Source organism: Mus caroli, unplaced genomic scaffold, assembly GCF_978045245.1.
Source record: "Mus caroli unplaced genomic scaffold, Mus_caroli_1 scaffold_7, whole genome shotgun sequence".
Classification (NCBI taxonomy): Eukaryota; Metazoa; Chordata; class Mammalia; order Rodentia; family Muridae; genus Mus; species Mus caroli.
This window is the reverse complement of record NW_028227262.1, coordinates 132,698,687-132,842,865: the sequence shown is the minus strand read 5'-3', so window position 1 is coordinate 132,842,865 and position 144,179 is coordinate 132,698,687. Positions and strand designations below refer to the sequence as shown.

The 144,179-nt window shown below is 37.1% G+C and overlaps 1 protein-coding gene and 1 pseudogene across 2 annotated transcripts; one reads left to right on the top strand and one right to left on the bottom strand.

Annotated features, from left to right (window-relative positions):
• Positions 1 to 45,621: 45,621 nt before the first annotated feature.
• On the bottom strand, positions 45,622 to 114,732 carry Tfec (transcription factor EC). 2 transcript variants are annotated; one of them, XM_021165608.2, is made up of 7 exons: positions 114,579 to 114,732; positions 84,662 to 84,913; positions 63,750 to 63,864; positions 61,196 to 61,252; positions 57,509 to 57,584; positions 51,717 to 51,864; positions 45,622 to 50,830 (listed from the first exon to the last, which is right to left on the bottom strand). In XM_021165608.2, exons 2-7 carry the CDS (start codon positions 84,839 to 84,841, stop codon positions 50,453 to 50,455), a joined length of 954 nt encoding a protein of 317 aa, XP_021021267.1. In that variant the 5' UTR covers positions 84,842 to 84,913; positions 114,579 to 114,732; the 3' UTR covers positions 45,622 to 50,452. The 2 variants fall into 2 exon arrangements, with proteins under 2 accessions (XP_021021267.1, XP_021021268.1); XM_021165609.2 differs by lacking the exons at positions 84,662 to 84,913; positions 114,579 to 114,732 and adding an exon at positions 74,504 to 74,612.
• A 21,062-nt stretch (positions 114,733 to 135,794) lies between these two features.
• Positions 135,795 to 140,342, top strand: LOC110296503 (bifunctional purine biosynthesis protein ATIC pseudogene; annotated as a pseudogene).
• The last annotated feature ends 3,837 nt before the right edge of the window (positions 140,343 to 144,179 follow it).

The following is a 144,179-nucleotide window of genomic DNA, read 5'->3' as shown; positions in this document are numbered from 1 at the left end:
GCCTCGAACACAAAAATCTACCTGCTTCCTTCTCCCAAATGCTGGGATTAAAGGTATCTAGCGTCATCCCAGAATGAGCTTTATTATGTAAATAAAAACAAAAAGGTTATTTTAGATAAACCCAAATGAGAAAATTTAAGAAAACCAAGGAAAACAGAAGAATTAAAGAGAATAAAGGAAACAAAAATTCTTCCATAAATGAAGTTCATAAACGAAAAAAAAAATGATGTCTACAGTTGGCTTTAGAAATAGTACACACTTTCAAAATCTGTTTATTTTGTCAAAACAGATAACACAATGAAAGTTAGGGAAGTCTAAATGCAAACCTGTAGGGTAGAAAGAAACTAACCCCAAAATAGTATAACACATAATCCCTAACTTAAAAGGTAGAAATACTTAATTACATTCTTTCCAAGAAAATAAAAATGTGAAAATCAGTGAGAAATTGAGGTATATAAACATCTGAAAACATTTCAACAAATAATAACTCTAAATATATTGATAAAGAGTTTTATGCCTGGTCTTTTAATGGTTTTCAGAAGTTGTAACAAATTTTAAAGCTTTATTAATTGATCCAAAACAACAGTCAGACTTTAGCATATCACATTATTAAAAGCATATGTTAATAATCTTTATGAATAGGAAAACAAGTTCTAATACTATAAACAACATATCAGAACATATTCTTTGTAATTTTACTACATAGTTTTCAAATTATGTTTATTAATACATATTTTTATTTTATATTCATAAATGTTTATTTTGTGACGAAAGACCTATCATGAAAATGAAAATCATAGTAAATATATTTATTTTAAAACTATATTCAGTATTGATAAAGTCAATAAAAATATAACAAACATCTTTTGAGATTTAATAAATTTTGTTTTAAAAGATTTGAACAAAGGAAATAAAATGTATTTCTGGATAGAAAGGAACACATTTGGAAAATTGAAATAGTATCTTGTACATGACACTAACATTTTTGCTAAATAAAAACTCAAATTCAAATCCAGCACCCAAATGATGTAAAATGTACTTGAGAAGTCACATTTTCTACACGTGTATAATTTGCATATTGGAAATTTTAAAATGGAAACATTCTTTATTGAGTAACACTAAGGAGTTACCATTCTATAGTATGTAAATAAAGAGGTTGATACATAGAATTAAATGTCTGCATATTGAAGATTCTTGTGATTGTGTTAATCTTACCTAATGTACACCTTAAACATTACTTCTAAGGAGAGCAGAGTTTTAAGTATAATTTGGCAGAATTAATAAAAATCTTAACATCTATGAATGAGCTTTATATAATACATTTATATCAAGGAATGAGAACCCAAGCATGTTTAGGAGATATAATTGTGACTAAATGTTTATTTCAAATTTGCTACCATATGTACAATTAAAACAATTCAAAAGTACAATTATAGAAGAACAGAACGGGTTGTGTTATTTTATATTTATTATATATAAGTATTTATTTGTATAATATTATATACTATTATATATCTACTACACATTAAGTATAAAATAATGTAAATTTGAGAGAAGATATATAAGAATTATGTCACTTATTACCAAAGGGAAAACTGTCTTGATTTATGTTTAACAGGTTTATTGACATATAATTTCCATACTGAAAAGCTCAACTACTTTGAGTATACAACTCAATGCTTTTTATTACAGTCACTGAGTTGTACAACTGTCAGCATTCAGCTTAAATTGGGCGGTAACCTTTAGGACTTGAGATATTTTAACTTTAATGTAGGCATATTCTGTTTTAAATTTCTTTTCATATGTGGCGTTAGCTACATCTTATATTTGGCTTTAGGGGTCTCCTCCACATTTACTTCCAAGTGTTTCTTAAGGTACTTTGTTTCCTTCTTTGGCCCACTGATTACTTGTTTCTTAATCTCACATTTGTGATTTTTGTTGTTGTTGTTGTTGTTACAAATCTCTAACTTCATAGCTCTACATTCCCAAAACATACTGTTTTATGAATTCTGTTATTTTTCATAAATTGGTGCTTGTGGACTTGCACAGTATCTATTGTTGATAGTTAAGTATATTGAGTATCTTTTGCTGTTGGCTTCCACCGCTGTGTTTTTATAAGTTTTGATCTTTTACCTAATTTATATATTTGTTGAAGCAGAGTGGAAACTGAAGTACTGGAGGCTTGAATTCTTACATAACTGAATAGTAGCCTTCTGTTCATTCACTCTTGATTCTCTATCTTTGGGCTATGTTGTTTGGTTCATATATCAATAATTATTGGTATCTTCTTGATAGCTTGATACTTTAATGATTAAACACAATTTACTTAATTTTGGTAACCGTGTTTTATTCTTTTAAAGTTATGTGATATTGATACAGCCATATAACACTCTTACAGTTGTTCAAAAGATATATATTCTCACCTTTGACTTATATTCGACAAGATGGTTGTATGTATGTGTATTTGTTTTAAGAGTGTCACTGTAAATAGTACAAGGTTGGATATTGATTTCCTTCTGCATTATTCACTTTGACATTGTATTTCTTTTGATTTCATAGTTTAATCCATTCGCAATTATTGTATTAGTGTTATCTATATGGCTGAATTTCCTGACCTATTTTGCTATCTGTTTACTTTATATCTTGTATCTGTTTCTATTCCTTTCTTTCTGTTTCATTACCTTTTGAAATAAGGGAATAATGCTTTCTTCAATCATTTAGTCCATTTAGGAAATGTTAACTCCATACATTTATTTTTCATGTTTGTTTAACTTTCAATATATATATTTAAGTTAGGCTTTTTTGTCTTAATTATAAAATTTAATATCAATGTAATGTTGAAACTTTATCACCATAACAACTTTTTCTGTATCTTTATTATAAACTGTAAATTTATGTCTATTATAAATAGACACTTTCCAAAAATATTTATTGTCTTCAATAAATATTGAAGATATGTTTTCTAAAAGATAATATCCCCCAGAAGATTTGAAAAAATAAAGAGAGACCAAAACTCTCATGTAAGCAGAACATTGAAATGATTTACCTTCTCATTTTGGGATTTTTAGTCATGAAAAGAAGCTTATTAATTTAAAACAAAAAACAATGTATATTAAATGTGGACAGTTGATGCGGTGCTTGCTGGGTGGATACCTATTATCCTAGGGAAATGTATCAAATCCACTACAAAGTATAACCTAAGATGCCCCTTATTTCTCCTTAGGATAAGTAATTTAAAAAGCAGCCAGACATCTTATCTTACCAAGTTGTAGAGGCATTTGACCAACACCATGCCGTATCCATTTTTCTAAATAGCACTGTAGACCTTGACTTGTCATTCAAATTCTTTTGTAGGCATTTTCAGTACATTTATATCTGTACTGTTTGCCTATAGTCTGTTTTTAAACAAATTTGATTTATGGATGGAACCTACTTTAATTCATTCCTTACCTATGATGGCTGCCTTTCAACAACGTCAGGCTAAGAACCATTAACTAGCAAAAGTGCATTTCTTCTCCTTTGGCTGCTTATAGAATGAAAAGGTAAGTTAAATAATAAGCTAACCTTTATACCTAGACCATGTAATGAGAACAAAATTAATTACAAGCTACACATGGTACAGGAAGAGTTTTAATGATAAAAATGTGTAGTTAGTAAAAAGAAGTTAGTTTCAAGAAAAAGGAAATCTTGTAGAAAACTAAAGCCTCCCTTCAAACTTCCTGAAAAACTAAGTAACTTCTAAGAGATGGGGTGAGAGTTAAGCGTTTTCTTTCTCAAAATATTACTGTCTTCATGAGCACTAACTTCACCACACTCTGACTATTAGAGAAGGCAACGCATGCAGATTCTTCCTCAGAACAGTGTATTAATAGAAGGAAAGGGTTACACTGTGTGGGTTCTGGGATACTGGGAAAACCCAGCTGAGAGTCCCTGTGGAGGTGACTGAAGGGAAGAAGTGAAGCCATCTCAGGCTCTTGGGCACCAGAAGCACTTTTCAGAAGTCACATATGAAATGAAGTCTCACGTTTTAGTAACATAATAGCATTCTTTGAAAGATATGGCTTGGTTTCTAGCATCTCCATGATAAATAGATATGAAAAACAAACAATTGTGTCCCCATGGAAACCAAGACCCTACCTGCACATACTTTGTAGAAGAGAAACTCTGAGCTCTCTAGAGACAAACTGAAGAAATACAACCACTTCTAGGGAATGGGCGTGTTTTGTGTTCTAAAGTTTCAGTAATCCTCAGATTCTTAGCATTTTTTTTAATTTAATGAAAAACATTTTGAGACACTCTCCAAGTCTCCTTTGAAATTTCGAGTGATTTTAAACAGTTTTATTGCATTATAAAATTCATTTTATGTGCATGCACGTGGGCAGAGGACAGCTTATGGGAGTTGCTTCAGTCTTTCCACCTTGAAAGGTCCCAAGGATCTAACGTCAGGTTCTTTAGTAAAAGCCTCTCCCAGCTCAGTCACCTCCTTGACCCTCAGAGGTTTTCATGAGTATTTCTAAATACAGACTGATGCAACTCCCCATGTGTGGCTCCATTGTTAACTCTGAGTTGTCAACTTTCAAGGAATCCAATGAGTCTAAAGCAATCAAGGAAGTCTCATTTCAGTGCAACATAGCCTCTAATATAGAAATTTAGGCAGACATGATTTTCATTGCTTTTACATTTTTTTAGTGCCTGCATGTGAATTTGTACACTATATGTGTGTGGTGCCTGCAAGAGGGTATTGAGGCTGGAAGAGGGTATTGGCTGTCATGAAACTGGAGTTACAGTTGGTTTTTAGCTGTCATGTAGGTGCTGGGTATCAAACAAGCAGGTTCCTTAGAAGTTCTCTTAATTGTTGAGTGATCTGTCTAGTACCCTGTTGTTTTGTTCTATTTTTGATTTCTCCATTTTGTTTTCTGGTTTTTGGTTTTGTTTGTTTCTTGTTTGTTTGTTTTTTCTCCTATGAGTGAATTCTGGAATTGTGAGGCTGTGTCTGAAATCATGCTGTCATTCCTGAGAGAAATTTTGCAAGCCCTTTTTGGAACTTGTATTAGAGTTGTATCCCTTGCATCCCTTGGTTGGGACCACTTCATGCAAGGAGTTAATTGTTTCTTGTTCTTTGTCTTTTTACAAGCTACACAGATGATGCAATCCTTCAGAAGACCCAAGTTCACTTCCCAGCATCCACATTGGGTAGTTCCCAATCACCTGTAATTCTTACTCTGGGGATCCATTACTCTTCTTCTAGCCTGTGTGGGCTTCTGCTAACACCTTTGCATATATTCATACAGACACACACACATCAATCAAACTTTTTAAAGTGCAGTTAAGTTATTTTAATGCCAATTTAAAATATATGTATATTTAAATTGAGGGCTTACTGGACAGTACAAATACATACCTCCACACATATAAGGCCATGGTGGTTAGAGAATAGAGCACAAGTTCAAATCATCTAAATCTGTAATTCTTGTTCTGTTTTTATTAAAGTGGTATTTGGCTTTGGAAAGGCCATTCATCTTTCTGAGAGCCGATTTTCAAGTTTATGAAATGAGCATCCTTCGTGAAAGTCCTTGGAATGATGCCTGATGTCGCTCTTTGTGCCAAGGTCAATGATTTTTTTTGTAAATTGTCTAGCTTTTCACTTGAGAGTGTAGACCTTCTCCTATTATATATGAGCACTTTCAATAAGGAAGTACTATCCACAGTGTACCACCACGGACTTACAGTTCCATCCTGAATGGCCAATAAAAAATAGCACAAAATACAGTGATCCTACTTTTAGCAGTTTATATCCTATTTGGCTTGTGACTGGCTTCACATGCATGAAATAGTTTAAAATTTTGTTTGAATATAAATATTTTGCATTTAAATGGGATTATAATTAAAATGCTTGAGGGCTGAGAAAATGGCTTAGAAAGTGAGCACCTTCCACACAAGCATGCAGATATGAATTCAGATTCCCAGGTAACTATCAGTCACTGTTGTAACTGCAGCACCGTGGTGGTGAGTCAAAACAGGAAGATCCCCAAGAGAATTCCAGGCCAGTCCTCCAGATCAGCTCCTCTCAACCTGTGGGCTGCAAGTGCTTTGGAAAGTTCAAATGTCCCTTTCACTGGGGTAGAAGATCAGATATCCTGCACATCAGATATTTACATCACAATTCATAATAGTAGAAAATTACAGCTATGAAGCAGCAGTGAAATAATTTTCTAGTTGGGGGTCACCCAAATATGAGGAATTGTATTAAAGGCTTGCAGCTTTAGGAAGGTTGAGAACCACTGTTCTAGATGCAATGTTGAACTCCAGGTTCAATGAGAAACGTAAGGTGACGCATGATAGAGCAACATCTCCCTCAATGTGTTAATTTTATATGAGGAAGGGGAGATCTAATCTACCTCAATGTGTTAATTTTATATGAGTAAGGACAGATCTAATTTTGCTTTATTTATCTACAAGTTCATTTTAAAATGTTTTTTTAAAAATAAGCACAAATAAATATTTGATTCACATGGAAGCATTAACATTTCTATCAAGTTTGATCAATGTCATAATTTCATATTAAGATATGATGTTTTCTTAGAGTACACTTTGAAAAAATTAACTTGTTTACAAAGCCACATTCTACTTCATGATCAGTATGCATGAAAGGGCTTTAAGATGAAGGTAAGTTTCAATTTCATATTTATCTATTTTGGAAGATGATGATAAAGGTTAGAACTTACTAGCAAGAACTCTTTACAAAGCACTGGCCCAAGAATGCAGCTGATTACATATGGTAAAGGAAAATCAGTCTCATTGACACAAAAAGCCCTTATCCCATCCTTTCAGTCTGGCTGTATCCTCTGTCCCTCACTGTCCCTCACTGTCTCTCAAAAATGGTGAAAGAAAGGGGTGATATTGAATTAGTGAAAATCTACCATAACTGAGAAGAATCTAGAAGTTTGCTTTAGTGCTTTTGTACTACAGTGTATCAGCTGTCTTTGGACATTTATAGAAAATAGTGATGACTCAAATCCTAATAAAAATGATTACCTACTAATCGGCTATTAAGATTTCTTTCAAAGATACATTTTAAAATGCCATACTTGTGGTATATGCATAATTATTGATTACTTTTTAAACAGAGCATTAAGCTCATAGCATTGAAACCTAGATTTCTTACCTGCCTTCATTGAAAGCATCCCCGTGCAAATGCCTGCCCAAGGCTGTTAAGAGAAATCAGGATCTCGTCAGGGGTGGCTGGCTCATAGAGTCACTTTGGAGCACAGGATAAGCAAAGTTTTCTGAACTTTGAATGATGTATCTTTGTTCTATTTTAAGTAAGATTTGACCGACACTGAGATTGTGCAAACACAAGTCAGAAAAGGAAAGTGCCATTGTGCCAGTCTGCAATTAACCAAACACAGCATTCTGCAATCAGAAGGAGAGAGGATTTCCATGAGAAATCCAAGGTCACGGGAAATAGACCACGTGTTTTCCAGGCTTGTTCTAGGCATGGCTGTTGTGCATCTTGTCCTACAAGAATGCATCCATGACCTGTTGGCAGCACAATGGCATTTCACACATGTCTATTTACTTTGGCATGCTTGGTTTGTCACACATACGTGAAACAGACACCATCACAGGCATCCTTCCATGTGCAGTTCTGTGAGCAAGTTGCTCATCTTTCATGCTTGTGCATATTTGATCTGAGTTTTGGAAAACAGAAGATGAAACAAAGGGGCTTTTCTGACTCCAGATCTCCAAGAAACTAACAGAACAAGGTCAGCAGAAACAATAATACAACAAGCAATTTTAATGAAAATGATTATAATAAAAACACAACTGTCAAAATTTCCTATGCTTGATAGTGTTTATCAAATACATTGTACATGTTTTTCTTCTGCTTTGACTTTGCGTAGTGTGTAAAACCAGTATATTTATTTTTGGTAGACATAATACTCTTCATTTATGAAACTTTCCAGGACACGAAATGTGGCTTGTAAATAATTTGGGCTTGGCAGGACCTCGTGCACACTAACAGATTACACATTGTTCTGATTAGGTACAGCAAACATGTCTGTAGACATGTTTCAGCTCACGATGACAGCAGATGCATGACTTACAGCACAGACTACTCAAGGCATTTGTACCGATTTAGTATTCATATTTATCTATACCAGAATTTAGTTATATAAATGATATATCAGGTGACTCCTGACAGAGTTTTTATGGCTGTTCATATATACTTTAAAGGGAAAAAAAATCACATAAATATGTCAAAGCCCCAAGAAAATGAATTAGCTCTTTTTGAAAGCAGAATCAAGCAATGACACCCTTCTATATGTTTTCTGTGGCATTTTAGTTCCCTCCAAACTGTCAACAAGATGGTTCAAACATTTGCTTCAGAAGAGTAATCTTTGTCCATTAAGAAAAAATTCCTTTAAAGAACAAAGAGCCACGTTTTTCTTTTAAGTTCACTCAAGTCAGAGTCAGTACCCGGGCGGGCGCCTGTTGCTCTCTTTCACCAACTTCACTCTGATCTAAGCAGTGAGCATTCGCAGCCCAGGCAAGATAACAAGCACCTTTTCCCTCTCCCGACCAGCTGTAAATTACTCCATCAAGAGAAACACTTGTTAGAAGCTTGATGTTCGGAGAAAAACATTGAAATTTTCCAAAAGGAAAACAAGAAGCCATTTCTGAGTCAGCACAGGCACCTGAATGGCCACCCAGGATGAGATGCAGCGTGTCCCTGGGCAGTCAAGTCGCGCTTTCCATTGGAAGGAAACACATCAGTTATCCATATTCTTGACATTTTCATCTCTGATCAGCGATTTCTATGATCTATAATTTAATACTGGGAGAAAAGGAATCCCTGAAGAGTTCTATTTTCTACAATGAACCGAAAAAGTTAAAGATATGAATTTAAAACCACATACTTTAAAAATCACTAAAACGTATTTACATTGTCTTGTAAGAGGTTCCGCTGACCTCAGGAAACTCATTGAGTATTTAAAATGGAAGATGTGCACAAAAAAGTTAAGCAAATAACTCTCTAAAATGTCACAGGATAATGAAGGAAAGGAGAATTAAAAGAAGGATTAAATGATAGAGGAGGAAATAATCAGGTATGAGGAAATGAGAAAAACCTTATTTACTTTCCAAATTGTCCAACCTTACTCTGAAACACACAAAAAAGAAAAAGACTGAAGATCAAGGCTACCAAGAAGTCTGAATCCCTCTACCTCTAAACAACTGGATTCCTTTACCATTCCTTGGTCACTAATAAATACAAATTGTATCCAAACGATTACTGAGGCAGAAGGTGGAATGCATCCTTTTAAAGGTCAAATAGTGCTGCACTTCTTTTTTTCTCCTAAGAGCTGTGTATGACATGAGAATGTCAGATTTGGTCTAAATAGAATTAACTACATAAACACATGAGAAGTTAGCATGAGCTACCCTGCATGTGGATATAAGCAGAAAGAGATTGCAGGAAGCCACTGCACTGGTTACTTTCAAAGAAAAAGGCCAGCTTAGCTCTATTACCCTTCGTCTCCTTTGGAAGCTTTCAGCTTGCTTGTTTTAATGACAGTATCATTTTGCTGTCCTTCAATTAAAGTTCAGCTTTGAAATGTACAGGTTTGGCTGTACATTAACCTCGGCAACAAGCTGCCTTGGCAGGGAAGGGAAGAGCTTGCTACAATTTGATGGATTTTGTTGTCAGTCCACATAAGATGATCCACCAGGTTAACCTCTCCCTTTCTCAACTAGACTACTCTTCACTAAACAAAAATAACTACAGTGCATACCATCTCATAAGTTTTCCAAGAAATCATTAAATAAATGTCCTCTTTTAAGGCAGTATGTTCACAGAGAGATTAAAACCCTCCTGAATATAATACCTTTCCCGAAAGCCTGTCATTCCAGAAGATTTCATATGTTTTACATTTCACTAAAATGAGCTAATTTTCTGTATGAATAAATAAATAAATAAAATGTTCATTCATAAAATGCTACTAGCATGCCCTTAAGATTCAGCCTTCTGTACTGTGTATTTCTGTAGTGTCTGTGTGCTATGATCTACCAAACTAATGTCTTTTGCATGCTTGTTTGGTTCAAAATTAAGTAGCTGGGTCTTTTCTCCCAACATGCAGAATGCAGACAATATTTATTTTACTGTATTGACTCCTGACTTTAAAATGAAAATAACAAACCAATATTTTCCTGAACTAAACTTCCATGAGTGTGACTGTCTCGGGACTCTTCTATCCACTGAAATACCATAAAGACCAGTCACCTCAGCCAGCCTGGGAGACCACTGGGAGTCTATCAAGAACAGAGGAGAAAACAAAATTTTGGAAAACAAAATATGAATACCTTTTAATCTCGTAGATTCATAAATATCCAACCAATCCCACTCTGATATCAGAAGGATTTTTAGTCAGCAACCAACCTCCAAAGAGTTGAAGTGATTGTCTTTGCAGATTTAGTATGATGACTAAGTGGTAGGCTAAAGAGGTATTGGTAGAAATGTGTACTTAATTGCTTAATAATTTACCGCCTTTAGAAGAGATATTGTGTGAACTCTTGGGTTAGCCAAATAGAACTTAAGGAATGTAAATAGTGCATAGTATTTTCTGCTCCCACTATAACACCATTTCCGGTTTTCAAAATGGTTGTCTGACAGGTTCGTGCTCTCCTGGCCAGGTTGTGGTACATTTTGCAGCTTGTCAAATGTCCTCTCTGCTGACTCTCGGCCTTTTTCATCACACAGCATCACTCTCTGCTCAGCGCAGGCAGACTCTACCTCCAGTCGAACACTAAAGCTATTTGCGAGACACTCCTTTGCTCTCTTGTATTTCACATCTTCCCACTGATTTTCTTCTCTTGAATACACGGTTCCATCTTTCTACCTCTGGCCTCGGAAATCTGAACAGTCTGGGTTATCTGAATACTTAAGTAGCTTTGTGACAGATGTCAGAGAGTGTCATTCTGTACTAACACGCTCCGTGCCATTTTTCAGTGCTTGCTTTCGTTTTAAATTCCTTCTGTTGTAAATTAATGGGAACAGATTGGTCTCTGAGAATGAGTTAATGTTACAGGTTTTTTTTTTTTTTTTCTGATTAAAAGTGAAGTTTCTAATTAGTACTTCCATCAAATGGCATATACAAAAACCAAAAGAGTTCCATCATAGTATATGGAGTATCTTGAAGTTAATCGTGTATTGTCTATGCAAGGAATAGATCAGAAACAGAAACGAAGAAATCTGAATATTCTCATACAAATGGGAGAATGCTCTCTTCCTCACCCCTAAAAGTAAAAGAAAAGAACATTAAGTAGCTCAGCCTTGCAATTACGTGATCTAAGGTGACACCATATCTTGGGTATTATTAGAAGATTGCAAAGCCCTGGCATTTAGAGCTACTTCAGGAGGAACACTTATTTTGGCGAACTGTTATAACCGGTCAGATTATGAAACTTTTGGAAACACAGGTGAAAGTTCAAACTTCATTCCTTAAGTGTAGTCATTGTGTAATAAAACACCCAAAATGATTCATTCAGTCACCTTAATATGTACTCGTCAAGGAGGAGGTGAGGCGAAGGCGGCGGTCTCCCTTTCTCTAGCATAACACGTTAAGTGCAGCATTCTAGTCTAAAAGGTGGAATTGTTCCTTTGAGTAAAATAATTAATGAGTCCAACAAAAGGAAAGCTGTTACGAGAGAGACCTCTAGTGGGAAACCATGCAAGTGTCTTGGCCACTCGTTTTATTGTTTATGCTTTATCTGAGAAACAGAACTTGCACATGGCATTTAAGGTAGTGTCCAAAAGGCAGCCAGCCAAATGCCTCCCGCCATGTGTTCAAGCCGTTGATGCTTTTCTGAGTAAGGCTGGAAAAGTCCTTTAGAGATGCTCAACTTACTTCTTAGACATCCAATTGTGGAAAACAAATACTAGGTGTCATCTAAGACATCTTACAAAGGGGTAGCCAAACACTGGAAGAATTGTTCAGAAACCAGAGGGATTCTCTTTCTCTCTCTCTCTCTCTCTTTGTCTCTCTCTCTGTCTCTCTGTCTCTGTCTCTCTGTCTCTCTGTCTCTGTCTCTCTCTCTCTCTCTGTGGGTGTGTGTGTGTATGTTAGGTTTGAATTGTAGGTAATCATTTTACATAGAACAACATCAAAGTATTTCGCTGATGCTGAGAAGGGATTGGGGGGGTTTCAGATTTTCAAAATAATAAATTCAATAATAGAATACGCTAGCCATCCAGCCAGAGTCACTTTTAGGAAAAAATAAAATCTCGAAAAGTCCTGGGTGCTAGACTACAAAGGTATCTGAGCACAGGTTAAAGAAAGGCTTGTCTCTGGATTGCAGAGTAGTCCATTTGACTAATGCATTTCCGAGATTAGCTCCCTTTGTTTGTCATGTGGCTGCTTTTAGTTCATCTTCCCATACATATACTTTAATTGTAGACATATTTTAAGATTCCTTTAAACAACATTGATGATAAATAGGAAAATTATGATATGACGTCAGGCTAGAAATACAGCACTAAACTGCAGAGAATTCTGCAGTGTTTACCGAGGAGTATTCTAACTCCTAACTTAAAGGAGCATTAGCTTAGCAGGACAACGTGATCCAAAACCATGTGGGTTAAGAAAGCTTTGCAGACTAGGAGAACAGGAGAAGGGAGCCAGGGAGCCAGAATTGCAGTGTTAAGGCAGCGCTGGATTTGGTCGCTGCTCTGAGAGAAAATGGCTGTAGTTACTTACCATAACAACTCTGGCCTTTTTACCATGATGATGGAGGATGTAATCAGCACAGTATACCTTGGGGAAGCTTTACAAATGTTCTGGTCTGTTGTACACACTTAGAGCAAAATTATCTTCATTGTCCATACCCTAACTTCTTACGTATTTTTTTTTTAATTCTGCCTCTTGTTTTTAATAATGAACTCTATCTAAAACTGACTTTCATGATGATGAGATTTTAGAGGCTGTTTGCCAGGCGGCTCATTCCCAGGCCCTTTGTTACCCATGCTACTATACTGCTACAAGCTTCAGGGAGGTGTGCCTTTCGACTCTTAGCAAAGTTGAAGCATCTCTTGAAACAGGACATCATTATTCAGAAGAAGTACACTCCAAGAATCTCTGGATGTGAGCTGGTGACTGGGAGCCACTTAAGTGAGAGGAAAGAAAAAGAGGAGGACTAATGAGTGTCACATATTTTATTGCTCTGAATTTGGTCTCAGTTTAGAATGGATAAAGACTTTAAAAAGAACAACAACAAAAAGAAAATTAGAATTCAGAAACTATGGATGGACTGTGTTTGTTTGTTTGTTTGTTTGTTTGTTTCTATCTAAAAATCAACATGTTGGCTGAAAATATTCTCAAGGTACAAGAGCATACTACAGCATATTTGTCTCTTCTCCTGCCCACTTTCAGCTTTAAACATGAAATCCAATTCACATTGTGGCTGGGTTGTCCTTAAATAAGTCTGGACACGTAAGTTCACAGCTGATCCCTTCCCTCACACAGCCTACAATGCATGTGCTCCACTGGCCCAGGTGTCTCCTCAGTTCTTTCCTGTCACCCTGCCTGTCTGACTAGCTCTCACTCTTCTTTTTCCATGAAAAAAAAAGAAAAAAAAAAAAAAGAAAAAAGCCCATGAATCTCAAAGCTCCTTAGAATCCGAGAAACAATGAAAGCAGACACAAACCTCCAGCGTTTGCTGGAAAGAGCAGTCAATTCTGCTTCTCCAGAGACTGATTCTCTAGCTATCCAGTTCCAATACTGGGATGCTTGAGACTTGTGGGCCTCAACCCACAAACAGGAAAAAAGATGGGAGAGGACTCGGCAAACGCCTGACTCTCATTCTTATCACCTATACCTACTGATGACATTTGTACCTTCCCAAGCAAATGACAGTGAGAAAAGTAAGAAGAAAACTCACGAGAGAATCTGAACACATATATAACTTTCCATCAGCACAGCACAGCAACAGTGTGAATATATATCAATAAGAATGTACATTATCTCTATGTTTTCTTTGTGCTTTGAAGATTTCATGTTTGCGCTTGACTCTTATGGCTTGCAACAAGTCAGTTTAAAATTTGTAATTCCACACTGCTCCATGGATTTCTGAGTCTCATTGCTATTTTAACAACCAGGAATCAGCAAAGGAGCAAAAGATTGAGAATACACTCACAGACATGCGAAATCGAACCAAGTTCTGTGGCTGTGACTCACGTGTTGGAGTCTCATTGCTTGAGCGGGAAGACCTAGGTTCCGATCCCACGTCAAAATGAGCGGAGGAGATCTGTAATGCAGCCCTAGTGAAAGGAGACTTGAGGATCCCAGTTCTCTGGCCACCCATCCCACTGAAATTGGTAACCCTAGGTTCAGTGAAGTATAGGGAGAGATTGAAAAATAATCCAAAATTGATGTCTGATCTGCACACATACACACATGTATATATACGCAAGCAAACACACACACACACACACACACATTGCAATTTTACTAAAAACAAGGGGGTGAGTAATTGTTTCCACCTGGGTCATAAGTTCTAAGTAATTCGCTTATTGTTATAAACATTTTCCCCTATCTGAATACTGATGAAAAAATAAAATATTTGAGAAAACACAAACTACTATGGTGCCTTAAAATGAAGACAGCAGATGTGAAGCTCCTGCCTGGAGAAGTAATAGTGCAGCTCTAAGTCTCTAACTGGGAATTTGTCCCCATTGTTTTGGCACTCGAACCTTACTATACTCACTTAACTGAACAGAATCATGACTGAGACTAGACAGAATATTCAGCTGACATGGCCATATTTTCTCTCTTCCAGAGAATCTGTGGAACACCAATACTCAACATCAATACATAAGTGGAAGGTGTTTTTTGTTTGTTTGTTTGTTTGCTTGTTTTTCTCCAGGTGTGTTTGCCTCTAGGCAGGGAATGGAAGTTCTGACTCTCAGTAGTTCAAAGTGTTTCGCTCTCTAAGAATTTCGAACGTAGAAAGTCATATAGTCCATTCATGCAGAAGAAATCACTAAAGCACCTACTAAGCAACCAATACTATCTCTGCTTTTTAAACAAGAATATATCTTGGGGAGCCATGGGAGGGTGAGGGGATAGGGGATTTTCAGAGAGAAAACTAAGAAAGAGGCTAGCATTTGGAATGTAAATGAAGAAAACATCTAATAGAGAAGAATGTATCTGGGGGAAAAAAGAGTTTCTTAAGATACAATTATTCTAAAAAAAAAAACTTAACCAAGGTAAGTTTTTTTTGTCCCACTATAATTTAGCATTAGGTCTATCTCATGAGATATTTCAGAAGATCATAAGTCTGTCACTATTTCTGCATCTGATTCATGGCAACGGGAAATAGAAGTGGGTTTTTACCCTCCTTACCAGAGCACATGTACAGTACAGACTTAATTTCAGGTCCTGGCTTGCCTTGCTATTGCTTTGATGAACACCATGGCAGAGAAGAACATTCCAGAGAAAACTTACTAGTTCATGTACACGTTCTGATCACAGTCTGTCACTGAGGCGAGAGGAGTAAGTACTCAAGGGAGAGACCTGGATGCAGGAACTAAAACCCAGACCCCTGCTCATTGGCTTGCTTCACCACATTCCCCATCCATACTAGAAGCACCTGAGGGAAGGCGTGGCCTCCTGCCAGGGAAGGCGTGGCCTCCAGGCTGTGTCATTTGCCAATTAGCAATCACGATGATTCTTCAGTTGAGGCTTTCTACTTAGCTGACTCTAGTTGTGTCAAGTTGGCAAAAGCTAACCAGCACAGTTCCCCTTTCCACACTACAGACAACATCTAAGTTTTCGAAGACTTTACATCTATTCTTTGAAAGAAAGACTAAAGAACCTCCAACTTTAATCTTTATGCGGCAAAATTCATGTTTTATTTTGTCTGTTAATTTTTATTGAGAATACTTTTCATACAATATATTTTGATCATGATTTCCCCTCCACATCCCTTATGCCTCCTTTCTTTCTGACTTTAGAAAATAAACAGGAAAATAAAAATAAGTAAAAAATAAAAATAAAAAGACACAAAAATGAATGAATGAATGAATAAATAAATAAATAAATAAATACAGCATGACAACACATAGCACACATGCTTGAACACACATAACATAAAAAGCAAAAAAATCACAAATGATAATATACAAACAAAAGGCCAGTAAGATAAATGACTAAACAATGCAAAATGAGACAAAATAAATCTACAACAACAAATCCAACACATTGGATTCATTTTATGTTGGCCATCTACTGCTGAGACTATGGCCTGTTCTTTTTTTCAGTTTTTAATTTTGTTAACATATTCACTTTACATCCTGCTCTCTGTCCCACTCCTGGTAACCCCCTCCCACAATCCTTCAACCTCGACTCCCCTTCTCCTCTGATATGGCTTCCTAGGTATCGCCTCCCCCCCCCCCCCAACCCTCAGTAGGAGAGGAGGCTAGGCCAGACAAGGCAGCTCAGGTAGTAGAACATATTCCACATCCAGGCAACAAGTTTTGAGATAACTCCTGTTCCTCAGGACTCATGTAAAGGTCAAGCTGCAAATATGCTACATATGACCTGGGAGGCCTAAGTCTAGCCCATGTATGTTCTTTGGTTGGTGGTTAAGACATTGGCCCCAAGGATCCAGGTTAGTTGACTCTGTTGGTCTTCCTATGCAGTTCTTATCACGCAGACCTTCCTCCTATTCTTCCATCAGAGTCACCAAACTCCATCTATTGTTTGGCTGTGGGTGTCTGTATCTGTCTAAGTCACCAGTCAGCTGCTGGGTGGAGCGTCTCAGAGAACAACATGCCCCTGTCTGCAAGTATAACAGAGTACCATTAGTAGTATCAGGGATTGGTCCTTGCCCAGGGCATGGCCCTCAAGTTGGGCTGATTAATCTTGGCCATTCCCTCAGTCTCTGCTCCCTTCTCCTACCTGCATTACTTTTTAAACAGGATAAATTTTGGTTGAAAGTTTTGTGAGTGGGTTGGTGTCTCTGTTGCTACACTGGGATTCCTGTCTGGCTGTAGGAGGTGGCTTCTTCAGGTTCCATATTCCCAATGTAGTGAGCTAAGTTGATTCTTAAGGCATCCCTTACCTAGATCTCTGTTTCATCCTGGAGATGCCCCATACTTCCTCACCCCTGTCACCCAAAGATGCTCCAACATCTCACAAAGACTATGTTCAAATATGTTCATTGCAGCTTTATTTATAATAGCCAGAATCTGGAAACTACCTAGATGTCCCTCAACTAAAGAATGGATAAAAAATGTGGTAATCTACACAATGGAATACTATTCAGCTATTAAAAGCCAAGATATCATGAATTTTGAAGGTGAATGGATGGAATGTGAGAATATCATCCTGAGTGAAGTAACCAAGACCCAAAAAGATATGCATGATATGTACTCACTTATAAGTGGGCATTAGCCATAAACTACAGGTACCATGCTATACTCCGCAGATCCAAAGAAGCTAAACAAAATGGAAGACCCAAGTGAGGAGTTTGACTCTCACTTAGAAAGGGGAATGAAGACCCTTTTAGCTCCTTGGGTACTTTCTCTAGCTCCTTCATTAGGGGCCCTGTGTTCCATCCAATAGATGACTGTGAGAATCCACTTCTGTATTTGCCAGGCACTGGCATAGCCTCACAAGGGAGAGCTATGTCAGGGTCCTGTCAGCAAAATCTTTCTGGCATATGCAATAGTGTCTGGGTTTGGTGGTTGTATATGGGATGAATCCCCTAAAGTACCCAAGAGTTAAAGGGGTCTGCAACCCTATAGGAGGAACAACAATATGAACTAACCAGTACCCTCCAGAGCTGTGTCTCTAGCTGCATATGTAGCAGAGGATGGCCTAGTCGGCCATCAATTGGAGGAGAGGCCCTTGGTCTTGTGAAGATCATACACTCAGTACAGGGGAATGCCAGGGCCAGGAAGTGGGAGTGGGTGGGTTGGGGAACAGGAAGGGGGAGGGTATAGGCGACTTTGGGGATAGCATTTGAAATGTAAATGAAGAAAATATCTAATAAAAATTAATTGAGAATTTTTAAAAAAGAAAGGGGGAATGAAATAGTCATAAAAGGCAGATGGAAGGAGGATACTGGGAGGGAGGGGAATGGGGATTCGGGATCAAGTGTGGGAAAGAACAAGAGAGGTGTGTCCTGCACTTAAGTGTGTCTTATATGCCCAGTGAAACTCCATTCAGGAAAACTGATTATTCTTTTTTTTTTTTTTTTTTTTTTTTTTGTTTTCTTTTTTTTTTTTTTTTTTTAAATATTTTTATTACATAATTTCCTCAATTACATTTCCAATACTATCCCAAAAGTCCCCCATAGCGCCCCCCACTTCCCTACCCACCCATTCCCATTCTTTTGGCCCTGGCATTCCCCTATATTGGGGCATATAAAGTTTGCAAGTCCAATGGGCCTCTCTTTCCATTGATGGCCGACTAGGCCATCTTTCGATACATATGCAGCTAGAGACAAGAGCTCCAGGGTTCCGGTTAGTACATCATGTTGTTCCAACAATAGGGTTGCAGATCCCTTTAGCTCCTTGGGTACTTTCTCTAGCTTCTCCATTGGGAGCCCTGTGATACATCCAATAGCTGACTGTGAACATCCACTCCTGTGTTTGCTAGGCCCCGGCATGGTCTCACAAGAGACCGCTATATTTGGGTCCTTTCAGCAAGATCTTGCTAGTGTATGCAATGGTGTCAGCGTTTAGAAGCTGATTATGGGACGGATCCCTGGATACAGCAGTCTCTAAATGGTCCATCCTTTCATCACAGCTACGAACTTTGTCTCTGTAGCTCCTTCCCTGGGTGTTTTGTTCCCAATTCTAAGAAGGGGCACAGTGTCCACACTTTGGTCTTCATTCTTCTTGAGTTTCATGCGTTTAGCAAATTGTATCTTATATCTTGGGTATCCTAAGTTTTGGGCTAATATCCACTTATCAATGAATACATATTGTGTGAGTTCTTTTGTGATTGTGTTACTTCACTCAAGATGATGCCCTCCAGGTCCATCCATTTGGCTAGGAATTTCATAAATTCATTCTTTTTAATAGCTGAGTAGTACTCCATGGTGTAAATGTACCATAATTTCTGTATCCATTCCTCTGTTGAGGGACATCTGGGTTCTTTCCAGCTTCTGGCTATTATAAATAGGGCTGCTATGAACATAGTGGAGCATGTGTCCTTTTTACCGGTTGGGACATCTTCTGGATATATGCCCAGGAGAGGTATTGCTGGATCCTCCGGTAGTACTATGTCCAATTTTCTAAGGAACCGCCAGACTGATTTCCAGAGTGGTTGTACAAGCTTGCAATCCCACCAACAATGGAGGAGTGTTCCTCTTTCTCCACATCCTCGCCAGCATCTGCTGTCACCTGAATTTTTGATCTTAGCCATTCTGACTGGTGTGAGGTGGAATCTCAGGGTTGTTTTGATTTGCATTTCCCTGATGATTAAGGATGTTGAACATTTTTTCAGGTGCTTCTCTGCCATTCGGTATTCCTCAGGTGAGAATTCTTTGTTCAGTTCTGAGCCCCATTTTTTAATGGGGTTATTTGACTTTCTGGAGTCCACCTTCTTGAGTTCTTTATATATATTGGATATTAGTCCCTTATCTGATTTAGGATAGGTGAAGATCCTTTCCCAATCTGTTGGTGGTTTTTTTGTCTTATTGATGGTGTCTTTAGCCTTGCAGAAGCTTTGTAGTTTCATGAGGTCCCACTTGTCAATTCTCGATCTTACAGCACAAGCCATTACTGTTCTATTCAGGAATTTTTCCCCTGTGCCCATATCTTCAAGGCTTTCCCCCACTTTCTCCTCTATAAGTTTCAGTGTCTCTGGTTTTATGTGAAGTTCCTTGATCCACTTAGACTTGACCTTAGTACAAGGAGATAGGAATGGATCGATTCGCATTCTTCTACATGTTAACAACCAGTTGTGCCAGCACCATTTGTTGAACTGATTATTCTTTTGCAAGTGTTTAAAATTCTCAGGAGCTTCTAATTTGTCTGTTAATATGAACTTGAATGTAGATCTGCATGTACATTCACACACATACACACACACACACACACACCTTTGAATATAAAAAGAAAGAATAAAAGAGATACCAGATAGGAGTATAGTTATAATTTCAAATTATGCTACAGTACATTGCACTTGTATCCATCACCTCTCCTGATTATGGGTTTGGTAAGAGCAGGAACTGCATTCATCTGTACAGTTCCAGAACCCCCAATTTATCCATCTATACATTCACTCAACATTTATTGAGCACACACCATGTGCTAGCAGAGTGTTGCACAATTTTGTAGGAAGATGAATCAATATGACTGATCCTGGCACTAATAGATCTCCTGGTCTGGTAGACATAAAATAATTAGAGATAATTTGAACAAATAGACAGATGGAAAACACCTTTCCTCTCACGGCATCCTGTGAACTTTAACACCAAAATAAAGGTACTACAACTATCACCATCTTTACAGATGAGGGAAATGAGTTTCATAGCTGTTAGTTATATAGATGCAGTTAACTCAGTGGTGGATCCTAGGTTCCAGCCTCCTCTTTAAATTATGTAGGTAGGTGATAAAGATTTCTGCTAATACAACTTTTCATTATGGAGTTATTAGCACTGTTGAATTATTTGTCTTATGTCTTTTTCTTTTTAACAAAAGTTCTGAAAAATATTCATAAGACATCTTCCTACACGACCATTTTAAATCTATTCCAGAAGTGAATATCTTGCTATCAAAGCTAGAACTCCTGATAGGACCAGATGAATTGTGAACATGGAAGCCTTCAACATAATCCAAGTATCCACCTAATTTCAAACATTTAGTACCACAAATTCGAGTCGGTCCATTTCAACAGTCAGGAAAAAAAAAACCCTCTGCTTCTTTTGCATGTGATAGAAAGGAGACATTACTACTTGCCCTTGTGGTTCCAGTTCAAAGAATTATGATGCCAGAAGTTGTCTCCTCTGTTACGGGGCCAGGAAAGTCTGATTCTTGTTACTGTCACTTCCTATGCACACAGAAGGAAGGAGAATGCTGCTTTGATTCAATCCAGGCTACATATCACACTGGGCCTGCCAAGCTGGATTGTATTAAAAGAAAGAAAAAATAGTAATATGTTACTCAAAGAGGCCTGTGCTACAACCAGAAGGTGAGACAGAAAGTGGAACTGGACAATAGTGGCATGTAGCGTGAGCTGAAAAAGTGTCATAAGGAATCATTTAAGAGCATCCGACTATCTGATAGGCATGTTGATTAGCATCAACAAGAGATCAAACTCTATTAAGGCTGCCAGAGGAACTATCCAGTGAAGAACTGTTTAAGCAAAGCCTGTAGTTTTTAAAAGGCAAAATAGCAGGTCTAGTTTGGTAGCACATGTAGAATGTTCTGGGAGTCGCATCCTGATATTGAATATGTTTTATTCCCAGATGACATAGCTACATTGAGAGCAAAGACATCTGTCAGCCGCATTTGAATCATATGCTTCCTTTGCTTCCAAAATTTTCCATACCAAGGTTTGGAAAGGGAATTGTATTCACAATTATATGAAATCCCGTGTCATGGGTTGTCTGAACGTGTTGGGTTGAAAGCCAGCTATCAGGAGATCACACTCGAATATAATTCTACAGTTAAGTGTCCTGCTTATTAGATTACTCATTCATCTACTAATTTTTAATTCAACAATTTTTCATCAGCATTTATCTTGGAAGTATAAGATTGCTGAAGAATATTTCTTTCTCTATTGGAATTTCCAGCTCGGAAGCTCAAAGTCTAATGCAATAGTTTCTCTCAGTGGGAGCATGAGCCAATAACACAGATGACAGTCTCAGATGAAAGGGGTTACACCATCAAATGAGGGCGTAATTCTCAGTACTGAGATTACAGATGTCTTTGCTCTCAATGTAGCTATGTCATCTGGGAATAACACATATTCAAAGTCAGGATGAGGCTCCCAGAACATTCTACATGTGCTACCAAACAAGATCTGCTATGTTGTGATTTAAATATTAAATGCTTTCCTTAAACAGTTCTCCAGCTGATAGTTCCTCCAGCAGCCTTAGTAGTGTGTGATTCTCAGAAGCAGTTGCCCTGAATTATTTATCTTGGTAATTTACACTGTATCTAGAAGAAATGCTGGTACATACATACATACATACATACATACATACATACAGAATGAATGAATGAATGAATGAATGAATGAATGAATAGATGAAAGAATTAACATTGCAGATCAAATTTTCAAAAGATCTGAAGATGACTATTTTTGGGGGGTGGGGGAAACTCATTCAATAGGTCAAAGTAAGTGACTCGTGAAATAAAATCAACTGGTTGGTTAAATAAAATCAAAGTCTGACGTTTACTATGTAGAAAAAGGCCAGTTTACATGTGGCAGGAGCTTGGATACCACAAGCTCACAAAACAGTTTTCTTCACCCATGAACCTCGTCATTTTAGAGGGTAGTCTAAATGGACCAGGTGACAGAGAAAACATGCCATGGCTTCCAGAGTTTCCCTGTCCGATTTGATCCAGTTTCTCAAAATGGCATTTGGGTCTCATGTGGCTCATGTGCTCTGAGATGTTTTATATCCACAACTGAAAATATCATCTTTACTAGTGTTGTGCATATGACAAATGTCTGAATTACTGTAAACATGATCACACATTTTACACCACTAAAGAAATAAGCAAGAAAAGGAAAAAAAAATCTTTCTTCTGTATTGTAGTTGAATCTATTTCATAATCAACTAACTTTAGAAAGAGAATGACTTTCAGAAGTGTGTATAAAGGTCCTTCCTCCTTTCATCTAGTAAATGCGACTCTTCACCAAAAACCACAGTCATTCCTTGAACATATATCATGTCCTACTTCAACAGTATATTCTCCTCTCTGAAAGGAAGATTTTACTCTAACCCTAGTCCTGAGTCACTGGTACCAACAAGTTTATGACTCACTTGCAGGTTCCAAATTTTAAAGAGAGTACATAAATCTGAAGATTTTCACTGATTTGAAGGCTTGTTGGTTTTTGATCTGTCCAAACCCGGTAATTACAGATATAGGCTCACTCTCATCCTATTTTGTTTTGTTTTTACAGATAACCACTCATTTATTAATTTGACTAGTTTGAGGTGTGTGTTACTTATGTTCGAATAATATTTGTAGCAATTACAAAAACCCATTGACATATTCATGCTCTAGTTAGAACATGATATATTAAAGAATGAATTCTAAAATGATTGACAAGACAAATCAGGTAGCATGCACTTAAGCAAATTGCAAGGAGTATTCTTCAACCCTATGCCACACTCCACATAATCTCAACAGCGAACACTCTGAGGAGAAGTCAAAACAGATGACCCATGTTCTTCTGCCAAGCCATGGGTATGGAGAGCTCTCCTCTGGGGAACTAAGAATGAATTTTAATCACACTATCTCTGTCATTTGACTCCTCTTTTATAGTAACACAGGTGATACTTAAATATGTGTGAATTAACATGGATAACTGTGTAGATGCAAACTTTATATGCATATGTCTCTACACATCACATTCATTTTTTTAATTAATTATTTTATTTATTTACACATTGGTCCCCTCCTGCACCCCCTTCTTCCCTTCACCTCTGAGAGTGTGCTCCCCACTCCCAGAACCCCCTCCTCTTTGTGGCATCAAGTCCCCACAGGATCAGGAACACCCTCTCTCACTGTCACTCTCATCTTTTCAAACAGATGTTAGGAATGGAAAATATGAGAGAAAATAGATGAAATTAAATTCAGTGAAGTGCACAGACTGACGCAAACATAAGATATACTGCAAGGTGAAAATCTTTGGCTAGGACTTCTGCGAGCTTCCTCTCCAGCAGGGTCTGTGGGACTGTCACAGTCCTAGGATGCAAGTGGATTACAATACAGGGCAGATGCCTGATGCTTTAAAGTCACTCGAGCATATACATATACATTTACATATGCATGTGCATATACATATATATATTATATAATGTGTATGTAGCTTCTGATAATTTCTAAAGTATTCAAAGGGTCAATCTAACTCACGTTTTAATTTTAATTTTTAAATTTTTTCATTGAAAATGGATTCTTTCATACAATACAAATCAGTTTCCCCTTCCTCCGTTCATCTCCCCCATCACCTCTTCTCCCACAGATCCACTCCCCCTGCGTTTCCTCTTAAGAAAAGAGCAGGTCTCAAAGAGACAAGAGCCAAATAGGACAAAACAAGATACAAAAGACAAGGTCAGAGCCCTTTTTACCAAGGCTGGAAAAGGCAACCCAATAGGAGGAAACCGGTCTCAAAAGCAGGCAAACAGTTAGAGATACACCTGCCCCCATTGTTAAGAGTCCCACAAAAAAAAAAAAAAAAAAAAAAAAAAAAAAAAAACTCACCAAGCTAACAGCTCTAACATACAGAAAGAGGACCTGGGGCAGACCTAAGCAGGCCCTGTGCTTGTCACTATAGTCTTTGTGAGCCCTAGGAGGCCTGCTTAATTGATTTGGTGGGTCCTCAATCTCCTCGTGTCCTCCATCCCCTCTGGTTTCTACAATCTTTCCCTGTTCTCTTTTGATCAAAAGAGAACTTGCTCATATCCAAATTACCTAAAACCAGTTAGCCTATATTGCTTAAACTCATGGCCCCAGCATACCCTGCAGCTGTATAAATCATCCCTGTAATAAATACTGGCAAGGAGTTTTAATAGTTTTAATGCCCATTTCCTCCTAAATATTTCACTAAAAGAAGGTGCATCATTGATTATTTTTTAGAAATTTAAGAGCACCAAATATATGATCAAGTTCAATGAGCCTGGTATTCCTCAAAGTTGTGAAAAACTGAAATCTATTTGTATATGTATAAAAAAAAATAGCATGATGAAAGCATTCATTGCCTGGAGAAAGCATAGCAGACTGCTCCACCAGCTGCCTGACACAGAGAAATTATTTACCCTCACTTTCATAAAGTAAATGTCTACTAATGATATTGATGGCTACATTTCCTTATTTGTTTTTGTTCTAGTATTTGCCTTGGCTATCTAATGAAATCTTGAGTTACTTTACTAGCTACTTATCGATGCATTTTATGCCTTTTGTTAGCTATAATCTCACTCATTTTAGTACATGGCATCCTATCTTCAAGTCTGTCAGTCCCATTTTGCATTACAAATCATTTATAGTTTTATAACTGTCATTTCCAAGGACATCGGGAAAAGATGAATTTATGAAAGGTTACCATGCATTCTAAGGAGGCTAGGAATTAGCATGACTTTCTAAAGGATCTTATAAATGGAGTCCCAGCCACCACTGGCAATGGGGTGTTTTTTGCTCTTGTCAAGTATCTTTATTTAAATATTAAGGGAGAGATATGACCTTTGGCCTTGGAGATCAGTGTGACACAGCAATGCTCCAATCTATTAACTGACAAAGGAGTGCAATAGACTTATTCTCTCAAGACCCCTATTTGTGGACAGTGTTATAATAACCCTTCCATTAGGCATCCCCAAGGCAAATAGCCTCAGCTTTTAACAGAGTCAGCTTAAACTCCTCAGAGTAACATTAGGAGACGATCTGCTTTGTGTCAGTTTAAGATCAACTCTCTGTGCACTAGTTCAATTCTGTAAATTTTAAGTAGCCCAGTCATTTAAGAATTATTTCATATATGCCTGCAGGTAAATATTAGACATACAGAATATAGAAATAACCTTATCCATTTCTTTGGTTTCTTAAGTAGGCTTTTTAATTATCATTTGAATCCAAATAGAACTATAAAACTAACTTTAAAACTATGTTATATATCTAACTGTCTCTATTTATAGATATAGACACAGACCGAAAAAGATACATAATACTGTGTTAGAAATATCACAGCTAGCCAGAGAGATAGAAATAATATTTTGTTAGAAATATCACAGATGCCACAGTAATTTGGTGTGATCAGGGACTGGAGACATCAAATGTCCTCACAGTCCACAAAACAGCACAAATGGAAAATTCAATATAATCTATACTGGGAAAGAGGAATACTCTTCTAGTTCAGTTTTAAGAGTCACTTACGTTAAGAACTCAGATGTTTGATTTTCCTGTGCATGTTTATCATTGTCTGCCTTGCACAGTTTTAGCCCATGTGGTGACACTCGGACACAATGCCTGCATTTGAATCTTAGTTGGTTCTTCTGTTCTCTAACTAGTTAGGATTTCTGAGGTCAAAACATATCCTTATTCTGTAAACATGAAAGTCAGCCCACCATTCCTCCTTGAAATGGTTTCAAATATTATAGTTGTTACCATGACTCTTCACTATTTAGGTGACACTAACCCTTGAATATTGGGGCAAACAAGGAACTTTGTGTCTTTTCTAAAGCTAGTTGTTTTGTTTGACAGGCTATGACTTATTTTTATCAAATCAGGGAATCCAAAGTATTATTTTTGTTTGTTGGTGACTTAAGCATAATTTCTTGAGTAGAATTTTATTTTCTACATTAAATACTAATAGGTAAAACATTTAATTCTGAATCACTATTATTAAAACTAATGTAAAAGTCAGGATGTTCTAGAGGACTCACAATGTACTCTACATATTCACACAAACAGCACTAGTCTTTTTGTGTAAAAATTTGATCAATATTTAAAACAAATTTGTTAGAAAATAAAGTATATCCATAACATCCAGCTTTGTTTATTATTATTTGTATTAAAATTGAAGATATTACTGTAAGTGGTTTTACATTCCCATATCAGGTAAGTGTCTATTGTGCATTAAATCCCTGGAGCTCATAAACAACACCTAGGCTTTGATTTACAGTGAAATTACAGCTCTCCACTTCTTGCTCCCTCTCTCTCAAACATTGCGTGTGAAACATAGGGCAATACTTGCCCTACAACATAATGTAGGATGTAATTTAAAGGGTTCTATTGATTCAATAAATCACAAGTAGATCTGCTGGAGCAGTTTATGAATGGCAGTAAAACGCAAAGAATACGTTATATCATTAGAATTATGAACTGCATGCAGGTGCTGCTATTTGTAATTAAGGATAAAGTGTAGGAATACGAAAATGGAGATATATTTTTTGTAGAGTCTGCAAGCTTCTTTTATACAAAAAGATGTGTTTTCACAGAAATTCAGAGTTGTAGACGCTATCCTAAAGGAAAGATTTGTGCATGCAGAGAGAAGACCATGGTAATCAGATCATATTCTCACAGGTCCCATGTAACCTAAGAGTTAGAAGCACAAAGGCTCATTGGCTGCGCACTACCAGCAAACTTGAAGTTTGTGGGTACTCAATTAAATATGAATCTTGGTCCACATTTGGAAATGTTTTCTCAAGATATATTCTGAGAAATGAGTGTCAAATGAGTTAAAGATTTAAATGTTTCTGCTGTATAATGGGCTGTCGAAATAAACAAAAATTATACTCTCCTCCAAGTGATAGACCTCAGTATACTGCCTTCATTCATTAGTCTTTACATTTTCAGTTTGAGCGAGGATATTTGTTAAACTTATGAATGGTGCTCCCGATTTGGTTCCCTCCTTCCCCTTCTAGCTCTGTGAGGCTGGCAATTCATCCACCTGGGAGAGTGTCAGCAGTCACCACTGGAACAAGAGGTGTTTATTTACTTTTGAATCAAAATAGTATTTTTTGATGAACTAAAAATACTTAGAGAGTTATGCTTTATTTTTATTTATATTTTACAATAAGCTGATGTTGGTTAAAAAAATGGAGCTTCTCATGGTTAGGTTTTGACCTCAGAGCCCACACTGTGACCTCAGAGACACACTGCACATAACAAACTTCCCTTCAAGGCTTTCCTGCTTAGCGCTCACCTCGCTTCTGGGAGTGATTGTACTATACACACATTAGGAAAGTCTTGCCCTTTATTCATTCAGACATCACTTTGTATCTATGTTCCCCACATTCTCTCTGTCTGCAACTCTATTTATACTTTAAGAAAGCATTCCCAAGTGTGGACAAAGATGTATATATAAGTAGATTGTCACTACATTGTTACAAAAGTAACTAGAACCCATTCCCACATGTCTAAAGCAGGTATGTTTTGTTTGTTTGTTTTGGGGTTTGTTTTGTTTTTGCCTTACTTTGCTTTACATTGTGGGATTTTCAAAGTTTATTTCTTGCTAGTTGCAATTCAATATTCCTACATTGACATAGCTTTTGGTTTTTCAAAACTTTTACTTTGCTTTGTGTTCAGCAAGGTGTTTGGCCTTCTTAACATGTTCTTAAAATGCAACATCAGACCTTGTAGTTCCATTGGGTATTTATAAGAAAATTGTCATCTCTATTAAAGTAGCATAGTTTTCTTTAAAATAGGAAGCTGCAGTTGTCTTAAGATCCATTTTTGTTAGATACAACATCTGGATTTTTAAATCTCCACATTTTTCACATTGTTTTGTTTTGTTTTAGTTCCTGTAACAAAAACCTGAACAAAACAGCTTAAAGGATCGGGGTTACTTGGCTCATTGTTTCAGAGGTTTCAATTTAGTATGGCAGGTAGAGAAGAAATGTGTACATTATGCCAGCCAGTCAGCTGATGGGAGTCATACAAACCTATGTTCTCCGGCTTTCTCCTTCCCACGCTTTCACTATGAACAAGTCTTCAGCCTACGTGCTGGTCACATCCACCTTCAGAAACAGTTTTCCACCTTAGGCAGGTGTCTCTAGTGAAAGTCCTCACAGATGGGCCAGGTCCATTTTACATCACATTACACCCAAGCATATCTTCCACAGTTTTACTATGAAGCCTAGGCTGACCTGGTGCTCGAAAGCCTCTACTTCTTCAGGGCTGGGATTGCAAGTTGGGCTATTTTATATGATGAATTTCTACTTCACCTTCTTCCTTCCTCTCCTCCTCCTTCTTCCTCTACTTCTTCACATATATCATGATATTATATTCTATTGCAAACCTCATGAAATACATACTAGCATAATTGTGGACTGTTATTTTAGTGGCATACTGTTGTGGCAATTAGCTAATCTACTCTTATATCCCTAGCAGTGGTGTGAGGTTCTTGCTACCATCCAAATACTCTGGATTCTCAAATAAAAGTCACAAACATGCATGCAGCCTTATATTTAACATGCCTTAGTCAATTCAACGGTTGGGCCACTCCCAAACTTCCAGTTTGCTAACGTATCCCCTCTAATAATCCTGATGTTATTACTTAATAAGATCTATATTCCATTTTTGCTACCCTACACCCAATTGAGGAAGCCCCTGGGGCCACTCTTGCATGATTATATGATCTTTTCCTTCTGCCTGGATCTTCTTCCTCTACTGACAATGATGATTCTTAATCCTTCTTCTTCCCATGATTCCCTTGATGTGGAAATCTAAAGTTCCATTCTTTTCTCTCTGCCCAGCCATTGACCACTGGTAACTTTATTTACCAACCAGAACCAACTGGGGACAGGGACCCTCAGTGTCTCACATGTAGGATTTTCCTGCCATTCCCAAATAATATACAGCAAGCAATAAACAAAATTCACAACAGTATTTATTTACTTTAGTCTATATGCTGACTTTTGTAAAATTATCAAATTACTGGAGGATGATTTGTATCTGCCAGGACTTGGTTTTAGGTTTAAAGTGAGACAAGGTAAGCGATCTGTTTCTCTTGAAAAAATCCATCCCAATTCTCAGGGTCTGCTCATCAACCCTAGGACATAAACTTCCTGGATTAAAAACCAGATAATGATTAAGGATTCACTCACTTTATCTGGGCCTTATTTTAATTTCTCTGTAGCTTTTCATTCATAATGTAATTTATACCCAACCCTCTAATTCTTCTGCAGGTATTTTTTGCTATACTTCTCAGAGTTCTGTTCTGTATAGTCATGTTCAGTACAGGCATTGGCTAAACTTGGAGAAGAGGCAGGCTTTATCTACATGTTAGACAATAACTCCTCTTAGGTACTTGCCTTTAAGATCTTCAATTCTCATACCCTAGCCCTAGATTCCAGTTGCTTCTTCTCTCAAAGAGATTTCCATCAATTTCTATTTCTATAATTCAAAAATATAAAAATCAACATTTGAACTTTCTTATTTTCAAAGATTATAACAACTTTTCTCACATGCTATCCAATACTGCAAAGAGTTCCTTTGCTTGTTTTATCTAAGATTTGTTGGTGTTTGTAAAGGGGAAATAATTTTATTCAAGGCCACCTATCATGATCTAAAAATTGAACAGGCAGAATCTGTACACTAAGAGAAGGAAATAAAAAGTTTGAAGTTTGATGGCTAAGTTCTTGCAGATCTGATTGGCTTACTACCTAATGGATAGGTGGAAGTTTGAGTAATGGGAGAATTGTTTGCGCATCATAAACAAGTATTTTAACTAAAGAAAACATAAATTACTTTTTATCATACCCCTCTAGTTTTGTAATTATTTGATACTTTCCTTGTACCCTCTATTGTTTTATTTTTGCATTCTATTACCTAATTCACCTTTTATCATACATCTTCCTTATATGCAATTTTCTAAAGCAGCTCACAACTAAAGATAAGATTAAAGCACATATGCTTCTACTTGAAATAATGGCTTTCTCTAAAGATCTGCATGTTAAACAAAAGAAAAGAAAAGAAAAAAAGAAGAAAGAAAAAACCAGAAAGATACTGGATATAAGGAGGCGAGACAAATATTCATGAATTCAAATGAAACAGCTTGTGACTGACCCAACTCAATGCTCTGAGAAAGATTGGAGGCCATGCTACAAACTAACTAACTAACTAATATAATATAACATAATATAATCCAGGTGGAAAGCAGGAAAGAAATTTTCTTACCCTGATAGACACATTTATGCAACAACTACAGCAAACATAATACAAAGAAGTTCAAAGAACTTGGTGGTACTTTATACTCATCTAGAAAAGCCTGTTCAATAACTGATATCTCTCACAAATTCAGCCTACATACGGCCATCTTCAGGAAAGCCTACCTGGACTTAAAGTAACCAAAGAATAAACAATTAGATACTTCTCAAGGCTGTATGCTTTCATCCCATTTGCTGTGTATGTGTATATGCATGTGTGTGTGTGTGTGTGTGTGTGTGTGTGTGTGTGTGTGTGTGTATTGATGGTCTTACTGTCCATCCTAGGCTAGCCTGGAACTGCCTCAGCCTCCTTAGTCCTAGGATTGCAAGTGCAGGTGAAAATGAGCAGCACAAAGAGTTGTTATTTTTAAAGATAAACACAACATGTTACAAGCCATGGATTGGGGTCAGTTGTATGACTAGGAGAAAAAAATCATTTTACATCATATCTTTGTTTTTGTATAAAAAGAGTTGTATATTATTATCAATTGCTTGCAAGTTTGTATTTACTCTTTCCAAACTGTAAAAGAATTGGGTAATAAAAAACTAGTCAAAGTGATATGCTCTCTATATGGTAGGAATGTAAATGTTTTATCTGATTCACATTAATTAGATATCTACTCTAACAGCCAAATTTGCGAATTATTTTATCAGTTTGGACAATTCTATAGTCTCTTAATTTGTTTTCTTATTCACAAAATTTATTCTATAAACTTCAATTAGCTACTAATTGCTTTTGAAATATAATAAGACTTTGCTTTTAAAACATATGATACATTCCTATTTAGCTTTTTTTTAAGGATTTTCCCCCCCCCACACACACTTAATTTCCAGGACAGCTGGCTCAGTTTGCAACCTTCTTAACAGGGAAAGCCAGGTGTTTTTTCTCCAAATCGTCTTTAGCATTTGATATTGGTTGTGTTGTTGATCCTTGCCATTCTGATTAGAGAAGGAGAAATTTCAAAGTTGTTTTGATTTGTATTTTCCTAATTTCTAGGTCAAGAAACATTTCAAAACAAATTCTTTAGCCCAGTAAAGATTCTCATGCTGAGGTCCTGTAATGCAGTTCCTCATGTGTAGCAACGCTCAATAAAATAATTTCATTGCTACTTCATAACAACTATAATTTTGCTACAGATATGAACTGTAATGTAAATATCTGATTTGCAAGATATCTGATATGCAACCCCATGAAATGTTTGTTTGAACCCCCCAAAGGGTTTGTAACTCAAAATTTTAGAACCTCTGCTTTAGCTAGATATTATTTTTTCTTTAGAGAACTATTTGACCCTAGATTCTAGGATCATTTGTATGATTTTGTTTGTTTGTTTGTTTGTTTGTTTGATTTATTTGTTTGTTGTTGTTTGATTATTTTGACTCTTTGCTTTCTTAGTTCTTTGTATGTTCTTAATATCAATTATTTGTTTAATATATAGCTGTCAAAGACTCTTTTCCATTCTAAGGGTTTCACTTGATTGGCTAATGATTGTTGGGTTTTTTTTAATCTATGGAGAAGCTTTTTAGTTTTATTAATTCCAACTTGTTAATTTTTTACCTTAACTCTCAAGAAAATCAAGTCCTATCAGAAAGTCCTGTCCTACACCAATGTGTATAAGAGACAATGTACGGTTTCTTCTAGTCTAGCAGTTTCAGTGTTTCAGGGTTCACACTTAGGTCTTTGATCCATTTGGAATTAGTGTTGGTGCAAATTGATAAATATTGTTCTAATTTTTGTTCTTCCACATTTGGACTCCCAGTTTTCTCATCACCCATTATTAAAGATGCTTTGTTTTTTTCAGCATATGTTTTTGGCATCTTCCTTAAGTTTTCAATAGCTAAGTTAAGTATGCTCATGTTTGCATCTTCAATTGTTTGAGTGTTCTACCACATCTGTCTTAGTACCATTACCATATTAACTTTTTACTATGGCTCTGCATTGTATCATGAAATCTGGACTCTCACAGTACCAGAAGGCCACATGCCACCTTCCAAAAGAAGTAAACAACTAATAGCTATAACATCTATGAACCACAACAATGATCACCACAGCATGATAATCCTAGGGATGCAATAGTGGCATGCATACCTTTATAGAAACCAACATCTCTCTACATTTAAGGCCTGCTCAGCAAAGGGGAAATTTTGCCTTGTACTAAAAACTTTGTTCCAAAGCTAGCGATGTCATGGATCATGAACAGGAACCTAAAACAGCCATTTTATTCAAACAGCAAAATCCCTAACTACATTCAGAATATTTATCCTTGTATCTCCAGTTGAGTGTATTTCTCACTCCTTTTGAAAGAAATTTTACTATGTAACAAATAGAGACCATTATAGAAAAGCAGGGCAAAGCAAAATGAAGGTATACAGAGCCTAGTTCCAACTGTGATATATAATACACAGGTTTTAACCCTAAGACTCGGGGATCATTGTGGGAGAGAGGGTGGCAAGATTGCAAGACACAGAAGAACAGGAAATTTGTTGTAGGATTCTGTCTCCTAGGGATGTCAGAAGCTATGTCCATTAGATCTCACCAACATGGCTGTCTAAACACAATCCCAGCAAGAACAGTAGCAATAGACATACTATAGTGGACAGGGGAAAGCCCCAGAGGTCTTAAACATAGACAAAGATCTATAGGCATCAGAAGATGTCTGTGATCTAGAAGCATAGTCTTCACCAGCAAAAAGTACAACAGTTGGTTATCTAATACTGAAGGATCAGCCCAGAAAATGTATACATTTATACACAAGTAACACTAACCAGTGTAAGTTGGAACAATATGTATATTTAATTGAACAATTAACACAAACATACACACACATACATACATAGACACACACACAAATTACCTAAAACTAAGCTATAAATTTGAAAGGGAACAAAGAAGTTTATAAGGGAGTATTTAGAGAGAGGAAATGAAAGGGGAAATGGTGAGATTATATGATAGTATCAAGAAAATTATTAGAAATAAATGTAGTATTTCTGTTTAAAACTTTAACAACATGCTTTAAACATTGCTTAAACAACTCAGCACAGAAAACACTCAACAATTCCTCCTTACACTTCATAAGTGCTTGTTACTTAGGCTTCCTGCATGGTTTACTGAGCAGTCATTCATTCAATAGTAGGCAAGTTTATCTACTTCCCCAACAATAAAATTCTTAAAGATGAAAATGAAGGAAATCTCATTTTTGTGTGTCCACTGCTGGACACACCTTTATTATAAGTGGATTAAAGGGTGACTGGAAGAAGCCATGGTTTCACACTGACTTCTCCACTCTCTTTTGCATGCAATTCTGATTATCAATATGTAGCTTTTTAGATTGGGTAAAGAAGATTATTTTCACTATAAGAGAAAATATCCAGTTATGCTAAGAACTGTTTGAAAAGTAATTATGACCAGGCTCTGCTGTGTTTGAAAAGAAGAGAGACAGAGAGTAGTCTGACATCTAAATTTCCTAAGGCAACAGATCTCAAGTCAAATGAACCTGATGTATCAGATGCATAGTCATAAGACTAGGAGTTTCAACAAATGAATGATTGCTATTGTTTGGGAATGGCTCAGATGGAGACACTCTGGAACTCCTGCTCTTCTCTTAAACATGACCGTGTGAGAGTCATGCTTGGTTGCTCTGCAGGGTACTGTGTCTCACACATACTGCAAGTCTATCAGAAGAATAGGAGAGTCTCCTTGGTTTGAGGGCATCTATTAGCATATTTTCATTTCACAGTAGAAATTCCCACTCAAACTATTTGAAACACTTTAAAAGACATTCTCCCCACGCACAGAACTTTAAAAGATACATGCTAGAACAGGATGTTGATAGGATTCAATTAGAGTTCCAACCCAATTCCTTTGAAATTCTCTAATCTCCTTTCTCCTCAAATCTGCCAGCTTTGCCCTGAGGTGTACTTTTTTCCAGATGGGAAGATGGCTGACAGTGTGAATGGGTTCTTCATCTGCCTCATTCACAAATATGGGAGGAGATCACGCAAATAACAACAATATCATTAAAATTTTCTGAAGTTTCTGAGAAATTAACCACCCTACAGCCAAATACTCTGCTAAGAAAAGATCATTAACTATTGCATGTCTGAGATACTTAAACCTAAGATACCCAAACATATGATTAGGTACCATATTGAAACTTGTAAGAAACCATCAGCACCAGTGTTGCCTATTAAGGAAGGCCTGATTTGACTGAAGGCTGGTGTTATATTTTCACTACTGAATATGGTCTGAATAACTTCTGCTTACAAGAAAATATTTTGGGGGATATGCTTCTATAACTTAAAATAATATCACCAGCTGTGAGTCCTAAGAACTATAATACCATCCCAACTGAAAGATGAGACCATCTATGCAACAGTAACATGTTATGACAGAAACCAATGGTTTCCTGAATTGGATTCAAGGTCTGCTCCACAAGAAACTATGCCTGGTACTTTATAGAGATCAAGCTGAAGAAGTCATAGAACCTGGAGCAAACTTATAATGGTTGCATAGCTAAATAGGTATAGCATCAAATTACCTTCTAAATACATAGACAAATGCTACTCTCAGGCTTAATCAGAAAACCTCTGGTGGTAGTCAAAGTAGAGACTCACAGCTACTAGAAGTGATGGAAATAGGTAGCAGATGAAACCCTAGCCTGAAGCAAGACATTATTTTACTATTTTCTCTAAAGCTCAGGGTTGTAAAAAAGAACGTAAGAGACAGTGTTGAGCACATCTGGGAAATGCCATCTTTCAGGTATGCCACAGTCTTTGTCACCATGAACTCATAGCAGCTCTGGTTTCCTGCATTAGGTGTGCATAAGACTGGTCTTGCCAACATTCAAGTGACAGATGAGGAAGGGGCCCAGGAGGCTCTACCACTCCCTAAAGAACTACTGACTGCTGTGAGAAAATGGGAAGGCTGTTATCACCACGTATGCACTCACTGGTGAGCCCTGCAGCCTCCAGTGGATAGGTAGAATCCCAGAGTCACACAAAAAATCCTGGTTAAACATAATGACTCATAAAAACAAAACAAAAGACCTGAATGTAAGATATGTATAAGAAGGAGAAGAATGTCAGGCATGGAAAGGAGATCACTGACAAAGAAGAGTGAGAGCAATCAGGATACTTTATTAAATATGTAGGACTGTCAGAGAACAACTTAATTAGTACAAAAGAAAAAGAACATAATTGGTTCACAGATATAGAGGTTTCTCCTGTCCTCATTTGGTTCCATGGATTTAGACTCCAGAGAGATGACAACAAAGCATGGTGGTGCATGACTACAGCCCTAGCTGATGGATGGTATTCAAAAGAAAACAGTCCTTACCTCTTAAAGGCTTTAACACCTTCCAACAGAGCTCATCTGGTGATTAAGCTTTTAGCACATGAATCTTTAGAAGGCCTTCTACATACAAGCCTAGCTTTGATAATGGCAAAGTTGGAGGGTAAATAACTCAGTATTATAAACAGGCATATATTCTTAGAACAAGAGGAAATACAAACAGACCCTTTCTGTTATGTGACAAGTTTTGGAGAGGAATCTGTAGCAGAAACACATCCAAGGAATACCCACATACGTAGATGTCTCTACTGTTTCAAATCTACATCCAATATATTGGTTTTATTGTTTTGTTTTGTTTTGTTTTGTTTTGTACAGAATCCTGGAATCATTTTTATTAAAAAAGAATTTAAAATCTCCCTCCTCCCTCTCCCTGTTCCTCTCCCCCTCCCTCTCCCTCTCCGTCTCCCTCTCCCTCTCTCTCTCTCTTTGTGTGTATGTATTTTGTGTGTGTGTGTGTGTGTGTGTGTGTGTGTGTGTGTGTGTGTGTGAGAGAGAGATGCATGCACGGAGCTCAGAAGACAACCTTAAGGATCTTTCCTTGCCCCCTCACCTCACATCAGAAAGGGCCCTCTTCTTTTTTTTGTTGCTGTGTACTCTAGGCTAGTTGGCCAACACTTTGAGACCTTTGCAACATCCTGTTTCTGCCTCCCATTTCACTGTAGGAGAACTGAGATTACACTACAGCATCTGGCTCTACATGATTCCTGGAGATCTGAACCTTTGCCCTCACATTGTGCAACAAGTGGTGAACCCACAAAACCCTCTCCTTTGGCCCACACTGGCTTCTGATTATTCTTCAGAGTTGCTCATTTGTATCCAGTTTGAGTCACGATTAAAATTTACCTTTTCTTCTACTCTGACCTCTCACACAGGTTTCATAGTCACTACTTGGTGGTCTCAACTTTAGTGTCACCTAACACTGGAAGCTCTCACCAATCATGGTCAAAACAGTTATCTTCATTGTCAGCCATATCTTATAGATTGTTTTCCTTTGTGTTCTGCACAGTATTTATGTAATTCTATAAAATGATAGTGAGTTTTCCTTTTTAATTTATCAATTAAATTGAAATGTAAACTAAATGGAAACAAATTATTTTTATTAAAATATAAATATATAAGTAAAACAAAAATAATATAAATAATTATTATTACTTATTATTGTACCCTGTATATATAGTGATTCCTATCAGGCTACAGATAACTCATTTTAAGCTAAAATGTACACATAAGTTAAGCTAGAAGCTGTGATCTGAATTACAGGATATAAAATGAGTGTGATATCCATCATGTTTCTGCTGAGATTTTGGATACCTGTGATATATAAGTGGTAAAAAAAATGAATCAATACCTTGAAATTATCAGATGCTATGGACTTTTAATATCTTTCTACTAAAAGGATCTTGTTCAGTGGATACTTGGAAGGGTGGATGGATTCCTAGACAGATGGGAAGAGAGCTGGGATGTGAAATAGAAGCTATGAAAACAGGACATCACAGAAGATTTTCTTTTTAAAAAAATGAATTTCAAATCTGTTCAGAAACAGGAATGGAAAGATGCCCTCATCTTTAGAAACAGCTTCCAGTTTTGTTTACTTGATGCTACACTACCTATACAGGGGCAGGCTACATCTTTTATGTGCCTACTTTAATTAAATCAAACCAGAACCTGAAATGGGATTGCTAAACCTTTCTTATGCATGATGCACAAAGCAATGCAACACAACCTCAGGGGCACAAAACACTAACAAGAGACAAAGAACTTGAATCATGCTTCTCACACTGAGAGACTAGGTTTTCTTACATATTACATGCTTCCTTGCCATCACTGTAAAAGTCCCTGGGAACTCATCATAGGATCCTGGAATGGCTGTTCTTATTAAATGAATGCAATCTGAGTTGGGAAACACCCTAGATTTTTAGTGACTTATTCAAAACTGTTGTTTTAAATAATCTTCAGTAGAGTAGTATGTTGTGAAGAGCAAGGAGCTATTTAGAACCTCCATCTTCCTCCTCAGGAATCACCGAGGAAGCTCTGCAGGCTGTTTATCATTGCTTCTTCCTGTTATGTATTCCAAGTCCCTCCAGTCCTCCTTGCTCCTTCCTTTGCCTTGCCCCTTTCCTTGTTACCACTACTCTACCTCCTCTGAACTCTTTTTAACAGTTGGTTTATTTTAAACAGAGAAGCTGGTTTTCCTAGGACATGGAACCTAGGTTATGCACAAGAGCAGGGCTTTCCTAAGTGGAGTGTACATATATATACACATACACCACACACACACACACACACACACACACACACATATACATACACATATGAGACCACATAAAACTTGTTTGGCCATCATGCTATGTGAGAACCCAGTAAAAAGAAACAGAGCTGCATGCCAGGAAGCAGGGTCATGAAAGACACTCAGTCTTTCAGTGCTTTCTGTGTTAAACTCTTTATCCTTGAGATATATAAAATGTGAATTTCTTCTGTTGATAAACTACATGGATGGTACTTTTTGTTACAGCAGCTTAAATGGACTAAGGTACAATCTTCCTAAGATTCTTCAGTGATCTGAAAGAATGGCAACTATCACACTCAACATTCAAACAAGACATTACTTCATACCTGAGTGTATATAGTCATTGTGACCTTTTCCTCCTTAAGACTTGAAATCTTGGGGGTTACATTTTTTGGTTTTGGGTTGTTTGTTTGTTTGTGGGGTTTTTTTGGGGGGTGGGGTTGAGGCAGGGTTTTTCTGTTTAGCCCTGGCTCTCCTGAAACTCACTCTGTAAACCAAGCTGGCCTCGAACTCAGAAATCTGCCTGGCTCTGTCTCCCAAGTGCTAGGATTAAAGGTGTGTGCCACCATGCCCAGCTTGGGGGGGGTATACATTTAAAATCAAAATTCTAAGTTTAATTTATTGAGTGAGTTTTTATTGAGAAATCTAAATTTAAAAAACAGCTGCATTCCAAACACCATGTCAGCTAATTGGTGCTGGACAGAAACACTGGCATCTGAAAAATGGCACAATAGACTTGCAGCATGGTGGCCTGGGATTCTAGCCCTAGATCTAACTCTGTAGGATACCAAGTCACACAGCTGTGCCACCTCAATGAGTGAAGAGTGTCTTGGTCCTTCTGAGCATAGGTGCCCCTAAGGTCCCATGTGATTAGACTGAACCCACGACAATATGCCAGGACATTTTCTCATTTTAGAAGTCTGATTTTAACACAACTGAGAGGCTTTTGTTAACATATGTTAACCTATTCAACTCAGTTCAGAATAAGCATGAAACCCTCTTTGGGTTTTAACAATTAGTCTTAGCACTTCTTAACAGTTTAAGAAAGGTTAGTTATGCATGTCATGGTAGAGATCTACTTCCTTCTAAGAACAGTCCCATAAGATAAGTAGAGGTGCATCACCTGCATTTTGTTTCCTCTGCTTAATTTTTATGCAAGCACATTAGTTAGAAGGAACACTGGCCAGGCGAACTCAAAGCCTACCATCACAGAATGGATTAGGACACTAAGAAATAAACCATTAATGTAAATTTAATAATTCATGGGTTTTACCTTGTATTTTGTGTTTATAACAAATACATATAGTAAAGGACTTAAAGGACTAGGATTATATAAAAAATTAAAATACATATTTCTCCTCCATTAACATCATTAGCCTCCTGTATATTCATCTACACTTTATTTCTATATATACAGAAGATATGGATACTTAGTCTTCTATTTTCCTGTCATTAAGTAGAAGAAAATACTCTGCATGTAGTTCTGTATTATATATACTAATAGTTAAAAGTAATCTATCCTTACAATATTTTTCCATATCAGACCACAATTCTCTCATATTCTTTTTTCACACCAGACACAATATCCCACACAATGGACAGTCTATGTTTCATACTATTGGATATCTGGTATCTATCTGAAACCATTCCAAAACTGTCTGGGAGATCCAGCATGGCTGCATATCGGGAGGTACAACACCATTCCTGCCCCTGGAGCATCGGCAGGCTGTTGATCCCTGTGTTTAGTGATGGTTGCTGCTGCTCTGAAACCCATCTAATGTCTCATCTTTTTACTTTCAATCTCTCTTTTTGGGGAATATAGTTCTCTCATTGCTCAGAGCTAATCACTCTATAACAAATGAAACAGATGTAGTTCTGAGGACTGAGGAATGGAAGTGGTCATGAGGCTGTGGGGCATGAGGAGCACGCCTTCGGCTTGGTCTTTAGAGCCATGGGAAAGGATCGAGACAGCATAACCACAGAGGCCATGAAAGACTACATGGTCCTTTGTAGAAATAGTGCATTGTCAGACTTGGCCTTGAATTTGGAATTTTTATTTATTTATTTATTTGGTATTTTCCTCATTTACATTTCCAGTTCTTGTACTAAGGTCAAATCTAAGTGGATCAAGGAACTCCACATAAAACCAGAGACAGTGAAACTTATAGAGGAGAAAGTGGGGAAAAGCCTCAAAGATATGGGCACAGGGGAAAAATTCCTGAATAGAACAGCAATGGCTTGTGCTGTAAGATCGAGAATCAACAAATGGGACCTCATAAAATTGCAAAGCTTCTGTAAGGCAAAAGACACCGTCAATAAAACAAAAAGGCCACCAACAGATTGGGAAAGGATCTTTACCTATCCTAAATCAGATAGGGGACTAATATCCAATATATATAAAGAACTCAAGAAGGTGGACTCCAGAAAATCAAATAACCCCATTAAAAAATGGGGCTCAGAGCTAAACAAAGAATTCTCACCCAAGGAATACCGAATGGCTGAGAAGCACCTGAAAAAATGTTCAGCATCCTTAGTCATCAGGGAAATGCAAATCAAAACAACCCTGAGATTCTATCTCACACCAGTCAGAATGGCTAAGATCAAAAATTCAGGTAACAACAGATGCTGGCGAGGATGTGGAGAAAGCAGAACACTCCTCCATTGTTGGTGGGATTGCAAGCTTGTACAACCACTCTGGAATTTGGAATTATATGAAGAGATACATTTACTCTTTGGTCCAATGACTGCTGCATTAATTAGCCAGGATGAACTAGGAGACATCAAAGATACAGGGTTAAAGTGGTCTCAAGAAGAAAAGGCATGGTGAGAAAAAGAAGGCATCTATTTTTAAAAAAAACAAGTAAATAATAGATGGGTTTATTTTATAGGAGGAAGGCTTGTTTCTAGAAACAAACAGTATAAGAAGAGTCTATAAGTCCACATAATTTCTAGGATAGGAAACAAAGATTAGAGAATTAAAGGATGATATACAAGCATATAAAAAGTTATTACTTTGTCCTCCTAGGATCTAAGACAATAACGCCTACTTTACATGCATAAGTTTTCAAACTTTGTAAGAAATTATTTAAATCTTAGTAGTCTGTTACCTTTCTGTTTTTACATGAATATATTTAATAAAAACTACTGTCTGCTGTACCAGGAAATCGTAAGAGCTCTGCCCAGATACCCATAAAGAATAGGAAGGAATTCCACCCTGCTATATCAGAAGTATCACTGTGGCTTGAAGGTGGTCTGGTGACCTGACAGGTTGCCTGCACTTAAAGAATTCACCACACTATCCTTTCTCACCTGGTCTCTGTACCAAGCTAGCCATCATTTGTCGTTAGTTCTCAGTTTATATGAGGGAGATTCAGGTGCCCTGATGTCTGCTTAAAGAATAGCTTTGATTCTCCCAGTATCTCACATCTATACTTTATTAAAACAATCTGGTTACAGGCCCTTCATTCTCCTTTCAACAGCAAGCACTTCTTTTTAGATATACTTACTAAAGGAGGAAATAAGTGGAAAACTTTAGAAACAAATTTTATCTCATCCTTATTCTTAGGGTATGGCATTATTTTCATTTCTAGAATTTTATACAAACCTCAAGAATTGATGCATTAAAAAAATTCTAGGAATGATGGGAAGGTAAAGACTGTAATATGTAGTCACAGTCCTGAGGAAGCACTATTTCATTATCTGATAAATCTTCACAGGTGCTTCCCTTATCAGCAATTACAAAGATGAAATCAATTAATTATTAACTACAGGTACAGCATGTTAGACAAAACATCGATAAATAATGTGGAAAAGAGATAGCAGAGAAAAAGGTTTTCATCTATGACCATTCATGTAGACAATCTATGCACTAAATAGCAATCCAAGAGTAGACTTTAAGAGTCAACTGGCTGATATATCCAGAAAGCATTTTGACAAGGATAGCCACTGATGTCTGTGATAAGATAAAGCCTTAAAAAATGGGAGCATCTTAAATGGCCATGATAGACAAAGAACATAATCAGACTAGGCCAGTCATTGCAAAGACTCAGTATTAAGTTGAGGATCTTCATGAAAAAGATTTCTCTACATTTCCATTGCATTTCTTCTGTTTAGTCATGAAAAAGTAGAAATATGATTCTCTGGTGAATGTCTTGTGTGTCTCCTGATCCTGTCCTAGATGAAATAAGAGTGGACTTTATATGACTTCAGATTGCTTCCAACACTATTAAAGTGACTGCAAATCTAGAAGACCTTAAAAATCTAGCTGTTCCATACAGTTATACAAAATAGGCATTTTAAAGAGACTAACACAAGACTCGAACACCGTTTTCTCTACGTATAGACACATTACTCTTCATGTATAAGCAAATAAATTATACTCTTGACTATAGTATTGTTTGCAGCAATTTAATTTTCTTCCGAGCATAGCTCTTATTCTATTATAATGCTTAAATGATTCGTGTGCAATGTTTCCAATCCACTTTTCCTGCTTGTGAAACTTTTTAAGGAAACATTAACATTTGCAGGCACCAGATGTTTTGACATAAGGGGAAGCAATATGTAAATTATAATCCATGTGAGGAACAATAGCCTGGAGGCAACTTTTTCTTATTATGTGATTCATATACTTAGCCACAATGTGGTGGAGTCTATCAAAATCCTCACCATCCAGAATGCTGTAATCTTGTCTTATGGTTGCCAATTAATGAAACTGATACTTAAGTACTTAACATGATAGTATTGTCATGTAGCAAATCAGCAATATCATTGTATCCTTTAGCCATCGCATACTCAAAACCTTTAAGGTGATTCATCTCCAACAACTTTTAAGGTATCGGATATTAACCCTTTTTTTCTGGTGGATAACAAAATCATTGTCTATATTTTTATGTTTTAAAATTGTAAACACTATTTTAGTGAGAAATATTAAAGTCTTAAAGTTTTCCTCACCTTCTTGCATTAACTCAAGGTGTGTGTGTGTGTGTGTGTGTAGGTGCATGGGTATGTGCATGGGTGTGTGTCTGTGTATAGGTGAGTGGGTGTGCACACGTGTACCTCTGTGTGTGTGCATGTATACGTGTCTGTGTTTGTGCATGTGTGCATGTTTTCAATGAAAGATATTTAAAGATGGCTTCAAATATTCCTTTTATATATAATATTATAAAGATTAAAGAATAGCATATTCATTTGTACAAAAACCTTTCTAAAATAAAGATGAGGTGTCTGTACTGGCTATTTTTGTGTCAACTTGACACAGCTGGAGTTATCACAGAGAAAGCTTCAGTTGAGGAAATGCCTCCAAGAGATCCAACTGTAAGGCATTTTCTCAATTAGTGATCAAGGGGGAATAGGCTCCTTGTGGGTGGTGCCATCTCTGAGCTGGTAGTCTTGGGTTCTATAAAGAGAGCAGACTGAGCAAGCCAGGGGAGGCAAGCCAGTAAGGAACATCCCTCCATGGCCTCTGCATCAGCTCCTGCTTTCTGACCTGCTTGAGTTCCAGTCCTGACTTCCTTTGGTGATGAACAGCAGCATGGAAGTGTAAGCCGAATAAACCCTTTCCTCCCCAACTTGCTTCTTGGTCATGATGTTTGTGCAGGAATAGAAACCCTGACTAAGACAGTGTCACACACCATCTATGTACATATACATTCAAAAGCCTAAAAAAAAAAAAAAACAAAAACAAAGACAAAAACAGATCCCACCATCTACTTTTTTGTCTATGTATAGTTCTTTTTTTTTTTAATAGACTTATTTTCATGTGGATTGAATTGGCTATTTTTTTCTAGAACTTCATAGAAGTTTCATAGAACTTGATGTTCCAGGGCAGGGTTGGACCCAAGGGGGACTTCCCTTTCTCCTCAGGAAAGGGGAGATACAGAGAGGAGGGATTTGTGAGGGTGGGTGCCAGGAGATGAGAGAGTTGGGGCTGCCATCGGAATGTAAAGTGAATAAATAAATTATTGAAAACTTTGATCTGTATTTTCATAATTGATAATGTTTTACAGCATGTATTTTCTAGTACTTAACCTTAAAAAGTAATGAGCTCATATTTAATCAGAGTATCACTTTATAATTAACTTCAACAGGGTCTGTTTTATCATATTTGATATATCAAGTATATAAGAACAAAATTCATAAACATGGTATTAAATATTAGAAAGTCTTAACTCTTCTGAAACTCCTTATTAATTTCATTATCAAGGGATGGGTGTAGTTGATAACAATTAGCGGCTTTAAAATGTTTTCCATATTAGACTACAGTATTCTATTTATCCTAGATTATCTGGGGAGTATCTAGTATATTAAAAAGCTTTGTAGTTTTGTGGTGATTTCACAGCTACCACTATGCCTGTTAGCAATTTTGCAACATCCTGATAAATATTTTCCATAAATCAAAGCCATAACAGCATGCAGAAGCAGATGGCAGGAGACCATATTAGAGAATGTAACAATTACTTTCCATAATGAAAAAATATTGGATCGTTGTTGTCAGCCTGGCCTATGTAGCAAGCAGTTGTCAGCTGTGAAGTCTTACTGCTGTTAAGTATCCTGTCAGATGACTAACCTGTGTGTCATTTCCCCATACAGTCTATATAATAGGGCAGAATAAAGAGAGCTGTATGAAACATTTAATGATTATGGTTTTTGATTTAACATATGCAAAGAAAATATTGGTACATTTAAAAAGTACTTGTACAAAAATTCATGTATGCATTAAAGTACACCAATGTTCCTCATTTTCATAGAAAATAAGACACATTACTTTGTTATTAAAATGAAAAATAGCAATAATTACAAATTCTACAGTCTTATTATATTAACAATGTTTTCTTGATATAACCAATGTTAAACTAAAATGATAGGAATGTTACTTTGGCTATTCATATATATGTAAAGCTATTAAAGTCAAAGATTTTTTAACTACATTGTTATTATTAAGATTAAATAGCTGAATTTATTTCTAGCTTGGCGTGCCGAAAGCAATGGCTATGCCTCTAGATAAGACTCTGTAATGTTTGTTTAAACATTCATACTCGTAGTTTTTAAAAGTAAGAGATAGCTTACTGGTTATATAATTCTTTTGGGAAAATATTGGTCGCCACCTTCATTTACTATTTTATTTGTTACACAAAATAGTATTTAAATAAAGTATAAAATTTGTTTATGTAGAAAACTATAGGATGTTTGACTTCAAAGGAAGCATAGGAGTAGACAAGATAATTTTGAAATCATCATGAGTCATGATTATTCTTTCAGCCTTCCTTCTGCGCTTTAAAAACTGGAATTTTATTAAGGAATTTATCAGCAGAAACAATAGACATCATTTGACAGTTAACAAATACACATATCAAACCTTTCAATGAGGACACAAATTTCTCTTTTATGTATAAAATGCAGACAAAGCATTTTATCCTCAAATTAGATGCATCCTAAGAAAGATTTTGTTTACATCAAAACAACTTTTTTTTTTCTGATAATTTCTCATCCACTCATATTGCCCATGAAACTCATAGGAAAACAAAAAGAGCACATGGCACAGAAACTGAGAAGTAGGTTTTTAAAACAACTACCACCAACAACAAATAAAAAGCTTACGATGTTGACAAGTCTTAAAGACATCTGGGATCCTTCTTGGATGTTGTACTCAATGTTCCAACTGTTTCAGTTTCCTAAGCTGTCCTCACAAGGATATGCCAGTAGGTCCTGCTGAAGGATAGACTTTGTGGGACTTCCCCCTCAATTAAATATATTTTTCAATTAAAAAAACATACAAATAAAACTGTGTTTCAATAAACAATGATGAGAAGTTTCCATAACCTCAGCACTCATACTCATTTAATGGCAGACAGATGAAATCTCTGGACAGGGAGTTTCCTTGACCTCAGTTGATATAGCAAACATGAACTGGCACAGACTGGAGGAGGACTAATGATGTGCCTCTGTAGCATCTCTACACTTTCCCCTCATCTATACTGAAGCAAATTCAAGCCTTCCTTGTCTCCACAGAACCAGGTTAATCTAATGATTATAAAACAGCAATATGATTAGTGGATTCTGCTTTCATGCCCACCCTAGATGTCATAAGGGAAGAAAATAGCAGCATAAAGATATTGTAGAAAAGTTTTATGAACTCAATTTCTTTTTGAGGCTTATAAGGCATCTTATATTGTCCTTCCTATCAATAATAAATGTCCATCTAAAATTGCAGCATTCAGTTATGACATTCATGTATTTAAATGTTAAAAACCCTTGGTAACAGTACAAGAAAAGAAGGTATTTTCAAAATACCATGAAAGATAAGAAAATTCTAGAATTATGTACAATATTAAACAAAAGGAAAAATAAATGATTCTTCTTTTATGAAATGTAATTTCTCCCAAACTTTTGATAAGTAGGCATACTAAATCAAGGAAAACATGATGTGTGTTTTTTAAACAAAACACTATGACACTATTTACGAAGTCGCATACGAGCATGAACAAATGAAACTACACAAAAGAGAAAGGCTGTTCTAGGGGCTCCATCATCTGAGTATTTTTTAAAATAATTTTACTTTTACAGAGAAAGCCAGGGTCACTGATGAAACCGTAAACTGTCTATCCTGGGTACAGGTTCTCCAACTGATACAAGAAAGATTTCATAGAACAAGCATTAAATAATGAAAGCTGCATCTAATTATTGGGGGTCATTATTGTTAGATAACTGAGACATGGAAAAGGCTGATTATTGCAAATTCACAAGAAGGAATCCAACATAAATGGATGAGGGGTTGCTGAAAACTAGAAATAGAGGGTGGCTTGGACAGTATCATCAAACATTTACCAAAGTAAAGTTATCATTGAAATTATGCACTACTTCTTCACATGATTAGCAACTTGTTTATTAGCAGTGGTTTGATAATCAGTCTTTTTGTACTAGGATTCTTTGACAATGATTTTCTTTTCTCTCTTAGGTACAGTCTGCAACAATATTCTTTAATTAATCAGTTTTCTTAAGATTCTTTCTAAGACCCCTAGGCGCTCAAATAACTTATATTTTAGTTTATGTTATTTTTAACTTGAAATTTATATGTTATGCCAAACCTTATTGTAAAATGTATACAAAATCTAATGTTCACAAAAAAAGTCAATTTTAAATATATAACACACAAGACATAATTTATGGGGCAAGAGGTGTTTCTTTTATGTGGACTATTTTGTGAATGGGCAGCATTCTGACAAGTAATTTTATATTTGGTATGCATACTTACCTTTGCAACAGCAATGATTTAGAAGTGGAATATGGTGTTAAGTAATCTCTCTACTACATAAGGTATTAGCTGTTGCACACGTGCTCCAATGGAGAAGTATCTGTGTATGAATTACAGATGTGATACAGAAACTTTCACTTGGTATCCATGGAGACATTCTTGGGAGCTCTACAAACTTACTATGTGTGCAAATTACTGTCCATACATAGTTCTCCATTATTCTAGGAAGAGAATAAATAGCTGTCACTAAGCTTTCAAGGCACCTATGCCATGAAAACTTAAAAATTATTGTCTAAATTTTTAAAAATTCTTTTGATCGATTGGCATAGCATCATTCTACACTATCTTAAAGGTGTCTTTACCCACTTTGTAATTCCCTGAAATCACAAATTATATAAATGGAGCATTAAATTTATTAGTCGTTTCTCCAGAACCTTATATCTAGGCTTGATCAATCTGCCAAGTCCTTACTTTACCCAATACTATGAGACCTTAGTTCTTTGAACGAGGAGTATTACCTCTAGAGGATGGAAAATTATGTCAGGACAACACTATCACCTATGCAAGCCTTAGATGTAATAAAAAGTGGAACAGCAGAAACACAAAAGAAATAATCTTCTAGCTAGAATAGTATGTTTTCCAGGGGACATATAGCATTTATTTCCCTTTGATTTGCAAAGTCAAATCAAATTATCAACTCTGGAAAACTTTTGTCATTATTATTAAAATAATAATAGAACTAACCCACCTGACTTTAACTGCCATTCCTAGACATTATAAATGGCTTTTCCATCTCAAACAATAAAATATTCTAATATCCCAGAGTCATAGCTGATAAACAGTAAGCAAGAGACTGCTGTTATCCAGAAGGATCTTGGGTTTCATCAATTTTCAATAGCATAAGAACCAAAGAGATTTTGATGATATATTGTGGACAAAATCCTAAACCTGTTTGAACATTCCAGAGATAACAACTCAACCAAGAACTAAAAATTTTGTTACCTAACTTTACATTCTAGTAACAAGTTTCATCTCTACTACATTATTGCAGTCTAGACTTAATTTTCACTACAACACCTGAAGGAAGGTATACAAATTTGTCAGACAAATGTCCCAGGAGGATATTTCCATCATGTATTTTTTTCGATAATTTGGTTAATATTTGTGCCTATATTAACCCCCTTCTTTCTAACATGTGCATTGTACATAATGCATTTCCCACTCAAATTTGCAATCTTCTTCATTATCTCTGTACACTTCCACTTCACAGCATATAATTAGATTTTAATTCTGCACACCCTTTACCTTTCGGTTTGGCTTTCGTGTGGGTTTGTTACATGCCTCCTCAAGAATCAGATATTATATATATTTCTCACTGTTCAACAGTCTCACAGGGCATAGTATAGTTTTAAGCATTTAAGTCACCAACATTGACTGATTCATGATCATTCATTGTGTTCCAGCCATAATGTCACGCAAAGCAACATGTATACTAATAAAATTCCCAAAGTTTAGAAAATTCAAGAGGAAAAACACAAATGAAGTACTATACATACAAATGCTTACATTGTACTCAATGGTGACAAAGGCCAAACCACAGTGTCTTCTCAATTTCAAGAGAAAAAGAACATAATTCCAATCATATCTGAATAAAATAAAATGTAGTTCCATCTTATAGATGATCAGTTGGTAGTCTAATATTCAATATCTTATCAATTTTATGATATCTATATGAATAATAAATCCATATCTAAATTACATATTACATACCAGATAAGTTTTCCTAGTATGGGAATATTTTATATTTTAATTACTAAAATTGATTATACAACATATTTTGAAGAACAAAAAAAATGTGACTATAGTTTATGGCATTGATGAGATCATCAGAGGAATGAAGCAGAAAGAAACAATCGATCCTATCTACATTGTATGTATGTGTATTTGTGTAAAATGATTACAATCCAGGGACATGTCTTGGAGGGGATTCCTCAATGTGTTGCTGTATCTGAAGAAACCACAGGTCCATAAATCTGCAAGATGTTTAGAGTTAATTTCATTGAACTGATTAAAAGAGTGAGAATATGATTTTAGAAAACATTGTTTTAAAAAATATTCTTTGCTCTATTTTGAAAAAAAAATCATGTTTATTACAGACTTAGTTTCAAGTTTAAATGAAAAAAAAATTTATACTTTTTTTCCCCCGACAAGGATTCAACCATACATAGTATGTCCACCCGACAAAGGAAAAGAAATTATCTCCAGATTTGTTAGTCGTGAATCTTCAGAAAATGATGTTGTAGAAAGTAACACAGGATTTGGACGTGAGTGAGAGGGGAGTGGGATGTTGCAGTCTTTTGAAGGACCTTAGCTCCAGCAATATCTTATCATGTCACTGCTCTGAAAGCAGCAACACTAGAGCCGTTATCAAGCTGGATCATTTTCCAGAAAAAAATAAATGTAAGGAAATCTGAACTCGGTAGACAACTGTGATCTTCAATGATTCTTTCACATCATGTTTCTTCTTCCCATGAATTCTTCTAGCACCTCTAAACACACACACCCCCTTGGCCAATATAATTCCTTTCAGAGAGTTAAGTGAAAGCAAGGTATGAAAGGCAGATCACAATTGAGTAGCACCAGCAGAGAGTTGCTTCCTGGTTGATGTCTTGAGCCTGTTTGAGGCTTACAATTCATCGCCATCCTCTGAGCTAAGGCTGCTTCGACTGCTAGCTTTGGAAACTGCAGGGGAAATGGCAGAGAGTAGTGGGTCCGTCCCAAAGGGGCATATTGTATCACTTAGTAGCATGCCATCCAATCTTTGTTCCTCTTTCAAAGCGGCACTAAAGGATAAATCTGTGAAGTGAGACAATGGATCAGAGAAAGCCACAGCTTGCTCATAGAACTCCGGGCTTGTCCCCTGAGATGGAGTCAGTTGTAAGCAACAGCCTCCTAAGTTCTTCTCAGGATGGGTCTGCTGCTTGGTGATGTGGGTACCAACATCAGCTGTGCCGAGTGAAGCCAGGATTGGTAGACCATGAGCACGTGCTTGTATTTCTAGTTCCTGCAAATGCCCAAAGAAGAATTATGAAATAATGACATAATTATTTATGACATAATTATTGAAAGCAAACTGAAAATAAAACAAAATATTAACTAGTGTTCAAAAGGAAGAGGTTGTGCAAACTATAGTTTTACAATAAAGAAATCTGATGTACTTACAAGGCCTAAAAATTACTTAATTTTTTTTTTAAAAAAGTCATCTCATTGTCTATAAACAACATGGGATGTGATGACTGCATAGTGGCTTGGACTAAATAGTGTAATATGTAAATTGTGGAACGTCTTCCACTTATAGCTCCTGGTTAACCAGTTGCCATAACTCAAGAACGTTTCATTGTAATAAAGTGTATTGCGTGACCATATGCATGTTTGTGTTTAAAAGAGACAGAGTTATAATGTCCATATTTTAATAGTTTGTGGCACATGAACAGATGAGAAGTTACTATGTAAACTGCTAAACTGGTATTTGCCTTGCCACAGTAAAATCCACAACAATGTTGCTAAAGACACAAAAGATGAAGGAAAGATTTAGTGTTCAAACTCATCTTACAGAAACATATGGTGCACTTGGTTGCATTGTTTATGTGCCTCCGTGGTGTGTGTTGAGATCATGTCATGTGTGAATTAAATGAACGTTATTTTCTGCATTGGGTAGTTGGTTCTCATTTGTTCTACACCGATTTAAATCATCTTGGCCTTACATGTCTAATCAAAAAATCTAACTAAAACAACTCAATTCAGAATCTTCTAAGAGAGAGTAAAGTTCTTTTTTTCCAAATCAAAACAGTTGTTAATAAAACAATGTATGAATGAAACCAATAAATAAGGATTGTGAGAGGACAGTGAGTAGCTCTCTGTGCAGCTCAGGGCAGCCATCGCATAACAACCTGAATCCGGAGCCTAAGCTGACGGTTGGCATGCTCTAATTTCTTCTGTCTGTGTTCTAACTCCCGGGCTCTCTGTTGTTCTTTTTGTAGCCACTTGATGTAGTCCACTGATGCTTTTAGAATGGTCCCTTTGTTCCAGCGCATATCACTGTAGAAGGGAGAGATAACCTTTTCACAATTGTGCATGTCAGCAGAATTCATAAGAACTTACAAAATCTTTTACATTAATATGAAATAATGATTTACATGACTATTATTCACTCTTAGATATTATTGCTTCTGAATAGAAATTTTAATAGAATAGTTAAGAAGCCCTTATATAGTAAAATTAATCCCAGAATGAAAATAAGTGTCAAAAGAAAGTAATAAAGTGACTTTTTGTGGGAGAGCTAAACGCAATATCATGATTCTACCATTACAGTTTTTATATTTTTAGTGAAAATTGCTTTTATTATTAACTCTAAGATTAAAATCTATGTGCAGTATTTCTGCATTAATGAACTAGGAAATGTGCATTACTGATGACTAAACCTAAATTTTTTAAGATCGTTTCAAATGTACCAATCTTTTAACCCATTTCCTAATATGGTTGCTTTTGTTTCTAAGAAAGAAAAAATACATTCTTCCCTGAATGATGGTCCTGAGTGGTTTCCCAACAGCTGAGTTGGGAAACATTTCCATATGCAACAGAGCAAGCTTCCTGAAACCATTTAATCAATTTTTCTACACAAATGGTAGCATTGTAATTTTTAAAGCTGGACTCAGAATACTATATTTAGATATTTTAATATTAGTAAATATTTAAGATAAATTCATAGAATTAAACATTTTGAAAAAACTTTTAAGTATTAGCATAGAAAATATTAAAATGCTTTCAATGTAGGGGATATATAAATTAAAAAGTGTAGAAAAGACTAATAATTATTTTAATATTTGAAAACATTATGGATCTAATGTTGCATGAGAGCTATCAAGATGCATTGAGAAGAAGAAAGAGTTAATTACCAAACATTAATTACAGTGGTTAGAAAATGCTGGTCACTGAAGCCGAAGCTAGCTTCTCCATTTTGGCTGGCCAGCTAAGCGCCAAGATTCTCCTATTCCCCAATCTTCAACAGTGAGAATGTAGGCAAGCTCATACAAGCCAGGTCTTTATGTGGGTGCTGGGACCTGGGCTTAGAACCTCATGTTTGATTAACAAGTATATCCACTGAGCCACCTCCCTGGCTCCAAAACAATTATTTACATACCATATAAAATAAGCATATAGGAAAAAGTAACATTTTCTTGCAGATGTTTTTATTTTACATTGTCTAAAACTATATTGAAATTATCTCTAATTCAAATAATCTTTATAAACTGTAATAAAATCATTTACTTAGATGGGTCAAATACAGGAATATCTATTTGAATATTCCTCATGGAAGCTCAGCTTGGTGTCTGTTCATGGCATTAGCAGCAATTATGGATAATTAATTATGGATAATTAATTATGGAATAACTAAAGAAGATGCTTTTTCACACATTCAGAAAAAGGATTACAGACTTTCGAGTGGCCACTCATCTACTGAAATGCACCAAGCCTCCTCAATGCTTGCTCATTCTTATCATCAGTTTTCTAGGGCCAACATGACTGTTAGGGTGAAGCCTGTTCCTAGCGATTTCTCTCATACTGGAGTTATTATGAAAAGACAAGTCACTCTTGTCATTTAACTAGGAAGCATCCATAACTGAGAAATACTCTGGTCTCCAGAATTAGAACTCTTTAATAGTAATAGGAACCCTATGTAACATTATTTGTGTTTCATATCCTTGCATGGAGTAGGGAGTGGGCATGACAGACAAAGAATAGAAAGCAAAGGCCATGGCCCACACCCATGCATATACGGCAGACACTAAATGGACCTAGTTTTGTGTGTGTGTGTGTGTGTGTGTGTGTATGAGTATGTTTGTGAGTGTGTGTAAGTGTGTATGAGTGCCTGTGTGTGTTTGTGTGTTTATGAAAGTGTATGTCAGTGTGTGCATATGAACGTGTATGTGAGTGTGTGTGTATGTGTGTGTATATGAAAGTGTGTGTATGTGTGTGTATATGAATGTTTGTGTGTGTATGAGTGTGTGTATGTATGAGTATGTGTGTGAGTGTGTGAAAGTGTGTATGAGTGCCTGTGTGTGTGTTTGTGTGTTTATGAAAGTGTGTGTCAGTGTATGTATATGAAAGTGTGTGTGAGTGTGTGTGTATGTGTGTGTATATGAAAGTGTGAGTGTGTGTGAGTGTGTGTGAGTTTGTGTGTATGTGTGTGTATATGAATGTTTCTGTGTGTATGAGTATATGTGGATGTGAGCATGTGTGTGTGAATGTGTGTGTTTGAGTGTGTGTGTATGTGTGTATGTGAGTGTTGTCAGTGTGTGAGTCAGTGTGTGTGTGTGTGTTTGTGTGTTTATGGATATGTGCAAGTGTGTTATGTGTGTGTATGAGTGTATGTGGGTGTGGGAGTGTGTAGTGTGGTGTGTGAGTATGTGTGTGTGTGTTTAACAAGGTTAGGAGGAGGCTATTTGGGGGGGTATGGGGAATGTTGAAGGAAGAAATGAGGGACAGATATGATCAAATGTATATATGTGTAAAATTCCCAAAATTCAAGAAAAAAATTAAGCATAGGACAATTACAGCCAAATCTGAACCCCAAAGCACTACTTATCTGAATCTAAAATAAATCTACAAAATGGGGAGGGAAAACACATACTTTTTCAACTGTATTTAAAAGTTGCTACATTTGACAGCATTTAAATAGGGGAATGCCTGGACCAGGAATGGGAGTGGGTGAGTGGGTGAGTGGGGAGCAGGGGGAGGGGATAGCGAATTTTCAGAGGGAAAACTAGGAAAGGGGATAACATTTGAAATATAAATAAAGAAGATATCTAATAAAAATGTTAGCAACAACGAAAAAAGAGCTAATGCTTTGCATTCAAATGGTTAAAATGTTTCATATACAAATGAACATTCCCTCCCTCAAGATAATTTCAAATACTATAGCATTAACAACATTTTGAAAGAATATATGTTATCATGGAAATGTGGGATGTAAATGAGTCGCTAAACAAAGAACAACACATTGTTTTTCGTTTTCTGTAAACAATTATTTTTGAGGAACTTTTAACACTTTTAAGAGAAGAACTAAACATTTGAAGGTAGTGTTAAGTAAATAAGGCCTACGGTATAAATTAGGGTAGGATTTTCTTCGGGTAAAGCTCCAGAAATACACATCGGCTGTCACCTTGGGTATGAAAGCCACTTCAAACCATTAAAGTTTTTTAACCAAAATTTATTAAGAAAATACCTGGACATATATGCTTTGTATTTGTCTCAAATTGTATTTCTCAACTACATTTTTTGTTATGATTTTATCTTTAACTCCTTGATTTTTATCTGCAAAGTAAAATAAATTTCTGAATGTTTTGGTATATAAAAATCGCTACGTCATTGAATTCAACATCTTTAAGGTATATCTGCTCTAATTCCCCAAAGTTCAGTCTCAGGAGATGGAAAAGTTCTCAAAGGGAGACACTCCACCCTGCCTTTGCTCAGACATGGGACATTTATTGAGCGTGAGGTCTCCTCGCTTTGCTTTACTGGCCTTCTTTAAAAGTATGGCTTTCTCCTCTTTGTTGTTGTTGTTGTTGTTGTTTTGTCTTTTGAGACACCATTTATTATGTAACCCAGGATAACCTCATAGTGATTATTCTGCCTCTACTTTAAAGTACTGGATTTGCTGATGTGAGCTGCCACACACAGCTGTTTTCTTTAACTCCAATTATACATCCCTAATCTCTTAATGGTGTTATCTCTGCAACAGACTCAACTGAGAGCTATTTATTCAAATTCATAATCTTGCTTAACACTTGTGTTTTCGGATTGTGTTTTAGTTTTCAGTTTGACCATTGCCATAACATAGTGATTTTAACTTTTCATTCAGAGTTAAGTAACTGAAATGTAACCTTTATAAAACTTAAGGCTTTAGATATTTATAGGGAAAGCTTGTCATCCTTTATGCTATGCCATGAGTTAAGCAAGAAAGAATATTTATACTACCAAAACAGGAATAAAATGTTAAAGAATACAATTCTTCTAACAATCTGTAAGATGTTTTACCATATACCTTATTGATATGTTTATTAAAAAACAATTATAAAGGAAAGGCAATAAGCCACTCTATCCTACATATTTATATTGATTTTTAATTTTTTGTATCTGGTTTGGAGGGTTGGTTCCATGTCTAAGAGTGCTTGCTGTTTTCAGAGGACCCAAGGTCAATACTCAACACCAACAAAGTAGCTAACAAACACCTGTAACTCTAGTATCAGGGGGTTCAATGCCTTCCTCTACAGCATTTGTGATGCACAATATCTGCATAGATACATGCTGGTAAAATATTCATACATTTTAAGCAATAAACCAAGTATATCTAAAATAAATAAGTTTATTTGTAACTGTACTTGTCTTTGTGGATGTATGCCAAGTATGTGTGCAGGTGCCTGCAAAAGCCAGAGGACGCTACACTGGATTCCCTGATTTATATGAACATTAATGTTTAATTGTCATAATTCCAAATATGTTCAATTTCTGGAGATACACGTATCAAAAATTGGAGTTGTAAAATACTGTTGATTGATGTCAAACAAATTCTTATGGCAAACACACAGCCAGGTGTGATGCTTGAGATGGCAGGTATCAAAAATAGTCAAAATTTCAATTCAGAACGTAGAGGTTTTATATAAAGAGCAAAGTCATGGTCTGCATGATCTGATCTTATAGGCAGGGATTGGCTGGCCAACATAGGTGCTGGAAGCCAAACTCAGTTCCTCCAGATGAACAGCAAGCATTCTTAACCACTGACCCATCTCTCTAGAATCTTAGTGAATTTAGCGGGGCTGAATGACTACCTGAATACCCCAATTAGGCCTGAGGTCCTCAGTTGTCTATTCTGGGTTGGGTCCTTCTGCCTCGTTCACTGTGATGCCTGCACTGTTTAGTGTGTTCATGGGAATAAATACCAAGCTCTTGTCAAACATGATTTCATTACCCAATTTAGTTATAACATTTAGACTCGAGGAAAGAAAGTTTTCAGTTCTCACAAGCATCACTTTATCACACACTGTCATTTCTGAATTGTATTTGCTAATATTTGAAGAGATCATTTTTAAATCATCATTCAGGATCAGATCATGACTTTGCTCTTTATATAAAACCTCTACGTTCTAAATTGAAAATTTGACTATTTTTGATACCTGCCATCTCAAGCATCACACCTGGCTGTGTGTTTGCCATAAGAATTGGTTTGACATCAATCAACAGTATTTTACAACTCCAATTTTTGATACATGTGTATCTCCAGAAATTGAACATATTTGGAATTGTGACAACCTAACATTAATGTTCATATAAATCTTAAAGTCTGAAGAAATGCTATTTCCATAAATCGGGTATCCCAGCCTGTCTCAAACAGCTTTTGGCACTATTACTACATTGTCAATGTTCTTAGTATGCTAAGTGCCACTATGTTCTGAGGTGAACTTACATATTTATTCTCATGATCAGAAGGATGAGTCTTGGAAACCCCTCGATGCCTGATAACTATCCCACTGATATAGAGAGTTGAAAGGAGTCCAGAAGTACACTTATCTTTGCTATCAGATGCTTCGTTTCCTGGTTACTGGATCTGTCCTCCCTTTTCCCGCCCACCCATTTGTGGGGTAGTGAAACTACGACCTTATTGCATAAATGATTTTGAACTCACGGATCATTAGACTTTGGAATAAGAGTGCCAAGCTCCTTGATTCGGTAATTAATATTATACCTTCTTCTTCTTTCAACTATTAAGAAAGAAATATTATTGATTATTCTCATTAAAACACAGTTCACTGTTGGTCAGCTGCAAATTTAATAATCTTTTAAAAATAGTAAAAAGAAAAAATCCTGTTAGTCAAAAGGAAGCCTTTAATAAAAAGATAGAATTGTATTTATATCTTGGACTAAAAGTAAAGAATTTAATATTCATAATACAACAAAATATTTTCCCCAAACACCTTTATTCTTTGAATTTACTCATAATGTTATATACATACATACATATCTGTTCATATGATTATCCTATTTGGTTGATACTTCACAGATACACATTCCAGCAGTCTATCAGTGTAATCTTTCTAGGCCATCACCATGCTTTACACTTCTCATATATTGTCATCAATGCATAGGGTGTTGTAAGTATACATGGTTAGCTAACTATGACTATATGGCCAAAGAGCTCAGCCGATGAGAGGTCTTAACTAAATGATTGTGAACTAGACGACTCATTTGTTTGTTTATGTTTTGACAGGGGGAGCGGGTCAGAGGACAATTTGTATTAACAGCCTCTCTCCTTCCATGGTGTGGTTCCTCGGGAAAAAACTCAAGTTGTCAGGCTTCGCAGCAACACCTTTATCCATGGCACCATCTCTTGGTAGAACATTTCTTTTCTTTTTTTTCTTTGAATGTATTTATTTATTTGTTTAAGTTACACTCTGTATTTTATTCCCCACCCCTGTCTACCCTCCTTGTGCTCCATATCCCATACCTCCTCCACACCCCCTGTCTCCACGTGGATATCCCCACCCTCCACACCACATAACCTCTAAACTCCCTGGGGCCTCCAGTCTCTTGAGGGCTAGGTGCATCATCTCTGAATGAACACAGAACTGGCAGACCTCTGCTGTATATGTGTTGGGGGCCCTCTTATCAGCTGGTGTATGCTGCCTGTTTGGTGGTCCAGTGTTTGAGAGATCTCGGGGGTCCAGATTGAGACTGTTGGTCCTCCTACAGGGTCTCCCTCCTCCTCAGCTCCTTTCAATAGTGTATAGATAAGTAGTTTTCAAACTCTTGCTTTAACCATACAAATCTGGAAGGATTGTTGAACACATACCTAACCTAGAAGTTCTGATTTTTGTAGAGTCAATATATGCACTTCTGAAATTAGGTCAGTTGGTTGAGGCTGATATTACATGTGTAATGCCAGCCATCTGAGAGATATTGATAAAAGCTGTTTAAGATTTCTCCCTCTTTAATTTTCTACACATTCATTCTTAACAGCAATTTTGTATATATAAACTATTTGCTGTCAGTGATGAGCTTCTTATATTGGCCCCACTTAATACTTTTGCAGTAAATTACATGTAGAAAGTAGTCAGAGATATTTGAACAAAAAGGACATAAAGAAAAACATACTTCACAAACAGTGTAAAATACCCAAACAGTGTCTACTTGAGAGCTGAGATATGCTACATGAAATTAGGATAGTCACTGACAAATATGGACTGCAAAGCGATGTGCCATTAATAAGCATTAGCTCACGAAACAGTACATTCTAATCAGAATCCAATCAATCATTGAGCTTGTTTGCCCTCTTTACCAATCCTCCTGCTTCCTTGTAGATGACATATAAAGTAGCTAAATAATGCTATGTAAATAAACCAAAGAACTCTTGGAAAAGCATATATGTTCCCAAGTGAGAATTTGTTAATAACTCCATGTTCACATATATTATATTCTGTATTATAGATAAAACATACAACAAAGAAAGTTCATGATTTCATCTCAAAATAGGTTAGTCTTATGTTCAAATTATTTTACATAACTCCACTATGTGCATACTATCAAAAGTTTCTTTATTCTCTTTAGCTGCTACCTATAAGATTTTAAATAATTACAACTTCAGTTCCTCAAGGTTTTTCTTGTATACACAAATTACTTAAAAATTTTTCCATTTTAACAAATTATAAAAGTTTACTATTTGTTTCATTCATTTAATCAATCCCGGGAAACAAGAGCCCAACCCTGACTGACATTCAGTAGAGCACTTTTGCTTTCTCCGGTCACACAGATCAAGGCAGACCAAGGTCATGAGAATCCTGCTGAAAGGCAGTTTGGCTCATTTGCTCGAAGAATTTCCTCCTTCACTCCAAGGCTCATTTCCAGGCCTAGTACAGGCCTTGGCCTGAGCTTTCCGTTTCCTAGAGGAGATCACACCTCCACATGTGTATAGATAGCCATAGGGTAGTACATGTATGGAGTGGGGTGTTCACTCATGTCAAAGCTACTGAGAGAATAAACCTGAAGGAGATGAGAAGTAGGTTGCAGGATATAAATTGGTATCAATTTTCCCAGGCCAAACTCAAAGGACCCCAGAACTTTCAATCTACTCCTGGCCTTCCTGGTTTCAATAAGAATTCAGAATTTTCAAATTTGACTTCTAACTTTTACATATTTAGGCATCAGATAAAGGGAACCTCCTTTGTGGTTTTGCAATGATCTGTAGGTTCTGTAGTTTTGAATATTTTACATTTGTTGTCTATAAAACCCATGGTACTAAATTTTTAAAGTTGATTTACCTCGGGATGAAATGATTTAGCATGAGAATCCAGTTACAAAATACTTTGCTAAGACACATAGTAGGCAACAACCATACTATAAATTAAAGAACCCGCTGACTATATAGAAGACAGAAAGAGAGCACAAAGGCAGAAATTTCATGGGACCCATGGTTCCTCAGGATATGAAGTCTAAACACTCCCTTGTTTCATAGTCTAAATCAGACTTGTCTGCAACACCTGAGGACTAAGGGAAGCTAAAAGGCCATGGTCCGAAAGAGTAAGAAGCAAGGACCAGATGTGCTCAGTCACTTAACTCTTACCAGTCTGACAGAGAAGGTGCAGTAAGGACTGGTTTGGGTTTCACAGGTACATGCAGAATGAATTCCAGTCCACTGCATGTGAGAAAGTTGCTGGTCTGACCGGAGGTTTTACTCTTTCCCATCTCCATTGTTACTCTTTTCCTACTGTGGCTTGCCTCTCAGAACAAAGCGGTTTCCCAATTAGTGGAAGTCACTTGAGATTGGGAAGGACAAGACTGAGCACTCTTGCTCCTAATCTACCCGTCTCACCTGCGTTTCTTCTTCTCATGTGACTGGTAACCAGGGTCAAACTAACCTAAAGAAGGTATGCAGGACTGAGCTTTGCAACATAAGCTGTGCCTCCCAGATAACAACTCATTAGAAAGGGAGAAGCAAAGAGATACTGATGAATGAGGATGCCCTCTTGTTGCTGACACAGTGAACATTCACGGCCAGTTTCTTTCTTTAAGTCTTGAATTGGTGGATCACAACACTACTCAAGGGTAACCAAATGTACTCACTATAATCAAGGACACCCTGATCAGGAAAGAAGGGTCAAATCAGAATCCAGGTTGCTTCGTTTTATGAAAATACAAGACTTTTTCAAGAGACCTTAAGGTTTGCATTTTTAAAACTGTTGAAGTTGCTAAGCATAAACAATTCATTCCAATAATTTGATTTCAAGTACTAAAGGAATGACAGCAAAAGACCTTTCCCTTGGCCACTGTGCATTTTCTCTTGTATTAACTTTGTTTGAAGAAAGGGAAACATACTCACTGAGGTTGTGGTTGTCCTTTTTCTGTCTCTCCTTCGTCAAAGCTCTACCGTCAGTTTCTGAACCAAAGAACAATAATTGAAATGGGGCTTAATTCTTCCTTGAAGCCATTCTGTACAGTGTTCAGACACACTATCTAGAAATGGAATATCACTTATTCTAGAAGGGTGTAATAATCTATCTGGTGCCAATATGAAGAGATTTTTAATAAAAGGCAATGTCTTTCTGACCTGGAGTAGCATAATCCTGACCTGTTTTCTAGTTTTGCATTAAACAATCATGAGATCAGTTACCAAACTTGTTGGCTTAAGATCCTTACTGGTAAAATGAATATAATAGCTATCTGACAACAAATGAGCAGACACGGTGCATAGAAAATGGTAAGTTCTTCATCAAATTCTTCCCATAATTTTGAAATTTGCAAATTAATCTAATCTCTTCAAAAATAATTATGACTACTATGTCATAGGAAAGGGAACTAGTTATATATTTCAAAGGGTCATGTCAAAACAATTCTGCCACTCAGGAAATGGCAAAGTTCTTGACAAGCAGGGTAGTTACGAGCCTTCAAAAGAGTTCGCAATGATCTTAATCCCTGATCTCCATAACCTGGGTAATTCCTTCAGCATTAACTGGGATTCTGATACCCACAGAAGGCCAAGGCACTGTCCAGGGAGCTCCCAAAGCTACTTGTGTAATCTATAGAACCTGTGTCATCTATAGAACCTGTGTCATCTATAGAACCTTTGGAGCAGTCCATCAGTTACAAAGTAAGACTACTTCCTAGCCTACAGCATTTCACAGTCAGTGTAGGGACCAACTTTGAGGTATATTGTGTAGGCCCAGTGCATGTCACGTTCTGTACCCGGATAATTTCTAGAACACAGCCTCATAAGAGACTGAGTCCCAACAATTGGCCAATCGTCTTCTGGGTTCCTAGCCCAAAGAGATGAGATCATATTGTAAACGCTTGAAAGAAGTGTATGAGGTAGAAGGTGGACTCCAGAAAGTCAAATAACCCCATTAAAAAATGGGGCTCAGAACTGAACAAAGAATTCTCACCTGAGGAATACCGAATGGCAGAGAAGCACCTGAAAAAATGTTCAACATCCTTAATCATCAGGGAAATGCAAATCAAAACAACCCTGAGATTCCACCTCACACCAGTCAGAATGGCTAAGATCAAAAATTCAGGTGACAGCAGATGCTGGCGAGGATGTGGAGAAAGAGGAACGCTCCTCCATTGTTGGTGGGATTGCAAGCTTGTACAACCACTCTGGAAATCAGTCTGGCGGTTCCTCAGAAAATTGGACATAGTACTACCGGAGGATCCAGCAATACCTCTCCTGGGCATATATCCAGAAGATGTCCCAACCGGTAAAAAGGACACATGCTCCACTATGTTCATAGCAGCCCTATTTATAATAGCCAGAAGCTGGAAAGAACCCAGATGTCCCTCAACAGAGGAATGGATACAGAAATTATGGTACATTTACACAATGGAGTACTACTCAGCTATTAAAAAGAATGAATTTATGAAATTCCTAGCCAAATGGATGGACCTGGAGGGCATCATCTTGAGTGAAGTAACACAATCACAAAAGAACTCACACAATATGTATTCACTGATAAGTGGATATTAGCCCAAAACTTAGGATACCCAAGATATAAGATACAATTTGCTAAACACATGAAACTCAAGAAGAATGAAGACCAAAGTGTGGACACTGTGCACCTTCTTAGAATTGGGAACAAAACACCCAGGGAAGGAGTTACAGAGACAAAGTTCGTAACTGTGATGAAAGGATGGACCATTTAGAGACTGCTGTATCCAGGGATCCATCCCATAATCAGCTTCTAAACGCTGACACCATTGCATACACTAGCAAGATTTTGCTGAAAGGACCCAAATATAGCTGTCTCTTGTGAGACGATGCCGGGGCCTAGCAAACACAGGAGTGGATGTTCACAGTCAGCTATTGGATGTATCACAGGGCTCCCAATGGAGAAGCTAGAGAAAGTACCCAAGGAGCTAAAGGGATCTGCAACCCTATTGTTGGAACAACATGATGTACTAACCAGAACCTCGGAGCTCTTGTCTCTAGCTGCATATGTATCGAAAGATGACCTAGTCGGCCATCAATGGAAAGAGAGGCCCATTGGACTTGCAAACTTTATATGCCCCAATATAGGGGAATGCCAGGGCCAAAAGAGTGGGAATGGGTGGGTAGGGAAGTGGGGGGCGCTATGGGGGACTTTTGGGATAGCATTGGAAATGTAATTGAGGAAAATATGTAATAAAAATATTAAAAATTTAAAAAAAGAAGTGTATGAGGTGCTACTAAAATATTGAATCTGTGCAGATAAAATGTAAATGACTTTAACCTAGTGCCTAGTGATATCAGGAAACGGTGCACTTACTCTCAGCACTTCTCCCTTGTAGCCACTGTAATCATGGTTGAAAAATCTATTCAATGTGACAATGCGTCTATCATTCATATCTTCTGCAAGTGACAAAATTTTTGAAAGGTCAAACTTTTTAAAACTCAACATTACCTGCAATTTCCTTTCTCATTGGTAGAATACTTGGACAAGGAACATCTGTGAGACCAGCATTAGCTGAAGAAATGCCCTGCTCATCACTGTACACATCCAAAATACTCCCAGATAACTGAAAGAAGAAAAGAGGGAAAAGGTCAACCAATGATCACCATTGTAAACACATACAGATTTAGTAGGGTACCTTAAATCTCTGTCTTTAAATTTGTCACTATGGAACAATCGTGACAATAGAGACTGTGCTAATTTTAACCGAAAATATACCCTCACTACTTTAAAATACATTGCAAAATGCTTGTGGATAAGATGTGCTGAAATTGGTCTTTGTATCTCAATAAAAAAGAAGATCAGTTCATGCTCAAAGGAAAAGTCTGATGAATATTCACAAATCTATAGAGATTTTAGCCAGATCATGACATGGTTATACATTAGTACTATTAAAACACTGTTTTAGGAATAAAAAGTAAATAAACATCTTAACAAGTCTGGAAGTTCCTTGCAGACACAAGTTAAGTACAGTGGTAAAACACTTAGGAGCCTCAGAATGTTGTCAGTGTTAACAAATCTGGCCATCAAAGAAGGTTTCATGTTGTTAATGAAGTGAGCAACTGTGATTCTTTGATGGCATACATTTTTTCCCATTGTACACTAATGTTCTAGAGTATTACGAATACTCCAGCTGGTAACACTAAGATGACTTTGGCGCTAAGACACTAGTGAATGTAGACTCTATGATAATAGACACTACAATTGGGGTTTTTTGGTGTGCGAGTGTGTGTTTGTGTGTGTTTTTGTTTGTGTATGTGTATGTATATGTGTATGTGTGTGTGTGCATGCTTTACTTATTTTATTTTAGCTGGTATGGAATTATTTATTTCCTGTATTTTCTAGAGTGTAGTCATACTCCTTGGGTTGCATTACTTCTTCCATTTCAATTTACTCATTTTATAAACAAATAAAAGTTGATTAAATTGAGAAGATGACGTATATGAGTCTGACAGATACAATTAAGAGGCATTCCACAACACAGACCATTTCCCTAAGTTGTGAGTCATTCAAACAGACCATTTTTCATGGTCATTTTTGAATAGTTCTTGGTTCTGAGCTGAGGCAACCCAACCTGAGTTGTGCATTTCCACTGTGCCTTTGAGAAATATAATGGATATGCGGAACAAAAAAGACAGGGAGTGAAGGGGAAGGAACTAGGTAAAGTCACTTTCCTCTAAAGAGATGGAATTCAAATGGGTTTCAGTGTAGACTGACTAGCAAACTGCAGAAATGTAAAAGAAGAAAAGGAGCTCTAGCCCATGTACTGTAACAATGGAGGAAGTGTTTCCTAACCACAGAATCCACAGTACATGCTCAGATTGTAAGTAGTGTATTATTCCTTAGAAACAGGGCAGAGTTCTGACAATGAATCTAATCCTGCTTTACTCTGGTAGCAAAATTACGTCATCTTTTAACCTCAGTTATAGCCTAATTTATGCCCTGAATCACAATGATTAATACTTTATTTAATTTTATGTTATAGGTGGTGTTCAATTTCGTGTAAATGGCTAATTTCTTTTTGAATATCACTAGACTGTTGAGATTCAAGGCATGTAGTATACTTCACATCATCTAAAAGTTTTAAGCACCCAATGTTAGTGACTAGCAAATGCATACACACCCATCTTAAGGAGCTTACAAAGCAAATTTCTATCTTCCTTTGTCTAAGTTAAGAGTTAATTAAGTAAGAAGGCCCACATCCTCGGAGTTCAGTAAGGAAATTGATAAATATTTTGCGAAGATGTATTTATTATATTAAGGAAAGACAGATTGATTTCTCAGTAAGGTAATACATTTTACATGACTGTGACTGAACATATTCGTACCGATTCAAATAAAAATAAGTAATTCATCTTAAAACTCATTTAAAATGGCCAAGTATACATCTATATAAGAAGGTGCTTTCTCTGATAGAAAAAGAATAACTTTTCCAAAAAGCTGCTCCATGATCTGCAGTGATTCAGTGGCCACATGGTATCTAGATTCTATTTACAGTTCCACTCCTGGGGTCTCAAGAACATAAATAAACTGAATCTGGCTTCCTTAAGTGATAGATCCACTTAAAGTAGCCAGCATTTCCTAGAGGGGGTCAGGTGGGAAAAAAACATCAAAGGAATGTGACTATTTTGACACACACAAAAGAAACAGCATTAGCAATGATATAAAAAGAAAAGAAACGAAATTAAATGATTCCAAGCTTACTAAATTAGCACAAAATAAGTAAGGGAAAGTGTTTATAGTAAACTGCTATACAAATTAATAAACATAACAACAGACCTGCAGAAGGGAATTTGATGGCCTGGTAGAGTAATCCTGATCAAAACTCCTGTGGCCAGGGGAATCATAGGCCTTCAGATAGCACCTGCTGTTGTCATTTTGAAGAATTGTCATGCTGTCAAATTACCTTCCAAATGCGTATGTACATAGAGATAAATCTGGTCTGAGATCAATCGGGTCAAAGAAGCGTCTTTTGCAGTAGACAACAGCCAGTAGAGAGATGAATAACTGCTCAACATGCTGAGAATAAGGGACAGACTGTTCAGTCCTAAACAGGACATCTATATTAATCCCAACACTAAGGATCAGAAAACGTTATGTATTTAAAAAGAGGAGACGGAAAGAATGTAGGAACTGGATGGTGGGGAAGAGAGCTGTGTAGTACAGTCTTTTGGACATGCCATAGCTATCACTTTCATGAACTCACAACAACTGTGTTACTGCTAAAATAAAATAAAGCCAGCCCAAGTCCCAACATCAATAGATGATCACCAGGTCCCACCCATTACTGAGGACCATTTGGCAGTGGATAACTTCTGAGGGAGGAAGAGTCATTCGTTTTTAAGGATGTGGCTACTGTTAGGTCCCCCATACCACAACAGGTGACCCTATATCCAATTACAGGTGGGAAGTGGTAACCAGACTTAGTGGGCTATCCAAAAAGAACGTTAAGGTGAAAAGAGGATATCTTAGAGGTATACAGAAGGAAGCAAGAAGGGGAAATGGGGCATGGGGTTATAGATGTGATCATATTTTATTATATACATGTATGGGACTCTAAAAAATAAAGAAAAATTTTAAATCAATAAAACATTAAACATATAAAATGATTATAAAATTTGAGAAAATCTGTAAGATTTTTTTTTACAATAACACAATTAAGAATTAAGTGTAATGTGAAAACAAATGAATACATTTTAAACATGAAAGAAATTTATTGTATATGTTTTTTAATCCATATCTTGATACCATGGACACATGAGGCCATGCTAAAAAGTATTCCTAAGCATACAGTGTTAAGTTTTCTACACTGTCAAAAAACAAAAAACAAACAAACAAACAAACAAAAAATAACAAGAAGGAAACAAAATTGGCTTGTTAGGGAAATGAAGAAGATCCAGTAGGATTTCTTAGAGGGAAAATACTATGATCATACTATACTTTATGAACTTAAAAGATTCACTCCCACAAAGAGTAACAATGGAAAACAATGAGTGACTCTGCTAAAAGAGGGGGATATTTAAAGACCTGTTTCACAAATATGAAATAAAATTGATCACATGCCTTAGAAAAGTGATTGTTGTATATAAGACAAGGGTGATGGTGGAGGCTGACACTAAAGACAAGAAAGGAGAGTTCAATCTTCATACCACCAGCCTGGGTGAATTGGGAAAGCAAGAAAGTGATATGAAATTACTAGAGAAATAAACTTTTAAAAACTATTTATGTATATGGGTAGGTGTTTTGCCTGCGTGTATATCTGGCACAGTGCGTGTACCTGGTGGATGCAGATGCAGATGCCAGAAGAGGCTATCCTATTTCTCGGGACTTGGATTACAGGAAGTGGTAAATACCACATGGGTGATGGAAATTGAATCTGAGACCTTGAGATGAGAAAGCAGTACTCTTAACTTCTGCACCACCCTCCAGCACCAGAAAATAGGCTTTAAAACTAGAACATTAAGAAACTAAAATGATGCTAATGATGTTTTCCTCTCATTAAACACTGGTATCTCCACATTTTGGTTTCTACTGCCCAGAGCCAAATGAATAATCCGAATTGTCCTACAATCTCCATTTAACTCATGAGTGTTTTTGGCAAAGTTCTAGCAATACCAACGACTCATTTTATGGTGTTATACCTAAAGGCAGTGTTATAATAAATAAGCAGTCATTTTATAAAAAAAATAAACTAAAATGAGAGAAAAATGAAATTATATTGTATTAGAGTTCTCTAGAGGAACAAAACTTATAGAATATATATATCTCAGGCTGTGATCTAGCTAATCCATAATGGCTGTCTACCAGCAGAAGGTTCATGAATCTAGTATTTGCTATACTTGTTTATTCCATGAGGCTGGATGTCTCATCTGGCCCTCATTATATCCCAGAATTCTAAAGAAGTAGGTTCTAATTCAGTGAAGGAATGGACGAGGTAGTGAGAGTGGTGACACACAGGCAAAGAGCAAGATCTTCTTTCTTCCATATTTTTAAAATGGGTTTCCACCAGAATTAAAGCTGTATCTTCCTTTCCCAAAAATATGCAGATTAAAGTGGGTCTTCCCACTTCAAATGATTTAAGTAAGGAAAAAATCCTCACATATTTACCTAGCTACTGGTTTTAGTTAATTCCCAAAATTTTCAAGTTGGCAACAAAGGATAACCATAATAAATACCAAATAATAATAATAATAATCACTATCTGTCACTCATCACATCAAAAATGTGTTAATACTGATTTTAAAAACTAACACTAGATACAATAAGTAGTTCACAAATTATACCTAGTGAAAGACACACAAATGTTGAATAGAAAAACATTGAAGTCATATATGCCAGCAGATTATAACCATAGGGTCCTGACATAGCTTTACTAATATGAGAGAAAATGCGATTTAAGTTTAGAAATGTCACTAATGATTTTGATGGTTAATATTCATGGCCAATTTGACAGAATGGAGAATCAACAGGAGATGAACCTCTGGACATTGCTGTGTGAAGCTTCTTTGGAAGTTATGTTGAGGTTGGAAAACCCTTTGTGAATGTGGGTGGCACATTAGCCCAGGGTCCTCGACTGCATGCAAAAGAGCGGCCACTAAGGATGTGCCATAACCAACTGCCTTAAGCTGACAGTGCTGTGACTTCTCCTCTTTGATGAACTCTGGCCCCAAAATGTGAACCTAAATAAACCCACACTGTTCTTCGATTGCTGCTGGCAACTATTTTGTCAATTATTTTACCAGAACATGAGTAATAAAGGAATAAAATAACTGCATATAAAAAGTGAAATTTTAAAAAGAGACTAATGATAAGCATGCATGTATCTAATGAAAACCACATCAGGTATGTGAAGAATGCTGAAATCTACATAACTGAGTAGTCTACCATCAGAGTAGAATATCTAATAACATTTCTTTTCAGTTTTGAAATGTTAGGCAGACAAAATAATGAGGAATGTGATGAAAGATTGGAACAAAAGTGACCTCATAGATATGTTTACAGTACTTGCAAAAACATAGAACACGTGATTTTCTCAAATATCTTTGAAATATTCAAACATCAACTTTATATATACTCAGCCAAAAGAAAACCTCAATGTGAAATTCATATAGCACTTGATTTGAAAAACTGTTAAAGTTGTTGGAACTCAAGAGTGAAGATGAAATCATGTTGAAATTTAACAAGTGAAAGATAATTAGAACACACATAAAATAATTTCTAGCATATGGGGAAACTCCTTAAGAAAAATCTCAGTCTTGAAGAATAATCTGAGGGAAAATGCATTAAGGTTGCAACTAGATAAACTGTTATTTTCAAGAGAGTAGGAGGAAAATAATCAAATAACATAGCAAAGAACTAACAAGTCAGTCCTCAAAGCTCAAGTGGTATGGGGAAAACAAATGAACAATACTAAGATATTTCTATACGATTTACTTAGGAGAGAAAGTGGACAAAATAAACACTCAAATAAACAGAGTATATAACAAGAGAGAGTTTCTACAGTGGCACAAATAATATGAGAACAAGCAGCCACTTTTTGGCTTGAATTTAAAGCCCACTCCATGAGCAGGAACCCATACAAGAGATTGCTCAAGTATTCAATAACTGCAGCATGGATCTAGAGGAAAACTTACTACTATTATTCTGATAAAGGAATCCGAGCAATAAAATGGCTCTCAATGACATACTGCTATTCCATAAGGCAGATCATCACTCAACTTTCATCAGAGAAGTTTTATCTTGTAGTATATGGTTTTAACAGAGATCCACAACTAGTCAATGAATGTGCAGAGAGTAAGAGACATTGGAGCGCTAAGGCCTAAATGGAATGTCATTAATAAACTCCTACCTTCAAAATTCAGGTATCTATGAAGGAGAAGCAGGAAGACTTAGGAGTCAGAGGTGGTAGATGACTCCAAAGAAACAGCATCTTATAGACACAAAGGAACTGATATGCATATGATCTCAGAGGCTGTGATCCATGTCTGAGACCTGCAGAGATTCAAACCACACAAAATCCCTACACAGAGAAGGTCAGGGGACCCATCCCTAACCAAGAATCTATTTGGAATTGAGAGCTAGGGAAGGAAAAGTCAAATTTCTCCAGTGAAATATCACTGGATATATCAACTATACTCCAAGACAGGCCTTAGAACCAGGAATAACAATTGGCCAACACAAAACAAATTCCATGATTTTGTTTGTTTGGTTGTTTGTTTAGTTGGTTTGGGTTTTTTGTTGTTGTTGGGTTTTTTGTTTTTGTTTTTTTAAATTGGTGGTGGTATAGTTGTTTGCTTGTTGGAGTTCCTTTGTTTTTGCCTTATTGATTTTATTTTTTTTTGTTTCAGTTTATGTCTTTTGTTCTCATTGGTTTTGACTTTTTCTTCCTGAGAGGAAACAGGAAAGCTGGGTGGGGAAGGAGATAAGAAGGTACTAGGGAGAGGTGGCAAAAGGGAAGCATATGAGAGAGTCTCTCTAGGGAGCTCTGGATGTCTCTACGTAAAGCAGACTGGTTTTGAACTCACAGAGATTCACCTGCCTCAAATTCTGGGACTAAAGGCATGAGCTGACATGCTCAGTCTTGTATGAAAGAATTTTTAACAAAATAAGAATAGTAAATAAAATATAATAAACTTACTCTTAATTTCTGGACCAAGATAAGGAGGTCTACTTTCACCTCTCTAATTTCAGTAGATAGTCTAGCCAGAACAATTAGTCAAGAAGAGCAAAGAATTCACAAAATATCAAGAAATACCCAAAATGGTCTCTGTTCACAGGTGGCATGATTATGATCCTATATTTAGAAAATCCAGAAATTCCGTGAAAAAGAAACACAAACAAACAAACAATCAAAAACATCACCTGTTTTCAAGCTAACAAATGAAGCTGGCTAGCCCAGTTGCAAAACATAAAACCAACACATGAAAATTTGCTGTATTTATATAGATAAGCGATGAACAACATGAAAAAGAAATTAAAACACTTCCATTTAAAATAACTGCAAAAAAGATTTGGAAGTAAAGTTAACTTCCATAAAGAAAAGATGTATAGGCTGAAACCTAAGCATACAGATAAAATTAAAGAAGACACAAAAAAGGAAAATATTCCATATTTCTAGAAAGAGATCATTTTATCAAGATGCTATTCAAACAATCACATATCCTATGTGACTGCCAGCAAATGACAAATGAATTTTTGACAAAATTGAAAATAACATGTTAAAATTCACTTGTAGTACCAAGGAACAGCAATGAACCAAAAACAGACTTGGAAAATACCTATGTGACAAAATAATCCTTCTAGATTTCCATGCTGATTACAGTGCTATGCTACCACAAAGAGTGCCATTGCAACATGAGGACAATTATTTAGGTCTGTGGATCATAGTAACAAAGCCAGAAGGAAGCATTGTAATCAAGTCTAGTAATGTTAACAAGGTTACCAAGAAACCCCCTCCCACTCAGTGGCAAAGGGCAGTCTTTTAAATGAATGACATGGTTTCAATGGATATCTACAGGAAAAAGAGTGATTCTGGCCTTTATCTTCTATATATTTAAAAATTAACTCACAGTGGGTTAAAGAACTAAACACAAGATAGACAACAATAAGACTCTCGAGAGAAAATGCAGAGCTCTTGATAATGCTGGAATCAGCGGAACACGGTTTTGCTAAAATGTTAAAATGTAACTTTTAGTGACACCAAAGAAAAATAGCTTTGCCTTTGTTTACCAATGGTGCTGTCCAGATATGAAAAACAAAGTCTACAACCAAAATTGTCGTGGAAGCATCTACACCACTATAAATTGTGCACAGAGATCCAACTCCTCTTATCAGGAAACCATAGCAATGTGACTTTAAAATTATTCTTACCTTCATGCACTAGAAGCAATCTAACCCCTGACATGACATTTAAAATATTATGATATCCACGTTGGAATTTCATCTCTATTTTCAGTCTCCAAACTCTTCAGGTCCCTATACCTAAACGATGCATCCCTATGTGGTTATCTAGATACTCCCTCCTAGATATTCCCACCTTCCTTCTCAAACCAAAGATATTTAAAATACCCTTAAGATCTATCTGATCTCAAGAGTCTAAAGCCTAAAGTCCCTGCCATTTAACCTATATATAAATCCCAAACTCATGCCTTTATAGCTTCTGTTTCACTGATTCAACCTTATTTCCCACCAACCCTAAATTTATAAGGCCCCGTTATTATCAGGTATATTCATGCTGGATTTCCAATATTGTCCTTCACACTTCAGCGTGGGTAACGTTGTTGATTACAATAAATTGTGACTATGTAGATGGGGAATTTTTCAGAGGACAATACAACACAACACAATAACATACATTAATGCCATAGTCAATAACTTATTAAATTCCAAGTATAATATAATAATTCAAATAACACCTTAAGTCACCATTGGAACAACCTTATGGCCTATAATTATCATTCTAAATATAAAGCAATTCCAGCTCTGAAATGAAGTAATGGTATAAAAGTAACACAACTATAAATGTAATACAGATTGCAAGGGAGAAGACTCAGTGCCCTGCAAGTACAAAGACATGAGCTTGATTTCCAAAGTCCATGTGAAAAAAAGTCGAGAGTACTTGCTAGGAATAGCAATACCAGGGAGGTGGGCATACACTCTAGGGAGTAACAGGCTACCCAGCCTCCTCCACTGGGAGCTCCAGCCTAGTAGGGCATACCACCTTAATAAAAGCAGTTGAAATAATAGCCTGGATTCATGCTTGGATGACACAGGGCTGTATTCTCTACCCTCTACAGAAACATTCTTGTCTTTCCTAAGTGTTTTTCTCTTTCTTCTTCTCCACTGTTCTTTTCTCAACTCCACCTCATCTATAGGTATCAGAGGCAAACAGTTCCTCTCCAGGGCTTAACTTAGGAGCAAAACCCTATACTACAGGCTTCCTGGAGCTAATCCAGCTTGTTTTTCTCTTCACCAGAGAACTATTGAGCTAATAAACTTTAATAAAACTTTAAATGTTGTTTATACGTATTTGTTTTGACCCTTCTCATTTACATTCACTTAGCAACAGACAGGACCCCACACGATACACTCGGTATGTTCCTAATAATAATGTAAGTTCCCAAAACCTTGGCATTTTATGAAACATCATGTGTATCTAATAGATAATCTCATTTTAAATAGACAAAGTGACCAAAACTTACAGGAGGTTACAAGTGAAGTTTGCAAGTAAAACATTCAGTGAAATAACAAAAGGCACAAGGAGCCCTAATTGGTGTGTGTGTGTGTGTGTGTGTGTGTGTGTGTGTGTGGTGTAATGTGTTCACATATTTAGTGTGAGTTTTCAAAGGAAACTGATAGATGTGTTTGTTTAGGTCCTTGCCTTTTGCTATTCTATGAGGATATTCACTGTGAATCTAAAATGGTAAAACTGAGCCGGAGACCGTTTGACAGAGAAACTGGACATAAAGGAAGATAAACTCCTGTTCTAAAGAGGCGCACCACAGGTGAGCACAGGCTGGAGAACGTATGCACACATGAAACACTGACTTTCGAAAGATTATTTTACTTCCTTGTGGGTGCTGATTCATTTAGATTCAGCGAGCGAGACTTTTCAGTTTTAGGACATACACCGCCAATTGCCTCAAAACTGTATTTTATTTGTTAAAACATCACTCTAAGGCTTAAATGACAAACACCGAGCCACGAAATCCTGCTGTGTTATTTTGTTACTATTATTTTTGTTCCGTTATACATGAATAAAAATAATGAGAGAGGCTGGAGCTGGGGCTCCCTCAGCAAGCTAGCTTTAACACAAAAAGAAAAGCACAAAACTGGATATTTGCAGAGTTTCACATCACATATATCACATCTTCATTATTCTTTTAGCTCTAAGTTAACAAAACAGTTGTTAGTAGAAGTAGAAAATAAACAGTTTGCTGAGCCCTTGTTTTTTATATAAAAGTCACAATAAGGCATTAATTTTAGCTGACTTTTTTTTAACTAAATAAACTTTGAAATTTCTTAGCGTAGCCCAGAGTGCTCGAATGTAAAGAAGTTCTTTAAAACACACAGTTAATTATAGTGTACACATTTTAATGTTAAAGCCTACATACTTTGTTTTAATGGCTATAGCTCTACAATTTTTAAAATTGGCAAGTAGTCTAGTTTTATCTCCAAATAGTGAAAGAATTTAACAGGGTTCTTACCAGTTTCAACTTGGAAGGGTCTATAACCTTCACAATTGCGATGGTTTTCTCTTTTTCCTTCATCATTTCTTTCCCTTATGCTTGCAAACAATAACCAGGAGAGGCATACAGAAACTTCTGCACTAAGGTGAACTTTGCTTCTTCCTTGGACTTTAAGACTAATCTGGCCTAGATTGTGACTGACAAAAGCTTGCTCGTTGATGTCATGCAATCCTTTCAAGTCCCAAGCAAGCCCAGAGCCTTGTTAATATTTACTCAGCCCTTGTCTCTGGACTGGTCTTGAACTCTCACAGTTTACTTAGATTGCCAAATGCCACCAGAATTTACAGATACCTGACTGAAAAATACCTTTGCACATTAACATAAATGAGTTACTACCCACAAAAATATCTCTAAAGGAAAAGAAAGAACCAAGGTCAATCGGTAGAAACTACAGCATGGTATCTAAACTTTGAGGGTAACCAGTCATCCGGCCTCAGTGTAGCAGAAAGGCAGCTGTGTCTCAGGTCCTCTCATATTTCTATGATTTAGCTGCCTTTTCAGATTGGCTGATACAAAGTAATGAGAAAAATATTGCATGGGTTTCTTACAGGGGTAGAACAAGTTCCCAATCTTCTATTCATTTAAAGAATGCACTTGACCACATTCTTCAGCTTCTGTCATTATCTTTCTGCTGTATAAAAATATAACCAAACTCTAACATATAGGCTGTTTTCTGAAAATCATAAAAAATGTATTATAAAAGCATTATCACAATGTGTAGCCAATGCAAAGTGGCTACATTTCATTGTTGCCCCATCCTCGATATTGCTGCCCTTCATCCATTAAAACGACTCATAAATAAAAATTATATCGGGAACCCAATTACAACCATACCTAAAGTATAGTTCTTATTTAGTATTTACTATTCTATACTTATTCCATATTTATTCGCTGACATCAGTGTTGTGCAAAGTACTGTGCTAGCTGCGTATGACGAGCTACTGAGTGTCATCTGAGGAGAGGAAACGTCAAGAAACACTAGGATTATAGAAATCTAGAATTTAACTGGGACTGACTCTAGAAGTAGGAGAGAGTGAAGCAGAGACAAGAACAATGTGATTCTTGGACTTTTGTTGTTATTGTTATTTTTTTCATATTAATAAAAATAGATTTGGGAATACAAAGTATGTTCAGCCATTGCAAGTTTGAGACATCTGTAGTAACACAACAGATGAACAAGCAGCAGCATACATAAGTTGAACATGGAGAAGAGGGATCCAAACTGATGTGATATGACATCATTGATAAAGTGTATTCGTGTACAAGAGAAAAGATGGGTAGACTGGGCCGAGAAACAGCATTGCACCATATGTAAGAAAAGAAAGAGTCAGCAAAAATGGATGAAAAATCAGACACTTTAAGACACTTGTCAGAAAGAGCCTCAGGGTGTGGTTAATCATGTCAATCGTGACTTGAAAGCCAAGTCAAATGAAAATGGAGACTTTGATATCAGATATTCAGTTGAGATGTTATTTTTTTCATTTTGAGAGTTTGAGGGAGGAAAGGACATGGGAAATTATATTATAATCTCAGAAAAACTTTTAAAATTGATTGGTGTTAAGAGTCCTTTTAAAATCATGAAGAGAAAAGCTTGATTGGAGAGGAGAAAATGAGGTCATCAGATGATATTGGAAGAGAGGAAATGGAGGCAGTGAGTTTTGGTGCGCGCGCGCGTGTGTGTGTGTGTGTGTGTGTGTGTGTGTGTGCACTTATGCATGTGCTGAAATAACATGGAGGCAAGAAAGCAAGTGTATTTAAAGAGAGCTATTTGGTTTAGTGTGACACTAACATAAAAACAGTCCTATAGGTCAGCATATACAGATGACACCGAAGGAGGTGCACAGAAGGAAAACCTCTTGTGAATTTAAGAATAAAGCAGAAACTTTTCTCTTCTAATAGGATGTGGAGGTTAAAAGAACTGCTAGGCTTTTCAGCAAATTCTAATTTAACTGCACATATTTTCTCTCCAAAGCAATATAGGGCATTTCTGAAAAGCAGGTAGTGGGTGCGGAAGTTGAAAGTTTAAGGGGAGAAGATATTCCATAGTCTCCATTACTGGTAACCTTTCTAAGAAATGGTTGTAGGTTTGTCCCTCTGTGAAATTTGATGATATATTTAACATAATGAGTATGCACAGTGTAGAGGGAGCCCCTCATTTATCTGCCCCATAAAAATGTGGCAAATAAATGAGTTTATTCAGTACTGATATTTACCCAGTGTCTTAATTAGGGTTTTACTTCTGTGAACAGACACCATGACCAAGGCAAGTCTTATAAAAACAGCATTTAATTGGGGCTGGCTTACAGGTTCAGAGGTTCAGTCCATTATCATCAAGGTGGGAGCATGGCAGTATCTAGGTAGGCATGGCACAGGCAGAACTGAGAGTTCTACGTCTTCATCCAAAGGCTGCTAGTGGAAGACTGATTTCCAGGCAACTAGGGTGAGGATCTTAAGTCCACACCCACAGTGGCACACCTACTCCAACCAGGTCACACCTCCAAATGGTGCCACTCCCTGACACAAGAATATACAAACCATCACACCCAGGATAGGAAAAAATGAAGAAGTTAATGATGCTTGTCAAAGAAATAGGTTATACTTTGAACACTATAGACAGGTTAAAGAAGATTGTTAAAATACTGTGAATGGTTAATAATAGGCATTGAAAATAGTAGCACTAGTCCAATTGATATGTCATCTCAATGAGCTTAAACAAAAGTAAATTAAGAAAGCTAGAGGAAAATGGGATGTGATAATAAATGTTTAAAATAAAATACTAGAATTATAGATAAATTAACAAGAGTAAGAGGTCATATATGAGCTTGTGAGGGATGTTTAAAATAGGAAGGATACAAAAAACACAGATGCTTGGGAAGGGGAAAACCTGAGAGTTCAAGGTTGATGAAGCAAGACTGATTAGGCTGACTAGGCTGAACATTGTCTTCTTCTTTCTTTCTTTCTTCTTCTTCTTTCTTCTTCCTTTTTCTTCTTTCTTTTTCTTTCTTCTTCTTCTTCTTCTTTCTTCTTCTTCTTCTTCTTCTTCTTCTTTCTTCTTCTTCTTCTTCTTCTTCTTCTTCTTCTTCTTCTTTCTTCTTCTTCTTTCTTCTTCTTCTTCTTCTTCTTCTTCTTCTTCTTCTTCTTCTTCTTCTTCTTCTTCTTCTTCTTCTTCTTCTTCCTTCTTCTTCTTCTTCTTCTTCTTCTTCTTCTTCTTCTTCTTCTTCTTCTTCTTCTTCTTCTTCTCCTCCTCCTCCTCCTCCTCCTCCTCCTCCTCCTCCTTCTCGTCCTAGTCTTCCTCCTCCTCCTCCTCCTCCTCCTCCTCCTTGCTTTCCAGTTTACACAGATGTTACATAGGAACCAATTCCTTGTAAAGGAGACCATCTATCCAGAGCACATAGAAATGGGCAGATCATTGTCATTTCTCAGTGTAGACACTCAGTAATCATTGTCATTGTTAAAATGACAACCCTTGAATTCCTTCCATGAAAAGCCAACAAAAGTAAATTAAGTTAATTAGAAATTTTATTATAAAGAGAGAGGGCCACCCACCCAATGTTTAGTCTCATCTGACCTTCTCTGTGTGATACTCAGTCAGTTGTAATGTCTGAAGTCTTGCATGCTAGAGAAAAGGAAGTTCTTTAGATAGAAATTCTATTTAGAACTAGTAAGAAAGAAATGGATGCTTTCACAGACTATTTCTCAGGCCTTGAGTTTCGTGCATTTATCTTGCCATTGTTTAACTAAATGATTCACTGATAAATTGGTGACCTCAGCCTACAAAATGTGGTCACTCACATACTCCAAATCAAATCTTTAAAGTGTCAGCTTAATGAAAGCCTTCTATATTCCCTCTCATGATTTCTAAAGGATCTCAACTCTCAAACAAAGCAGACGATACTTCAAGATATGTGGACAGAGTATGTACAAACTTTAGAAATAATGTTTCTGAAACTAATAATTGTATAATGAGTGAAGTAATCAAAGGAAAGATAAGTTAATATCTTATTTTGGAATGATTCCAGGAATTAATTAATTAATACAGTCTTCAACACAGAATTCTTTCAACATTAAGATGGTGAGGCCTCTCTCCCTTTTGTTCACCTCTGAATATTGACTCAGAAATAATTCGTATTTTATCATAGTAATTTTTCTGTCTTCAACAAGAGAGTAAAGTCTATGAATCTCAATCTACTAATCATACTTAAAGAGTCAAAACTGAATCAGGACCTCATGAAGTTATTTGATTATAAGCAAGACTTCAAATAGAAAATGTCAAACTTAAATTGTTCCTGGATAATGCTACAACAGATTAGATATGGAATCAGTTGCTTGAATATAAGTATAAAATGATAGATTGAAAATAGATAAGTAGATAGATAAATGATAGGTACAAAAATATATACATGCATGCATACATACATACATACATACAGAGAGATACACACTTAATCATATACATATACAGAGATACACACAGAGAGAACAGTGGAACCCTATAATATTTCTCAATATTATATGATCTTTTGTTTGGATAAAGTATTTTGCAATATTCATTTGCTGTCTTCTGTCTATTTCAAAAGTGCAGAAGAAAGCATGATTTTCTAGTGAAATGAGCTTGCTTTGTTTTATATGCTGAACTGATTATTAATTGTGGATTTTTTTTGACCTTTTGGGGTCTGGAAATACTGTTCTTTTGGTGTTCTGCTTTTTCCTCCTAAAAACTTTAATTGTATACCGATTATATCCTCAACAATCTCCATCTAATAGAATACAGTGCGTTCAGAATGCTGTAAATAACGATTAAAGTGGTGCTTTAGTTTGAAATCACAAAGAACTTTAGTGGAGACTACAAGCTTACTCTGCATTAAGTTTTCAAACACTTAGATGTGTATATCAGACTCCACAGTATCTGAGAGCTGAGTGTGAGACTCTGATGTTCTGCCTTCCCCGCATTGCCTTCCCTGGGCCCCTGGGGACCCTGCAGGGGCCCCTGGGCACACTCATTGAAATCAGCTTGAATATCAACAGAGTGCTTCTCATGAAGTGCTTCAAACCAAAGTCCACAGCCTTAGCATGAGGACAGGAAACTTCTATATCACCCTGCTACTTTTAAAATTATCTTGTAGATGTTCGAAGGTCAGTGATGAAATTTTAGCTGACTAGTGCTAAATTTATATTATACGATTTTAGATTATAGATTATATGATTCTCTTCATCTTTACAACTAGTGACAAAATGAACAACACACACAAACACCTTAACCAGCAATGGCACCACACACTTGCGTAGCGTGGGAGATGGGCCAGATTTTGTCTCTAGTGCTTGGCATATATCCCAATCATTTGAGCTTCACAGCAGTCCATAAAGTGTCTTCTGTACTTGTCCTCATCATACAGAGGAGAAATCAAATGAAAAGTAAATCACCCATCTTGTCCCAGATTACATAACTACTGAGTGGCAGAGATAGATTTTAGTTTCTGAACTCTGGATCCACGGGTCTAACCTCAATCTAATTCCGATTTGCATTTTCATTTCTTTCCCATAAAAAGCTTCCTTTTCCATGCAAAAATTGCTTATGAAATAACCAGTAGATGAGGTAGGATTTTTAAAGGCTTAAACTTTTTAGAAAGACTGTGTGCTTCTCTTTTGCTCTTTCTATTCCTCTTTTTCCCATATACTTGTATAGTTTTGGTAGTCAAGTTGACATAGCTATCACCTTTATCTGAAGGACTACCTAGATCAGACAGGGGGTAGCATTTCAAAGGCTGGATATTGGACTATACAAGAAGGGGGAATGTGAGCTGATCACTAGCATGTATGTATTTTCTGTCTCTTCCTGATTTTGGATATGTTTTTATTAGCTATTTCAATTTCCAATCATCTGACCATCCCCACAGTAGTGAATTATAACCTTGAATTGTGGGCTAAGGCAACCATTGCTCTCCTTTTATCGAAGTATTTCATCACAACAACAGAAATGAAACTGGGAAATGAGAACGTTCCAGTTCTCTTCTTTCCATTATACTGTCTTTAGGGAAACCTTAATATATAAAAACTGAAGGTGTGAATGCTGAGTTGAGATAAATGGTAATTGGAATAAAAATAAATAACTAGTAAACATCTCTGAGTAGATTTAACTGCCATCTGATCCCATTACTCTCCTAAGCAAGGTGGTTGGTCAACTTGAATTAAGAGAATCTATTAGGATATTCCCAAGGATGACCTGAACTCTATAAAGCTGTTCATGGTCCCATATGGTAAGGCAACAAGCAGTACAGAGGTGCTAAATGAAGTCTAGGCTAGGAACAAGAGTAGGTGTAAAAGGCTCTTGTTACATACCTTGTGCGTTCTTTTGTGTCTGGGTTACCTCACTCAGGATATTTTCTAGTTCCATCCATTTGCCTGAGAATTTCATGAAGTCATTGTTTGTACTCACTGATAAGTGGATATTAGCCCAAAAGCTCACAATGCCCACAATACAATCCACAGACCATATGAAACTTAGGAGGAAGGAAGACCAGGGTGTGAATGTTTCAGTCCTGCATAGAGCAAGGAACAAGATGATCTAGGGAGGTGGAGGGAAGGGGGACCTGGAAGGAAGCAAGGGGGGGGGGGCGGGGAGAATGGAGGCAGGATCAGGTACTGGAGGGGATAGGAGAGAGGTACAGTCAGGAAATGGAATAAAAATATGTAGCAGGGGTGATGAGAAACTGGGGGTAGTAGCCATTGGAGGTTCCCAGATGCCAGGGAAGCAGGAGACTACCAGGATCCAACAGGGATGACTTTAGCCAAAATACACAACAAAGGGGAGATAGATCCTCTAGAGACTAACTTTAGTAGATAGACATGGCCCCCAGTCAAGGGATGGAGCCACCCATCCATCTCAAAATTTTTAATCCATAAATGTTCCTATTCAAAGCAAAGACAGGGACAAACAATAGAGCAGAGACCGAAGGAAACGTTATCCAGGAACGCCCTACCTAGGGATCCATCCTGTCTACAGACACCAACCCCTGAAACAGTTGCTATTGCCAAGAGGCTCTTGCTGACAGGAACCTGGTGTTACTGTTCCCTGGGAGGTTCAATCAGCACCTGACCAATGCAGATGTGGATGCTCTCAGTCAACCATCAGACAGAGCTTGGGGATCTTGGTGGAGAAGCTGGCAGAAGAACTAGAGGAGCTGAGGGGGATTGCAACCACATAGGAAGAACAATGTTAGCTGGCTGGACCATCCAGAGCTCCCAGGAACTACACCACCAACCAAGAAGTATACAGGGAGGGCTCCGTGGCTCCAGATAAATATGTAGCAGAAGATGGCCTTGTCTGACATCAATGGAAGGGGGAGGCTCTTGGTCCTGTGGAATTATGATGTCCCAAAATAGGGGGATGCTGGAATGGTGGCACAGGAGTGGATAGGTAGGTAGGGTAGGGCTGAGAGGGCAGATGGGATGAGGGGTTGTGTAGGGGTAACTGGGAAGGGGGATGTCATTTGAGAAGTAAACAACAGGAATGATAATAAAAAGGCTCCTATTACTCTTGTAAGTACAAATGTCAAATTCATCTTGGACAGGCATGCACTGTGAAGTCCTCTTATTTGTTACCTATCTCTGTCCCAGAGACCTTTAATTTCTTAATTACCTCTAATTCCAATTGTCACATCTAATGTAAAGACACACTCACAGACCTATCAAGTGATACTATCATTACTGTTTAGACCAGTGAAATGTTCCCTTGGGTTAGTGGAGGGATAGGCTTAGAAGGAAAGAAAGAATAAAACTGAATAAATGTTAATAACCACCACCCCTGACCTCTGAGCATGCCACTGAGTTTGGAAGTTTTAAAACACAAAAATCAAACTAACTCTTCTTCCAGGTTTGTTGGCAACTACTGTAGTTCTAGCCCTGAACAGATTGAGGAAGGAGGAAGGTTCAAAGCCAGTGTAAGCCATATAGTGAGATTCTATGTCAAACAACAAAAAAATAAGCATAAAAACATGAAAGCACAACTAAAATCTTCAGTCTAAATGAATGTAAGTGAAGAACCACTCTTCATATAAGAGACCACACACCCTTTACAGTCTCTTTGAGACACGGACTCCAAGAAACAATTAAAGGATATTAATAAATTTGTAACCACAAGAGAAATGTTCTAGCTTTTGGGAATAACATGTGTGTGAATGATGGCAGCATGCATCAAATGTAGATCTGAGAACTCCAGGTCAGAGACCATATTTAAAACTCTTACATACTAAATAAAACTCTGATTAAACTGACATTCACAGTGGCTGTGAGACACTTTCATATAGATAGCTTCTAATGTAGTCGTTAAAAACAGTAAATGTCTACAGCTCTTTTTCATCTTGCCTGCAGATAGCTGAACTTCTTGAGAACATCGCCTCTTCTAAGCTATGCAACTCCCCTTCACTGGGGCTATCCAAAAGAAGAGGCAGGACACATATTTCCCATATATGTATGAACTTCCTATAATGGCAAAGATAAGGTGTGACTGAGGAATAAAAAAGGCTTGCTCTATGGCGAGCCCAGAGGATTGATATATGCTGCCTACATACGGCAAAAGACTGCTTTTGAGATTTTACTTATAATAAGTTGGCATTACCGCTGGGATTTGTTTTATGGAAAATCAATAATATTTACAAGAAAATAAACTTTGGAAGAAGTAGTTAAAAGATAAATTGTACTGGGTGTAGTTCTAATATGTACTGTGCAGACAGCTCTCATCATTAGATGTAGTTTGTGTTCTTCATGAAGTAAACAAAGAAGCTGGCTCTGTATTCCTCTTCTAAAAGTTCCATAGATATAGATATGTAGAGGCATAGATATAGACATAAACATACACACATACATAGATATATATATTATCTCTGTACACATATATGTTCATGTATGTGAATATATATGTATATATGTACATATAGACATGTGTATGTATATATATATGAATGTGTTTATGCATTTTTGAAAGTTTATATGTATATGTATATACATCCACTACTAAAATGTTGAAGTAAATACACACACACAGTGACCAGCATTCTGTTTTGGATTTCAGAGCATCCTAGAGTGTGAAAATTTTATTTTCAGTGAATAATCTATTGGATCATCACTCTTTTCTGCTTTCCAAGTTAACATAAAATTTATCTCTTAAAATATTTTTCTCTGAATTCAAATAATGGGAGCCTGAGTCCTCTGCCTTGGTTCTCTGAAGCAGCAAATTCAATATTAGGGGAAAAAAATCAACCTGAGGACCAGAGATGCTCACAAGCAGTTTAGACTGCAGGAGAATAGTTTGGGAGTTAGAGGACAGAGCTCCATCAAATCAGTCAAGGAAAACCAGGGAAAAGAGAAGAAAGCTCTCTTGTTAGCATAGATTTTCTTTAAGACAATACTAAAGTTTTCCCAAGTTCTAGTTATTTCCTACTTCATGTCATTATTTTTAAGTATTTTTGAAATTCATTTAAAAGCAAATCACATTCCACGAAGCTAGCCATTCTTGTTTAGTTTGGTGCCTCAGCTTAACTTCATGCCAGTTATTTTAGTAGGTGGTGGGGAGAATTTATTTAAACTTAAATATATATTTAGATAGATAGATAGATAGATAGATAGATAGATAGATAGATAGATAGATAGATAGAAAATCAAATTTAAAATGAGTTATAATTCTTTAAATATTTAATATAGTAATGGAATGGAAATTAATTTTATTGTAGTGAACATTTTTTCTTAGAAAACAAAATTTGTGTTCTTTAAGTAACTTCTATCAGTTTCAATCTTTGGTCTATTTAAGATGTTGATAAATTCAACTCAAGTTAATCAGAAAGTCCAAACCTTTACAATTAGAATTAAATCTTCTAAATTCATAGGATTTTTAGTGGATCATTGATAACTAGTTGAGTACTAAAATGAATTAGCTAATTTAATATTAAAATGAGCAGCTACAATTTATTATACATAATTAATATATTATGATTAATAATTACAGATCAATTAGTTATAAACACATTTCTTTCATCACACTTTTGTCTGAAGTATTTACTGCAAAATTCTTAACTTCACCGCCTAGTACTCATGACAGACTTTATAACCAGCCATTGAACATACATGCCATTCCGCAGCACCATCCTTTTTCCCAAGAGCCAGCAGATTTGTGAGTGGGTTTCCTGCACAGCCAGCATCACTGTCTGGGCTCATGGGTTCATGCTCTGCCAGAGGCATGCAGCTGGCTGCTGGAGGCCGTGCTCTCTTGAGAGTCTGGTCGCATACCCAACAGTCAAGGGTCATGAAAGGAGTTACTTGTTGTGTGTGAGCCTTCTGTAGCTGAGGCTTCGTCGAGGTTTCTACGTGTGCCTGGACCTACAAACACAAATAGAAATACAAAACAAAGTAAAACACCATGTGATAAACCTGTTTTCTTCCAGCAAAGGAAGCCGAACACTATCCACACTATAATCCCGATGCTTTAAGATTATATTGATGCTTCTGTCCTACCGTGACAGGATTTTAATGACCCGATGATTTTAAGTAATGAGTTAAAGTTTGATGGAAAAAATGTAATGTTAGCCAGGCTTTCAGAGTGAATTATCTATAACAGTGAGGGATCAATATAAAAGCACTGATACTATATGAGTCTCTAACAAAGAAGTCTTAAAATGTCAATGTAACTAAAGCATATTAACAGTACAAGTGGTATTTATATATGTATATTATATAATATATTCTATAGTATATGTTATATTATATATTGGGTTCTTACATACAATAGAGGTTTTATTATGAAAATCTAAAATGTTTTCATAAGGAAGCAGAAATTAAAAGTAGATATGCTGTTAAAGCATGATACTTTGATAGTGATAAAATCCTGGGTGATTTTTTTTCTACTTTTCTCTATTTTCCAGTGTTTCTAGTTTGAGCAGAGTTTTGCTTTATAAATCTTTTAATTTTTTTCTATGTTCTAACAAATAATGAGAACACATTAGTATGCATCATCATGAATCAACAGGTTAAAAAAAAAAACACTGTGAAAAATGTCTATTCTTGTGTGCCAACTAAACAACTGTGTTTTGAAATCCCTTTTACAAAATATACCATTAAAATTCTGGGCATTCCCACTTACACAGATGGCCTTGGTTACACTCACTGGGCCCCCCCCCCAAAACAAAAACACATAAAAATGGTACAGGATGTGTAGGGAAGAGAGGGGCTAGAGGAACAGGACGGAAGGAAGGGGTGGGGAGAGGAGCCAGACACATTATATACATGTGTGACGTGGCGACGAATGAATTAGACAAAAGAGTCATGCACATTTGCAGTTTGGTTGTCATAGTTCATATTATCCCCTAATTTGTAAAAAGGACAGCTTTAAGCACCTCAAGCCTCCCTTTAAAAACCTACAAATAGAGTATTTATAAAAACCTATTAAATGGAGTATTGCCTGCCAGTTGCCTTTATATTTACTATGCTGTGGTGTGGCTTTTAATACATTTTCCTCAAGTGGCCTATATATAAACCTATTTAATTTTCCCTCATGTTAAACAATAGCAAAGATTGCTGTACAGTGCTTATTTTTCTTTTTATTTCATTACACAAACTACTCTTTAAATCCCTTACCATGTATTAGCTCAGATAAATAGCCTGTAGAAAGTATTTTGCATTTAAATTAGCTGGTTTGGGGTACAATATTGTAGTAGTTACTTTAGTCTAATTCTGTTATGCTGACATTTTTAGCATTATTTTAATTGTACTACCATAAAATAATTTTTCAGTCATATAAAAAAGATTAAGACTGGTAATAAAGATTACACATATTACTAATTATATTACTACGAGCTTTAAAGCTGTAAAATAACATTTCATTAAAATGCCAATGGTAAATTTTTAAGGGTAGATGTTTAGATGATCCTAACTTCTCTGCATATAGTTACAATATAGACATTATAAAGAATACTTTCAGTTTCACAATTCTGAGCAATCTTTCATACTACATAGCCAAATGAGTGGTGTGTACTGGTAGAGCTTGTATTGACAAGTGGACCATATCTCATGTTTTAAATAAAACATCTAGAATCAGAATTCCTTTCATTGACTAATTCATTTTCCACTAAACATAAGCATTCATTGATGCTAAACATATTGATTGAACCTCATACTTCTTCTAAGAGTTCTCAAGAATACAAAAAAATGTTCCAGGCGATCCCAGGGATTTTAGACTTCATCATCTATACGTTAGAACTAATTTAACCACAGCAACACAGCAACCACAATAGCAAGGCAAGCAGTAGGTACTAAACACTGGGACAGGCAATTTGCATGTAGTGTTTTTAATGTTTTCTTCTGTCTTTATGTAGAACCCAGGACATATGTACCCTCAGTAACTCCATGGTATGATGTTAACAGTAACTGGGTTTCAGAAGCATTGAATCGCATGCCTGTAGCCCGCAGAAAGTAGGAGAAATAATTAGAACATGCGGCCTGCCCCTCAGCACAATGACACTGGCTTCTGAGTAGGCTGAGTAGTAGATGCAATGAATCGTAATGGCATGAAAAAGCGGTGATTTTTTTTATTTTCGAGCATCTTAGAAGAGGTTGTGTTTATAAGCCAGGAACTGGATGGAGAGACCGTCTTACATAAAAGGAAAATGAAAAGGAGTGTGAGACGGAAGTAAAACTGGAGACAATGTCACAAATCTGTGTCATTAGAGAAGCCACAAAGATTATAATGACAGACCAAGATTCACAGTAAGCCTGACTCTTATCGAAATTGTGGGCCACAAAGAATTACAAGGGATTAGCAGACAATGGTGGGGATTGTCTTGGATGCTATCTACTCATCAGTCAACCACACAGGAAAGTCTTTGTTTCTTGGGCACAGGAAGAGTTGATTAACTGTGATAACAAGAATCCCCCCAAACCATCACTAAACCAAGCAGGAAAGTCTTTGTTTCCAGCACACAGGAAGAGCCAATTAACTGTGATAACAGAACTCCGCCCCCAAATCGTTGACTTTTTGTCACAGACTAATACCAAAACAATAGAACAGCTCAGGGTGAAACACCGGCCTAGCCACATTCAAAATACTTAAAATTCCTGGGTTCCAAAACCACAAAGGATCCACTGGATTCCTTCTACTTAATGTGCCAATATTTTGTGATATTCAGTAAGTTGAATTGTAGGTTGCTGTTCAGTGTTTTCTTTTAAGAGTCAAGCATGTGGGCACTAAGCAACGGATTGAAGATGGAGGGAGAGTGCCTTTGTGTCTCAGTTCAAATGGCTTAGTCTAGTCTCAATATGACCATGAAGGAAGGGAGCTTTCTAAACGAAAAGACCAAGTGTTTCTTGTTGGTCACCCTGCTACCATGACTCCTGTCACAACCAGAGAAGAGACATAGAAGGTTCCTGAAAGACTATGTGTGCCATGAGTGGGTAAAGAAATGGGTCATGAGATCTCAGTGTGCATGAATGCTGTAAGGAGCAAGTTCTTGATCTTGGAGGTTAAGTCATTGGAATTCTGTTTAGGAAATTTCCCCTGGGCTAATAAGTTTGAGGCTCTTTCCCACTTTCTCTTCATTAGATTCAATGTATCTGGTTTTATCTTGATGTCCTTGATCCACCTGGACTTGAGCTCTGTTCAAGGTGACAAGTATGGATCTATTTTCATTTTTATACATTCCTACTGACAGTTAGACCAGCATCGTTATTGAAGATGCTTTCTTTTTTCCATTGTATATTTTTGGCTTCTTTGTTAAGTGCCCATAAGTGTGTGGTTTTATTTCTGGGTCTTCAATTCTATTTCATTAATCAACCTGTCTGTCTCTGTACCAATACCATCCAGGTTTTATCACTATTGCTTTGTAGTATAGTTTGAGGTCATGGATTGTGATTCCCTCAGAAGTTCTTTTGTTATTAAGAATTGTTTTCATGTGACCACCCAGAGACTGCCCCACTTGGGGATCTATCCCATAAACAACCACCAAACCCAGACAGTCTGGCAGATGCCAACAAGAGCCTGCTGACAGGAGCCCGATACAGCTGTCTCCTCAGGGCCTCTGCCAGTGCCTGGCAAATACAGAAGTAGATGCTCACAATCATCCATTGGACAGAGCACAGGGTCCCCAATGAAGCAGCTAGAGAAAGTACGCAAAGAGCTGAAGGGTCTGAAGTCCCATAAGAGAAACATCAATATGAACTAACCAGTACCCCCAGAGCTCCTTGGAAATATACCACCAATCAAAGAAAACACATGATGGGACTTGTGGCTCACTATATATGTAGCAGAGGATAGCCTAGTTGGTCATCAGTGGGAGGAGAGGCCCTAGGTCCTGTGAAGGCTCTAAGCCCCAGTATAGGGGACTGCCAGGACTGGGAATGGAAGTGGGTGGGTTGGGGAGCAGGGGGAGATGGGAAGGTATAGGGGATTTTCAGAGGGAAAACTAGGAAAGGGGATAACATTTGAAATGTAAATAAAGAAAATATCTAATAAAAATATATTTATAAAAGAATTGTTTTCATGATCCTGGGTTTTTTGTTTTTCCATATGAAATTAAGAACTGCTCTTTCCACATCTTTAAAGAATTATGTTGGAATTTTGATGGGGATTACATTGAATCTGTAAATTGTTTTGGATTGGATGTTCATTTTTACTATGTTAATTCTACCAATCCATGAGCATGTGAGATCTCTTTATTTTCTGGGTCTTATTCAATTTCTTCCTTGAGATACTTTTGTGATACAAAAACTCAGGTGACAGCACGTGTTGACAAGAAAATAGAGTAGAAAGAGCACTCCTCTATTGCTAGTGGGATTGAAAACTGGTACAACCACTTTGTAAATCAATCTGGAGGTTTCTCTGAAAATTGGTAATAGATCTACCTGAAGACCCAGCTATACCACTCATGAATATACCCAGAAGATGCCCCATCATTCGCAGAAGTCCATGCTCAATTATGTTCATAGTGTCCTTATTGGTGATAGCCAGAAACTGGAAACAATCCAGATGTCCCACAATGGAAAAATGGATACAGAAAACGTGGTTCATTTACACAAGGCACTACTATTCAGCTATTAAGAAGGAGGACATCATGAGTTTTGCAGGCTAATGGACAGAACTAGAAAATATAATACTGAGTGAGGTAACTCAGACCCAAAAGGACATGCATGGTATGTACTCACTAATAAGTGAATATTAGCCAAAAAATTACAAAATACCCAGGATACAATCCACAGAACTCAAGATGGTTAATAAGCCAAAGGGTCCAAGTGAGGATACCTCAATCCCACTTGGAAGGGATAAGAAAGCAATGACAGGAGGGGGTAGGGAGGGTCCTGGGTGGAAGAGAGGACAAGGAGGAGAAAAGGAAAACACGATCATGAATTGGGGGGATCTGGAGTGAAGTTCTCAGGGCCAGCAGAAAGAATAAAAACGGGCAACTTAGGAAGTAGGAAGTGGGGATATCCTCTAGAAAGTACCAGAGACCTGGGAGGTGTGAGACACTCAGGACTCAGAGGGATGGACCTTAGATGAAATGCCCATCAGTGGGGAGAGGGAACTTGTAGAGTCCACCTCCAGTAAAAAGACAGAGCGTCATGTAGAGGGATGGAGTTGCCATCACACAGTCAAAAACTCTGACCCAGAATTGTTCCTGTCTAAAAGAATTGCAGGGACCCAAATAGAAAAGAGACTGAGAAAAAGGGGGTCCAGTGACCAGCCCAAATTGGAATCCAGCTCAAGAGGAGGCTTCAAGGCCTGACACTAATACTGATGCTATGGTATGCTTCCAGAGAAGAGCATAGTATGGCGGCCCTCCAAGAGCCCCAACAAGCAGTTGAAAGAGTCAGATGCAGATACTTAAAACCAACCAATGGATGGAACCTTGGGATCACTGTAGCAGAAATAGGGAAAGGCTGGAAGAAGCTGAGGAGGAGGGTTGACCCCATAGGAAGACCAGGAGTCTCAACTTATCTGGATCCCCGAGATCGCTCAGACACTGAGCCACCAACCAGGCAACATACACTATCTGATATGAGCCCCTGACATACAGCAGAGAACTGCCTGGTCTGGCCTCAGTGAGAAAAGAGGCACCTAACCTTTGAGAGACGTGAGGCCCTAGGGAATGGGGAAGTCTGATGGTGTGGGGATATCTTCTTGGAGATTGAGGGGGAGAAATGGGATGAGGAACTGTAGCAGGGTGGATCAGGAGGAAGATAAAAGATTAAAGTATATATATTTTTAATAAATGTCTTTAGCTTAAAATGTCAGTTTATAAGGCTCTAGTGCCATCATCTGGTCACCAGGGCACTGTACACACATGGTGCACATATAAAGACTCATACACATAGAGTAGACATTAAAAATAAAATAAGGAGTTCAATTAAAGCCTCCAAATACCAAAAAGGCATAAGAGTAAACTATACTCTTAATTAAAGAAACTATAGCCACAAGATATAAGGGTTGCAAACATAGTAAGAATTAATTCAAGGATCCACTTCACTAGAAATCAACTGTATAAGTAAGTGAATAAACAAAATACCAAGAACAAGCATTCCTTGCAGGCAGATATGGAACACCTTTCTGCAGGGTCTATCTGGTCTGCTGTTCTACACATCCGACATTCAATACCCCAGCTCCTGCTAAGCACCCTATCTGAGTCTCTACCAACTCATAAGCTTCTATCAGGAACCCCTCACACTTCATTTAACCTCTGCAAACAGCCAGACTGCACATCCTTCATTGTAGTTCTACAAGAAAACTTCCGTTTTCAACCAGTGGAGAAAAACATTCCAGCAAACTAATCAAAATGCAGAGCTGTAGAGCTCAGTCGTAATATACTACAACACAAGTCCTTTACCCAAAGCTCACGGGTCATCTTGGTAAAGAGAAGAAAGGGATGGAAAAAGATCCCAGAGGAATATGGAATTTGCTGTGAGACTGTCTCCCAAGAATGTTGGAGGAGCTACACCCATGGAAGCTTACCAGCATGGCTAATGAAGCATGACTTGAACAGGGATACCAGTAGACATGCTAATATGGAGGAGAATGCTCACAAGGACTCAACTCTAGGCAAAGAACAGCAGGCAACTAAGGAATGCCCAAAGCAAAAAGGTGTTTCCCCAGGAAAGAGTTCACCAGTTAGCTATTCAATAGCAAGTGGTCAGTCCTGAAAACATAAATGCACACAACATTGAAAAGACCGAGCTTATTTATATATTTATAATAAATTTAAAATACTTATATATTTTATATATTTAGAGAGAGAGCATAAATTTGATAAGGATGTCATATGGAGGGATTTACGATAGGAAAGGGAATGGGAAATGATGTAATTATATTATATCCTCAAAATAAATAAAAATAAATTAATTTTCATTAATAAAAATATCAATAAAATTAATTTATTTTAGATATTAAGGTGTACATGATTTATAAGTAAATAAACAGAAAAAAATACATCATATGAACACTAGTCTCCCCTAATACAGGAATATACAGAATAATTTCAGATAGAGCAAGTCTCAGATAAGAAAGTCATCACTAATATTGAGATCTGAGAGCTGGGGAGTGGCTCAATGGATATGAGTTCTGGTTTGCCAATATCAGGTCTGAGTACCTGATATCAACTCCCCAGCACTGCCTATGGAGTAGAGCTTGGTCAGGTATCCCTGTAGTTCTACTGGAGTGGAAAGTAGAAATGTGAGCATTGCTAGAATTTGGTGACTGCTAGGCTAGCTCGAAATTCAGTAAGAGACCCTGTCTCAAGAGAATAAAGCCCAGAGTGATGGAGTAGGAAGGACACCTGATATTGATATTCTACTCTGGACTCTATGTACAGGTGAATGTACCACAGCGCATGTGTGATTGCACACACACACACACACACACACACACATTCACAATGATAAATCATTAGTTCTTCAAGGTAAAAATAAAGGACTTAATGCACGTGCAAAGGCAGAATGCCAAAATTCTGAGGCTGAAGCAGATAGAGATGCAAGGGTGAGGAAATGAATTCATTATTATTGCTGTGAACCACATTGCTACTGCACACAACCAAAGAATCTGGGACTGGGTGTGTTTTCCCTTTTCAATCTGTTTTAGGACAGAATTGGTGCAGGGATTCTTATTCCCAAGACCACTGATAGAGAGACACATGATAATATAGTCTACCCAATGTATTGTATTGTATTGTATTGTATTGTATTGTATTGTATTGTATTGTATTGTATTGTATTGTATTGTATTACTTAAAAGTAGACATTGTAACAGTAGTAGACAGTTTTAGGGTAGGTGACATCGACTTTAAAATATTATAGTTTGGATCAGCCTTTGAAAGATTCAAGCATACAGATTGTCAAAGATTAATTTAAAAATAAAGTACAACTGAATGAGTAAGTCCTGTAGAAATTAGGAGAGCTACTGAAAAATGGGGGCAAGAGAGGCATGGCATGGCTTGGCATGGCTTGCAGCAGGGGCGTTTATACCTGACCTGGAAACACATGCATTTTCACATGTTTTCACATGAAAATGGCAGTTTTCAAATTAGTCATTCAACTTATTCTTCAGTGTGTAGTAACATAGATTTTGACCTAACTTTTCCGGGTATTTTATAACTCAGCAAGTGGATAACAGTTTTTGTTTGTTTGTTTGTTTGTTTGCTTGCTTGCTTGCTTGCTTGCTTGCTTGTTTCTATAGAGAAATGTAAGAAACAAGCAGACATTTATGTCAAACCAACTAACTTTGGAGTACCCTACATGCAGACCCATAATTTTTTTTTGTTCTATAATTCTGTCTGCTCTTTTTAAATTTTGCTACAACTAATATAAATTATTTTTAATATAATTTAAATTTAAGTAGAATTATAATTATTTTAGGCTCCTTTAAAAAGTTATCTTTTCACAGATAATTCAACATCCACTCAGCAAGCATTTAAGTATTTCCAAAAAAAAAAAAAAAGAAAACAGCACCAAGAGAAAGTTATTCCTCTCCAGATAGCAAAGCTATGACGTACATGTCATCATCCACCTGAAGAGTACTTATCCAGTCAGGAAACAAAGAACTTGGGAGGAGACAGGTGCTCTCTGCAACGACTTCTCTACAGAGACTCTAAAGAGTAACAACAAATATCACAGAGAGTCATCTCAGCAACAAGACATTGTCGCCACTATTTTGACTAGTAAATTTTACACACACACACACACACACACACACACATATATATATATATATATATATATATATATATATATACATATATATATATACATATGTGAACTAAAGTTGACACACAATAACCTCTTATACATGAACATGCAAACAAACAAATATTAAGAAGAATGATAGACACAGCCATGTTCACTAAAACATGACAGTCCTTAAGAAATTTTGCTAATTTTATAATCCATGTGAATATAATAAATGAAAGACAACATTTGGTCTTCACAAATGAATAATAGGTAACTATTAGTTATGTCTCAATTCGCAGAGGTATGTGAGAGAACATCTATTTTGGGGGGCTTATGAATCTTCTACCTCCTAGGTACCAACTCAGAATAGCCAAATGGCATTTCTTAATGTTCTGCAGTAAAGATTAATAACTCATTTCTTCAGATCTTCCTTTTCTCACAGCAGTCTGTGGATATGATACATCCATAAATCTCATCCTGACAAAACCTAAAATTATACAGCAGAGCCCGTCTGATTGAGAGGTAACTACTGAACAAAAGTAGGACTCAGTTCATCAAAAGTTTTTCTTGGGTTTCTGCATAACTGTCAGCATATTTCAATTGAGTATTATATAATTCAGAGTCATTTAATGGATAATGATGTGAAATGTGATTGTAACATATTCCTCGGTCTCAATCATTTGAATTTGGATAATTCCGGTGATGTGTCTTAAAGGAAAAATCTACACTTAAAACACTTTAGCAAGATGTGAGTATTATCAAGCAGAATTTCCCTAGTTAACTATCATTCTAGCAGTAAAATGTAGGCATTCAGTGGGATTCAAAGAAATCTAACTTCATGTATAACTCCATCTGTGTCATTTATATATGTACTTATTTATATTATTAGCTATATTTATATGAAATCTTCAATCAAACTATCCTTTCATATAGATAAAAGATAAAAGGCAATACCAGCAAATTATTGTTTAATTTTACTGATTCTTAAAGTTATGTTGCGATGTACATTTATGAGTCATAAATATTTGAAATCTATATTAGAAACTAACTTCATCTGAGCTTTAAAGCATCCCAACCACCACATACAAACCATATGCATAACTATAAAGTATTCAGGATACTTTAAGGACATGATACTAAATAGATCGAACATTATATTCATGTTTGATATTAATTAATTATTTTCTTTTCATATTCTGAAAACTAAGTAATTAACCTATCATTGAGATACAACCCTCAGCTCAATTATACAAATATTTTTGTGTGTCTAGTCCATGGCATACACAAGAGATTCCTTGGAGAGGTGAAACTCTAAGAGAGCACTATTTAAACATATAATTATTGTTAATCATGACAAAATGGACCAAAACCAAATGTTGCCATAAAATCAAACATGAACTCCCTGATAAAATGTAAGAAAGCCAATCAAATATAAAGTAGTTTCTGCTACTTTAACAAGCACATGAAGACCTGTGTCCAGTAGATATTTAGGCTGGTCACAATAGTCAGAAAGTTTGTAAGTTCCCTCTTTGACAAAAAAATGGAGCAGAGACAGAAGGAAAGCCATCTGGAGACCACCCCACATAGGGATCTACCCCATCTTCAGACATCAAACCCTGACACAATTGCTAAGGCCAAGAAGGGCTTGCTGACAGGAGCCTGGTATGCCTGTTTCCTGGGAGGTTCTACCAGCACCTGACCAATACAGATGCAGATACTCACAGCCAACCATCAGGCTGAGCCTGGGGACCCCAATGGAAGAGCTAGGGGAGGGACTGAAGGAGCTGAAGGGGATTGCAACCCCATAGAAAGAACAATATCAACTAATCGGACCACCCAGAACTCTCAGGGACAAAACCACCAACCAAAGAGTATACATGGAGGGATCCATGGCTCCAGACACATATGAAGCAGAGAATGGCCTGATCTGGCATCAATGGGATGGGAGGCCCTTGGCCCTGTGGAGGCTTGATGTCTCAGCATAGGGAGATGCTAGAGCTGTGAGGCAGGAGTGGGTGAGTGGGTGGAGTAACAACACCGTCATAGAGGCAGAGGGGAGGGAGATGGGGAGGATGGGATGGGAGGGGTTGTGGAGGGGTAACCAGGAAGGGGATATCATTTGAAATGTAAATGAATAAAATGATTGAAACATAAATAAGTAGATTATCAAAAAGGAAAAAAAATACAGTCACCCTTCTTATGAAGATTTTAATCAAGCAATTAATTATGCAGATGACTATGAGTCTTCAAGTACTCTAGGAAACAGGGAGAAAAGATAAATATGCATATGTATACTTGGAAAGACACTTTACCTTAGCAGAGTCTAGGAAGAGTCTTAGTCATTGAAGGGATTGAGGGATAGCCCTGGTAGCTAAGTGTGTGGGAACTTGAGGAAGAGTGTAGAAAAAAAGCATTGGGGAAAGATGGAGCACCATGTTTAAGGACCATGGAATGGGAGGTAATAGGTAAGAAAGGTCACGGAGAAGGAGAAACTAGGCCAGAGAGCTATGTATAATCAAACATCCTGAACTTTTAAATAAGTAGCAGGAGACTGAAATAGTCAACAGTTTAACCCATCTGTGAGCAATACCAGCTACAATAATAACTGGTCTTTCATGATATGTCCTCTGGAACAATAGTGCCACAAAAGTTATGAAAGTAATCAACCAAATTCTGTTTGGATTGAAGACTGATTCATTTCCAGTACAGTTAACAGGATCAAAAATCTGTGCCTGGATTATAGGCACTAGGGGCAAATCTAACATTACTTTTCTGTTAAATGGACGTAGTAATAAATTGATGCCGAAGTTTATGTATACACAGAGATTAGTGCATCTCTAAATGTTCCTTAGAGAAGCTTCTTGATAAAATAGATGGTGATTAATACAGAGATCCACAATTCGTTAACATGCGGTAAATAAGATTGTTGAGTTCTTCCTTCTAAAGACAACAGTAATATCACAACCTGTCCCTGCAGAGGACACTAGAGATAAACAAAGAAGAGGGTGTAAGAGACACGTAGTGGGCATCTGTGGCAATACAGTATTTTGCAGGCACAACAGCACCATTTACACACAAGAACTCTTATCACCTGAGCCTTCATACCCAAGATCTTTGTAATAACAAGCCAGCCAAAATCCCAGCATAGATTAGGGTGGACCCGAAGAAGTTTCACTCCTAGATAAGCAGCTTTTTGGAAATTGATGGCCGCCAGAAGGAGACATTCTGCTTTATGGATAGGGTTTCTAAGGGTTACCCTATGCTCCAGTAGGTAGTCATGCACCCATGAGCATACAGGGAGCACTAAGTGGATTTGGTAGGTTATAAAAGGAGATTGCATCCTGAGCTTGGGAGGAAAATCAGTAAGAGTATAGGTAGGGGACTAATTAGAAGGGACAGGAAATGGTGAATTTGAGCAAAATAAATCACATGCATCAAAATTTTCAAGCAATAAAAGAAAAGGAAAATTAGCTATGCAACTAAATGGCGTGTTCTCCAAAGAATAAATACAAATGGTGATGGAAGACTTAAAAGTATGTTTGCTATTCCTATCCCTTAGGAAACCATTATAAGATTGATGTTACCCCATCAGAATGGCCATCATGAAGAATTATTAATAAAAACGAAGGCTGGTGTAAATGGGGGGAGGAAACCGTTGCACACTATTAGAGACACTATTAGTGGTAGTATAAATCAGTACATCCTGGATCTTCTCAAATAATAATAATAAAAACTACCACATAACCCAGATATACAGACCCAGGCAAAGGACACTACATCCTGTGATATGGACAGTTGCAGATTTACATCCATTTTGTTCTATTCACAATAACTACAAGTTGGAAGCAACCTGCATATCCACTAAATAATGAATGGATAATGAAGTTGTGGAACCTATACACAGTGGGATGAAATTCTACTGTAAATAAGAAGTAAATTATGAATTTTTCAGAGGATTGGATGGAACTGGGAAAAAAACTTTATAGAGTAAGGTAATCGAAGCTATAGGGATAAAAGCCATGTGTTCTGTTTTACATGTGGCACCTCATTTAGACTCTTCAGTTATTTTTTGTTAGATTTGTTTAACATTGAGGACCTGTGGAAACTAGGAAACAAGAGGATGAGAGGGGAGGGGTTCTCTGATTTCACAAGAGCTTAAATATTTATAAAGATAAGTCAACAAACATGTTTAAATAATTCTCTGTATTTCTCATTCACTCGTCAGCTAAAGCAAAACTCTCCTGTAATGCTTGATTGTGCTATTTTTCATCCCCAGTGACCTTTTGATATTATTTTCATTGCGAAGTAGCAAATGTTCTTTCAATGGTGCAGAGAATAAATGGGAAACAGCACTGGCTTCTTTAAAAGGTCATGTTTCAAATATTTTTGGAAAGTTACCAATGCACTTTTTAAAAATTTCCCCCCATATTCTAGAATAGATCTGAAGTCACAAAAGAGAATGTTTCTTGCAAGAATACAAAACTCACTATTTTAGAAATGTCTTGCATCATTCTGTTCTACCTGGCCTACATTTATCATTTTTATTATATCCTAGTTTTTGCATTTGGGATGTTCCCAATACAGTGTCAATTTATTTGAACTTTATAAAAGAAATTCACAGGCTATTTAATTTGGTTGTAATTGATATATATGAATATAGGTATTCGTGTGTGTGTGCGTGTGTGTGTGTGTGTGTGTGTGTGTGTGTGTGAAGTTTTTACATTTTTGTAAAGCCTAAAGTGTCATAGAAAGGTTTATGCTTGAGGGGGGAAAAACTAAACAACTAAAAAAAATGGCTTCAGACTCTGTTCGACTGCTAATTTTTTTATATCTTTTATCTACTTTATGGGTTGATGTATGATCATCAATTAATGAAGTCATTTCTATCATAATAAAATGTCATCATTAGAAATGCAGTATTCCAGTCTAACAATTTTCTAAAGAATATGATTGGGGCATTTTAGGTAGTTAAATATTAAAATAATCTAATTGAAAATGAGACTTTGAGATTATTCATTTTGATTGACAAACTGCCGACACTGGCTCTGTTCATAAGTACATTTCCATCACTCAATTTTTATAGGAATTTGTACCATTTATGAGAAAAGGTTAAAACTGATCTTGTCTTTGTTTTACTTAACTAATCTATGTGATAGATATTTGGATTTCTGTGTCTCACATGCACCTGTTATCAAAATGTGTACAATACCAAATTCCTCAAGTATTGTGCCACCTTAGGAATGACCCCTAGTCACACAGTTGTCATAGATTGACCTCCCCTTATATCTAAAGAACAGTGTTTCTTCAGAATCAAGTATATGTGTATTTGTTTTGAATTTTTATGGATACAAAAATTATATACCCAAGGAACGTTAATTCACTAGAAAAAAAGAGGCTGGAGAAGTCTTGAATGCTAAAACAAAAACAGTGAATCACAAGCTAAGTCATACATACCAGTCACTCAAGAAAGTGTTTCCATACTTCTAGCAGAAAGGCTCTCAAGTGCAGACAGAGAATAGGACTTTCCTATAGTTCACACAAAAAGCTTGCAGCTTGCACAACTCCACAAATGTGCCCCCTGATGTATACATACACACACACATACACGCACGAACATGCAAATACACACACCACTAACTAATAAAATATTTTTAAATCTGTAAGGAAGTTGGATAGATTTACCATGACAGAATGGATAGATATAAAATCTTTTTTCTATATCACTTAATGTAGACAAATAAAACCCAAATGCTAAGCTTACTGTAATTTGTAATGCACAGAGAATATTCAAGCAGAATTTTACTCAGGATCTCTTTTCCATAATTTGTTTTTTGAAAAAAGAAACCAACTATAAAATAATGAAAAACATCTTCTCATCGACAACATAAGGAGAGAACAAACTGTATTTAAAAGATATTTTAACATTTTTAAAACTTCCTAATAATTTTTTATAACTTTGTAGTATAAAATAATACCTCCCCTATCAAAGTTACTGACATCTTAAGCCTCAGAACCGCAGAAGATCCCAGAAGGAACCTGGACGTGTAATTGAAAATTACACAGGAATTCTGTAGATGTAAGGAAGGTTCTAACATGGAGATCTAACCTTGGATTATTGTTCAGGTCCAGCATAACCATTAGGGTCATATAAAAAGGAGACAGGACAGTCATACAGACAGAAGGAGATGTGGCAATAAGAGCTGAAACCAACAAGACACAGGAAACTAAAAGCTGGAACGGCCAGGCAACAGAAACTCCCTAGATCTCCTAGAAAAGGAAAAGACTTATGCCCTGAGTGTAGCCCAGAGCAGCTTTGCAAACACCCTGCCCACCAGATTTCAACACAAAACACTTCGGTCCTGATTTCAAATCACTAGGTTTTTAACAAAATTGCTACAGCAGCAATGAAAAAGGAACAAAGATATGGGGTTTTTTTTTTATTAGTTCTGTGTTTTAGTTTTCTCATTCTAGTGACATTATGGGTTGTGCTGAAGACTTTTAAGAAATAAGCAGCCTAGAAATGCTGAGAATATGGGATTTCCCAATCCTAGCTTTACTTGAGAAAATGCTGGGGGAAAAAAAAAAAAACAGTTCCCCAAATACAGTGTCTTCAATTAACCTCTTGATGCTAACAAAATGTTCCTGTAGCAGAAGTTACACTGATAAAATGCTTGCTTCCTCTCTCCCTCTCTCTCTCTCTCTCCCTCTCTTTTTCTCCTGTCCTGTCTTTTCACCTTCTCACACTGACCTCTACAAAATATACATGAAGAAAAAGAAACATAGAAAGCAAAACTGAAGACAACTTATAAAGAGCTGAAAAGCTTTAATCTTGAAGCTCTATTAACTACTGTGGGACTGGGGGAAGACAGAGTTATAATAATCAGTTCGCCACTTCAGAAATATGCCCTCAGCAATGGCATAGAGACTAAGTTATTAAATGACCATGCTACGACCAAAAACAAACAGCAATTTACTTAGTAAATTGGGAGAGTAGAATAGAAAGCCCAAGAATGGAAATAGATTTTGTAGTGGTAAAATATAAGCCAAGTGTTTCTCATAATATAGACAAAGTAATGATTAACAGTATGTAACTCTGGTAAGTTTACACAGGGGATAAAGAGGATGAATAGTCTCATATGATTCTGTGATATGAGAATAGAAGAGATATAGAGAGGTATTATGAAAGGAAGTATATTCTAAAAGATAAAACAAATTCAGCATTGACTTAATGAATTCAGAGTCTGAGGAACATCTCAGAGGGAGGTAAATAGCTGAAGCACAGGACTAGGTAGAAAGATGGACTCAGAAGACATCACTGCATCATGTCTTTAGAAGTTCATGCAGAAGAACAAACATCAGAAAGACAAAGCACTCTGAATTCTGAGGAGCACCAAGAGGTGGTAGAAACAAAAATCTCACAAATGTACCAAGAAATGAAGGCAGTGTAAGATCACAAGGTCAAAATAAGACAGAGCTTAAGGAAGAGTGTTTCACAAAGTCAAATGCCATGGAGAGAAGAAAATGAGTAGGAGATGATGTTAGCAGACCTGGAAATAAGTGGGTCACTGCAGACTCTCAGGAGCACACTTTCCAGCTATGGACAGAGAATGGAAAACAGCCTGCAGGGACAGTAAATTGTGAACAAGATCTCATGACTTAGACTTAGATAGGGGGCTGACCCCTCTTTCTCCACAAGCTCCATGGAGGAGCTCATTTGGTAATGTAGTTTGAAAGTCCAGATGCATGCGAATGCCTTCCAAGTTTCTTTCTCTGCACCAGATTTCTGTGTGGTAGAGCATCAAGAATGCAGCGATGTGTGAGGTAGACTGCACTCGGCACCAAGCCCTCCTTACTCTTTGCATAAGTGATGCTATCCAGTGGTTTCCAAGGGACACTTCAAAGGTTCCACTCATGCTCTAAAGTTCATTTGCTTTTTTATAGCTCATATGTGTGTGCTGGGGGGATAGGTAGCCTCTAATCATAAACAAGATGATAAATTGTCCATATTTCAAACATTTCAGTGGCTGGCTGAGAATAGGTGGTAGACCAAAGCAAAGACCCAAGCTTTGTCAGAAGCATTCTGTTTCTGGGAAATGGAATCTGAAATTTCAGATTTCTGGGAATCTCTTGTTGTATACGATTCTTTGCAAATTCAGCTATGAGAGAGAGAGAGAGAGAGAGAGAGAGAGAGAGAGAGAGAGAGAGAGAGAGAGAGAGAGAGCTAAGATTTGAAGCAGGAGGAGAGAAACTAAATATAAGAAATCTGCTCAATGAGAGGGAAGACGGGCTGGAGTGCCTCCAGGTAGAATAAAAGGCCCAGGTGCCACTAAAGACTTGTGGAGTAGTAATTACATGGTGTTATAGGACTGACCTCTATGGTGGCAGCAGCAGGGCTGCACGGTCCATGAATGACCTAAGAAGAAAAAGGCACAGAAAAGGCTGGCTGTGCAAAAGGAAGGGCCAGGCTAAGTGGGAAGAAAGTGGGGCATCCAATGAAGGAAAGGACTCCATTAGACCATAGGGAATACACAGAAAGGAAGAGAGCAATACAACTGCAGGGTGTGCTATGAGGTCTAGACTAGGGCATTGGAGCCTTTCTGAACACACATGAACCTCAAAATCAAGACCTCCCGGGTCTATCCATACAGAGTCTTCAAAAGACTTGCAAACAAGGTTCCAACTTCTTCATTATGGACTTGTAGAATACTGTAGAATGCCAAAGTGGTAGACAGTTTATTAACATTAAATACTGTCTCTTCCCATGAGCACAGGAAACATAACAATCTAATGCACAGACAGTTTGATGCCTCGATGTTTCCACCGTTGGTAACTCCAGTCTCCTTCAGAGGCTTAGTTTATGTGAGTGTTCTCTAGGGTACACACTAAACTTTTTATTATACAGCTACAAAGTTATCGTATAAGCAATCGAGTTGCTTTGAATGGGATTCTTATATGATATTATTTATTCATGGAGAATTTTTACAGACATTGATTAATCCCTTTCATGATCTCTGACTTAATCACCTGCAACTACTATGGTTTATTAATATTTCAATTAGCTAGCTAAGTTGCAGAGAAAGATTACAGTTGGATGAGCAGATGAAGTCTACCTACCTCTATCCTGGTGCTCACTTTTAAGTTAAAAAGTAAATTCATAGTTTAATGATAATAGTATAAGTTGTTACATACTGTTATCTTTTAATCAAATACATGTATTGTTATTCTGTCTACCTTTTCTCATCTGACCATCCCATCCAGGTAATGAGTTGAGAATCCCTTACACTATGGCCTACATGATAAGTTAAAAGATAGGAGTAGGAAAGAACAAAGCAGGCACCCAAACCATCCCAGACCGACTCCCTGTTCCCAGTCAGGAGCCATCGTTGAGCATTTTGTTACTCAGGGTAACAAGTAACTTCGTGAAAATGACTAATGCCAAGGAGGGGACATTTCAAAATTCATCCTCCCAAGTTATTTCCTGTAACATAAATTTAGCATAGTCTGAAATGTATAATCGATCTACATTATCAAGATGATCACTGAAACAGTATGAAAAATTATGCTACAGTTCATTAAGGACACGTGATATATAAATATATAGCACAATGCCCCTGATACAATTTTTATAGTAAGAAATTTTACATAGCTGTCTCTTTCACTCCAGATTTATTGCTAACAACAATTACTCATTTTATGGCTAAAAAACATAAACTTGAAGGCAAAGCCAATGTAAGCTTCCTTTCCCTTGATCAATCACAAATTTTAAAAATACATGATAGATTAAGTGACTATAGCAGAGAGAAAATACGAAAGTTAGGCTATCTGAAGAAATGTGCCATTATTTTAAAGTCTTTGCAAACACCCTGTCCCTAACTTTTTTTAAACTTACCACTGCATTTATTTTTTTAAGTATATGAGATAACATCTAAACCCAGAACATTTACAAAACATTTTCACGTGAAAAGTAAGAATTTGGGGGGAGTTAAGGAACAGCACATAAAATAATTCTTTCTAACAATAACAGGATATATCAGACTCTCAATGTAAACACATTAGGGTACTGGACCAACAAACCAGACTTTATAAAAATATGCTTAAAGCAGACAATAACCTCATTATGTCTTCCCCCTAAAAATTTAAGACTATAATATAAGCATAAATCATTCTTTCCATTTTTACAGTGTTATTTTTGTCTTACCCAAGTTTGGAAGTTCATTGCAAAATCAAGTTTCCGAAGGGACATTATAATTGATACCTAAAATGGCTTCCTTTAAAACTCGTTCAAATGGTAAAGTTCAGCCAAAATTCTCTTGCCTCTTATAAAAACTTCTATTCAGTGTTTTGTTTTCATTTTCGTTCATAAATTCTTTCTAAAAGGGCTGTCACTACTAGCAAGATCAGCTCTGTTTACTATAAACCACTGCTAATTAAATAGGTTACATGATATCTGAGAAGTCATTTACTGTCATATGTCTATCACCAACCCTTCAGAAAAGTCAAGGAAAACGAGACTTTCTTAGGATGCTCCAAAGTTGGAATAAAGTTTTAGTATTATTGAACTGTGTGCATCAGGAAAATGTGATTGTGTTGTAGCCTATAAATACATTGCCAACTCTAACTATTGCTGAGACATCTCAGTCTAGAAAGTCAAACGCTGTAGCATGTCACTTTCAAACTTTTCTCCCTAGTCCCAGGGAAATAGGTGAAGATTTCAAATAAAGTTATTTAAAGTAGATTCTGGTATACAGCCACCCACGTCTTCCTGAGTCAAATTTATCTGTTAGGATGTCTCCAGTCAATCTGACCACTTCAACCTGACAGGCAAGCCAACCAAATCAGCAATCAGTAGGCCAAAAAATCTGTCAAAACCATTGCCTGAACCGGTGATTACATTTTGACTGACTTGAGCAGTCAAGTTAATCAAACTCGTCAAACCAGGCTTCCCATGTATACAATCTCAGGCTCTGCTGTTTCTGAGGTGTGTGCTGTTTATATATTTGAAGAGAGTTTTATTTCCTTGCATTGTTTAGGAATAGCAAGTTCAAGAAATTTTGAGCTGCTAGTTTGACAGTAGAGGCTCACATCACATTGAAGAGAGTCCACAATATCTACAAAGTGAAGAAAAGACCTATGGACAGTTTGAGATCTACGGAAGAAGGGAAGGGGCAGGAGCTGGAGAAGAGAACTTGGGACCCCATACATACTCAGACACCCATGTTTGTTAATTAGGACATTAATACATGGGTCTAAACAAAGGCACATGCTAACTGTACTTTATTAGGTGAAACAAACCAGCAAAGAGTCCCATGGAGGATCTGGGGAAAGCGATGCCACAGTTCTTATTTATTCTCAATATGAGCAAGATCTTTTCAAAAGGGAATTAGCCGTGAAAATGTACACTTATTATATTTGCAATGAGCAGTTGGATCATACATAAATATGATGCAACTGCTCATTAAAGAAGGACAGTGTAGAAATGCATTCCAGTGCTTACAAAGCTGTGATAGATTGCAAGTTTTAGAATCAATGAGCCAGCCTGAATCCACATTGAATGACAAACCACGTGAATTTGGACCATATGTTTCTTCCAAGTATGCATATACACTTAATGGTACAATTACTATAATACAACAACACAATTCTCAAACATTTCCTAAGCATGATCCAAACAAAATCACTTAGTTTTGAAAAATCATTCCCAATATTGGATGAAAGCTTGTGGACCGCAGGAAGATGATCCAGCTCAAGTGCACCATAATATTGAAAGTTTCCTGTTCAAATAAAATATTTTATTAAGTAGTGACCTACACAGCATACACTGTTTAAGTGTAGTCCTGTCAATAGGCAATCGTTCAATTCATTGCAAGTATCCAATAATAGCACTAATAAGCATAATGGCCAGCATTGCAAGATTGCTATTCTGCACAGGCATAATTGATAAGCATTATATTGGCTTCTCATTTAGTAGCCATGAAACTAATAGATAGATCAGGTTTACAAATGAAGAAGTAGAATTCCATAAATAATACAGCCTGGCTGTAATAAAAAAGCTGCTTATGACAGAGGCAGTTTGGAAATCTAAGCATCTTGCTTGAAAACCTAAGTTCCTTCTGATGCATGTTTCTGAGAATGCATAATACACTTAACAGTAATTTTCCTTTCCTGCAAAGCAAGAGTTGCTATGGCAGGCTTAGAACTTCCTCAAGAGGCTGATCTCACTCAGAAGGAACTGTCAGTAATCCATAGATGCTAGAATGACCTAACACCCACTGAAAAAGCACAGAGTATTGTTATTGTGCTTTCTAAATTACCACATTAGCCTCCAAAACAATAAATGTTTACCAGATATATCCCACACATCTCAAGGGACTTGTCCCTGTAAAGGGTTTTAAAGACTAACTTTAGCAAACAAACACAAGGTACAAGGGCTTGTCACATGATAATAACCCCAACATGAACAGGCAGAAAACTAATGTTTACAGTAGCAAAATATTTCCATACTGTTTTCATAGGTAACTTTTCAGTCCTCACGAAAGACAGTAATCTCAAACAGAAGTATGTAAAAATCCTAAAGACTGGAGGAGCAAGAATGAACTGAGCCACTGGGAAGAGCCTGGGCTTCTAGCTAAAACTAACCATTGGAGGGTATGATCTAATGTATGGGATGAGCATCTCAGGAGACTTGCCCTGGGTCAGTCCATCTCTCTGTGATGCCTTATCCTCTAGATGGAAATAAAAACAGTGAACTCTTTTAAATGTGCCCTATGGTCTGATTAAAGATTGAAAAGGGCTCTAAAAATCCACAGCACTCCCAGGGAAAATGCTAAATATCATTATCATTATTACACCAAATGCCATAATTTGGTCTCCTCAGATTCCCTTTTTATGTAGATTCCATCAAACTATGACTTTTGACTTTTCTCCTCTCTGACCAAATCTCCAATGACAAAGCAAAGGGAAATGTTGAGGCAATTAGTGGGAAATGGAAGCAATTAATTCCCTTTTTTTAGTGGAGACCTGGCCTCTGTGAACCAGTTTAACCAAAAATAATCAATGACCTTTCTCTGCCCAAACTGAAGCAAATCTACTTGATATTTGTCCCCGGTTATCCATCTACTGCTTCGACATTAATGAGTCTCTTCACTTTGCCCCTTTCTTTCGTGAAATGCAGACATCTCTTCTTGTCCCTCGTTACCTCTGCATCTGCTACTTTTGCAAATTGAATACAGTTAGAGGCCTCGTTATCCTGTGTGAGACTTGGACACACTGTTAGGATAGCACTGATTCTGACGGGTCTTTCCCCCATACACTGAACTATTTCCCCTCTCCTGCAATGAAGAGGAGGGCTTGTCTCTAACAAATAAAGAGTTTAGGTACTGTGTAGACACAAATCCATTCTAGTCCCACTACATTGCTCACCCATTAGCCATCTTGAGAAAGTCAACTAGTCTTCAAAATCATCATTTTTCCTTTAGAGAAATAGTAATAATGCCACTTGCCTCTAGAGTATTGTCAGATTAAAATGTGACAGAGGTTGGGGAGCTTTTCATACATAAAAAGCACACAATTAATACATAATCAAGGTTTCCTATTATCACCTAAGAAGAAAGCAACTATGAGAAAGACGAGGAATAAGAAGAATTAAAAGAGGTAGCAGGGGAGAGAGGGAGGGGAGAGAAGGAAGCAACACGGCAAGAAGAGACAGAAGCGAAGGGAAGAAAAGGTGGGGAATTGGGAGAGAGATTTCACCAAATATAGATAACTGATTTAGACATGTGTTAAAACTCATCAAAGAGGATTTCTACTAGTACAGGAGTGGTTAGTACTTGGCCCCTCTCTTTGGTTTCCCACTAAAAGAGTTAATATCCACTTACCTACTTATTTGTACAAAGTATCTCCTTTTTTAGAAATTGTGGATAGTTGTAAGGTTTTTGTTGCTGTGATGATTTGTTTCATCTTTATACACATCTCCAAAAGCATTGTCACGCATCTCATTGGCTGTGTTCACTGGGATGGAGACATGCCAGTACAACCCGCAGAATGTAAATGAATTGGCAAGACATTTTGGAGAACAGGGGAACGTGTAATATCTTATGGAGTAAAAGCAAATTGACAGTCCCTTGCTAAAGTGTGCATGACTACCCATTCTCTCCTTCATTGTGCTCTGTGTGTTCTGTCCCAAAGCAGAGTTCCCTAAGAGGAGAGCTACTTTCCTATGAGACAGTATAAGTAGCTCATGGTCAGGTTCCATGCTATGAAAATCTGTCAGAAATGTGGAATGGAGACTTCATAAGGAGGCAGGAAAAGGACATGCTCAGAGGAAGATTTCCTGTCTCACAGCTCTTTTGTCTAACCCATGTTTGACCTCTTAAGAAATCCATAGCTATTTTTGGTACTTGAGTGGACTTTAAGTCACAACAGATTCTTTATCATTTACCCTTATACCAGGACCCTAACCTTTACTCGCCACACTGGGCATTAATTCTTATAGTTTACACAAGCAGAAAGAGACTTATTCGAAGTCACATGGAAAATGAGTAATGCACAAAAACTGCTCATTTGACTTCCTACTTCCCTGTGTGTTCCACTAGCTCCACACCAGGCAACCACCGAGAAATCACTGAATCATGTGTTTGCTCGAACAACTTGCTTGAGAGCTGCTGTCTGTCAACACAGTGATGACTCTTTCCACACTGGGAAATGTCACTGCATCTGAGTATCAATCCCCTCTCAAGAGGTGGGGTCTCTCGTGTTCTCGGTAATGTGATTCCTGATTACCAACAATACATATATTTGCAGAGTATGGCCCAGAGATATCAGTCAACATAGATTTTTCTAAAAAACATTTCATTCACTATATTCTGATCATGTTTTCCCCTCCCATAACTCCTCCATGATCTCCCCACCTTTCCATATACCCATTTATCAAACTCTGTGCTCTTTCTTTCTCTTTCTTTAGAAAACAAACTAACATGTAAAAAAACATTACAGATTTTTTTTAAAAAGGAAAAAAAACGTAGGAAACACACACATATACACATACATGAAAACATCAAATCAGAAACTATTATATACAAGCAACACACCAGTAAGACAAAATAAAAAATAAAAACAAAACAGAGTTAGTTGTTATAGTTGTCTCTGGTTAGAGCTTGTTCCTCCCACGATTCTGTTAGCCTCTATCAGCAGACCTGGGAGTCTAGCTCTCTCCTGAGTTTCAGTGGTCTGAGCACTCTCTGCAGGCAAGCTCTCCTCAGAACAAGATGCCCCTCAACAGAGGAATGGATACAGAAAATGTGGTACATTTACACAATGGAGTACTACTCAGCTATTAAAAAGAATGAATTTATGAAATTCCTAGGCAAATGGATGGACCTGGGGGGCATCATCCTGAGTGAGGTAACCCAATCACAAAAGAACTCACATGATATGTACTCACTGATAAGTGGATATTAGCCCAGAAACTGAGAATAACCAAGATATAAGCTACAATTTGTGAAACACATGAAAATCAAGAAGAACGAAGACCAAAGTGTGGACACTTTGCTCCTTTTTAGAATTGGGAACAAAACACCCATGGAAGGAGTTACAAAGACAAAGTTTGGAGCTGAGATGAAAGGATGGACCATCTAGAGACTGCCATACCCGGGGATCCATCCCATAATCAGCCTCCAAACACTGACACCATTGCATACACCAGCAAGATTTTGCTGAAAGGACCCTGATACAGCTGTCTCTTGTGAGACTATGCCGGGGCCTAGCAAACTCAGAAGTGGAGGCCCACAGTCAGCTATTGGATGGATAACAGGGCCCCCAATAGAGGAGCTAGAGAAAGTACCCAAGGAGCTAAAGGGATCTGCAACCCTATAGGTGAAACAACAATATGAACTAACCAGTAGCCCCTGAAGCTCGTGTCTCTAGCTGCACATGTATCAGAAGATGGCCTGGTCGGCCATCAGTGGAAAGAGAAGCCCATTGGACTTGCAAACTTTATATGCCCCAGTACAGGGGAATGCCAGGGCCAAGAAGTGGGAGTGGGTGGGTAGGGGAGTGGGGGGGCAAGGGTATGGGGGACTTTTGGGATAGCACTGGAAATGCAAATGAAGGAAATACCTAATTAAAAAAAAACAAAATAGAACTTACCCAAACAAAATAAAGCAATATGAATCAAAATGTCTACAAAAATACTATTGAGTTCACTTTGTGTTGACTATATACTGCTTGTGCAAAAAGCCTAAAACCTGAGTAATTAATATGCACAGTGAGGGTTGATTTGAAAGAACTAGTTTTCCCCATTGCAAACAGATGTCAGTTGGGTGGACCTTCTTGTTTGGGATGAGAAATCATGTCTACTTCCTTATCTCAGCTCTGGGACCTCAAATGGGCTAAAGCAGACTTAAGAGCACTCTATAAACAAAAAAATACACAGCTAACCATTCCAGTCTTTTATCTTCTAATCTTTTTAGATGGCTAGAGCCAAAGAGCTTAAGCAAATACTGATGCTGATGTATCAGATCAAGCTACTTCTACCATCAAAATCCTCCAAGTCTTAAAATAAACAGAGCTTTTTGAGGTCTGTCTCCCTCTTATCTCTCCTCACCTCCTTCTTGCTACTTCTCACAGTGGCCATATGCTAAATTTTTGTGCTAAGTCTTTTCTTCCATTTTTCAGTTATCTAGGGAGTAGGGAATTGTTTTTCAAGGTACCCATCCTCCTTCATCTTCCAATGATCTTCTCACACCCTCATACTCCCAGGGAGCTCATCTAGACTTTTAACATAACACTTCTTTGTTTATGTAATTCTGGGAATGCCTAAATGGCTCATTGGCAGATGCCGCCACCATTCTTAGCTTAACTTAACTGGCATGGTGTCCAGCTTCTGCGGCAGATGGTGTCATTGGTGGACACATTGTGCGGGGCAGTGACTTGCTTCTCTCTGTCCAGTATAAGAGCAGGTATGTTTCAGACTTCCCAAACATTTCATAAGGAGGTTTGGCAAGAAATTCTCCAAAGCTCCTAAGCAATGGTAGTTTTCAGTTAAAAGGAAAGATGGAGAGGGCGGGGAGAAAGACTCAGGTGCTTTAAATTTTGAGATTACTGAGGAATATGTAAAAGGATTGTACGAGCTTGGTAGGAAAAATGCAAAGGTCTGCCATGGTGTGTGCAGTTTTGATAGAAAGGACATATCATCCCTTTCCAGAACATTTGCCTGCAAATTGTAATTGTAGAGGAGGGAAAGTAGTTTTTCAAATTGGAGAAGTATCTGAGAGGCTAGCAAAGGGTCATATGCCTGTTCACTAAAAGTTATTAAGAAGAAATCTAGATTCAAAGTTTAAAGTCTGGTAGTTAAAACGTTCCCTGCTAGTTGTTGGCAAGACACAGCCCAGTGCATTCAAACACATTTGCATCCACAGAGCCTCTAAGGGAAGAGATGAGGTGAATACTAACCCCTGGCCATACACATCGCCGGCATCCTGGGTCCTCATCTAGACCTTTATGTAAGAAACACTCAGTACAGAATTATGTAGAAAGTCCTGGCTTGCCTTCTTATTTGGGTCTACGTACTATGAAAACCAAATATATATTCACGTGCACACTGTCTTCTAAGCACTGGAAGCATGTTTGTGTTAGAAAGAAATATAGGAGGGAGTAAAAGGCAGGGTAGATGTGTCTGGTCCAATGGAAGTAGCTGGGACTATAAACATAACGTCTTTTTTAGGCCAACTAAACGATGTTTCAATAAACACAAGAGATAACTTTAAAAACCCTTGCAAGGTAGACCAGAAGTAGACATGAGAGCATGGGATCCTATCAGAAGTCCACCTCTAGCACCTTGGATGCTGTTCATTACCTCACTTCTAACTTTGACATCAACTTCTCCCCTCTTCTTTTAAAGAAGATAAAAGGGAAAAAAAGTGGAGCCTAATGGGTCTTTAGGGTTATGGGTCTCAATCTGCTGTTTTTCCTGGGAGCAATTAAAAAAAAATCAGTAACAACGTCTTTCTCTCCAAGGTTTTTTTTAACCTGTGAATAGGGACTCTCTCCCAGGTTAGCCTGGAACCTGAGCTCATGATCTTCCCACCTCTGGTGCCCACGTGCAGGTATCACAAGCATTCACCAGCACACCAAGCAACCAACCTATTTTTAACACTGGTCTCTTGAAGAAATTGAACAAAACCCTTTCACCTTTCCAGTACTTGCCTTTCCCTCTTTTCTTAATTTATAATACAAATCACCTCCACTCTTAAGACTGTTCTTGTTTTAGTTGGAAATGGTCAGGGCTTTCCATGCCCCCCAAAGAATGCAATTTCACAGAATCGCAGCTATCATCTTCTCTCCTGAGTTGGGGGAGGGGAGGGAAGGCAAAAGCTGAGACATCTCCAAACACCTGCAGCCCATCTTCAGAGTCCTGGGTTTGAAACTGGCAACTGGCAAAGGAATGTTTTGTGGAATGTTTGCTTTCCCCTATGCCACTCTTTCTCTTCTCTCCTACAAATCCACTATTCCTGTCTATTGCTTTTGTGGGTTTTCGGCCTCTGTCATCCTACTGCTTTATGTCTTGAATTTCTCTGTTAGGTCATAATAGACACTACACGTGATACCGGAGCATACTTTGCTATCTATAGTTACATTACTTATTGTCAAGCAGGTGTTCCTATCAATGTGACATTTGCAAACATCAGGGTGACTAACACAATCTGTATGTAAACTTGGCCCTTTTCTGGAGCTGCAAAAACTACATGTCTTATTCTGGTGTTGTCTTGATTGTTTGTAACTGTAAGAGTTGACTTTCTGGAGTGAGCTGACTTGAGATAGTTTTAATTGTACACCAAAGGACGAAGGATGAACTGACAGGATTTGCGCAGGTATTCTGTAATTATCCAAATGACCTTGAAGCAGCTTTCATCTGTGTATTCAAGCCATTGTGGAAGGACACTTTGTTCTTTCAATTTCTGCTTTACTTTTGCCTTTCTGACTACACATGCCACTGCTTTATTATTATTATTATTATTATTATTATTATTATTATTATTATTACAGTCCAGTTATTGCCCCCCTTCTGGTCCTCCCTCTCACAGTTCCTCATCCCATTCCTCCTTTCCTGTCTCCGGACACAAATACAGCAGAGTACTGACTGGCCTAACCCTGGAGAGTATTGAGGCCCCACTGACAGCCTCCCCACTCCCTGGGGCCTCAATACTCTCCAGGGTTAGGCCAGTCAGTCCTCTGCTGTATTTGTGTCTGGGACCTGGGACCAGCTCCAATATGCTGCCTGGTTGGTGGCTCAGTGTCTGATAGATCTCAAGGGTGCAGGTTAGTTGAAACTGCCCATCTGTCTATGGGGCTGCCCTCACCCTCAGCTTCTTCCAGACTTTCCCTAATTCTACCACAGGGGTCCCCGACTTCAGTCCACTGGTTGGGTGTGAAACATCTGAGTCTGTCTCAGTCAGCGTCAAGCCACTGTTTTTAAAACCGATTTTCTACTTCTACTATGCAAATCACAACAATTCCTGAAAAAAAAATGTACTTGCTTTAATTTGGCATTGTATACAAACATCTTGCAAAGTATCTTGGCTGGTTAGAAGTTAAATGTTCATGTCTAAGACATTAAGTTGAGTTCATGTCTAAGAAATTTGTTTTGCTTTTGAAATCAAACCCAAGTTTCAGTTCAGTAAAATCTACTCATCCAGTAGACTATTCTACTGCTTCACAAAGAAAGCAAGAAGGAGAAAGTCACAAAATCCACGAAACAAACAATGTGTAGATATGTATTCCACTGAGTTCATAGCTTTAAAGATTTCTTTAAATACTCAAGGGTAAACCTCAAGTTTGACCTATTTAAGGTTGCTTCCACCAAATACGGAAAAGATTTAATTCAACAGCTACTTGAAAGTGTCTAGCCACAATCAGTTCCATGCAAGACCCGAGGGAAGCACCCTTCTCACAGGATCTTGCTGAACTTTCCATTCTGTTTTAGCTTGCTTTGTTGACATAGCCTTTGAACAGGGAAAAATTGTCAAGTACACTGAAAACGCTTTACCACTAAATGAGGCTTCTAGCAAATAAATTACCAATGAACAACTCAAGCAAAATTAAATATTACCTCAGGCTCATTATTGTTCTCAAAATATCTATTCCTAATAATGTGGGATAGTATTGATAATATGGAATAACCACAAAAACAAATCTATGTGCATATAATTTATATTTGTGCACATAGAGAGAAATAATCCTGGCCCTAATTTTTAGGACTTTGCTTCAATTTAAAATTATTACTTTAAAAGTTACTGGTTTTGTATACTTGAAATCTCCTAAGCTAAATAATTAGATCTACATATGTACAAAAGGAATACCATGACCTAAACTTGGGAAAAGAACACATGCTAAAATCCTATCTGTTATTATCTGTGAAGAACAAAACTTATATATTCTTAGCTTTAAAATAAACAATAAAACAGACAATGTTTGAATGAAAATCAAAATTAACATTTACTCATAAAATACCATACGATGCAATAAAATGTTAAATTATATTCCAATTTAGTAAATATCTGAAAATATTAAACTAGAAGAAATTCCCTAGGTTATCATAAACTAAAACAGTGATTTCTACATCCTGATTAAAATAGAAATTGATAGCATTCCAGTTACATCTCATCCACATTATAGCGAATCGTAGCTTGGCCGGTCTAAGATCCTGATACCTGACTATCATGCAAAATGAAAACATAATTGCAAGAGAGCTATGCATATTATCAAGGCAAAACAGGTACTGATTGAACTTGTCATCATATTTGTTTAAAGCACAGAAAATTAACCTTAACCTTCCGGTTTGGTTACCTACCAGCACTGATTGGATTCTAGGTGTGTCATCACGGCTACAAACAGCTCCAAATTACAGCCCCTCGTCCCATAACCTAAGCACAAAAGTCAAGGGTCTGCTCACGAAGAACAAATGGTTTGAACAGCTTGGAATCCACTTAGTTGAGGAAGGAGAAAAGAGAAGTCACCCATTAGGGCATTTCCTGGACTCTGGTTGGAATTTCAGTTAAGGAAGAAGAAATGACACAGCAGTTTCAAGTTAAGGCGACTTCCTTTCTTTATCAGAAATATGCTACTAATTTGAGAAACGGCATTCCAGCAAAACTACTCCAGTGGTGTGACTACAGTAAAAATCCTCTCATTGATGCCGTTATTGCCCCATAATAAGCATTTTTCCCCAGAATTTACAATGGCAGTATGTGGTTATTAGCTCAGTGGACTAAGACCCCACAGTTATTGCAACACAGTCTGCCTTACAAGTGAGTTTCTTCAGAACACTGACTGACCTTGCCCACTTTCAGTTAGGAATTACACTTTGACTCAGGATAGCTATTGTTTGAGTTTTTGTTTTAAGACTATTTCCTGAATTTTATATAATGCGAGTTTTCTTACTTCCCAATTTGTTCTCAAAGACTTCATGACCAAGAATAATTGATCTTCCCAAGAAGATAAGACAGAAACATAAAATTGAACTTTGAATGTATATGTGTGTGTGCTTGTGTGTGTACATATATATAGTATATATGAATACATATATACTATACATTTCTATATACTATATATTAATGCTATGTTATTGCATATATAGTATATACTACATATACTGTATACTCTACTATATAATGTGTGTGTGTATATATATATATATAATAAAACAAATAGCTTTCCTCTTGACCCTCAAAGCTGCCTTTCAAATATCTCTCTTTCTTTCTTTCTTTCTACTCAATCAGACATTATTGATGTCAGGAGCTTTTAGCCAGAATCACAAATGACTCTGTTAAGAACCCATTTTAGGAGTAAGTACACTAATTTTCAAAACAAAACATAAATGTTTTCTATACCAGAATTTGATACACTTTTCCTATAAGGCATATAATAAGAAGCATTTTGAACTTTGGGGGGTGCAAACCATTCAGGGCTTCACAGTTCTGCTGCAGTAATGGCATACTTACACAGTCCACAAATGCATGACTGCAGCACCTCTAGCTGTTTGTCTCCATTCGGAAGCTCCAGAAAAGTCTGTGCCCCCTGCCTGTGATTTCACATCTTATCTCCTCTCCTAAATCCATTCTAGTCAAGCCCTTAAAAACTACTGAACAGAACACCTCAACTAGACTTAACATTATTACTACTGGCCGTAATTTATCAGTCGCAACATATTTTCCATATCAACAGCACGTACTTAATAAGCTTTTAATATCTTCTTCCATTTGTATCAATGCCCACTAATAATCAGTCTCACTGCCTTCATTTTCATGAGCTTTCAGGGTACCACAGTAAGACATTCTTCTATATAATTAGATATTCAGGTGTCCTCTTCTGTTCCCTTCTCTTTTCTCTGATTACTAAAATGGAAATACATACATGATCCTCTTACCTTCTGAACTCCTGACCTTGACTCTGACAAAATCTCTGCTTGCTGGAAAACAAGCTGACATTCATTAAGGACAGGCTTTTGCTGTATTTCAAGTCTCAAAGACTCTCCAAAGGCTCATGTGCTCAAAGCTTAGTTCCAGCTTGACATATTAGGAAATGATGGAAAGTTGAAGAAGCAGGACTTAATGGAAGGCCTTTGGCTACCGGGGACATGCTTTGGGGGTCCATATGTGTTTTCCTTCTGGCCTTGAAGTGAGCAGATCCCTTCTGGCAGCCATTCTTCCCACAAGTCACCTTACAAGTCCCAAAGTAGTAAGTCAACTCATTGTGAACTGAAAGATTTCAGAAATGTGATCCCAAATATGTTTTTTTTCTTATAACTTGATGTTTCTTCATGTATTTCATTCAAAGTAAAAAACGGCAACATTTCCATAGAAGTAAAAATTAAACATCAACCCAGCTACTGTGCCTCCTCAGTCACATGGTAAACAGAATGGATGAAAACAATTCAAAGTTTTTTTATTTACTTTTGGCTCTGCATCAAAAGAAGTGCAATGCTTGATTTATTCATTTATTTATTGTATTGTTTTCTGTATATCATAGAGAAGCTGCACGCATGAAATTTCAAAAATGTGGTTGCATGAATAAGACCTTATAATGACAACACTAGATGATGAGCCAATGTACATGAAGAGAAATCTCACAAGGCCCTACCCCCAGATGAAGAGATGCAGGCAGCTAATGGCAGCAAAGAAAGAAAGAATCAATGTTCTTTAGGGATGAGCGTCCTGATATCCAATCCCAATCAGTCCTCAACAACTACACATATAAACAAGATTAAATGGATCCTTTTACAGGGGCTGCCTCCTCTAGCCTCAGTAAGAGAAGATGCAGATGTTCCTAGTCTATTATTAATTATTATTATTAATTTTACATCCCTATCACACTCCTCCCTTCTTGCCTCCCAATCACCCCTCACATACCCATCTTCCATTACTCTCCTCATTCTCAGGTAAGAGGAATTCCCCACCATGGGTAACAACCTGCCTTGGAACATCCTCTCCTACAAAGGCCAGACAAGGCAACCCAGCTAGGGGAAGGAGATCCAAAGGAAGAGAACAGAGTCCGAGACAGCCTCTACTTCAATTGTTAGGACATCCACATGAAGACCAAGCTGCATATCTGCTACAAATGTGTAGGGGACCTAGGTACAGCCCATGTATGCTCTTTGATTGATGGTTTAGTTTCTGTCAGACCACATGGGTCGAGGTGAGTTTACTATGAAGACCTTCTTGTGGAGTCTCTATTCCCTCTGGCTCTATATATTCTTACCTCCCACTCTGCCACAAGTCTCACTGAGCTCCTAAAAGGAGCACATCTTTTAGGTAGGAGGCTAGCACAACTGTCTTCTGAGAGGCTTCATCCAGCAGGTGATACTCCTAGTCTTCGTGCAACTTGATAGGCCAATGCAGGTTGCTATCCATGGGAAGCCTCGCATGGAGAGGAGGGATTGATGGGGCAGAAGGGAAGGTGAGGGAGTGGGGCAGGGAGAGAGAAGGGAGGGACAGCTGCAATTGTGATGAAATTAAATAAACTACTTAATTACCTTATAAAATGTAATGAGAGAGAGGTACTATCAGCTAGAGTAGTCACTGGTTACATACTTTAATTTAAACAGAAAATAAAATCAATATTCAGTCCTCAAAGGTAAAAAAAAAAGGAATTTTCAAAAGAAAATTTAAATTAAAAGAAGAATGCATTTAAGTGTCTTCTGTGGCTTTCCATCTTGCCTGATGATGGTTTTATTGCTGTGCAATGACCTTTTGTATGGACATACATCATTTTTAAAGAATTTAACCATCAATGAAAGGATAATTTGTTGTATCCAGCATTGCACAGTTATCAATGTTCGTCTATGGTTATTTGCTTGGAAATAAGTCTGAATTCAAGTGGTAAATTGTTAAACTATATATTTAAAACATATTCACTTAATATAAAACTACCAAAGAGACATGTTAGTTTTTAAAAATACATTTTTGCCATTAGCATATGCACTTATTTGTCTTCTTTCATAGCTACCTATCAGAATGTGTTATTGAATGATATTGCACATACGCATGTGTCACCTAAAAGTTTAGTTTGATAACACATTTGTTCTGATGTTCTGCACACATTAATTGGGTTGTGAGTACACATCCTATTGAAATAAAGGATACATATAGTATAGACATAATTCTATCACCAAAATGGAATACAAAGGTAAGACTGTATTTTATTCATAATCATTTATAATAACTTGCTGTATATTGAGACACTATGTGTGTAAACACAAATTGTTTTTAACCTTCCAACAACACTAACTCATTTGATTTTGAAGGATAAATTACTTATGGTTTCAGTCAAGTCATGAAAATAAAGAAAGAAAATATCTGAAATAGAAAACAAAATTGGTGTTAGGAGGAGATTAGTTTTCACCTCTGATCCTTTGGGAAGACAGAGAATATTGAGGTGAGAAATGAAAAGAAAGTGTGTGGTTTTCAGTGGCCATAAAAGCAAAGAACTGTAATAATGTTTAATTTAATAATATTAATAAATTAAATAAAGAACTTTCTGGTTGGCATGTGTCAGCTAGAAAATTTTGTAAATGGATTCTGAAAGTATTTTTACTAAACATATCATATATTAGACCTTCAAAACCAGAAAAAAAGATTATATTCCCTGCTACTTCAGATTACATCACTGAACCCTCAAAAGTCTGTGGTCCTTGGGGAAAAAGTCCTTTTAATGATAGTTGATTTTGCTCATGGAATCTGGCTATGCCCATAAGATTTCCAGCTTGTGTATGTGTGTGTGCATACATGCATGCTAGTTATTCATATCTAGTTGATGGTATAGTTATTCTATTGAAAAACTGCAATATAAAGCACTGAAAAGAGAATTTTTTAAATCTCCTAAAAAGTTAAAACAAAGGAATAGATGAATTTCATAACACAAAATCTAAAAATAATATGACCACAGAAAACAAACCAAAAATTAAAATGTAGTAGGACTGTTTGCTTCATGTAACTAATAAATAGAAGCTATATTTAGAGAGATTAATGTTATACATAAGAGTACTGACAAAAAATTTAAAATACCATTCTAAACTTTGATTACGAAAGTCCAGCAACAGACCCAAAACGGGATCCAGCTCAAGGGGAGGTTCCAAGGCCTGACACTATTACTGAGGCTATAGAGAGCTCACAAAAAGGGACCTAAAATGACTGCCCTCTGAAAGACCCAGCAAGCAGCTGAAAGAGTCAGATACAGATATGTGCAGCCCAACCAATGAACAGAAGCAGCTGACCCCTGTTACTGAATTAGGGAAGGCTGAAAGAAGCTGAGGAAAAGGGTGATCCTGTAGGAGGACCAGCAGTCTCAATTCATCTGGACCCCCAAGATATCTCAAACACTGGACCACCAAACAGACAGCATACGCCAGCTGATATGAGGCCCCCAACACACATACAGTAGAGGACTGCTGGGTCTGCCTTCATTCAGAGATGATGCACATCAAGAGATGATGACCCTCAAGAGACTGGAGGTCCCAAGAAGTTTAGAGGTCTGGTGGGGTGAGGGGTTGGGACATCCAGGTGGAGACAGTGGGTATGGGGAGGAAGTATGTGATGTGGAACAGTCAGAGGGTGGATCAGGGATGGGGGTGGGGGGAGTGTAAAAAAATTAATTAATGAATTTTTTAAAAGAAGTTAGAAAATTAAAATCTTTTTATATGTATTACCACCAAATATTGCCTGGATAAGATAAACAGTAAATTACAAATCTGACCTTAGGTCCAGTGTGAATAAACTATGAATACTAGTAAGTAAATTATTTCAAACATTTAAAATATCTTTAAAACTGCACTAAAATTTTCTTTATCCAATTGATGATGTGCTTGGCTAGAAACGTTCTCTACAGAAATGCTGCCACACACATGTCCTGTGCTTGTACCATAGCACTTCAGAACTGGGGTTTTTTCTCTTCTAAATGCTTTTCGTCCATGTCAATGAGATTTGGAAACATCAATCAATTGGTGTCTCACCAATTTCAGCAGGAGTATACACACACCGTTTTTCTATAGATAGCAGAAAGATAAATACACTCAAAATAAGCAAATGACTTTCCAAAGTTTTCTGTCCCCAGCAACTCAGTTTTGAAGAACAAGAGTCTAGAAACCCTTATGGCATAAATATAAATTAATTTTCTGTAACACTAAGGATGTTGAGATTTCTCTAGAGCATAGATCTAATTCTAACATGCACTAGAGTATTAAAGAAAGACCAAGCCCAACTAGAAATATTGAAATAGACAAAATTTGTCCTCAACCATCAATCTCTGTGTACTTTTTCCTGTTTCCTGGCAGGTGCTGTGGTCCCTTACTGTCTCTTCATTTTTCCTGCTATCTAAACTATTTTTAGAAAATACTCAGATTCATTACATACCTTATTCACTAAAGAATAAATGACCTATAAGAATTAAAATGTTCTTCCTCCCAAAGGAATTTAAATTTTGAAGTTAATATGACCTTATGAAGAGAAGATAAATTTAATATTTAAAAAGGAAGTGTTATATACAAAAGCCATCAAATTAAAAAAAAAATCTCATGCAGTCTTCCACCTATTCTGAGTATGATAGGTGAAGAATTGACAACATGTTATTTGTAAGATAAATAAAATTGTATATTCTTTCTTTGCAATACTAGGGTGTTCCAAATGAGATGGTATCTCTTGTGATTGACACTGAAGCTCCCTAGAGATTAAAAAAATGACAAGTCTCTACAGTCCTTTGCAACTGAACAATTATTCCTGTCAGACAAAATAGGATGCAATATACTGGCATAATAACTTCAAAAAATTGCTTTAAATTTGTGTGTGTGTGTGTGTGTGTGTGTGTGTGTATGTATGTGTTTGTGTGTGTGTGTGTGTGTGTGTGTGTGTGTGTGTGTGTGTGTGTGTAAAATAGTGGAGACGCTCTGCTCCACCTAGTCACTTAAGGACCTAAGATGACACTCATCCCCAAATATGATTTTAGCACACTGGAGTAGAACATAGACTGTGGAGAATAATAAGCAGCTTTTGAAGATTTTGTAAAATGAAAGTCATTGCTGTTCATCAGTTTCTATTCAAAGCCCTCAATGCTTCCACCTGCTTCTAAAAAAATAATGGACATGCAACTCTAACACAAGCTAAGAAGACAGAATTTGATTTACATGGAACCGTGGCTGTGACAATCTGACTTGTCCCCAAGAATTAGATTTTTAGCAAAACACAGCTCTTCCATATTGTCATATAATGAACAAACTTGGGTCATCAAATAAACTATAAGATCTTTTTCATCTTATACAGTAACTAAAAATAAGAGAAATGAGGAAGAGAGCAGAGAAGAGTAACAGAGGGAAGAAGGAATAGGAGAGCCAAACACTTGAAAGTGATAGTGGCAGCAAATGAAGATCCAACTGTAGTTAAGAACTCTATACATGTGTATATTTCAGAGGAGTATAAAAATGAGCCAGAATGGAAGTGAAGAGATTTCTCAGTGTTTAAGAGCCCTGACTAAATTTTATATGCTCCTTTTAAATATATATTCCCTTCTCAGAATACAAATCTACCATGACCACCTGCATAAAATCTTCACCAAAAGGAAACATGAAGAAGGTAGGAAGGGAACAAGTTTAGGAGCTTATGAGTCCTTGGGAATGATGAGATAAGAAATGGACATGGGGGTATGAGGACGATTACAATAAAATCCATACATGGACAATAATGTCAAAATTAGAACAAAATGTAAAAGTTATTATAGACAAGATTGCACAGGCTGTGATATCTTCTTTGGGTTGCTGGGTGAATGACATAGACGCTGGGAGAAGCAAGTATGTAGTCACAACCCTCAGTGCTGGGATCATCCACTAAAAACTGTCTTCCTCTGTCCACTTCTCTTCCCCAGCTCGCTAAACCACACTTAGGTCTGGGCTCTATGGTTTAATCACAGATTGTCACACTCTCTACATGGCATGGAACTTGGAGAGTGTTGAAACCCTTACACTGTATAGTAAAAGAATTAATACTGTGTTTCCATTCATTTGAACAGAGTTAAAATAGAAAACAGAAATACATGCCTCTATAGCTGAGGAAAATTTAAGAGGATTCCATTTGTATTTGGCAGAAGTTTTTATCAATGAAAAATTAATCCTCAGTTGTCCTCTATGTAATCCGTGTATCCCAAGCCGTTGTCTTTGACCTCACCAATAGGATCCATTAAATCTGAAAATTAAATAGTTTTCCAATGTGCAAATGAATGGGTGTATCTATACTAACATTATTAATATACTAACTGCATTGGTTCATATGTGAGTGACCTGATCATTTAATATAACATGTATATACCCTAACCTGTGGTTTATCCTTTCCTTTTGCTATCAACAACTAATGAGGAAGTAGGGCTAAGCTAATGATTCCAAGAAGGAAAAAAAAAGATATTTAAAAAGGTGAAAGAAAGCATATCAAATATTTTAGAATAAAAACACAACAGTGTCATAATATTCATTCTGGCTTCAAGCAAGTAGAACCCAGGCATTGAGTGCCAGGAGCTTTGCTTTGCATGGTCTATAAAATCCAGTGGTTTAAGAAATAAACTTTAGAGATTATAAAATTAGAATATTGGAAAATTAGCCCTCTTGAAGAACTTCCATTTTAAAAAAGAGAAAACTGACTCATGCTGACATTGATCAAGCCTATGAAAAGACCTAACAAGCAATGGTGTGTTCATAAGAGATATTTTTTGCCTTCGTGTCTAGTCCTTGCTACGCATGTGGCAAATTATACATCATTGTCCAGTTAACACAAAGCAGGTAGAGCTTTAAAAAGTATGAATGTCACATGTTTTACATTCTCTATGATGTTTCCAGACTGTGAACGCAATCTCTGAAACAAAGATACAAGCACCTGTGCACACTGGCCCACGTGCAATCAGTTTGGCTGTTGGTGACTAACCCCTCCAGGACACTACAAAATAAGGCAACTCCCAAAATAAAGGAAAAAAAGATACTCATCTCACTCACACTGCACTGACCTAAAAAATATTCCCCTTCTGGGGCAGGCACAGAGCTACCAGTCTGGAGAGAATGAGACTAGGTACAACAAAGAAGGGACAAAGGTGCGAGTGAAACCTAGTAACTATCACTTTTAGGGGTATGAAATGCGGTTGAACATATCAGACATAGCTTTTAGATGTCTAAGTCATCAGTTCACATAGTAGAGGAAGCAAAGTGAAAATGACATTTTAGTACAATGGGAAAAGTGTAATCCCACAGGTACCACAGAGAGTTGGCAGAATGGCGTGCTTTCCCAGAATAGAGCTGTGGAAGAACACTCGTAGCTTCAAACACATACAACACAGCATAAGCATTGGAAGAGCTGCATTATATATACATGATGAGGAGACAACTAAATAGGTTATGTTGGCTTAGAGAGACACAGCATCCCTGACTATAACCGAATGTTGAAACAGAGGAGCAGTATGAACTAGGCAACCTTCCACATTAGTAATGGATTAGCAGTCTTTGGGTAGTACCCTTCAATTCTGAATAGGATATGTTTAATAGAAGCCCAATTTTAGGGTTAAAATGAACTAATTTGAGTTCAGGGGTGATTTCCTAACAGTTTATCCCAATAGAAATGTTAAACTTAGTTTGGGATATAATAAATAATCTACAAGGACTTGTTATTACACATAATCCCAGAGAGTACATGGAAGCTAGAAACTAAACATTTTTTTAAGCAGTCACAGTCATCAAGCAGAATGTGGAGCTCATTCAGAGTTGGGTGACAGAGAAATGAATCAGAGTAAGTCAATATCTAGGTCAATATGATTCTCCTCTTTCTAAATTCCATTAAAAATCTCATTAATTCAGTAGCACACTGCTGAACAAACCTCAAAATTATAAAGTTGAATGACGTATTTGGACTTGTTTTAAAGCTAATTGTTCATATTTTCTGGAAATATAAAATAAAATTTCCTTACATTGAGAAAGAGCTACAACGTGGGAGAGAATTGATTATAAATAGAGGTGTTCTTGTTATGAAAACTTGAATATTTTTACTCGTTAATTCAAACTGCCTTGACTTCTCATGTTTATGCAAAACAGATTTTTTTTGAGAAAAAAAAAAGGTACTGTAACATCAGAGGAAATCATCAAAGAGCTACTGGTAACATCTTAAGGCTTTTATCAAAGTAGTGAAGGAATGCATTAAAGCAACAATATCTGCAGCTCACGTGTGATGGGACTACTAAGTTTAATAGTGTATCTTATGAACATATGTGGATATAATGATTTTTCTGTAAGAATACTCCTGTCCAAAGAACATTTTTCTAAATAAGAGAATATGATTCTTTCAAGAAAATTCAAGGGAAAAACACCAATATTTCATTAATAATAGATGTTTCACACTACAAAAAAAGAGCTAAATTTTTTTTAATATACCCACTGTAAGTGAAGCTTATTATGAATGACAATAAGCTTATGAATAAGACTATGGTGTGTTAAAACATAAAACTGTTAAATTTGGCAATCATATACATAGGTTTAAGCATAAATATAAAATTTTCTGCAAATTTTACTAAACAAGCTATGATTGATATCAATGAGTTATCTATTTCTGTTCATCAAAACAGGCCAAAATAAATGATTTCACTCTCAATGAAAACAATGATACATATCTGTAATGCTCAAGGAAATCAAATAACGACGTATTATTGAGGTTCTAGATTAAGGAAGCAGGGATGAGTATAGAAGTAGTGATTGTGTGATGTGAGACCTTACTAGGTGATTTCAAGTTCTTGCTCTGTGTGTGAGCCTCAGAGTCAATAGAACCTAATTGCTGGGGCCCTCAAGCTGCCCTGTAATACAGTGATTTCCTTCACATCAAAGAGACAGTCTATGATCTCTAAAAGCATACCATCACACTTCAGGGTGGAGTTAGGATCTTCCAACCTGAAAGCTATAAAGTTTTAGTCTGCTGGTACCTGTGAATAGTAACCACTCAAGTGAATTTCTTCAAAGAAGTCTGGAGATAAATTCATTAAATATCCCAAAGCTTTTTAATGAATTTTTTCATTGTGGTCAGACCTAATGATACAGGTTACCAGTCAGACAAATAATTATTACCTGTCTCTAATATTACAAGGACTCTGTATAAGACATCCTTAAGATAATTGTACCACACAGTAATGATGACCATATACTGAGTTATAGTCAAATACATTTATTTTTACTATAGTAATATAATACAGCATTTATTACATGCCTTGAACATGAAATTTCAATCATTTGGATTTTTTTCTTGTCACAGTTATAGGCACAAGAATAGACATAATTAATTTACAACTTATTTGCCATAAATTATTTATCAGAATAGAAGGTTCTTTTCTCGGGCTACTCTTTCAGCCAAGGACTTTCCATTTCCTGTGTTCTTTCTTTCCTCACTCTCATTTGCACAGCATGTTTAAGCTTAAGGAACTGAGCAAGTCACCTGTTTGTGGTAAGAAGACGGATTGTGCCTGTGATTCATCAGCATTTTGGATGCACACACCTGCTGACCCCACACACCTGTGCTCAGTCCCATGTGTGATGTCCCTAAGCCAGATGAAAGATATTTCACGAGGATAAAGACAATTTTTACAGGTTTATTTACACTGAAAAGTAATGTCTACTTCCATGAAAATGAGGGTACATTAGATGGAGCACGTAGGTAAGAAACTGTATGAAGAAACCTGAGTAAAGACTTAAATCCAATGAACTTCAGTGTTTCTTTTTCAGCAAGTCCTAAATGCTGACACCATGTCATACTAAAAGGGACAAGTAGTGATTATTATAACTTAATCCAAAAGGGATTGTCCAAAGAAAAAACGTTGTTGGGTTTGCAGTCATTTTTGTACAATGATTCTTTTTACATAAGATTATTGAAGCAGATCCTTAATTATGACCCACACAAATCTTATTATACCACACCTAGTGTTTAGAATCTAATAACCACTTCCTGAATGAATGAATGAATGAATGAATGAATGTGGAAGACATTTAATATATTTCTCGTACTTTAAGTACAGTGAAGCACCATCCTTTCTTAATTCAAGTTCATTTCAAAGGGGCTTTAAACAAGCAGTTCAAAAAAGATTAGTTTTCTAAAAGTCTAGAACAAATCATATGTTTTGTTTTATGTTGATTATATCTGATGTCATTTAAGCCAGTGATTGTTTATTGCTCTGTGTATTTGCCTATTCTGAATCAATTCTGTGAAGGAGAAAAGATGTATTGATAGTCTAAATGTAGCTGTAATTCTTTGTTGGTGTTCTCATAAAACATTATTATCAGTACTTTTCAGAAGTTATTAATTTAATTCTTCCATGAATTTTGCTAAGAATTTCTTTCTACAGTCTAATGTTTCCAGACTAGAAGACAAAAAGACTACGTAAATTAACTTAGAGCCAAAGGATGGCAGAATAAGTCTGAGTAGGAAAACCAGGCAATGACTCTGTGTAAGGATTCCTCTATCTACATTTTTCCCAGCAAAGCATAACCAAAAAGCAAGAGGAGATGAGGAGATGGCCAAATCTGGTAGGAGAAGAAAAAACATGGGAGTGGAATGAGTCTCTGGGATACAATTCCAGTGCTAGACAGTATAGAGGTCCAAGTTGAGGTTCATATTTATCAACCAAAAGCAAAGGTTTTCTTTTTAAATGTACATATACAGAGTGCAGTAAAATATGAATAGGTTTGAGGGACAGCTGATTAACAGGATTTAGATATTTAGGCCTTGTTGATGGCCATAATGGTGGTGATGGTGGTGGTGGTGGTGATGATGATGATGATGATGATAATGATTATGATTCGGCTAACAAAATCTGATGCATAGCATGGACCAGAAGCAAATTGTCTGTATGCTTTACCTGCAATGGTTAATCACAACAATTACCTTATGTGACATGTTTAATTTTACAGAAACCTGCAACTGAAATACCTGGTAACAACAAAAATTATAGAAGGTAAATAGTAAAAGCAGGAAAGGGTTCTCAAGTCCAGATAATCTGCTCCTTGAAACAGTAATTCTGTACCACACAGGACTATGAGGTGCATTTAATGAATAAAAAACCCTAATAACATTAAATATAGAGATAACAGAATGGAAGAGGAAGCAAAAGATGATGAGGCATTAATTTATTTTAAAAATAAAAGTCAAATGTTAGAATTAGGATATCCTAAGAGATAAATTAGCAAAGCAAGAATGGTTAGTTGAGATATTTAGAACTAAGGACTATATACCACAGAAAACTGCATTTAGTTAGAATGTGAAGGTCTAGCAGGAAATCATGTAAAAGTGGAGCAGGTATAAGAAGAATCAAAGCTCACAAAAACACATGTATCATGTGCTAGGGAGGTGGCTAAATGGGTAGGAATGTGCTGCTGTATCAGAGGTCATGGGTTCAGTTCCCAGCACCCAAGTCAGATATCTCACAACTGTCTATTACTCCATCTCCAGGGGATTGCACACTCATGGCACACACACACACACACACACACACACCAATAAATATTTAAAAATAAAAACAATACGAAAGACAGAAAAACCTAGAAACAATTATCTGAAGAAGTTTTGACATTACAAAGGTAGATGTAGTTTGGAGAGAATAATTTAAATCTGGGTCTACAATGGCTACTGTAAAGTGAATTGACTGACTGACAAATAGCAGGATTGCCAGAACTAAGGAAAAGAAATACATTTGCATTTCAGATTTTTTTGGAAATGAATATTTTAGTGTAAGTATCTTTCAAATGTTGCTTGGAACATATATATGCCAAAAGATTATTTATTGTTCATCTGAATTTTAAATACAGCTAAGCATCTTGTATTTTATCTGGAAACTCTCCTAATGGCACCCATACCACCGATAAGATTTGTCAAGCTCACACACCAAATTCCAAAACTGGATATGACAGACCTTCAGCACCAGCGTGAATTTAAACAAACAAAATGGTGAACAAATCTTACCAAGTCAAAATTCTGCTCCTATTTGCTAAATTAGGGGAAATGTATTCCATAATCTTACAATAATATATTCTCATGAAAATATAAATGCATATGGCGTTTTATGAAAGCAAAAGTGATTCTGGTGTCATCAACGGAAGCTAACATTTTTACCACTGGTTAGATATGTGGGAAGGTATAAATGGACAGGCTCCCTACTCATCCCTCTGTTCTTAATTCAGTTTGGTGAATAGTCCAATTATCATGACAGGAAAATAGCCTGAGCATTATCACAAATCTGCTTTCATCTTTGATGTAAATGGGAAAAGATTCTTCACGGCAATTCCATACTTACATTTAAAACAAATCTAGTATTGTGTTTGAAGTTATGCTTTTAAAGGCAATGGGCCCCACAATTTGGTATCAATACTGTAAAAATGTCTGTCATTAAAACATGGCTCTTTTGCTTTTGCGAATGCCGTTTCATACTTAATTTAAACCTTACTGAATGATGTAGAAAAGTCACTAAAGATAAGAAGTTAGGTGCATAAATAGAAAACTAGGTAATTCTAGATGAATTAAACATATGAATATTTTCCAATATTAGTTACATAAGTCATTTATAATCTGTTAGAACTCTTAGTGTTTCAGTCTGAACATTATCTGTGAATGATATAAACAATATAATAAATATACATGAAGTAAATACTGTAAAAATACTTATAATAAACATTTTATAAAGCTAAGCCATAAAAATTTTAAAGAAATTATATAATTATATGAAATGCTTATTTTCTTCAAAGTGGATTGAAATTTATTGCAGTAACTGTCACAATTATATAAACATGGATATTATTGTCATTATTTTGTTAATAAGAAAATTATGTATGAACAGAAAGCTTCAAAAGCCTCCTGCTAAACCATGGGTAATTTCAGAACAAGAAGTCCTTGTTATTGTATCTACAACCTTTCTGGTAAAATGGTCTAAGTGCTCAGATAATTCTGTCCCACATATGCTTTTGTTGAAATTATGATTAAAAGCTATTTAAAAACACCCAATAGTATTTTGCCTTCATCAGAAAAGCCTCCATCTTGCAGAGGGTGATCATTAATACACAGACTGCTTTGGAGCAGTCAGAAAATGAGTAAATGTGAGGAGTTCAGTAATAAATGGATCACCTATAGCACACACTCTCCCCATCTTCATGGCTTAGGAACCATTGAAAAAGACTGTAGGCACCACAGGTTAAGGTGAACCATTGTGAAACAGAGTCTTCTAGTCATGACAGTACAGAGGCGCTTGGGAAATCACAGAAGCTCTGATTAACATTCAAGAAGTTAAGCCAGTCAAAATTCCAGCACAGATGAAAGGGGCTCACAATGCCCCACTCTGAGCTAAGGAGCTGGATGCTGGTTTAAGAAGGGTTGACTGTCTTCAGAAAAGTGGGTCTTAGTGGGTTTCCAAGTTTCAGATGATAGGCTTCTACCTATGCATGCACTGAGTGCACTCACTGGGATCTGGAGAGAGCATAAGTTGGGATGAGGAAGTGGTGGAGGGACTCTAAAAACAGTTGAAGGAAGAGGAGGGATGATATGGTCTAATTATATTTTAAGTATGTATGGAATTCTCAAAAGAAGAATTTATTTTAAAAAGCAACTTTATGGAAGGCTGGAAGACTGTATGTAAACAATATGTCTAACAAGCAGGAAAATATGAATTCAAATGCAGCACTCACATCAAAGGCTAGGCTCTATATGGATACTTCCAATTACTTGGAAGTCAGAAGTCAGCAACAGATATCTGGATCTCATTGGCCAGGCAGCATCAGCCTAGCCAACTCAAGGAGCTCTAGGCTCAATGAGAGAACCCATCTCAAAAGGTTAAGTGGGGAGTGATAGAGAAAGGCACTTAATATTGACCTCTGGCTCCCACATTACACAATATTGTTAACACAGTGCTGAAATCCCACTAAAGTAATACTATAAGTATTTCATGAGCATGTCTATCTGAATCTTGTCTACTAAGGAACAGGAACCAGCCATGTCCTTCTAAACCACAACGGACAAAACACAGACAAAATACTTTAAACATCGACTTTCAATAGAATAGACACCAAAAAGCAAAGGGAGTAGTCCCTAAGAGATGGAAAACCAAAAGGCATTAAGGGCAATGCAATGGCTTAAAATCCCAAGATTATAGGCTGTGGTTAAAAAGATGAGGAAGAAAGTCTGACTACATAGACCTCACAGACCAGAATATCAAAGACAATGTGCCCAGGAGAGATGAGAAGAAGCAAAATGCTAGAAAAATAGTCAGCCATTTGTTAGAGCTAAGTGCCCAGTCTCACAATGAACCAAGAATATTATCATTTCCCACAGTCCATTCTGGCAATCTCATCATTCTTGGGGTCTGAGGCAAGAAAGATGGCGCCTCTGTTAGGAGAATAGTACTAGATTTAATGCTATTCTAGTCTTCCTTAAAAGAAAAAAGAAAAATCTTTAGAACATAAACTATCAAAATATTTTCAAGCAAAAAAGTTAAGTAGACCAAAAATTGTTGTCCATCCAACAACTAAATTTATAATCTGACATCCATGACTTATTATGGTCAAAAAGTATCGGAGAATTATCGGAGATGTTATAATTAGATGATAATACCACGAAACAATTCTAATCACTATATTCTTATATATTTGACAGATAAAGTATAAAAAAGACTGCTTGGAACTCTCTTTTAAGATGAAAATAATATGAAATATGATGGATTAAAATAATAATAAATTTATTTTATGGGAGAAACTACAAGAACTGTAAAAACCAAAAGTGCAATGCAATTCAGAGTAACAGGAGAATGGTAATGACAGAAATAGGCAGAGTATCTGTTAACTATGGGGTAATTGACCTTTGGATACTCTGTGGGGTTTTTTTTTCCTTCCACCCTTCACCACCTTTCTTCCACACTTTCAACACTCTAAAACTATATACATGTAAGAGAAGTAAAAAGGATAAAGAGGAAAGGAAAGAGTTCCCTGAGTAAAGTTAAGGGTCAAGAAGGGGTGACAATTATCACTAGACTACTTACTGCTTACTAGGGGCATTGAGTTCCTTGGGCAAGTTGATCTTTGCAGTCAAGACATCTAATTTGTTCTTGTTGATTTTTTTTTTTGTCATGACTGTTTACCAAATCCTGACCAACAATAACTTACCAACATCCAACAACCAACAACTAATTACCAACCAACCAACCAACAACCCACTCTGCCTTTCCAGTGCCTTGCACTTAGGTGCATTCTAAAATAAGTCCCCTGTGGGCCTGGGTACCAGAGGTTTTCCACGGAGATCTCTGGTCAGGCTGGTGTGAGAGTTCCAGCAGAGGGAAGTGAATGTAGGCAGGCAGATGAAGTCTCTGCCATGCCTTCCAAGTCGCTTAGTAACTCTGAGCCACTCTGTACTGAGTCTCATTGGCTGGCCGATGAGAAGCCGACTATCCAGTGAAGAGTGCGGCAGGACCTCAGGTGGCTCTTCAGGAGAAAAGATCTCTTCCCAAATCTTACAGCTCTTGGAACAAAAGACTCAGACGATGGAGTAGTTCTCACACACCTTTAATTCCCTGGATAGGATTTATATACAGTTTCGGGGGTGATTCAGGGTTCGACAGCAGGTACCTCTCATTGGCTTGGACTGAGAGTTTGAGGAAAGCCTTATTTGCATGTGGAAAGGCTTGGTGCTGTTCCTACATGACTGATAGCCACACACCTCTCCTGTGGGGATTGTGGGGGCAGTAACTTCGACAGAAGCCAGGGGTACAGGAGACATGATCGAACACCTTCCGTCCATGTAGGTGGAAATCACCACCCATCAGGTCCCTGGGGTTCACAGACCTATGCTCGACTGGAGACCAGGCTGTCTGTGTACAGCCCACTTCCCCACAGTCCCCAGAATGCAAATATCACAGAATCAGCTCCAAATATCACGCAATCACTAAAACTATCGGCACCTGGCAAAATCATGCCCCTACTAGAGCATGAGGCAATTCACAGTCAGCTGTTGTGGACGATATGAAGTAGTCCTGTATCACTCACCTGGGAGATAAATGGAAACATATTCTCATAATAGTTCTGTTTTTTAAAGATACCAACACTCCAAAATTGTCACTACACTAAGGTCCTACAATACAGCAATTCCACTGTGTAGATAAAGGGAGGTTCATGGACCAAGAATACCTATTTGAGAGGTTGCAAAGCAAACTGAGTCAGAAATTTTGACTGTGGGTTGATAACACCACTCCTCTTCTTGAGGCCCTATCTATCTGTTGGAGGTGGACTTTCAATTTCCCTTTCCTCACTGTTGAACACTTCACATAAAATCACTCCCATTGAGTCCTGAGAGTCTCTTGACTCCCAGGTCTCTGATATTTCCTAGAGGGTCTCCCTACCTCTCATCTTCTGAGACTCTATATTTCCACTCATTCTGCTGACCCTCTGGGCTTCTCTCCTGTCCCCCCATATCTGATCCTGTTCCCCTTTTCTCCTTTGCCTCCCTTCTCCAACCAAAATCCCTCCTGCCCGTTGCCTCCCATTATTATTTTCTTTCCCTATTAAGTAAAATTGAAGCATCCTCACTTGGCTTTTCTACTAGTTAAAGTTCTTAAATTTTGAAGGTTGTATCCTAGATTCTCTGTACTTTTTGGCTAATATTCACATATTAGTGAAAACATACCATATATGTCCTTTTGGGTCTGAGTTACCTCACTCAGACTGATATTTTTTTAGTTCCATCAATTTACCTGCAAAATTCATGATGTCTTCATTTTTTAATAGAGGAATAGTATTACATTGTGTAAATGTACCATATTTTCTATATCTATTCTTCCATTGTGGAACATTTGGGTTGTTTCTAGCTTCTGGCTACTACAACTATGACCTCTATGAACAGCATGGCCCACATGTTCCTCTGGTATGGTGGGGCATATTTTGGTTATATGCCCAAGAGTGGTATAGCTGGGTATTCAGGTAGATATATTTTTAATTTTCGGAGGAACTACTGGATTGATTTCCAGAGTGGTTGTACTAGTTTGCAGTCCCACCAGCAATAGAAGAGGGTTTCTCTTTCTCCACATTCTCACCACATTCTCAGTGTGTGCTGTCACCTGAGTTTTTGATCTTCCTCCTTCTGATTGATGTAAGGAAGAATCTCAGGGTTGTTTTGATTCACATTTCCCTGAAGGCTAAGGACTTTGAACATTTCTTTACGTGATTCTCAGCCATTCGAAATTCCTCTGTTGTGAATTCTCTGTTTAATTCTGTATGCTATTTTTAAATTGAGTTATTTGGTATTTTGGAGGTTAACTACTTGAGATCTTTTTGGATTATTAGTTTTCTATCAGATGTGGGGTTGGTGATGGGTTTTTTTCCCCATTCTGTAGGTTTCTAATTTGTCCTATTGACTGTGTCTTCTGCCTTACAGAAAGAACTGCAGGGACAAAAATGGAGAAGAGACTGAGAAAAAGGTAGTCCAGTGAGCAGCCCAACTAGGGATCCACCTCATGGGAATAAACAGAGTCCTGACACTATGACTGATGCAATGATGTGCTTATATACAGTAGCCTAGCATGACTGTCCTTTGAGAGGCCTTACCAGCAGCTGACTGAGACAGATGCAGATACTTACAGCCAACCATTGGACTGAACTCGGTGACCCCTTTGGTTGACTTAGGAGAAAGATAGAAGAAGCACAAGAGGAGGGCAACCCCATAGCAAGACCAGCAGTTTCAACTATCCCAGACCCCTGGGATTTCTCAAATACTGAGCCACAAACCAGGCAGTATACAGGGTCTGGTCCAAGGCCCCTGACACATATGTAACAGAGGACTGACTGGCCTGGTCTTAGTGGGAAAAGATGCCCCAAATCCTTGAAAGAATTGAGGCCCCAGGGAGGGGGACCTGGTGGTGAGGGAGCATCGTCTCGGGGACAGGGTAGGCATGGGGAACTCTGGGAGAGGGTACTAGAAGGGGGCAGAGGCTGGATTGTAAATAAGGAATATTTTGGAAGGGATGCTTCACCCTAAATTCTCCTGTTAAAAACATTATCATATCAAGCTCCAATTTTGAACTTGAAAAAAATAGAAGAATATTAGGCACTCTAAAACCAATGCAGATGGAATAAAGAAGACGGAAAATTAATGAAAAGGAGTATAAAAGAAGTTTAAAATTCTCACCAAACTAAAACTCTCCATTGAGGTATCCTCTGGAAAATTCTACAACTTTTTTTATCAACTTCTCCAGAAAATTTGAAAGACTAAGAAGGTCTGCTTTCAAACTTAGGAAGTTAAAATAATCACAGCTATGTGAATTTAGTGTAAATGTGAATCCATGACCCAACTGGATAAAAGAGAGTCACAGAGTACCCTGATACCCTGGTTTGACCAATGTGCACAACGTTATGTTCCTATAAACTATCTTGGAGAACGTGATATGCCAAAAAATGACTTTAATATCTAATATTTATATAAATTAACTAAAAATAAGTGCAACCTTTTTAAAAAAATGTAAGTTATCATTTGCTGAATAATGTAGTGGTAAAATGTAGCTAAGGCAATCTCCTACCTTAGGAATAACACGCTCATACTAAAAACACAGTCCAAAGCAGCACAACCTGACAGCCTAATTTCATCAAAATGTAAAATATTTGCTCTTCCAAAAATATCACTGCAGAAATGAAGAAGAGGGATTTGGCGACTATAAAGATGGCCAATTTGTGTGTCTGATACAGGCTTGTATGCAGAATGTGTGAAATATATCCAAGTTTCAGACAAGCTATCCAATAAGAGAGCTGCAGTAAACTGTCAGAACAAATATGTCATCATAGAAAGGATAAGCAACCGAATAAGCAAATAAAAATGTGCTTAATATCAGCAGGTTCTAGACAAATACACCTCAAATTACATGGATACCACAACATTGGAGAACAGAAAAACAAATAAATAAAATCACATAGAATCCCAGAAGACTGTAAAACAACTTCATCTCTCACTCTGCTAGTAAGAATGTATAATGGTAGAGCCACTATAAATAATTTTAGATGACTGATAAAATATTAAATCTTCATCCACTGTATCACTCACTCAATTATTTAAGAGAAATCAAAACATGTCCATGGAAAGTGTATGTTCATGCGTGTTATATATGTGTGTGTATATGTATGGACATCTGTAATATAGTGGCCAAAAAAGGATCTCACATGTCTTTCTCTATCACTCTCCACCTTATTCCCTTGAGATAAGGTCTGTCATTGACTCTGGAGCTCTCTGTTTTCCAGCTGAGCTCGCAGCCCTTGTTTCTTGTCTGCTCCCATCAGCATTGTTACAGCTGTGCGTGGTCATGCCTAGCTCCTTATGTGAATGCTGAGGAGACAAACTCAGATCCTAATGCTTACACAGCAAACACTCAATACCCACTGAACTATCTCTCCAGCCCCTAAGAAAATACAAACAACTATTAGGTTTCCCCCTGATAATAGCTCAAAGTTGTAAACAGTGAAAATATCCACTAACATATTTATACTTCTGAAGGAATGTCACTCACAATGAACCAAGAATGTACTGTGGTACAAGCTACATCATTTATGAACCTTGACATGATTGTGCATAGCCGAAGAAGTCAGCCAGAAAAACAACACATACTGCACAATTTCATTTATATGAACTTCAAGAAAGTGTAAATTAAACAGAGTGACAGGAAGCAGAACACATGTTGCCTGGAGATTGTAGGTCAACAGAAAGGTCAAGAGAAAAATTTCATGAGTGAATAATATATACATTGTATTGACTAAAGCTACAGATTTCCAGGTATAGATAGATAGATAGATATAGATAGATAGATATAGATATTTGTGTATATATACATATATATGTATATACATATATGTATACATGTGTATATATACGTGTGTGTATATATGTATGTGTGTGTGTGTGTGTATATATATATATATATATATATATATATATATATATATGTAAAATGTTCAAAATATATTCCTTAACATTTTCTTTACACACTATTTTATTAATGGATACTGAAGCTGATTCAGTGCCATGGTTATGCTAAATACTGCTAAAATGAACTCAAGATATCTCTTTGACATAGTTATTTTATATGTAGCCTTTATATGTATGGAGTTTGTTCTGTGTGAAGAATACTTCAATAAACTTAAAATGAGCAGAACACAGAAGATCAAGGGAAAAAATTATGAACAGTTAAAAGCAACTGACAAAATGGCAGAGAAAGAAAGTAGATTCTTAGCTAGGATGAAGGAAAGTCAAGGTCTTAGTGTTAAGTGAGAGACTTTCTGACATTTTCCCAGGTATTTCTGCAGGTAGCAAAGGAAATGATGATGTAAGGTAATTAAAGCACTGTTGTGAATTGGGGCTAGAGAGGTGGCTCAGTAATTAGTAGTGCATACTGCTATTTCAGAGAGGCAGGGCAAGTGCCAGCAGGTGCTTTGGATGGTTCACGCCTGTTTGTAACCCCTGCTCCTCCTCGGGATCTGACTTCCTCTTCTGGCATCTTCAAGCACCCACATAGACACACTCCTCCACAAATGCACTCCCCTAACCACATGCACATGCATGCACCTGCACACAGACACTCGCACACGCACACAAATACACATGCACACAAAATTAGAATGTGATATGAAGGAATAAGAAACAAACTTTATAAAATATCCTGAGAATTTAAGAAAGTGAGTTAAAATACTAAAATTACCCGGGAAGAGTCAGAAGCAAAAACGGGAGCAACGGGATAAAAAATGTCAATTCTACAAACCTGGAAAAACGGAGACAACAATCTAACACTGCAGCAACTTCTATTTTTTTTTCTATAGCTGTCATCTGAAACTAGAATTAGTTCAAAGACTTCTTAGTGAAAACCATTTACACTACACATGACAAGGAAATGTGAGGTAGGACAAAAGACTTTCAGATATGAGATGAGATTCTCAACTAATGATAGAGCGAGATCCTGCATGACAAGTCTGTCCCAGCTGTAAAGTATAACCAGTCTGTACCATAGTGTGTTACCCACCCCCATCCCCTACTGCAAGTTGAAATTACATTCAATCAGTGTAATTTGAAGTCTTTGGAAAAAATACAAGCAATCCTTTAAAAATAACTTTGACCATTAAATCAGATACTAATCAATAGAAAATGATTTTAAGGAGACAATAAAAATAACGTGTTACTCCGGAAAAGACAGACCTAGAACAGGATCGAATATTGATCATGGTTTGCCCTATCATAGTATAATGTGCTTACATAGTATAAAAGTGTAAATTCTTGATTCTAATCTAACCAAACAACATTATACTGGGAAAACTTGATAGCAGGAGTTAGTGAAAGAGGGAGTTAGCTTTTAACTCTTTAGGCTTGGGAATTGACCAATAAAACTGAAAACTAACAAACTGAAATGTTCTCCATGTTATCAAGACACATTATTTTTACCAAATGAATCAGCCAACGTTACATGAATAAAGAAACGCTCTGAGACAAAAAGAACAAGGGAGGGAGAGGACCGAGGGAGGTAGACTACTGGTTTTCCTAAAGTTTTTGTGAACTGTTTAAACAGGTAGCTTTTATGAAAATGGCAAACACCAAAAAGAATTATTCCTATTACCAGTATTTAAATACAGCGTATTCACACAAAAAGGTACGAACTATAAAGCAACGTGAAAAGAATACCCCTTCTTAGAATTGGGAACAAAACACCCATGGAAGGAGTTACAGAGACAAAGTTTGGAGCTGAGACAAAAGGATGGACCATCTAGAGACTGCCATATCCGGGGATCCATCCCATAATCAGCTTCCAAATGCTGACACCATTGCATACACTACCAAGATTTTGCTGAAAGGACCCAGATATAGCTGTCTCTTGTGAAACTATGCCGGGGCCTAGCAAACACAGAACTGGATGCTCACAGTCAGCTATTGAATGTATCACAGGGCCCCCAATGGAGGAGCTAGAGAAAGTACTCAAGGAACTAAAGGGATCTGCAACCCTATAGATGGAACAACAATATGAACTAACCAGTACCCCGGAGCTCTTGTCTCTAGCTGCATATGTATCAAAAGATGGCCTAGTTGGCCATCACTGGAAAGAGAGGCCCATTGGACTTGCAAACTTTATATGCCCCAGTACAGGGGAACGCCAGGGCCAAAAAGTGGGAATGGGTGAGTAGGGGAGTGGGGGGGTGGGTATGGGGGATTTTTGGGATAGCATTGGAAATGTAAATGAGGAAAATACCTAATTTTAAAAAAAAAGAAAAGAATACATATCATGAGTGGACACACGTGGCCTGTCTCCGGACTCCACGACCCAGCGCAGCAGCTATAGATCCCTCCCAGCTTGCCCTGTTCAGTATGTCTGACAAAACTGTCTCATGGAATTTGCCAGAAACCTCGTGTCTCTTAGCTTGAGTCTGGTCACTTCCGAAGGCACAGCAAAAGTGATCAGGGATGCTGGCCTGGTAGTCAGAGATGAGTCTAAGCTAATGGGGTTCCCCAAAACGATAGAGGGGCAATGTGAAAACCTTGCATCCTGCCACCCATGCTGGAATCTTGGCACGCAATAGTCCAGATAATGCTGTCATAGCCAGGTTTGGTTTCAACCTTATAAGAGTTGTTGTCTGTAACCTGTACCCCTTTGTGAAGACTGTGGCTTCTCCAGATGCAGATGTTGAGGCTGCTGTAGAGCAAATTGATATTGGTGGCATGACCTTACTGAGAGATGCAGCCAAAAACCACACTCGAGTGACAGCGGTCTGTGAACCAGAGAACTAGGCAGCAGTGGCTGCAGAGATGCAGGGATCTGACACCTCCCTGGAGACCAGGCGCCACCTGACATTGAAGGCATTCTCTCATACCACTCAATATGATGAAGTGATTTCAGATTACTTCAGGAAACAGTACAGTAAATTCTCAGATGCCCTTAATGTATGGATAGGATGAGCCCCCATCCCATCGCAGTTCTCAACAGAGCCCCAGGATTCATAAGTTTGTGTGATGCTTTGAGCGCCTGACAGCTGGAGACAGAACTGAGAAGAGCAGTAGACATTCCAGCCATGGCTTGGTTCAAACACATCAGCCCAACAGGTGCTGCTGTTGGGGTTCCACTTAGTAAGGATGAGTCAGATTGTACATGGTCTATGACTTCTATTCAACCCTCACTCCCCTGGTCATTGCATATGCAAGAGCAAGAGGAGCTGACAGGATGTCTTTATTTGGTGATTTTTGTTGCATTATCTGAGGTTGTGATGTCCCAACTGCAAAAAATTATCTCCAGAGAAGTGTTGGATATGAAGAAGAAGAGAAGCCTTGAAAATACTTCCTAAAAGGAAAAATGGAAACTACTACTGTATTGTTCAGATAGATCAGTCCTACAAACCGGATGAAAATGAAGTTCAAACACTGTTTGGTCTCCATTTAAGCCAGAAGAGAAATAATGGTGTCGTTGACAAGTTGTTATTTAGCAATATTATCACCAAGAACAAAGATCTGCAGGAATCTGCTCTCAGAGACCTCATTGTCACCACCATCACTGTAGACCTCATTGTCACCACCATCGCTGTCAAGTATACTCAGTCTAACTCAGTGTGCTATGCCAAGGACGGACAGGTTATTGGCATTGGAGCAGGGCAACAGTCTCAGATACACACTGCACATGCCTTACAGGCGATAAGGCAAACTCTTGGTGGCTTCAACACCACCCACAAGTGCTTTCCATGAAGATTAAAGTTGGGGTGAAGAGAGCAGAAATCTCCAATGCTATCGATGAGTATTTGACTGACACCATTGGTGAGGGTGAAGACCTGATGAAATGGGAAGCATTGTTCATAGAGTTTCCTGAGTTACTCATGGAGGCAGAGAAGAAGGAAGGGGTCTGCAAGCTGAGTGGTCGGTCTGTCAGCTCTGATGCCTTCTTTTCTTTCGGGGATAATATAGACAGAGCTAAAAGGAGTGGTGTGGCCTGCATTGTTGCTCCATCTGGATATACAGCTGACAAGGTTGTGATCGAGGCATGTGAGGAACTAGAGATCATCTTAGCACATACAGATCTCCAGTTCTTCCACCACTGACCTCAGCTGACATTGTTTCCTGACCATAGATCTTGTGCGGGATCTTGAAAGTATCTTTCTTTTAAAAGAGTCATTTGTATCTTAATATTTGGGTCTTTGGTTTTAGGTAGTTGGGTCTTGCTTATTTGAAAGGTACAGCTTTCTAGCCTAAGACAACATGTGCAAGACTGGTTTCTACAAAACCTGAAAGCATCTCTCCCTCCTGGAGCCAGCATTCTCGAAAGGTCCCTGTGAGACACCTAAGTGCAGGTAACTAAAGGAGTCAAGTTGCCTTAGGATGACATGTCCCCACTGCAGACAGCAATCCCCAGGACTCCTTTCTTCCTGTCTCTCAGAAGCTTGGCTGTTTGCCCCCTTAACAAACAGTCAATTATCCCCTGGGAACTGGGTCCTTAGCAGGATCTAGATAATGCTGATACTGTTCTTCCTTTCTCCAGAACTGCTTAAAACCTCTGTTAGCTACTTAGTATACCTGTTTGGTACAAACCTACAAACAGAGCCAGTGTTCTAAGTAGAGCGTTCCACCTAAAGTGAGCAGATAGGAAGTGTGTGTGTGTGTGTGTGTGTGTGTGTGTGTGTGTGTGTGTGTGTGTGTGTGTTGGAGGGGTCAGTGCCTCCCTGTACCAGGAAGGACATAACTGGATCTATGTCCTTATGTTTGTTGTCCTGACTGTTCCCACAGAGGATACCTATGGTCAGCTATAAACTTTGGTCAGTTAGCCTAAGGTTAATTTTGCCTTCTTTCCAATCCTCTAGATTAAATTTTTAAAAGTTAAAAAAAAGAATACATATCATTTATAGATGCCCTGTTCTTTGTCATCTATTGTGTATAATTGTGTATGAATGAATAATGTAAGCTATAATTATATATATATATATACATATATATATATATATATGTATATATATATATATAGTAATGGTGAAAGAAAAAGAAGCTATCAACTCCAGAGTGGGAGGAGATAGTAAAGGGGGTTAGAAGAACAGTAAATCAGAGCTGGAGAGAGAAGACAAAGAAAGAAAAGTGATATAATGCTATTTAAATTAAAAACCATACTAAAATAAATAAGATAATTTCTTAGAAAAATAAAAATATATAAAATGTAACTTTAGTGAGACAAATAGCTTACCTAATAGAAAAGAAATCAAACAGGAAGTGCCTACATGGACCCAAAAAATGTGAAGTGTGAATTGTGCTGTTCATGTCTGTTCCAAAACTGGCCAAAGTATAACCTCCATTCGTACGGTCCTATGATTCTGTGGCACTCGGCCCTCTTCAAGGCAGGATTCACCTGAGCATATTGGCCTTTGGAAGCACTTAGCCAGGGCTCCTTTGCTCTCATCACAGAGCTGATCTATAAAGATCAAATGTGTGTTCCCTGGATGGTTCCTATGATTGTTAAGTTTCTCATTGAAAATTAATATAATTTAAATGTTTCTTTTGATCTAGGTTAATGTAAGCCTATCCCAGAGAGATTAATCAACATTTAATATGTTAGAAAATAAGATTTTTTTTTAGTTTGCAATTATGGGTTAGTAGAGATGAAACAGAGGATATTGTGTTTTCAAAATTGCCAGGGAATACACACACACACACACATACACACACACACACACACACACACACACAGGAGATGGATCTAGAGAGCAATATTTCTTCTAATTTTTAAATGTCAGAGTACATCTGGGAATAAATTTTTTTCTCCATGTTTGTAATAAGCCTGGGGAAACATGTAAAATGCTTTAGAGCTTTGAACTTCACTAGGGAAGTATAAACTAGTTCGGATGAAGCAATTTAACCAGATTGTAATTGTTTTGTGTGATTTTTTGATGCACCTACAACTTTAATTCTTTTTTTAACTCTAGACTTCAATGTAGAACAAGAATTATATTTATGTGAACACAGTCAAAGGGTACCCTGGTAGTTTTGAAGGAATAGGACAATTGCAAGAGGTTTAGGTTATTTCTCTAGGGACAGTTTAAACATAGACAATATGTACATATGTATTATACATACATATATATATATGTATAATTATGTAAGTCATAATGTATCTTGACCAAGTAGTAATTTCAAGTGAAATATTTAAAGTCCACTGAATCTCTCATCTAAAAATTATTTCCATTAAAGGAGGAAAACTGAATATATTACCAGATAAAATTTTATGAGTGGCAAAAATGCAATCTGTCAGAAAAATAGTTGATCAGGTAAAAGCACTTGCTATGCGAGCCTAAAGACAAGAGACTGATGTCTGCATTCTGGGTTAGCAGCAGAGAACTGACTCCCAAAAGCTGTCCTCTGCCCTCCACAGGCACTCTGAGGAGCCTGCAACCCCAAACTCACAGTACATTATACATACACAGATGCTACAGTATGTAAAAATGTTAAAGTGTGAAAATGAATTCCAACTCATTTGTAAATGCTTGTTTATCATTCCTGCATGTAGAATCTTACAAAAGACAAATAGAAAAAAAAATCACAGAGACAACCTGGCAGGGCAGAAGCACGAAGCCATCAGAGTTGGGGCAAGGATGGAAGAACTTGTCTTTCACCGTTTACGGTTTACATTGCTCAGGAAGAACTTGTCTTTCACCGTTTACGGTTTACATTGCTCAGGATTCTTTAGTTTCCCACAAATTTTGCCTACTTGTATCAGATGATTAGAGACAACCTCATTTCCCTGGGCATCTCCATGTCTGAATCTGGAAGGAATTGGTGGGTGGTGTCAAGTAATGTTTTGAGAAGATCTTCAAAATCTGAGTTTCTTAGTTCAGCATAGCACAATGGTGCCCACCTCGGTGAGCTACCATCAGTCTTAACACTGATATATCAAACAAAAGATGACCCAGTAATGAATACAAGACGATAAATATAAAACAACAAATAGTTACTCCGCCAAAATATCTGGATATCCATGACTATAAGCATTTTTACTCAGCTCCTTATACGTTGTGTTGCTGAGACCGGGTTGACAGAACAGTTTTCCATCATATGAATTGATCAACTGTGCCTTGCCCTGTCAAAATTGCTAGGGATGCTAACTTCTACTCTCTGTAAGCATGCATCCATTTGTCAAGTTTTCAATTACTTTGAAATCTACCAGGTAGCAACTGCACTTCTTACCAAATTCACTTTTACCTAATCTACTGTGGTCAAAATGAACCCTATCCTTGACTAAGTCTTACTTTACTTGTCATTGGCTAATAATGTAAATGCCACTGAGTATACAGCACTCACCTTGCAGTTTGCTCTTTGATCCATTCGGTGCCCTCACGAACCATGGAAAGGAAGACAAGGCAATCTCATTTGTAAGTTAAGATGCCACTTGTCACCGGATGTATGCTTCACTCAGGATCTTGACCCTGTTTTCTCACCATTTTCCTCTCAAATGTCCTACTCTACTCATGAAACCAACCAACGAGACTTTATAAAGAATGTATCAATTCAGATGTGCACCATGGGGTCTTTTTTCTTGTTTGCTTTGAAGGAGGTTAGTATCTATATCTCAAATGAATACCTAATTTTATGAATTGTCGCAAAATGAACTGAGGATTTCAAACAAGACTGAAGCATTTTTTTGTCCGTGCTTTGAAGATGGATATAGTGGGAACAACTTGCTTCCCTTTGATTGAGTAAATGGAAAATTGTTCCTTTTGCCTTAAGTCTAGCCCTGATCTCACTGCATCTAGACAAATTATGTCAGTGTTAATAATTCTGTTACTATATAGTTTGATTAATTTGCACATTAAGTGCAACATAAAATAAGTATTCAGAGAACCTGCCTTGAAAAGCCTGAACTAAGGTGAAAGCATATTGTATGAGTATGGTGTGGGTAT

Excerpts from the sequence above, each read along its gene's own strand:
- Tfec (XM_021165608.2), bottom strand. The coding sequence starts at position 84,841 with ATGACCCTTGACTGTTGGGTATGCGACCAGACTCTCAAGAGAGCACGG. Across the intron at positions 57,585-61,195 it reads AAAGGACAACCACAACCTCA|TTGAAAGAAGAAGAAGGTAT; the intron begins GTGAGTATGTTT and ends CTTTCTTAATAG. Across the intron at positions 50,831-51,716 it reads AGCTTAGGCTCCGGATTCAG|GAACTAGAAATACAAGCACG; the intron begins GTTGTTATGCGA and ends GGGCATTTGCAG.